General features: G+C 38.0%; 4 protein-coding genes across 8 annotated transcripts; 2 read left to right on the top strand and 2 right to left on the bottom strand.

The window, feature by feature from the left end:
• Nucleotides 1-8,264: 8,264 nt before the first annotated feature.
• LOC127420716 (putative tyrosine carboxypeptidase MATCAP2) lies at nt 8,265-26,748 on the bottom strand. Of its 2 annotated transcripts, none has more exons than XM_051663214.1 (7): nt 26,423-26,748; nt 18,045-18,730; nt 12,491-12,634; nt 11,893-12,025; nt 10,002-10,307; nt 9,816-9,913; nt 8,265-8,602 (listed from the first exon to the last, which is right to left on the bottom strand). In XM_051663214.1, exons 1-7 carry the CDS (start codon nt 26,445-26,447, stop codon nt 8,444-8,446), a joined length of 1,551 nt encoding a protein of 516 aa, XP_051519174.1. In that variant the 5' UTR covers nt 26,448-26,748; the 3' UTR covers nt 8,265-8,443. The 2 variants fall into 2 exon arrangements, with proteins under 2 accessions (XP_051519174.1, XP_051519175.1); XM_051663215.1 differs by having other exon boundaries at nt 18,045-18,725.
• Nucleotides 26,749-33,612: 6,864 nt separating this feature from the next.
• LOC127420764 (chromatin target of PRMT1 protein-like) lies at nt 33,613-50,071 on the bottom strand. Its single transcript, XM_051663298.1, has 6 exons — nt 49,803-50,071; nt 48,549-48,640; nt 47,315-47,465; nt 44,308-44,485; nt 43,171-43,308; nt 33,613-34,505 (listed from the first exon to the last, which is right to left on the bottom strand). The coding sequence occupies exons 2-6, from the start codon at nt 48,611-48,613 to the stop codon at nt 34,306-34,308; spliced, it is 732 nt and encodes a 243-aa protein (XP_051519258.1). The 5' UTR covers nt 48,614-48,640; nt 49,803-50,071; the 3' UTR covers nt 33,613-34,305.
• Nucleotides 50,072-53,701: 3,630 nt separating this feature from the next.
• LOC127420782 (SNARE-associated protein Snapin-like) lies at nt 53,702-58,032 on the top strand. 2 transcript variants are annotated; one of them, XM_051663325.1, is made up of 4 exons: nt 53,702-53,855; nt 54,365-54,411; nt 56,741-56,859; nt 56,958-58,032. In XM_051663325.1, exons 1-4 carry the CDS (start codon nt 53,809-53,811, stop codon nt 57,063-57,065), a joined length of 321 nt encoding a protein of 106 aa, XP_051519285.1. In that variant the 5' UTR covers nt 53,702-53,808; the 3' UTR covers nt 57,066-58,032. The 2 variants fall into 2 exon arrangements, with proteins under 2 accessions (XP_051519285.1, XP_051519284.1); XM_051663324.1 differs by lacking the exon at nt 53,702-53,855 and adding an exon at nt 53,907-54,069.
• A 3,137-nt stretch (nt 58,033-61,169) lies between these two features.
• Nucleotides 61,170-108,757, top strand: smad10a (SMAD family member 10a). Of its 3 annotated transcripts, none has more exons than XM_051663203.1 (12): nt 61,170-61,525; nt 64,349-64,589; nt 81,335-81,509; nt 81,631-81,654; nt 86,152-86,370; nt 87,092-87,298; nt 87,391-87,486; nt 87,565-87,618; nt 89,414-89,597; nt 92,923-93,091; nt 96,400-96,538; nt 104,213-108,757. In XM_051663203.1, the coding sequence occupies exons 2-12, from the start codon at nt 64,353-64,355 to the stop codon at nt 104,422-104,424; spliced, it is 1,716 nt and encodes a 571-aa protein (XP_051519163.1). In that variant the 5' UTR covers nt 61,170-61,525; nt 64,349-64,352; the 3' UTR covers nt 104,425-108,757. The 3 variants fall into 3 exon arrangements, with proteins under 3 accessions (XP_051519163.1, XP_051519161.1, XP_051519162.1); XM_051663201.1 differs by having other exon boundaries at nt 86,128-86,370; XM_051663202.1 differs by having other exon boundaries at nt 64,344-64,589; nt 86,128-86,370.
• Nucleotides 108,758-112,613: the final 3,856 nt, after the last annotated feature.

Raw genomic sequence — 112,613 nt, 5'->3', positions numbered from 1 at the left:
TTGTGTCAAGTTTAACATAGTTTGAAACACGGAATTCTGTTGTGCTCAGTCTAGCTATAATTGAGCATAAAAGCGTGTTTGTGGAAGGCTGTTCTGCATGCACGTTGGATTGAGTCGTATTGCCTGCACAGCTGGAGTTGCGCTGACTGCCTCTTACTGCTACGCTAAAACAGTGGTAAATCAAGCTTGGATTGCTCCAATGGTAGGAACATTCCTTATTACGGAATTTACCGATGTAGTCTCATAGACAGTGATGGGCACAAATACATGAAAATGTATCAAAATAAAATACCAAATACTGTGTGGAAAAAATTATCAAAATACAGTATTTATTTATCTTGAAAATACACAAAATACATGTAAAATTGGCCATTCAATGAAGTATCACTATTAGGCTGAAATCTATCTGGACCTATTCTGAATGCAAAGATCATTTTGGTGAACAACTCTGCCTCTTCCCCTCTCCAGTAGGAAATAAGAAATTTGTGCTGCCTTCCCGTGTTATCGGGATTATCGTAAATACGAGTTTCCCACTCGGAAGTTGCACATGAACAAGCTCTAAAGTTGTTATAGAGCACAACAGTGCCCCACCCACTTATTCAGCATCTGGGTTCCAGAAGTATTATTCCAATTCATTTGGTTCGTTTTCAAAACACCCTCCATTAAAGAGTTGTTAAGCATGAACCAAACCAACCAGCTCGGAGGTAAATCGCAACATTACAGACTTTAAGGCAAAAAAGTATTTTAAAATCCCACAAAAAGTCAAAGGTACAAGTCTGTGCACTTACCGTCTTTCACGAGGGCATGAACTACAATCCCATGAATCATTGTGAATGACATGATTGAATATAAAACTATGGAAATATATAAAACTATTAATTTTAGGTTGTTGATTGTAAGAATAGAAACAAAGTAGTTTGTTTATTGCGGAATATTACGATATACACAAATATATAAGTGCAGGGAGACTGACTCGCGTCATTCGTTGTGCATCATTTAAGTGGCCGGTCGCTTCCAGTCTTATTTCGCAGGCTTTCTTGTCCGCGGTTCTTGGATTGGTGGATCTTTCACTGCTGTACCATGGGTACTGTCGTTGTTCACAAGGAATTCTGCTATTAAACGCGATTTTTAAACAATGAAGTGCAAATATTGACGGATGGCTTCAACAGAAGCATATACCACGGATTGACAATCTCGGAGCTCACGGTAGGTCTGTCTTTAAAGGTTTATAAGTTATGTTAAAAATCAGTTCGTCTATGGAAAAAAATTAATGGGATTTTTACTTCTGGAACACGACTGGGAAACTCAATAATTTTGATATCCGAGTTTCCGAGATGGGAGAAGTCCTAAACTTTCAAAATGGTGGAGGAGTTTCTGTACTGAATGCTGTTTTGGTCATATTCATTTATGTATATTAGCAACCATTCTATGCATGTTGTAGATTTTTACACTGTGAAAATAGCTTGTATTTGACCCCAGTTCCATTGTTGTCAGCAAGCTGAGTAATATGCATGATGGTGTCAAAATAAAAGTCCTCAAGAAATATGTATGAATGAACCTGACGTTGTCCATGTTTCCTGTTTTTTTCAGACAACAAAGCACTTGAACAGAACATACTCGTTATTACAAATTCAGAAGTGGGAAGTAGGATGATTCCGATAGCACATGAAGGCAGCACTATCTCTGTCCAGGTTACACTGCAGCCTCATATTACTGTGGCAAACCCTATTAAATAAATCACATGTAAAACAGTGGGTGCTATCTAGCAAGGAGTAATGCTTTACACAGTTGACTAGCTAGCTAGTAAATACACAAGCAGTTGCTAACACCAACATCCGATTAGCTAGCAAGACTGACTAGCTAGCGCTAATGTCCAGTGCTAGTGCTAACTCTATTTTCCCCTTGCCAGTGCTCTTTTATTCCTTCACGTTAAATGAAGGCAAATCTGAATGATGTTCCATTTTAGCTTGCTAGTTAGCGATCTAGATAAAGATAGCTAATGAACTCACTAACAATAGTTAGACTAGCTCACTGGCTGCTGACTAGTTTTGATTTCCTCACTGTTGGCACACATTGCATTGGCTCGCGTGAAGTATAGCTACCTATATATTGTAATGGAAATTAAATAACAGTTGCTGGAAATTAAATATCAGTTGCCAGAAATTATTGTTATTTGCAACAAGTAGAATCCACCATCACATCATCACCTTATCTTACTCCATATTTCCTTGCAGGAACGCAGAAAATGTGCTCACCAAATGCTAGATGGAGCTGTTCTCTTTAACATCTGCAGCTCGCATGCATGAAAGTTGAGGTTGGGGGGCATGCCTGAACTAGTTGATACAGGAAATCAGCAGCCTGACTGGCACAAAGTATTTTATGTATTTTGTATTTCAAATAAATGGATCTGAAATACTGCCCACCCCTGCTCATAGAATGAATGTTACTATAACTACATTTTTACAAACTGAATTTTATGTGTCGAAATATGTCGTAGTTTCCTGGGGAAATGAACACCAGAGATGCACACAAATCACGAGTACAACTAATGAATATGACTTTATTAACACTTATTTTTCACTCTTTTACTCACACACTGCTATGTATTTGAAAAACTATATATTTTAACGCTTGACACCGTATTACTCGCTTTTGGCGCCCCCAGCTGGACATTTCACTGAGAAACTGCAGCCAAATGTGTAATAAGGTATGTAATTTTGTTTTGCAAATATGTTGCTACGGTCACGTAATGGTCATGAGACCAGACTGGAATTTACCTATGGGTTTTTTTAACACGTTATTTTTCATATAGTAATCATGCTTAACGAGTTATAAGTCATCAGCCCTAATTAATACTGTACATATGCAAGCATTCAAAATGTTTGAAAACAGTCATAGGATGAAATGTGTCAGTCTTTTTCACTTAAGTTTTTAAAGTCTTAACACCATATTTAGAACATTTCAAATTAATGCAACCATCTCAGGGTAGTGTTACAACAGTACAAAAGCACTCTTAAATTGTCACACAAAAATTTTGAAAATGGGAACCAAGTATGTAGATTTGACTTTAATTTTGTTGGTAGACATTCTAATCTCATGTGCAAAAAAAAAAAAAAAAAAATCCCATGTTTATTCTGGTCAGTATTTGTGCAGTATAGCAAAAGTGTTACAACTGTACTCGGTCTACTCAATGAAAATATTATGTAAATTAGAATTTTAGTTTGAAGCGAAGAATTCACAAAATGTATCATCATTTAGGACATTTTATGCAACTGAAGCCATCATACAAACCCATTGCTAGAGAAAACAAACATTTGTGTAATTGTACTTTGATTCAAAACCTTTATAGTTACTGAGAAACAGACTTGTGAGAACTAGCTCCTCGTATCTTTTTGTAGACTCCATTAGGTTTCTCTGAATAATTCACATGCATTTTATGTTTTTAATAATATCAAGTCTTAAAGTAGACTAAAGTACATACCATCTCTATTATCCCTGGCCATTAATGAAAGTGATTGCTGTAGCGCAGTGGCTTTTGGTAAGTGGTTGTGTATGGAGGACTATGTCTGCCAATATAAAAAAAATAATAATAATTTGCAAATGTAAAACATTTTATTAAAAAAATTATTTTTCTCTTTTATTTATTTATATATACATGTATTTACTTCCAAATTTACTTATGCATGAATACATTTCCACATTTATATATTTCTACATGTATTTGTTTCTACATTTATTTGTCTGTATGGTAATAAGGGGGCGTGTTTTCTACTTCATTGGCATAGCAATCAAGCTCAAATTCTCCAGAGTGAAGTTTGAAGGCCACAGTGAAAACTTGTTGTAAATTAATGTGGAAATAAATACATTTATAAATAAATAAATAAATGAGGAAATAAATGTGTAAATACATAATTAAAAGTATAAATACTTTTTGTATACATGTAAAATTTGATTTCGATACACTTTTTCTCATTTTTTACTTTAATTTACAAATATATTTTATTTATTTTTAATATTGTGGTACTTCATAGTTGCATTTCCTCTCACAGCCATATGGAGGCGACAGACATCTTTTAATATCTGTTCCTTTTACCTTGTGCTAATTATGTAATATTCTCAATATAACATTTGTTATTTATTCTATAGAGTCTTCTATAGAGATCTTGCCTGTCCCACCATGACTACCAGCTTGTGGTTTGTTTATGTACAGCTTGTTTGAGGATCAAAGTGTTATGTAACTGAATGTTTCCCTTTTTATTGTATTGTATTTCATTAAATCTCTGTTTCCAACATCACTTCATAGTGGCCGTAGTGGCAAAATCTATGGGCCACTCAAAATGACCATATGCATTTCCTATGTAATTATGACTCACATTTTGTATTTATTTAGTGCTGATATTAAATGAACAGTAGGTTTCCCAGCCTCATTGTTATGGGATTATTATCAGAGCCCATTTGCATGCTTAATTATTCTACTGGGATATATAAGTGGCAGATAAAAATAAGCCTTAGAGGAATATTTGCAGTCATTATTTAAAATCCTAATAAAATGTAACATTTAGCATTCAATTACTGCAGTAACCTAATTTATCAATTACAAGTTTATCTGAACATGTATTAATATTTGTATGAGTGTCCATAAATTATACCGGCAATCCCAGTTTAATCCCTCAGATTGCAGGAGTGTGCAAAAACTAAATCCATAGACTGCGATGAACGGACCCTGGCACATGTATATGGTTGTGAAAAACAGTTGAAAACAGAAGCCCCTTTTGTCAAGCATGTCAGACCATGTAGGTGCCAACCAGCAGGTGAGCGCCAGCAGCATCGGTTACAAAGACATGTGAGAATCTTCAGCTCGAGTGTATCTGTGTGAAGAAATAGTATGCCAAGAGATCATTTACAGTGTGTTTGAGAGGGTTTTGTGGGGAAGTACACTGATCATTGCTCTTATGTGAAGTGTGACCATTCTTTGTTTGAAGCCAGGACAAAAAACAGAGCCTGTAATTAAAGATTTAGTGTCTCATGGTGTCTTATCTGAGAGATGATTCATAAGTAATAACGGTAACATTTTACAATAAAGTTCCATTTCTTAACATTAGTTAACAACAGTTAACATGAACTAACAATGAGCAATACTTTAACAGCATTTATTAATCTTGGTTGATGTTCATTTCAGCATATACTAATACATTTTTAAAATCAAAAGTTGTATTTGTTAACATTAGTTAATGCACTATGAACTAATAATAAACAATTATATTTGTATTAACATTAACAAAGATGAATAAATGCTGCATTGTTAATTGTTAGTTCATGATACCTAATGCATTAACTAATGTTAACAAATGGAACCTTATTGTACAGTGTTATCCTAATGACAGTGAAAACAAAGTAGCAAGAAAACAATAAAGCAACTTTCTTGGAACAAGCCAACACAATTAAGGAGATATAGGCAAAGTTCAAAGAAATGACTAAATATTTGAAAGAATTTCATTTAATTTGAATTTTGCATGCTTTGCATGGACATCCGAAGACATCTCAATATATGACAATAAAACAAATGTTCTTTTATCGCTTTACACATAGTAAAATCAGATAAAACAGTAAGTTGTCAAAAGGAAAGAGAGGCCAATGAGCCATCTAGAGTAGCTTTTATATTATATAGAGAGACCAATGTCAGTTTTCAGTTCTGAGAAGAAAAAAAAAATCAGCCTTGTCTGTTCTTATATGCTTAGATTACAAAAGTTTTACATAAGTAAAATTAGACTTACAGGAAAAATGTCTCATTTTTGTGTTCCACGGGGAAAAACAACATATTTCAAGCAACATGTAGGTGTATAAATGATGACCAGTTACTTTGGGGTGAACTATTTGTTTTATTGATGGGGAAATGCCAGGAACAGAGCAACACAGGTCATATACATCAAATATACAGTCACGGTACATCTGTAGTGTAATGAAAAAATATTCAGACATATTTAATATGACATTTCAGACAAGAATTGTCTATATCCATATAGGACAATTCATCATACACCTTGGCACCCAGGAAATTACATTTTGTAATCATCATCATCATTTTAAAATGGCAATTATTCATACATTACACTTAAATACATGCTGTCACAAAGAAGTAAAATGCATAGCATATATGTAGTTTTAAAACTCTTACTAAATAAAATGTCATTAAAAAACAAAACAAGAAAAAACAGCTTATAAAACAGCTTAAGGAACCTGCAGTATGTAAGAATATTTGGCAATAATTGATTGATTTGGCCCCTCTATTTCAGATGCTCTCAAAGTAAAGGGCACAAGGCTTGTCTGATTGTGGGGCCTGATAAGGTACTTTGTGGTTTGTACCACTTTGTAGCAACAGTTTTGCAAAATGACATTACGTGGTTCATTACATGTATCACAGCACTTCTGAGGTGACATTTCCACTGTGTGGTGCTAAAACAGGGTTAAATATTCTCCCAAACACATGAGGGTTTAAAGGTTAATGCTCTGTGGAGTTTTAAATCAATAAAACCTACCTCCCTTCCCTAAACCTTAATGAAAAACGAAATCGCTGAAGCAACCATGTCATTTTGTGGTGTACAAATTATTTTGCAAAAATTTGATTCTATGACCAGGTTTGGCCAAAAGCCTAAAGTTGCAGAGCCCCTTACACAGACTGACTGTTTTGAGCATGTATCCATGTATGAGCATGTACCCCCCACCACCCCCCCCCCATATGCCTGGGTCAAAGCCAATTTTAGGACCATTAAATAATAGTTCACCCAAAAATGAAAATTCTCTCATCATTTACTCACCCTCATGCCATTCCCGATGTTTATGACTTTCGTTCAACTGCAGAACTCAAATAAGATTTTTAGAAGAATATTTCAGCTCATAACATGTTGGTCTTCAAAATGCAAGTGAATGGTGACCAAAACTTAAAGGTCCAAAAAGCACATAAAGGCAGCATAAAAGTATTCCATATGACTCCATATGACTCCAGTCATTAATCCATGTCCTCAGATGATCTGAGGACCATGTCACCTCATGATAGGTGTGGGTGAGAAACGGATCAATATTTATGTCCTTTTTTACTATAAATTGTAACATCTCCAGTGTTAGCATCTCTTCATTGGCTTCCAGTCAAATTTAGGATTCAGTTTAAGATTTTATTTTTTACTTTTAAGGGATTGCATGGCTCCTCCCTATATTACAGATCTCCTTCAGCATCACACGCCTTCTAGACTACTAAGGTCTTTGCAGAATTTACTTTTACGATCCCAAAGTCCCATCTTTAGTCAAAGGGAGATCGGGCCTTTTCAGTAGCGGCTCCATGGCTTTGGAATAGCCTTCCACTACATATCAGGTCCTGTAAATCAGTCGATGTTTTTAAATCTTATTTGAAGACTTACTTGCTTTTAATTGTGCTTAATGTGGGCTGCTTATTTTATTATGTGTTATTGTATTTTCTACATTCTGTATGTATATGATGCTGTAATGTGAAGCACTTTGCTCAACATGTGTTGTTTTTAAATGTGCTATAGAAATAAAATTGATTGATTGATAAATTCTCCTTCCTGACCAGTAGGTGGTGATATGCATGAAGAATATGAATCGCCAAAAACAAAAGAAGAACGTAAAAGTGGAGATTTAGAGTAAAAAATGACTTAAATATAGATTTGTTTCTCACCCACACCTATTATATCACTTCTGATTACATGGATTTAACCACTGGACACATATGGATTACTTTTTTGCTGCCTTTATGTGCTTTTTGGAGCTTCAAAGTTCTAGTCACAATTCATTTGCATTGTGAGGACTGAATGTGAGTAAATGATGAGTGAATTTATATATTTGGAATGATCCCCCCCATCCGAATGTTTTAATTTTGAGTTGTTTTATTTAGTTTTTTTGTAATTCCCATTATTCTCATGTCATATAAATCAGCATTAAAGCAATGCAATTAATACTAACATGACGTCTAAATACAGTGCAAAGTAAATAACATACAGTATATACTGTATAATTAAATAATAATCTATATTTTTGTATTACAGTAAAAAAAGAATTTTGGGGGAAAGGGGTTCTTAATTGTCATGCAAACAAATCTTAATTTCCTAAAAAATAGATTTCAGAAGCAAAATTATATATATATTTGTTTCTCTCTTTCTTTTGGGGTGAAACACGACCTGGACATGTTTTTGACAGGTTTCATGAGATTCACACTCCAGCTGTTTCATATCTATCAACATAATATACATAACTCATAAGGAACTGTAGGCATTTATTTCTGGACACTTTAAGGTGCAATTTGGTTTAAAATATGGAAGTGTACAAACATAGGATTAAGACACAGTGGAAGGAGAGATTGAATAGTGATGGAGCATGAAAAAACAGAAAATCATCGCTCCGATGCAAGGTTTTTGTGATGAGCTGCTGGAGGTCAGATAAGCAAGCACAGCTCCTCATCGGTCAACTGGTTAACCTCCATGATCTTCTGCAGCTGCTCTGTGTAGCGGGCTCGGTCCTGCAGGAAGTGAGGAATGCGCACACGCTCCATCAGAGCCAGACCTTTCAGACACTCCACATCCTCATATGACACCTAAACAACACACACACACGCATGCATCATATTTGTTTATAGAATTGTGTGTTGGTTATTTAAATGTAGAAGCAGATGCATAAAGGGGGAAAAAAGTGTCTGTCTGCATCAAATTCATAACAAAAAAAAACACAACTCTAAAACAGCATTTCCATTTTATGTACAATTTTCACTTAAGTTCTTACTGTACATCCACTGTTTATAGTTGAATGAACTATAGCAATACTCATAATTTAAGGGATGGTCAAATGAGACCTTGCCAACTGAAATAAACATAAGCAAACAATGTAATTTACATTGATCAATTTAGCAGAAACTTACATCCAAAGTAACTTAAAAATTAAAGTAGTACACATAGGCTTTGTTCACACTGCAGGAAAAACATTCAGATTTTTTAGACTGACTGTTCAAACTGCAAGTTAAACTGGCCAGATCAAATTCTTTTCTGTTCAGATTGCAGTCACTTTTGCTAGATGTCCACATTAGTTGTCATAGTAACAATGCAAACTTGGATATGTTGACAATGCGTGTGAGTTTAACAATGGATGTTTTGCCATTGCCATTTGTTCCATTCAGAAGTGATCATCCCTATGCCCTGTTCCCAACAAAGAATTTACCTTCCACTGTGAGAACTTCGAAGGGCTGAAAAGTGTAAAGCTCAAAAATAAGGGTTATTTTGAGCTCACATTTTAAGTCATTTTTATAAAAAATCCAGTTTGGAACTAATTTTTGCTTACAATTATACACTTTCAAAAAGCCCTCCTATATGTTCTTTTGTTTTTGGCAATCTGCATTCTTCATGCATATCGCCACCTACTGGGCAGGAAGGAGAATTTATAGCAAAAAAGGACATAAATGTTGACCTGTTTCTCACCCACACATATTACATCGCTTCTGAAGACATGGATTTAACCACTGGAGTTATACCGGTTACTTTTATGCTGCCTTTATGTGCTTTTTGGAGCTTCAAAGTTCTGGGCTCAATACACTTGCATTGAATGGACAAACAGAGCTCAGATATACTTCTAAAAATCTTCATCTGTGTTCTGCAGAAGAAAGTCAGACATACACATCTGGGATGGCATGAAGGTGAGAAAATGATGAGAGAATTTTCATTTTTGGGTGAACTATCTCTTTAATTGGAAATAATTTCTAACACCTACATTTCAACTATTATAAAAATGTGTTTGTAGGATCATTTACACTAACTGACCTTTCCCAGAGCCATGAGCAGCTGGAAATCAATGATGTGTCTGTGTCTGAGGATCTTCAGGATGCCATCAAGATACACCTGATCCTTACTGAAACAACCTGAATAACAAATATTAGTCATGTTTCACACTTATCAATACAATGCAAGTACTGTGAGACTTTAAGTTCCACATTTACACTGTGTTACCTGGCTGTGCTGTGTCGGTCTGTCCACGTTTGGCTCTGACGCAGTAGTCCCACCGTGTGTTTGGGTCATGGACGAATCGGCCCAGGTTGTGAAAGAGCTGTGAGAAGGACATGCGGCTGGCCTGGTAGACGGTGTAGTAGAGCAGGGCAGCACGCCACAGGGTGGGATCCTTACGAAAGAGCACGCTGTGAATGCTGGCCAGCCCCTCTTCAGTTGGGTTCATGGGCCGCAGACCGTGTTTCTTCCTTCCCCCACCGCTGCTCCACGGCTGGTGACTGTTGTTGATGCTGCGGAAGTAGTGTGTACCTGAGAGGAGGATGCAGGGGGGTTGGCACTTTACTAATCAAAACAATCTGGATTCATAACATAATATTTGATCAACACAAAATGGTTGGTAACTGGAAGGTTGATAGTTTGGTTCCCAAAAGAAGCTAACCAAGAGCCATTAAACATAGTGCCCTTCTCTACAAAATGATTTTTGCTGCTTATTCAATTTAGTTTATTAAAAAAGAATAAGATTCTTCTTAAACATTTTTGTAACAACTTAATTTAATTGACAGTGCACAACTGTATGTGGTCTGATATGTTCAAATGATGCTCAGTCATTTCTTGCATTGCATCTAGTAGGCAGAACTAAATGTATATAAGATTGTAAAACAAAAATCGAACAGATATGTTTTTACTTTATTTTTATTTATATATATATATATATATATATATATATATATATATATATATATATAAATAATCATAATTTTATTCCATGGAAAAATGTTTCCTCAATTTAATGTTTTTGGAAATACTAAATGTATTTAAGTTTGTAAAAAACTTAACAACAAGTAACAAGTAACTCCAAGATGCTCCAGGTGGATTGTGGATCGTTTTGTAAAAAAAAACACATTTTCACAAAGCTTTGGTGGTTTGGCGATAAACAAAGACTTTTTATTTATTTTTTTCAAATTAAAGGAATATTCTGGGAATATTCTCAATCGCCAGCATTTGTGGCATAATGTGGATTGCCACAAAAAATTATTTGAATCCTCCCTCCTTTTCTTTAAAAAAAGCACAAATCTGGGTTACAGTGAGGCACTTACAATGGAAGTGAATGGTGGCCAATCCTTAAATGTTAAAATACTCACTGTTTCAAAAGTATAGCCACAAGATGTAACCAATATGTGTGCTAACATGATTTTATTGTGATAAAATTGCTTACCTTTAATGAGAAAAGATAAAATATCCAATATTACAACTTCATTTAATCGTTGCCATGACGATGTAATGGTGTAACCCCTAAAACGACTATAATTATAACAATTTAAACAACTTTACAACTCAAATAATGCACAAGTTTTTACAGAAGACTTAAGTCCTTTTATTAAACTATATGCTTCACATTTCTGCCTTTAAACCCTCAAAACATTGGCCCCCATTCACTTCCATTGTAAGTGTCTCACTGTAACCTTGATGTTTGGTTTTTTTAAAGAAGAGGGACGAGTCGAAATTATTTTTGTGGTAATCAACATCATGCCACAAATGCTGTCATCTAAGCTTCTAACTGCTGTTATATTAAGATATTAAAAGGACTTGACTTGTGTTCATTCTTTCGATCAGAATCTTGCTAAATATCATAGATAACACACATTGGCCATCTCATCCCTTTAGAAAAGCATTGTATCATCTTGTAGTCAGCCTCTGTTTGTTGAGCAGGCTAGATAAACAGAAGATAAAGTGAAGGTGAAGAACAGAGAGAGAGAGAGAGAGAAAGGAAGTGTGGGAGGACAATTGCTGTGTTCCAGAGTACAGAACACAAGTGCCTGGAGCTGTTGACCCAAAAGACTTCATGAACTGAGTCCTTATGGACTGACTCTACTATTAGAAGACAAACACATACCGATTTCATGCATTAGCATCCCCTCCAGCCACTGTTCTCTAGCAGTACAGATGTTAATGGTGAGTGTAGGTCTGCTGTTCACTACAGTCATTGAGGCTCTGGACAGGAGGTCATTAGTCAGGTGAACCACTATCTGTGGAAAAAGACAGTACAGTATGATAGCTGTTTGGGTGACTATGGCTATGTTTTGGCATTATTGCAGTGAACTCACTTTCAGCCAAGTTGTGTCTGCAAACAAATGAACTTTTTCAGAGCTTTTTTTTTTTTTACCAACTTCACCTTTCTCAGCCATTTTTGCAATGACTTTCACAACCAACTGGTGTCGATATTTGTAGATGTATGAGGTCAGTTTCCCTTAAGTTCACAATGGTGTAGTTCATCACAATAACTATGGACATGTTCCACTGACGCTTGACAACTGGAATGTGTGACAAAACTTTTCTGTCTTCATTGTAAACAGTATATCTATATACTGTTTATACTCATTGGTTTTTATTCTTCACTTTTGGCATTCTCTCAAGTTTTATCAAACAGGATCTGGTAACTTTCACACTACACACAATGTTTCTCTCTATCTGCATCTCTCTCCCGCTTTCACCTCTCCCATGCATCCCTCCTTTTCCATGTATTTTTTGACGTGGTAACAGATGCGGCTCTTGGTGAGGAGGTTTCCTCCTGTAGCCTGCTCAAACTTCTCATAGGAGCCGTATTTCTGCAGGGCCAAATCCATGATCCGCACAGCCTGAGACAAGAGATACAAAAATAGAATATATTAGGATGAGTCACTCCAGTCTCACTGTTTAAATGTTTCCCTATCTGCGCCAGGGGTCATTCTATGAAACTTGTGTCTTTTCTATTTGTCAGAGGAAACTGAACGGACCTTTCTTTTTTCTCTTTTTTTTGTTTTGCATGTGTGTGTGCTGTTTCCGCTAGCGGCTGGAGTTTCTTTTGTGGAGGAGCACACCTTCAGGACAGTTAAGTGGATGAATCTACACGTTCTTTGTGTGTATTCTGCCTATTGGCTGGAGTTTGTTCTATAGATTTTCTTCTGTTATGTAATTCTGTCTCACAAAATCTGTATAGAAACACAGGACTTGAGCAATCTGACGGCAAAGTTGTCGCAGGGACTCTCGTAGGCTTACATGGACTGTTTGAGTTTAGAGGGATGGACGCCAGTTGGCGCTGACGTGCACGGGGTTAATACGCACGTTTTTCTTTTTTCAGTTTGTTTGGTTCTGGGGGAAGTTCGAGGTTTGATTATTGCACTAATGTTGGAATGTGGTCTTTATAATTTTGTTTTTGACACACAATCTATTTTTTCTAATATTTAAAAATGTCAGTTGTTAATATGAGTGGATTGTCTCTCCCCACATGGAATGTGAATGGGTTGGGGCACCCTATAAAAAGAAGGAAGGTTATTTCTTTTCTTAAACGAAAGAAATATGACATAATGTTTCTTTAAGAAACGTCTGGGTTACTAGTGTAACCTCTGTTCCCTGATGGAGGGAATGAGACATTGTGTCGATGTAGTGACACTAGGGGTTCGATCTTGAGAGCCCCAATCACCTTTGCTTAAAATAGAAAAGGCCAATGAGAATTGGCAAGTGGAATTTGCATGCCACTCTCAACCCCGAACATACGGGTATAAAAGGAGATGGCGTGCACCACTCATTCAGATTTATGCTGAGGAGCCGATAGAGAGTCCCGGCCATGTCAGCAGCCGGTTCAGCGCTGCAGCAGGAGGGACACAACGTCAGGGAACAGAGGTTACAATAGTAACCCAGACATTCCCTGTCTGTCACTCACTCGACGTTGTGTCGATGTAGTGACACTAGGGGTTCCTATAGGAAACGCCACAGGCACTGAACCGTTTCACGAGGTACGGAAGAGTGGACACGGGCAAGCTGCTGCGTGCCTCGCAGCAAGCGCTCGACCGCGTTGTGACCTTCCAGCGAGTTAGGTAAGGTGTCTCCCTAGTCCCGTTAAGGGGGGAGGAGGCACTTACCCAAGGAGGCTACAGACGGTGGCCTTTCCTGATATTTGCTGTTAAGCAATTTCCCGCCGAGCACCTTCTGGAATTACACTGGGAAGTGCTCTTCCCTCTCCAGGAGGGAGGGCACTACGGAGACCACATCCTACCAGAGGGAGGTTAACATGTGGAGAATACCTCACATGGACTTACCAACCGGGAAGTTCACATATGGAATGATGCCACCGGGAGGACCCTATCTACGGAGAGGGTACACAGCAACAGTGGCCGAAGCAGATCGAAGCTCTGATAAGGGGAAACACAGGGTCACACGGGATTACCAAGAGGGAAATCACCACGTATGGACCACTGAGCCTGAGTACACAGGCTCACCTGAAAAGGGGCATACCATGAGTACTGGGCCTGGTGGCATCACTCCGCCGAGTTTGTCACCAAACAGTGCTTAAGACTTAAAGAGGCGTCCAGGGTTCACCAGTTAAGGGGAACTGTTGTGGAAAAAATAGCACACATTATCACCTTGAAAAAGGGGAAAGGCGTAAATGCCAGCGGTACACCCAACCGGCTGCCCGCCCTACCTGCTGTTACCCCATAACACTCGGGACAAACCGGTTCTATGCGTAGTTTGTAAAACCTTGCAAAGGTATTGGGTGTAGTCCAACCCGCAGCACTGCATATGTCTGCTAGAGAGGTCCCCCTTGCCAATGCCCAGGAGGACACAACACCTCTAGTGGAGTGCGCCTGGACTCCCAAGGGGCACGACAGGTCTTGTGACTGGTAAGCCAAGGAAATGGCATCCACAATCCAATGGGCCAACCTCTGTTTGGAGACAGCTTTCCCCTTCTACTGCCCTCCAAAGCAGACAAAGAGCTGCTCCGGGCGTCTGAAGCTCTGCGTGCAGTCCAGATAGATGTGCTGGGCGCGAACTGGACATAGCAACGACAAGGCCGGGTCTTCCTCCTCTGAAGAGAGCACTTGCAGGTTCACCACATGGTCCCGGAAGGGAATGGTGGGAACTTTGGGCACATAACCGGGCTGGGGTCTCAAGATCACGTGACAGTGTGCCGGCCCAAACTCCAGGCATTCGCTGGTAACAGAGAGCGCCTGTAGGTCCCCCACCCTCTTGATGGAAGTGAGCGCCACCAGGAGGGCCATCTTCAGTACAAAGTGCTGAGCTCGGCCTGCTCCAGGGGCTCAAAGTGGGATCTCTGTAGGGCAGGTAGGACCACAGAGAGATCCCAAGAGGGAATCAGGTGCGGTCTATGAGGATTCAACCTCCTCGCACCTTTGAGGAACCTGGTGATCAGGTCATGCTGTCGTGAGGGTCTCCCATCCAGTGTATTATGATACGCTGCTATAGCAGCCATGTACACCTTCAGGGTAGAGGGAGACTGCCGTCTCTCTTGCCCTTCCCGTAGGAATGACAGCACAGACCCGACCGCGCACCTCTGTGGGTCTTCCCCACGGGAAGAACACCAGTTCGCAAAGAGATGCTACTTCAAGGCATACAGCTGCCTCGTAGAGGGGGCTCTGGCCTGAGTGATCGTATTTACCACCGCTGGCGGAGAGTCCGCTAGGTCTTCCGCGTCCCGTACAGGAGCCAGAGGTGGAGGTTCCAGAGGTCTGGTCACGGGTGACGGAGCGTGCCCTGCCCCTGAGTGAAAAGGTCCTGCCTCAGGGGAATGCGCCAGGGAGGGGCTACTGCCAGGAGCATCAGATCTGAGAACCAAGTCCGGTTTTGACTCGAGTCTTCTCATTGCATTTACATGGCTGTGACCAGCAGTAGAGGTCTGCATGGGTCTTAAAATGAAACCCGACCTGTATCCAAGACCGTGTGGCTCAGCCCGAACAATACCGTCAGATTATAAGCCCAAACCAGACCCAAACTCGATATCGCTCACTATCTTTATAATTTCTTCTCCTAGCAAGTTCTGATGAAATAGGATATATTTTATGTAAGCATATAGGCAACATTCGGTGTTTAAACAGTGCTGGTCCTGCACGAGACGCGTAAGAAACAGCGAGACACAGCGCAACAATCAAAGACATTCGACCAGCATGTGTTTACATAGGAAAACAATGGGTAACAGAACAGACATGTGCAAAAACACGTTTGGTGTGAACAGCCCCTAACTCGTCCGTTCGCACATGAGTGAGAGCTCGTGTGCGAAACAAGTTCAGTAGGCCTTTTTATTTTTTCATTAATTACAAACCCAACCCAAACCCGAAGTCCTACTTGAAAAACTGACCTGAACCCGGCCCGAAACCTGTTGGGTTCTTGGGTCCCGTTAGGCCTGGGTCAGGTTGCAGTCCTCTAACCAGCAGATGTCCTCAGCGTGAGATGTTTAGAGCGCTTCGAAACAGTGTATCACTTTGCAAAGCAATTTGTTTAATTGACTCGAAGTTTCGGAAAGCTTAGTTTCTGCCATCACTAAGTGCCACCCCTCACCTATCAATCAACCGCTGCACTAAAACAAGAGTTTAACTTTTTTCCAGTTAAGAGTAGCTTTAAAAGGAAATAAGCATCCAAACAAAAGAATTTAAAAAGCGAATAGATAAACAAGCATGAGAACTTTACGGATCTTCTTCAGTGTGTCTAAAATCAACATGCAGGGACACAGATGAGAAGCATGAACATCTGAAGCTCCTTTAATACAGGTAATCCACTAAAATAATGGATAATTCTGCTCGAAATGTTGGGTTTGTGCCTAGATTGAATATCAGCTACATTGGGGAGAAACAGTGTGCCGGTTATTTGCACTTTCTTGGCCTTTTATGACTTTGTTACAGTTTATTCTCATGCAGTAACACACTGACATAGTGATTGATGTATGTCATCATGAATCAGAGACCCTCGCCTGAAATCTGAACACAAGTGGTCACAGGAGACGCATTGAAGCAACCAGGTGTAAACAGCGATGTGCCTTATCTGACCACGTATGATCTGAGATGCATCTTAATACCAGGTGTAAACGGGGTCTTTGAGCCCGTACCATGAGTCAATGGCCCAAAAAATAAAGTTTATTGGACGAGAGGCTCTAAACACGTTATTTTGAGTCCCGCCCGGATGCTGTGTTTCTCTAGCACAAATCTGCATTGGATCTGCATCTGATTGTCTACTGGACATTGGGCTTTTTATCAATGTATTTTTTTCTTGCTTGAAAGCACACCTTCTCTATATCATGACTGGTCAAGCTCTTAAATGGCCGGGACTTTGCAACAAACAGCCAGTTTGTTCCAGAAACAGTAATGTACCAGACTGTACCAGATTGACAGCATATGAAATGTGACATAACAAGTGTTCTGACATAACACATTTATTTCAGCTTTCATAATCAGATATTCTGCCTATTTTGTTGCAAGAACAGTTTTGAGCTCAGTTAATTATTTTCGTAAAGTATTTCCACTGTTTGAGTAGTTTGAGCAGCTCTTGAAAGCAACTTTGCATCATTCAGAATGTTGAATCTTTGTGACACCTATGCTAAAAACAATCTAGATGCAGTGCAAAGAATGAAACAGTACGCAGGTGTCTCGACTTGCATTTTTGAAAATTTGAATTTCTTTTTAACTTGACACGGTGTTTAAACAGTTTCAGTCCTGCACGAGATGCTGAAGAAACAGCAAGACACAGTGCAACAGTCAAAGATATTCGTCCAGCATGTATTTACATAGGAAATGAATGGGGAACAGAACAGACGCGTGCAAAAACACGTTTGGTGTGAACAGCCCCTAACTCATCCGTTCGCGCGTGAGTGAGAGCACGTGCATGAAATAAGTTTGGTAGGCCTTTTTATTTTTTCATTAATTAACTATGCAGACAAAAAGCACCAGCCGCTACTGATCTCAAGGTGATTTTAAGTGGATGTATGAAGTCAGTTCCCTTCAAGTTCACACAAGTGTCCTAGCAGAGTGACCACAGGTGTAGTTCATCACTTGCATAGGCAATGCACTCGCCAAGCTTTCATTTGCGTTTGTTTGCAAATTGGGACAGAGTCTGGGTTTCCAACTTTGGTAGCAGTGTAGATGTCATACGTGCTTGAATATGCTTGTGTCTAAGTAACGACAGACTCTGTAATTGCAGGTTATCGTAAATAAAAAGGTCCTTTTCAATAAAAGAAGGGCCCATTATATTATGTTTTTGAACCGTGAGAGTATGGGCACTTACTTGATTGAGGAAGCGATCTGAAGCGTTGCTTTGCTTTGCCAGCACTTGTGGAGGGACAGGGTTGCTGTACTCAAACTGAGGGTTGTAGTTAAACTCTGATTTGAAAAATCTGGCCCTCTCATTCTCCACATTAGACGGCTTTATGGCAGTGAGAATGCACAACTTCTTGATTGAGTTCTCCCCATCACGACCAGCAAGACATACTCTAGACAGCTGGGGCAGTTTTGTACCTGGGAAACCAGCCAGGCTGCTGTTCTTGGGTCTGGGGATGGGGCAGGGGGAGAGACGAATGCCGCTGCCCAGCACTGAGATGCTGTTCATTTGCCTGGAACTGCTGGCGGAGAAGCAGGAAAAGACAGACTGAGTGTGCCTGGCGTCTCTGCAACCAACGGTCATCCCACTCCACGCGAGAGGTGCAAGGGTTGGCTGGGGTCTGGTGCAATGTGTTGCTGTAGAGACTCTTTGTGCTTTTTTGGGGCAGTTGTACAGAGAGTGCTTAGGGTTCTTCTGTTCATCGGCCTCTTTCCGAAGCAGCATGTTGTGGCTCCTGGTGCCCGTGTTAAACAGATTCTTCAGAACGCCAGAGGACACGCATTCCAGATGGACCTGACTGGGGCTCACAGGTTTCTCCATGGGGCTTAATAGATACTTCTTAGATGTTTCCAGCTCTGGTCGATGGAGCTGTTCTGAAAGAAATGACACATAAGATGGAATGCTTCAATGATCTTCAATGATAACCAGGTCTCTGGTTGAATCTCTGGTATTTTACATTACATAAAGAACATGAAGCCTAATCTTAGTACTACAGATTTTTTTAAGCATTATTTTCAAGACAATGTGTCCGGTAAGTTTTTTGAGTTTGTAATTCTCATTGTTCTAAGTGATTTTTGTCTGGATTATTGTGTTCCTCTCTATGCATCTTGGACTCTGTACCTCATTTTCTATTTTTTTGTAACCTCAACGGCCTGGTGTGCGGATTCTATTTTTTTCTTTTTTTTTTGTTGGTCTATGTAAGTTGAATCAACGCACCCGATCAACACTTGTGACTTTATGAACTGGCGAGGTACTTTTTTGTATTACTTTTTAATTTTTTAAAGGCAGGTTTTGGGTTCAAAACAAGTTAAGCTCAATCGAAAGCATTTGTGGTATAATTTTGATTATCACAATTAATTTCAACTTAAATTTGAAAAAATAGCAAACATTGTGGTTACAGTAAGGCACTTACAATGGAAGTAAATACGGCCAGTCCATAAACACTAAACAACATGATCACTCAGGAGGTCGGCATGTTGCTTCAGATACTTCCAGCAACCTTGGATCGGCCACATTGTGCTGACTCATTGACAAGTGCCATCTCCCATCAGACATTTTTGCATCGGCTCCAGCATGCTTCCCAACCCCTGTAGCGTGACTGGAAACACGTTGGTTTGGGTTAGGTGGTACAGTTTATAAAACATGCAGTGCTTTTCCACTGTATGCTGCCAACTATCTCTGTCTTGAGTTCACTTCCAGGCAGTGAAGAGACCGAAATTGAGTGGGGCAAAATCGTATTCAATAACTCTTTTCCACGTTGTTCTCGGTCTGCCCACCGGTCGTTTCCAGGTCTTTGGGAGACCATTTATGGACCATTTATGCTCATGCATGGTCCTCTTTGGATGCCGATCGAGCGACATGTCCAAAATATTGTAGTCGCCTGCTACGGATTTAGACTGAAATTGGACCTTCTCCTGTGTATCTGAAGATCTCGCCATTTGTTGTACGCTTGAGATAGGATATGTTCAATATCCTTCTCATACACCACTGGTGGAATGTGTTGAGTTTCCGGTTAAGTGTTGTAGTTAATGACCAAGTTTCTGGGGGGCCTGGGTAGCTCAGTGAGTAAAGACGCTGACTATCACCCCTTGAGTCGCGAGTTCGAATCCAGGGTGTACTGAGTGACTCCAGCCAGGTCTCCTAAGCAACCAAATTGGTTGCTAGGGAGGGTAGAGTCACATGGGGTAACCTCCTCATGGTTGCTATAATGTGGTTCTTGCTCTAGGTGGGGTGCATGGTGAGTTGTGCGTGGATGCCGTGGAGAACAGCATGAAGCCTCCACACATGCTTTGTCTCCGCGGTAATGCGCTCAACAAGCCACGTGATAAGATGCATGGATTGACTATCTCAGACACGGAGGCAACTATGCAACCATGAGGATTTAGAGCACATTGGGAATTGGGTATTCCAAATTGGGGAGAAATGGGGAGAAAAAAAATGACCATGTTTCTGCTCCGTATAGCAGGACTAGTAGAATGTAGACACCATAGAGGCAAATTTTGGTGTGAAGTCGTATATCTGAGTGCCAGATGTTTCTTGTCAGTGATGTAAAACTTCGCCTGGAGACCTCAGGTTCACTGCTTCCTCAGATTTTCTGTTCAACGACCTCCACCTGTTTTCCGGTTTCTGGCAATAGGCACATATGACAAGCAGGTGATGGAACAGTTGTCTGGATCTTGGTTTTATTCCAGTTGACCTCCAATCACATCTGGCATGCCTCCTCATCCAGAATCTCAAAGGACAGGACAAGGACTTCTAGCATCACTGCAAGGAGGGCAACAATGTTGGCAAAGTCCAGATCAGTAAATGTTTCATTGCCAAGTGTTAATCCTGCGTAATCACGGTGAACAGTTGTTTCCATGATGTGATCCATTGGGAGGAGGAAGAGATTGGGGGCAATCCTACAGCCTTGCCTAACTCCACCATTGATTGGAAACCAGTCGGACAGCAGGCTGTCATTCCCTACAGCACTCAACGTGCCCCTGTACAGTTCCCTCACCAAATCCATGATCTTTGAAGGAAGGCCGATGGTCAATATCCGTTTCCACAGAGCGGCCCGGTACGCTGAGTCGAAGGCTGCTTTCAGGTCAACGTATGCAATCCATACCGTCTGCTGAAATTCTCTCCTGGTCTGGGTCAGAAGATTCAGGGTAAAGTTTCTGTCCAGCATGGAGCGGCCTTGTGTAAAGCTGCTTTGATCTGTTCATTGTCTGCTCAGTAGATGGTTCTTAACCCATGACAAGAGTAATGATGCGAAGATTTTCCCTGGCACCGAGAGGAGAGTGATACCAAGATAGTTGTTGCAATCCCGGCGGTTACCTTTGCCTTTGTAGAATGGGAGGATGATGCCTCTTTTCCAATCCTCAGGAATGTCCCCACTAGTCCAAACCTTGTGGTAGATCTGAGTCAGCCAGTCTATGCAGGAAGAACTGCCTGCCTTCAGCATCTCTGCAGTGATGCAACAAATGCTGGGAGCTTTCCCATTCTTTATTTCGCCGTATGGCAGCCATTACCTCCTCAATGGTAGGTGGGTCACAACTGATGGTGTTCCCCAGCTCTACATCAGAGTCATTCTGCATGATGTTAAAATCTACAGCCGATTCATCCAGCACTGTTGAGTGGAGTGGGGCTGGAGGTGGAGGTGGCCTGTTAAGTAGTCCTTCAAAGTATTCCTTCCACTGCTCAAACTTCTCATATTGTCAGTAAGGAGGTGACCATCACTGGCGTCTATTGGGCATGATGTATGAGGAATGGCAGAGCATTCGCAAGTTGGCGACGGCATCCTTAAGTTGGCCTGACCTGAGGTCAGCCTCGGCTTCTGCAGCCTTCTCATCAGCCCACTGTTGACGGTTATGGTGGATGCTTGCCCTGCACTGCTTCTGTAGTAACTTGCGCTCTTCCTCTTTGTTCTGTAGTCTGGCCAGGCATTTTTTCTCTATCAAGTTCCAGGTGTTATCACTGACTGTAGCCCCAAATTTTATCTCGCAGCTTTGTTTATGGCTTCTTTGAAAGCTGTCCAATCAGAAGCTTCCTCTACATCTAGGGCTATGTAACGGCCTCCAATCAGAGCCACAAATGCTTGCTCAATCACTGGATCTCTCAGTCTTCTGGTGTTAGAGCAGGGATTCACAGGAGCTCTCAACGGTTGCCATTTTAGCTTGAGAGTGATTGTGGCCTCCACAGCTCTATGGCCTGTGTCCAGTTCAAGACTCCTGTAAACTCTGCAGTTCTGAAGAAGTCTCCACTTAGTGTTTACAAGGACATGGTCTAGCTCCTTGGTGGTTACTCCATCATTGGAGAACCAGGTCAGATGATGAATGTCCTTATGCTGGAATCATGAGCCTCCAATCCTTAGACCTAAGCAGAAGTTTAGAAGTCTCTTAGTCTTGTTGTTTGGGGAGCCACTTCCAAACGGGCCAACCACATGCTCATATCCACTTCTAGTTGTTGCTGAGACTGTGTTGGAGTCTCCAACACAGACAATGACTTGGTTTTGTCTTGTCAGGTACATGGCGCACTCAAGAGTCTCATAGAAATGGTCTGTGGCATCCTCTGTTGGTGCATATGCGACCACCACATGTAAATCACCAAAGGTGTGTTTGAAACTGGCAACCAGGACTCAATTGCTTAGTGGACTCCAAGCTATCAAGGATTTTGCTGCCCAGATGATCCATTATCAAGGCCACCCCTCCTTGACACACAGCATCTTCTTAAGGTCTTGACCAGATCATTAAGTTGTCACCAACTTTGGTCTCACCTATCCCTGGCCAACTGACCTCCTGTAGGCCCACGTAACACTAAACTGGATGCACCAGTTCCATTTAGAGTCCTGACATTCCAGGTGCCAATCCTCAATGGCTGGCGCACCCTGAGGATGTGTTGTTGTTGGTTGTTGTCCACTGAAACCCAATTGGTGCCCCTGGCGGTAAAGGAGAACCAGGGCGCGTGCTCCTTTGTAACCCCCTCGACGAGCAATGCGGTATGTGAAGATTTTTGGCATGTATCATCATGAAAACCTCTTTAGCAGTATTCTTTTAAGGGGACGGGTCACCAGCCCAATGCCCAACCCTCCTTCTTTTGCAACCGGGCTTGGGACTGGCTTTGGCAGGAGTTCCACTGAAATGCCTCACTGTAACCCAGATGATATTTTTTATTAACAATGGACAATTCAATATTATTTTCTGTGATAATCAACATTATGCTAAAAATGCTGTTGCCTGAGATTAACTTGTACTTAACCAGGAACTTTCCTTTAAATCAGCATAAAGGCAGTACAAGTTAAAGAAATATTCCAGGATCAATTCAATTTAAGCTCAATCAACAACATTTGTGGTATAATGTTGATTACCACAAAAAGTAATTTCAACTTGTCCCTCCTTTTCTTTAAAACTTACAATGGAAGTAAATGGGAGCCAATTTTTGGAGGGTTTAACGGCAGAAATGTGAAGCTTATAATTTAATAAAAGCACTTAATTCTGTCAAAATGCATGTATTATCTGAGATGTAAAGTTGTTTAAATGGACATTTTTATAGTCGTTTTAGGACTTTAGGGTTTGTTGACATTAAATCATCATGGCAACGAAGTTATAAAATTGGCTATAACTTTACACAGAACAACAAACCCTAACACCCTAAATTACAGAGGTATATAATGATGATACATTTTGATTTTTTCTTTTTTTTTTCAGATGAAACATGACATGTTTTTAAAGATTCCTGTATAGTGTTTGCCAATGAGGTACTAAAGAACTATAGCTGGAATGGGTTAACATTTGTCCAAATTGCTTGTGATGTAAAATTATATTAGCCTAGCTATAACCACAACCACAGGTAGTGTCTAAAAGCTAGGTACAGTGATTACAACCCTTGACAAAATAGGTAGGCTATGCCTTGAATTTAGAGAACAACTTATAATCATGCTTATTCCTTATGAATTACATTAGGAAAATATGACATATTTTTCCCTGTTTTTAGGTTAAATACACTACCGTTCAAAAGTTTGGGGTCACTTGCCTGAAAAGTTTCTCATGATCTTAAAAATCTTTTGATCTGAAGGTGTATGCTGAAATGTTTGAAATTAGTTTTGTAGACAAAAATATAATGGTGCCAACATATTAATATATTTAATTACAAAACTAAAATTTTATTAAAAAAAAAAAAAGTTTTTGAAATGGATGACTTGGACCGAATAGTTAAGAAAAGCAGCCAATAAGTGCCCAACATAGATGGGAACTCCTTCAATACTGTTTAAAAAGCATCCCAGGGTGATACCTCAAGAAGTTGGTTGAGAAAATGTCAAGAGTACATGTCTGCAAATTCTAGGCAAAGGATGACTACTTTGAAGATGCTAAAATATAACACAATTTTGATTTATTTTGGATTTTGTTTAGTCACAACATAATGCCCATAGTTCCATTTCTATTATTCTAAAATGTGAAAAAAATAAAGAATGAGTAAGTGACCCTAAACTTTTGAACGGTAGTGTATATTAAGATAGAATATCAGAATGCTGGTACACAATGTGGAATTTCAATACAGCTCGTCTTAAACTTGAGGCCCAGCCCTGCTATTGTCAGTTGTTGTGTCCTCATTCCTCTACAAACACAATCTCCTTAGCCCACTTAACCTGGACTCCAACAAAAGACAAGAAATAGATCCCGACAGCACAGTGAAATGAAGCTTTCACTGTCTAGTGAGTTGACTTCACAGGCCAGGTTAATCCTATTAGAAAGAAAAACATAAACTACTTCCCCCTTAGCATGACAACTCAGACTCATTGCTCAAGATTCATACTCAGCACTCATCCTGCCAGCTTTTGTAATCACTGTATCTATTTGTTACTGCATAATGTCAGGAGGATGGAACAAGGATGCAAGTATTAGTGTTGTGTCATACAACTCTCTTTATCACGTTGCACACAGAGGCAGTATCATCAGTCCATGTGCCTCATGCAAAATTAGCCCAGGCCTCATAAAAGAACAGCTCTGACAGGTGCAGTGAAGTAGAAGGACCACAGTCTCAGCATCAGAGAGCCGAACTAGTTTAGAAGCACATAAAACTGTTGGTGCATGTTTGTAATGACATGTTATAATTGAAGAATCTCCTTTACATGCATAAAGGGAAATAACATGTACAGAAAACCTAAATGTATGGAAGCTTAAGCTGCACTTAAATTGTATATATTTGTATGCATTGCGTAAGATAACAAAGCATCAAACCAAGTGTCATCAGCAAACAGATTATGCATTTATTTATAACTAATATTGTCAAAGTGTTTTTTAGTGGATGTTCTAGTTGAGTAACCACAGGTGTAGCTCATCGCAGTAACTATGGACATGTTCTACTATTGTTTGACAGCCGCAAAGTGTCTAATTACTTTTTGTCTTGATTTTAAACAGTGAATCTATTGTTTTAGTCTACATTGTATATCTTAAAACCTAACACACTTCTTCATGTGAAATGTTTAGCTTGGAAAGTGTTCTTGTGCTATCTTTCTTTAAAATAAATGGCATTTGAGTTTATTTTGATGTTTTGTGTAAAGACATTCAGACATTTTTAAGTGTGACTTAAGTGTCCAGTTACTTTTTGAGGGTCACTGTTTTGTTAAAGAACATAATTTTTGCACAAAGGAAAAAAGTATTGTCAGTAGCGGATCCTGGCATAGGCGATATAGGCAGGTGCCTAGGGCGGCAACACTCTCTGGGGTGGCATAACAGGGTACCTGCCAGGCCGCCCCCACAGAGCTCGCAAAATCACAATGGGCGAAAGGTGCCCCAAATTGTGCCACCCTGCCACTGCACAGAGCTTGCAAGATCGCAATGGGAGAAAGGTTCCCCGACAGGCTACTCAGCCTTAAAGGCTCTATATGGTTAGGATTATGGATGTTCATAATGTATTATTACATTATGAACAAACATAAGATAACCATGATAAACAGTAGGCCCATAGGTAAGCTACACCATGACATAGGATCTTCTTAGTGGTCTTGCAATAATTAGTATCAACCATGTGATTGCTGGGCAGATATGATGAAGTTATTGATGATTTCACATCAAGAAAACTAGGGATTAGGTGTAATAGCACAGAGTAGCAGCAATTTGTAAGAATTCTGCCATATACTTTATTGTGCAATTTAAGTTATGTACTGTATATACTGTATAATGTCAATGTTAATAGAATGTGCCATTTATTTTTATATATGGGGGATTAAAGGGGGGTGCCACGTCCGATCTCGCCTAGGGCACGAAGTAAGCCAGAACCACCAGCGAGTATTGTTCTTTAGACATACCACAGTAGTACCATCATCTAACTCTTTGAATTACCTTAAGGTATCATGTGAATACCATTGTACATGAATAAGGTGATCTTTCAGTACCATGGTTTTACCATCTGATGCATCATAGTGCCATGGAACTGCCACAGTACTCTTCTTTATAATAGTAAAACAATAATGACAGATCACTATAATTAACTTTGCACTTACTTACAGCTCCCTAAATCGGTTTGTCATTATTTTATGCAATCCCATACATAGATAACATCAGTGTAGGTTGACAGGGACTCACCTGTAACTTGAATAGATTCAAGCATCGTCTCCCTCGCGCTGTGCAACCTCAACTTTTCACACAATGTTTATATAAAACAATAAAGCGGGGGAGGGGAAACACGACAAACATCTAGTAATTTAGTTATAATATCTGGCACACCGTGCAAAACAATGCTGTAATTAGCTAATCTCCTCATGTAGGATCTGATCGCGGAGCTGATTCGGTCTCTGGACGCTGACAAGAGCGCATAGTGCGTTGCCATGGTGCAGTGTCAACGTCAGCTGGAAAAAACGACAGTTCCGTTTCGCAGAAGCGAAGCAAGAGCCATACACATTCTATTAACGGTACACTGGCGAGGAGACAAGAGGCCAATATTTTTGAATGGATGTCTATGGAGAGGATGGTTCAGTGTGCTAAATGAACTGCTTTTGTATGGAAACAGCTCATCACTTAATGAATTGAGCGCCTGTCCGATAATCTTCAACACGTTTTACATTAAAAAATCATTTTGGAATGAACTGTGTGTGGAGTTTACAACGATAAAATTGTTGTTTTAAAAGATAAGGCATGGACAATTTTGCGACAGGTAGGTATAGTTTACGGCTCTCCTCATTCAATTGTAAGGTATCAGCAAACGGTGTCTTACTGTCGTAACACGCTATTTTTTATTTGTTTTAAACAGAATTCAAGTACAAACATTTATGGCATACTTCAACGATCATACATATGTTTTTCTTGTTGATACAGCATTTGAAGAAAAAACAAAACAGAACAAACCACACACACACACACACACACACACACACAACAATAAATAAATAAATAAATAAAATAAAAAAAATAATCTAGTAACATAAACAAGTTCAAAGCAGAAAGAAGTTTCAGGGCATTTCTGTCTGTCATCCATTGAAGAGATTTTGCAAATAGCTTCAGATAATTCTTCCATCCGTTGAAATGGGGTTTAATCTTTAAATATTTACATCTGTGGATAAAGTGATTACCTAAAACAATCAGGTTATTTTTCAAAAATTCTAGGTTCTTATCATTCAAAAACACTCCAACTTTAATTGAGATCACATTCAAAGGATGTAGCGATATATCTTTAGATTGTATCCAACTTTGATATTAAAGCCAAAATTCATGTACAAATTCGCACTGAAAGAAAATATGTTCTACCGTTTCAATTTCTTTCTCACAAAATCCACATGAATTGTTCTCCCAGTTAAGTCTCTCATGTAAAAAGCAATTGGATGGATAAATGTTGTTCAAGATTTTAAATGTCACTTCTTTGGCCTTAGGAAAGATTGGGTGAGATAAATAGTTGTTGTGTCGAAGTCTGTTCCCCCGTCCGATTCTCTTTCCCCCTAGCCCCGCCCCCGTCTAAACGGCGAAGGAAGCGCGCGTTCTCAAAAAGCTCGCCCCCGAGATGCTGTGCTCGTACACTGAGGTACTACGGGGTGCGCTAAGGCTCAAAACTAGAGTTTTCAACGAGTTTTATCTGTAGAATGTTGTATTCTAGAAGTGAAAGGCACATTTCATGATTGTCTAGTTATATTTTGAAAATGGGGTAACAGAACCTATGTTATGTCTTTATGAACACAACCACCTACTGTTATTTCTTTCAATAAATAATATTATATGTGTGAGAGTTTTCATTTTTAATATTGTAGACTTTTGGAATAAATGTGTGCTCACTAACATAACTGTGATTTTATAGGCTAAATATGCGACCGCTCTCACAAGGCACAATACCTGGGCATATTGATCATATTTTTATTTTTTCCCCCTTAGCCCAGTTTTTTTATTATTATTATTTTTATTTTTATTTTTTTATTATTTTTTAGAAATGCAATTGCGTGATTTGGCCACAAGAGCACTCCGTTGTCCACTTTAGTTCAGCTGTTTAGACCCAACAAGTACACTTTCACCGCAATTTACTGAGAAAAGGTCAAAAGAAATTGTAGATAAAAAAATAAATAAAATAACAACACACAAGTTTTTAGGTTTCATCTTTGTCTTAAAACCACCATCAATAATAGCAGGGGGAACGCATCCTGACAGGAATGTTACTATACTGTTCCGCCTGTGTTCAATAAGAAAGAAAGCTAACACGTGTCAAATTCATACTGCTGACTTGTTTCCCCAAAACGGATAAGTCCTGTGATTTGTAGCCTGCTATCTCATATGCTGTCTCTATATGTTGCCTCACACTAGTCGGTAATTTTATATTGCGGCGCCGCGCGCACTGTTCGCTCAGTTACAAAAAATGGGATGCACACACCACCGCGCGAATAGACCTTCAGTTCGGTATTGTTCTCCCGCGTTAAATTCCGTAACCGTTCGCCCCTCTTGTTCAAAATAAACTGTCCAAGCGGGTAACACTCTCGCTCACGGTGTTGTACTGTACTTCCCTGCCCTGTGCTGCAGTTTGTCTGTCTAAAAAGCCTCACCCGCTAGAGGCCAAAAGTGTGCAAGTTATGGATTTTATATAAGGAAGATATGAGAAATCACAAAACAAAATAAAACTAAATGCTACAATTTACTTAATAATTATATCTCAATATGTTAAATAACCATAATGTTAATGAAGACTTTATTGTTACAACTGTAATACAATAATACATATACAGAACAACCACTTTTAGTGTTTGAATCAATCATATCTCTCACTAAACACTGTGTGAAATGTTTATTTTTGCCTTATTTTATTCAGCTGGCATGTTGGATTTGATAACAGTTTGCTTAATAATCTTGTTTCAAATCTGGATAATTGCTGCAATATCATAGAGGATAAATTTCCTCATCTATGATATTGCATTATATAATACAATAGCCAAAATACTTGGACAAACGTGAATGAGAATAAACCTGAAATAGGAATGTGTTTCAGTCACAATGCACATTATGTAGTTTAGAGACACTTTAGAGACATTTAGAATGTTACAAATGTCTATTTCTATTTCAATAAATGTTGTATTCTTAAAAATTTCTGTTTGTCCAAGAATCCTCTTGCAGCAATGCAGGTCTTTGGCATTTAGAAGCTGCTAGTTTAGGACCTGTGAGGAGTCTGTTTCTCAAACTAGAGACTGTGATTTACTTGTCTTTTTGTTGTGCATCTGGCCATCCACTTCTCTCTCTATTGGTTAGAGATTCTTTTTTCAAAACAGTAATGCATGGAATAGCCTTCATCTCTCTCAAACAATAGACTTTAGGAGAAAATAAAATTTTCAAATTTTGGTTTGTTTTGGTATGGGGATACGGTATTTTATTTGTTCAGGTCTTGAAAAAGATCTTAAAAAGTCTTACATTTAATTTAAAAAACTCTGCAGGAACCCTGAACTTGTAAGAACTCAGTACCTCAGCAAAACCCATTGTATTGCGATTTCCGCATGGTAGTGCCTTAAGGATTGGTGGTGGTGTAGTGGGCTAAAGCACATAACTGGTAATCAGAAGGTTGCTGGTTCAATTCCCACAGCCATCACCATTATGTCCTTGAGCAAGGCACTTAACTCCAGGTAGCTCCAGGGGTATTGTCCCTGTAATAAGTGCACTGTGAGTCGCTTTGGATAAAAGCGTCTGCCAAATGCGTAAATGTAAAATGTATATTATCTAATAATAACATTTTCTTGAGTAGCTTTAGAATGCTTTTGTAAGGAATATGTGACACAGTATATGTTTGCCATCACGTGTAAAGAAAAAATGGAATAAATACCACTTAAAACAATAATTTCAAACCATAATAATACTGGCAATTAATGACTTTGGCACTCGACTTCCATAGGAATGAATTGAAAACACTCGCTCACCGTGCCAGTGGACACGTCACTCTCTCTGCTATGATAAAAATGCGGAGGTTGATATCGCAGTATAAAAGTATTATGTAATAATTATATTTTATATATATTGAATATATTATAAATATAATGATTATTTATTGTAATTATACATTGAAATGTATGAGAATTTTTTTTTTCCTTTATTATAATTTGTATATATTTTGATATTAGGCTATTTATTTGAAATTTCTAATAACGTGTACGATCTGTTAAACTAGCATTACAAAGATAACAAAGAATAACACATTTTAAAGGCATTATGGGCATTTTATTTTCTAATCAAAAATCTAAAAGTTAAAACTTATTTTCTAAATTCTTATTTTGTTTTTCTATAACACTTGAAATGGTCATAATTTTTAACTTTGATGTCGATGTAATTTTATCTCATTTGCAGGGGCGTAGCAGACATTTTAAAAGGTGCCGGGGTGCCTGGGTAGCTCAGTGAGTATTGACGCTGACTACCACCCCTGGAGTTGCGAGTTCGTATCCAGGGTGTGCTGAGTGACTCCAGCCAGGTCTCCTAAGCAACCAAATTGGCCCGGTTGCTAGGGATGGTAGAGTCTCATGGGGTAACCTCCTCGTGGTCGCGATTAGTGGTTCTCGCTCTCAATGGGGCGCGTGGTAAGTTGTGAGTGGATCGCGGAGAGTAGCATGAGCCTCCACATGCTGTGTGTCTCCGCGGTGTCATGCACAACGAGCCACGTGATAAGATGCACAGACTGACTGTCTCAGAAGCAGAGGCAACTGAGACTTGTCCTCCGCCACCCAGATTGAGGTGAGTAACCATGCCACCAGGAGGACCTACTAAGTAGTGGGAATTGGGCATTCCAAACTGAGAGAAAAGGGGATAAAAAAAAGGGGGGGGGGGGGGTTGGTCACAACTGTGAATAGGTGGCTCGCACAGACCCACTTACAGTGCAGTATTAATATATTAGAGTATATATTAAAATATTAGTATAAGAGTGTGACGAGGAGGAGGGCGTGGCCGGGCCGTGAGGATGCACGCCCTCCTCCTCGTTACAAATTATTATATTAATATATATGTATTATTTACTTTTAATATTTGTAGTATTTTAAAGATTCAAATATTGCAAAATAATCCCAAAATTAGCTGCAAAAATAAAGGGCATCTTGTTGAGCACTTGCTTCTGTTTCGCACATGACAATAAAAGAATGAGCACAAGCTGGTCCTAAAAAATAATTTAATCAATTACTATAATGACAAACAATTTTTATTTTTTACTCTGTGCTTGTGCATTGTGGGATTTTAATTTATTTATCCAAGTGGCTCGAGTGTTTTGATTACATTCACCAAAATTCGTTCAGATTAATTTAATGATTCAGTGACCATTTCTGGTGATGCCAGAAGGTGGTGACAAATGAGTGTCTTGAGAGAAATGAGTTAGTCACTGAATCAACAATCAAAAGAAAATGTTAATCCTTTAAAATGTGTATGCCTACTGACCAATAAAAGAGACTTAAGTAGAGGTTTTAAGCATTATAAGAACAAAGCAAATCTATCATATCATGCTGAGCATGACTTTTATCAAAAGACAACAATAATAGTCTTATAATAATTATGAGTTTCAATAACGTCTGTATGTTTTCATGTGCGTATAAAAAGCGGGTCTACATATCTATTGACTTCAGTAAAATGCCTAAGTGTTCTAAGAACACAGCAGATCTATCATTTTTCCTAGTTTGTCGAATACACACCAACATAAAGGTTAAAAAACAGGAGCTGATATTAAAAATAGCTTTTCATATTAAACACAGATCTAGTAATCTGCTTAAATTGGCAAAAACAACCGATCAAACTATTACCTCACCAACATAATGTAAAAAGCATAACTTAATGAAGACTCATGTGCTGATATAAACTCCACTTACAATGTGTGCTTAAAAGAAGGATTGTCCTTTGTTTTTTTCTGCAGTGCATTTCATGTAATGCTGCCAATCAAGAACGATATGTCGATAAATAACTCTCATTTGTGTGTTCCTCATCTCTAGATTATTAATTTAGATCAACATCAATGAAAAACATGGATAAATGAGCATTGTTGAAAGTAACTTTGTTGAAATGAACAGAGCCATGTTGATTAGACTGTCTGACTGACGGCCTATTACATAAGGGTTTTTTCAGCTCATGAAATTCACCTGTGATTGACTGGATGGTTGCTCAATCAGCCCAAAGTAACAAAACGCAAAGAATACTGTATACAAATCCACCATTTGGACTCGGTATGGGTTTAGCTTGGAAAAGTGTGGGGGACAAAAATCACATTTTAAAGAGTGTGGGGGACGTATCCCCACGTCCCCCTTGGCTGCTATGCTCTTGCTCATATGTTTTTACAAAGTATATCCACCTGTGTACTTCTCTGTATTGCACGTAGGAGAGTGTGGGGTAAGATGAGCTGATTTTACATACATCGTCCCCTATATAAGGAACAATAAGACAGACTCAGTTTTATAATCTCAAAATCATTCATTTTACCTCTGTGACAGAAAGCCACAAACCCCAGGATAGGGGTAAGTTGCTCCTGGTCAGTGGGTTAGACGAGACTTTTTTTTTTGCAATTAGTACACAGTATGTGTGAATGGTTAGCTTTTAAATTTGAGTGTGAAAAATTGCAGGCAGCAGCCCAAAAATGCACCAGAGTTTACAAACGTCATACCACAATACTTATTTCAGCTCGACTATATGCATGAGCCATGCAATTACCACTAAACTGTGATTTACAAGAAAACCTCACACAGGTCTCTCAGCATTTTACCCCCCTCTAGTGGAGGTATTGGAAAGAGCATTTAAAGCTTGGTAAGACACATCAGTGAAGGTTTAAATTATGTTCACCTTTAGCTACAAAACATTCTTGTGCATGTAAAAAGTGTCTTGTGTTAGAACTGCAATGACCCATTTACATTTATTCACTTAATCCAAAGTGACCTACTGTGTATTCATGGTAATTATTTGTTAGTTTGTGTTCCCCAAGAATATGTTAAATGCATTGCATATTTAAGGGGAAAATTCATATTATTAATCCTTTCACTTAAAATGCAAATGCGTTGTTTTTTTTTTTTAAGAGAAATGTTAAAACGCTGACTGTAGACAAAGCTCTGTTGGTACATGTGTGTGATAAGCAGAAACACACGTGTCAAGATTACATTCACACAAGACCATCAGAGAAAGTGTCAAAATACTGTTAGGGATGTTTATGCAAAAAAGTAATCAATTAGTGGAACTAGACAACAGTAAACATTATTTTGGAAGGACATATACAGTACTGCTCCATTCTTTTCCAAATTCAAGTACTTCTTCCAGCAGCTCACAAAGCAGCTTCAGGTTTTACATTACAAACATGCACTGCAAACATGTCTTTTTATTTTAGATTTTATTTTAATAATAATAAAAAAAATGCAGATTACAGTAATTTTAAAGATATCTTTTATGACATTCATGTAACCCCCCCCAAAAGAAGTGACATGGTAGTGAGTTACACCTTGTTTGCTCAAAAGTTCTAAAACATAATAAAAATACAATTACAATAAAAGGTAATGACATTTATGGAAGTCAGGAAAACGTTGTCTATATAAAACATTTCAACACAATCTGATCAAATGTCCTCTGGTTACAGTTCACGGTTCGAGCTCAGTGAGAGTGTTGGATCAATTTCAGTTTTTTTTCCTCCCAAAGATCAATCACAAGTACTGGGTTTGTTAATTTCCAATAGGAGCCAAAAAACAAAACAACAACAGCATAATGTTCAATCTCTTCGTCAGAACACAAAACCATTATGACAGTTTCAAATAATCTATTCACTTCCATTGATCTGTTGCATGTTTTCAGTTGACCTGGCAATTTAGTCATAAGTCTTTATTTAGGTATGATATTAAGGTTTGTCAGATGCAAAAATACATGGGATGGATCTATGACTTTGAAGTTTAAATGCCTTGAGAGATTGATGTCTGAATGTCCAAGAGAATACAGGTTACACTGTGTAACTTTTCAATCAGTCTATGATCTGCAGATCTTTGGAGATCCTGTTCTCCTTCTCAGCTCAGCTGTGGTTACTCCATGCTCTCAGGGTCTGCCTGGGCCATATATGCATCCAGCTCAGCATCCAGATGGCCTTTGGTTTTGGACATGTAAGCATCAAGCTGGTTGTCCAACTGCTCGCGTGTGACAACTGGACGACCTGCTCCTCTGCCTCTGCCACGTCCACGGCCCCTTCCAGCAAACCCTCCACGACCTCTCAGACCCCCACGACCTAGGATAGAGAGTCATACATATTTGGCAATTTGAGAGATGAACAAAGCACAAAATAAGAATTTATTTAATTTACATAAGTATATTTTAACATAAATTATGAAAAGCAGCAAGGAATGCATCAGCTTTTAATCCAATGATATCACGGGGGGGCACATACAGTGGTTAACATCTTTATAATAGACACCCAAATAATAATTTGAATTTGTTTTGTAATGAATGTAGTGCATGTATACATTGTACTGCTTGATATGCACCATTTAACCAACTACAGTATGTCTACATAATAGGGCTGTCGATTTGTTCAGTATCGATAACACGATACTTTTTCTTACAATACTGTACAGATATTTCTCATCCATGCTCCGTAAATCTGACTGAATCCATACGATCTAATGTATGTTGTCAGTCAAAGCTCCGCATGAGCCACTAAAGACACATAGCTGCGTGTCTCGCACCCCGCAGACACAATATAAAACTTTGGCAAGGCCCGTCGTGATTATTAAATAACCACCTGAACGCAGTTATTTGAGACAACTGTGATTACTGGGCATTCAAATTCCAATAAAATTTTAATGCCCAAGTAAGAGAATTTTACTGTATAAATGCCATGAACGGCATTTGTGTGTTATTCAGTTGAACTCAGAGTTCAAGCGTCACTGAGACGCACCGCGGACATCAACCAGCTCCTGTACGGAAGAGCGCAAGAAGAGCTCTGATGCGCGCACCGTCAGAGGCTGACTATACATTTGGTGAACAAAAGTACCAATTTCTTTCCACAAGAGCAAAATCTGTACATTATTCCAAACTTCTGGCCACCAGTGTGTGTATAATATATAAAAATTATTTTTTATAAAAATAATGTAAAATATAGGAGTTCAAAAAACCACAGTGTAAATGTAAAATTGACCAAAGTTAAAGCTGACCAAAAAGTCTTACATATTTTAAGCACTTAGAAATATTTTAAAACATATCATTTGTACGTTTTTAAAGCCTTAAAAGGAAATCACATTTCCCTATTTTATCATTTGATTTTTGTTTCAAGTTAAATGTGTAAATATGACTTCTTAAGGTGTATGAAGCACACATGCAGAAAAAAGCACACCTTAAAAAATATGACAATATAGATGACAATTAATCGTGAAAGCCCTTAAAGAGACAATTAATCGTCAGCCAAATTTCATAATCGTGACAGCCCTAACTTTTTCGTATTCCGTGTTGCATGTACAGTGAGAGTTAAAAAAACAACAAACAAATAAAATGGCTTTTTAATCTCCATAAAATGTTTAACCATGAACAGAATTCATCCTCAAACAAGACTGGTAAGCAGACATAGCTTCTGAAAAGATAAAATATTTTATTTCCATGGCCTGTTTTCTCATATTTGAGTTGTAAAGTGAGATGTCTATATTGTGTTGAACTAGTTTAAAAAAAAAAAAAAGGTGCACACCTGGAGTAGCCAATCTCTGTCAGCTTGAATTATATTATATTATAGCATTTTATATATTAGATCTGCTTTTGGTGTCTGTTGGCTTTAGATATTGTTTGCACAATTGTTTTGTTGTCAATCATAGAGTGCATCAAAATTCAAGCTAATGAACGCATTTTTGCCAAACGTGACATCACCGACAACTTTATGCAATCCGAGTTATATAATTTTTCAGATTACTCTATTAATTGTCAAAATAATTGTTAGATTACCAAAATAATAGTGACAGCCCTACAAAAGTCCCTGCCGCTGTTCTTAAAGAGACAGTACGGTTTTAGCACTTGTTCAGTGTTTCAGTGTAAATACTTACTAAAAATTAAGCATTTAAAAAACAAACATAAAATAAGCAATATATGCAATTTCAAGACATATTTATAGATTGAATACTAGGAATGGGAATTGCCACAGACCTCCCGATTCGATATTACGTTATTTACCTGACAATTCGATATGTATTGCATTTTTTTAAGTATTGCGATTCTGTAAGTATTGCAATTTGATGTTTTGATGTATTTAGCCGTTTTAACTCCTTTTTCTCAGAAAGAAACGTCTATTGATGAACAGTTGTCTGAAATGACAATTGTTTCACTCTGTAATACAGAATTTGCAAGTAAAAGGTAGGAATGTGCAAAACTACTAATCGTCCATACGATGCATAAAGCAGCGTTAAGCAACCCATTTACTGTATACGGCTGCATTATGTCCATGTTACCAATCAGACTTGTTTCATAAGGATATATGTACGCTAAGCTCAGCCCTATAACATGATAACTAATGGATATTCAACAATTAAATAGGCTAAATAACTATAGCCTCTTATCCCACAACACTATTAAATTAAGAAAAGTAAGAAACACGAAAATCTCCAATACAGAGCGGCACAAAACCGCTTATGCGCATCCCAAACACTGAATGACGTGCTTTAATGCACTTTTGTGCATCCCAGACACAGATTATGCATTTCAAGTCACAGGAGCTCATGACACAGAGCGTTCCTCACTGCACATTCAGAAGTGCACAGCTGTTAAGATTTTCTGCAGAATGACTTCTAAAAAATACTCTCTATAACACCTCTCAAATATAAACCCATGGATTATGCATAATAACAGGAACATTGATCAGAGCAGAGGATGTGATGTCCGACAGTGAACAAGCTGTGCTTTGATGACTGCAACAGCTGTGCATTAAAAGGACTGAACGTAAAGAATTAGAGATGAAACTTAGAGAGAAAACTTGTTCATGTTGAACTCTGCAAAAAATATTGCTTCCGTATTTATCTCACAAAATCACTGAATTAGCATTAAACTAAATGTGTAATTTTTTAATAAAAAAAAAAATCATCAGGGAGACTATTTTAAAATAGTTTGTCTCAAGAATTGCGATTTGTAACATTTGTTTTGCAATTTGTTTTTCCCCCACCCCTATTGAATACATAGACTTTGTCTATTTTTAAAAAGCTAAAATGTGCACATATATACCTTTTCCATTACTACTTTGAGGCATGGACTTCACTAATGAAAAACAATATTCTCCAAGCTGGTTCCAACTTTCTCGAATAGCGGTTGACAGATCAGCTTTGCAGGATGGAGCCTTGTCATGGACCAACATTTTAATTGAAGTCAGAAGTTTACATACACCTCAGCCAAATACATTTAAAGTCAGTTTTTCACAATTCCTGACATTTAATCGTAGAAAACATTCCCTGTCTTATGTCAGTTAGGATCACTACTTTATTTTAAGAATGTGAAATGTCAGAAAAATAGTAGAGAGAATGATTTATTTCAGCTTTTATTTCTTTCATCACATTCCCAGTGGGTCAGAAGTTTACATACACTTTGTTAGTATTTGGTATCATTGCCTTTAAATTCTTTAACTTGGGTCAAATGTTTTGGGTAGACTTCCACAAGCTTCTCACAATAAGTTGCTGGAATTTTAGCCCATTCCTCCAGACAGAACTGGTGTAACTGAGTCAGGTCTGTAGGCCTCCTTGCTCACACACGCTTTTTCAGTTCTGCCCATAAATTTTCTATTGGATTGATGTCAGGGCTTTGTGATGGCCACTCCAATACCTTGACTTTGTTGTCCTTAAGCCATTTTGGCACAACTTTGGAGGTATGCTTGGGGTCATCGTCCATTTGGAAGACCCATTTGTGACCGAGCTTTAACTTCCTGGCTGATGTCTTGAGATGTTGCTTCAAAATATCCACATAATTTTCCTTCATGATGCCATCTATTTTGTGAAGTGCACCAGTCCCTTCTGCAGCAAAGCACCCCCACAACATGATGCTGCCACCCCCATGCTTCATGGTTGGGATGGTGTTCTTCAGCTTGCAAGCCTCAACCTTTTTCCTCCAAACATAACGATGGTCATTATGGCCAAAAAGTTTGTTTCATCAGACCAAAGGAGATTTCTCCAAAAGTAAAATCTTTGTCCCCATGTACACTTACAAACTGTAGTCTGGCTTTTTTATGGCAGTTTTGGAGCAGTGGCTTCTTCCTTACTGAGCAGCCTTTCAGGTTATGTCGATATAGGACTTGTTTTACTGTGGATATAGATACTTGTCTACCTGTTCCCTCCAGCATCTTCACAAGGCCTGCTGTTGTTCTGGGACTGATTTGCACTTTTCGCACCAAACTACGTTCATCTCTAGAAGACAGTGCGTCTCCTTCCTGAGCGGTATGATGGCTGCGTGGTCCCATGGTGTTTATACTTGTGTACTATTGTTTGTACAGATGAGCGTGGTACCTTCAGGCATTTGGAAAGTGCTCCCAAGGATGAACCAGACTTGTGGAGGTCCACAATTTTTTTTTGTGGAAGTCTTGGCTGATTTCTTTTGATTTTCCCATGATGTCAAGCAAAGAGGCACTGAGTTTGAAGGTAGGCCTTAAAATACATCCACAGGTACACCTCCAATTCAGTACACCTCCTATCAGAAGCGAATTGGCTAATTGTCTAAAGGCTTGACATAATTTTCTGGAATTTTCCAAGCTGCTTAAAGGTACAGTTAACTTAGTGTATGTAAACTTCTGAACCACTGGAATTGTGATATAGTCAATTAAAAGTGAAACAATCTGTCTGTAAACAATTGTTGGAAAAATTACTCATGTCATGCACAAAGTAGATGTCCTTGATGACTTGCCAAAACTATAGTTTGTTCATATTATATCTGTGGAGTGGTTAAAAAATGAGTTAATGACTTCAACCTAAGTGTATGTAAACTTCTGACTTCAACTATAAACCTGTGCAATGACTGTTGAGGTAATGATTGCCATCTCCCCATGTCCTTTACCTGACATGCAACCCCATATGATAAATTACTGGGGAAATTTGTTTTCTTCAGGCAGTCATCTTTGTTTCAATAGAACGGCACCAGACAAAGTTTCCAGCATCATCGCCTTGGCCAATGCTGATTTGTGATTCATCACTGAATATCACTTTCATCCAATCATCCACACTCCATGACTGCTTCTCTTTAGCCCACTGTAGCCTTGTTTTCTTCTGTTTAGGTGTTACTGCTGGTTTTCGTTTGGCTTTTCTATATGTGAATCCCATTTCATTCAGCCGATTTCTTACAGATCCATCACAAACATTGACTCCTGTTTCTGCCCATGTGTTTTTCATTTGTTTTGTTGTGCATTTTCTATTTAAATCCTGACGCTCTGACGTCTTCCTTGGTCTACCCGTATGTTTTCCTTTTATAACCTTCCCATTTTGTTTATTCTTGCACCAAATTTTAGACACAGCTGACTGGGAATAACCAACTTCTTTTGTCAAACTCCATGTTGGATTTCCTTCTTGAAATTTTATGTTCCTTTCCACTGTTTCAATTGACAACTCTCTTGTTGGGGTTAAGTTTCCTTTCAATTAACCAAGTCCAACAGCTCGTTAAGGTCTGCAAGCACTCTCTTTTGCCAGTATTTGTCTTAAAAATTACATGCATTGTAATTTACAAATGCAAATTACAAGATGATTCCATTATTTTTTCCTCAACATTGAGTGACAATTTTTTCCTCTAATTTATCTGGAACAAAATATGCCATTAATTAAAATAATGTAGTTTAATTTGTTTGAGGGATGTTTCACGAAGCCAGAATGTTCAGCTATTTAACAAAAATTGTTTTGTCATATCTGTGATTTGTTTATTTGCAACAAAGAAACAAAGCTGGGTGAACATCCTCTAAGTGTAGTGATTCCATAATTTTTGCCAGGGGATGTATTCAATTCTAGGAAGTAGAACCTTTGAAGATGCTCTTTTAACCACATCCCAGATGTGTTTAAGCAGCAGGACCCACTTGGTACAGTGGGACAGAGGAAAATTTATTCTCTAGAAAATATATATGAAATTAATTTTTATATTTTCTTCTACACTTTTACATCATAACATTAAGTTTTACTTGTTTACAAGCTTAACTAGATTTACCTCAAATTTTTGTCATTTTCTTTACCATTGCTTTTCCTACCAGTGGTCATGAAATGAATTCTGCCACACCAATCATCAATTTTAAACATCAAAAAGATAAAGGGATAGTTGACCCAAAAAAAATAAATAAATAAATGATCATTTACTCACCCTCATGCTATCCCAGATGTATAAGACTTACTTTCTTCAGCTGAACACAAAGATTTTTAGAAGAATCTCTCAGCTCTGTAGGTCCATACAATGCAAGTGAATGGGGTCTGAAACTTTGAAGCTCTAAAAAGCACACAAAGGCAGCATAAAAGTCACCCAAAAGACAGTGGTTTAATCCATGTCTTCTGAAGTGATCTAATCAGTTTTGGGTGAGGACAGACCAAAATGTAACTCCTTTTTCACTGTACATCCTGCAATTGCAGTCTACAGGAACAATCATGATTTTAAGCTCGATTACACTTACTAGAAGTGTCCACTGAGTGCTAGATGGCACTGGGAAATATAATCGAGCTTCAAATCATAATTGCCAAGGAGACTGCTGATGTCAAGATTTACAGTAAAAAAAAAAAAAAAAAAGACTTGCATATAGGTTGGTTTCTCACCCACACACATCATATCGCTTCTTTGATTTAACCACTGGAGTCATGTGGATTACTTTTATGCTGCCTTTGTGTTTTTTGGAGCTTCAAAGTTTTAGCCCCTATTGAACTGAATTGTGAGGACCAATAGAGCTGAAATATTCTTCTAAATATCTTCATTTGTGTTCTGCAGAAGAAAGTAAGTCATATACATCTGGGATGGCATGAGGGTGAGTAAATGATGAGAGAACTCTGTTTTTGGTGAATTATTCCTGTGTACTCCTTAAAGATTAGTTTAGTAATGATTTATAATCATTTAATGAAATACATATGGATACAATGTGGCTCAAGCTTAAATATCTTTTGTCACTTTGCCCATATTTGCCCTATATTATAAAATGTGCAACATTTACAATCCACATTAAAAATGAAAATACCACTAGACAAGACTGCCCAGAGCAATGTAACGATGTTAGACTTTTTAAATGACACCAGTGAATGCTCAGATTTCGCAGCCATAAAAAAATACTAAAACAAAAACTAACTAAAAAACAAAAACGAAACTTTAACGAAAACTAAACTAAATTGTAATGACAAATTAATTATAAAATAGAAAAAAAAACTACAATAACACTGGCTAAGATATTTGAAAACCATGTCATAAATCAGCGCAAAGCTGAAACTCAGTTTCTGCATTTGCAGTTTTGAGATTCCACCAGCAGGTGGTAATAAAGTTCATGTCCAAACTCTGAAAATATGGTGGAACATCAAATTATGTCCCTTATGATCAGAGTTGTAGCCCTCTTATATGAAACAAAAATTTGAGATGTGTTAACTATATATAGGTCATGGTTTATTTTTCAAATTATTATTATTATTATGTTTAAATTTACAATTGTATTTATGATCTAATACGCAATAGTATTTTTCCACTTGTTGTACAGTGATTTTTAAGTCACTGCAAAAAGGGTCGGTGCAGGAAGTTGGAGAGGGTAAAATGTTTTTTAAATTGGTAGGCTATGATTTTTTGACCACTTAGTTATTTTGATTATATTTTCGTTTTGTTTGAAGTGTCATTTCAATTTAGAAATATGTTTTCGTGTTTTAAATTAATAAAAATGTTTCAAAACCAAAATCGACCAGTAGAAGTGCATGCCGATAGTCACAGTTAATACTAGCTACAATTTGTAAGTAGATGAAGATTATTAATAATACTTACATTCTCTGTAATTTAACGAAACGTAAATCCAAATTCTGACGAGAATCACATTTTCCATGCGTATAAAAGGAGTGTGTCACTGTCATAGAAATTTGCCCGACAATCATCAAGGATGCAGTTAACTCACAAAAGAACAATTTATTCTTCTAATTCATTGCATACAGTCCATTTACACTGCCAACTTCTTATGAATGTGCTGTCTTGGTTTATATCGCTGGTGCTTGAGGGAATGGACTATATTATATGACGCATACAGTGGAATAATAACCAAAGAAAACCTCAGTATATAATTGCACTTAATCCAGCCCATTTGCGCATTGCGCAAGTGATTTCACCAAACCTACTTGTGCCTAGACTTAGCGCATGCTTGCACGAAAATACCAAAACTTCATGGCCATGCCCACTGACTTTGTGCTTATGACATAGCGCTGCGCTTAACGCTAGCACTCTTAAAAATAGGATCCTATAACTGAAATATACCCAAATGAATTGGATTTGAAAGCTTGTAAATTGGAAATCATGATATTGTGATCTATTGAATAATGATATACTGAATCGTGACACGTATTGTATCCTGAGGTGGCTGGTGATGCCCAGATGTTATGTTACTCTATGCAATTTCTAAATTAAACCAGTCTCATTGTATAATGTGCATGTGTATTTTACAACAAAGACCATTATCTTAATCATACTGTTAGCAAGCCAGTTTGGCAGCAGACAGTGATGTTCTAAGCCAAGATTTGATTTTACTTTATTTACGCCAAACTAAATTTGAGCAAATCTTTATAAATAATTCAGAGTACGAACAATATTTCATCTGATAAAATCATTGAATTGCCAACTAATAATCTTTTACATAATTAAACTACTGATGGTTTAAATAAATGGTATGTCTTCAGAGTTTAAACATGTCAGGAAAAAAAAAATCAGAATGGGACTGTACAGGTCAGGCTGTGGTATATTTTTACCTCTTCCGCCAAATGCTCCGCGTGCTGCTCCTCGGCCCATCATAGCGGTACCTCGTCCTCCGCCTCCACCGCGCTGACGCATACCTCGACGGAGACCTACGCGCCCAGGGCCACCCCTGCCACGCATCTGACCTGCGCCTAACAAACAAAAACACTTGTTTTCACAAGTATCTCTGAACAATGATGAAATTTAATACCATCTATTTACAAATACAAGACAATTCCAGGTTCAAACCAAGTATTATCATTTATCCCAAGTATTGAAATGGCAAGACTGAAAAGGACAAAAAAAAAAAAAAAAGCTTAATTTGATTCAAACTTCCAAAATACTTTTCCCCCAATCATCTTGGCCCTTTTGGGGGAAACAGTAGGAGCTCAGCTGTCTCTCTCCGTTACCACCCAGAGGCTGCAGAACAGGTGCAGGAACTGCTAGTCTGGTAATACACCACCACAGGGCTCCCAACAGTCTCAATTAAAACTTAAGGGTGGGTGCTAAACTGAAGGACATCAACACTGTTTAGCATCAGTTGTATTGTAATGATTGCCAACTCTACCTGCAGCTGAGATTTCTTCTGAAAACATGCTAATGAGCTCATATGGCACTTTCAACAGGGGAAGGACATGCTTTAAACCACATTTGCAATTCCCTCCACCCTAGATTTAGAACTATAGAAACATGTTATAAGTAGATACTTAACCACACATGAAAGTAGATTTTCATATAAACAGACATTATGCATTCATAACAGTTAAAAGGATAGTTCACTTAAATACACATGTTTTCATAATTTCTCACCATTGTTGTTCCAAACATGCATAACTTTCTCCTGTGGAACACCAAAGGAGATGTTAAGCAGAATGTTGGCCTCAGTCGCCATTCACTTTCACTGCATCTATTTTCTGTTCAATAAAAGTAAATGGTGACTGAGGCCAACACTCTGCCTAACTTTTAACTTTGTGCTCCACGGAAGAAAGCAAGTCATACAGGTTTGGAACAATGTGAGGGTTAGCATCTATTTTCAAGTCACTACTTCAATGCAAGTCTATGGGATTTTTGTGTGCCCAATGCACGTTTTTGGTGTATTTCACACAAGTAAAGGTATGAGCAGTGGTGTTGTGAAAACACTATTAAGTCACCTCTAAGAGAGAGTGATCCTCTCATAACTCCGCCTCTACCTCTTCCCCGCAGTCCTCGTCCAGCTCCTCGCATTCCTCCGACAAAACCCCGCCCACCTGTGCCGCCCCGCATCAATGGGCCAATGGGCCGACCCAATCTGGACTGGATGTTGCTTTTCCCAAGTCGCTGCTTTAGGCTCTACAGGAGGATGAACTAAAGTGAGCTTTTATGTAAATAATCCTTTTAAATTAGCTGTGTCATATCAGGTGTAAAAAAAAAAAAAAAAATTAACAACTATTAGGTGACGATTATGGTCTGAAAAATTCAATGATTTTGCATTCAAGATTGCAGATAAGACAGCCATTCAACAGTTCAACCAAAAATGAAAATCCCTGTCATCATTTACTCATTTCAACATGAAATCAAAATTGGCCCATTTATTTTAATACACATTCCCAGTCTTACAAAGAATGATTCACTGTTGCACTTTACAAGGGGAAAAAAATGAATCTTCCTTGTAATGCTTTCATTAGGGTAATAACTTGCTCGGTCTCTGAAAGGACTTCCCTTTTCAGCTAATGTCCGCTCTCCTCCAAACACCTGCCATATTTTCTCGTTTGATATCATGTTTCATAATGTGATGAATTTCAAAGGGAAAGTAAAATGGGTTGCCAGCCCTCTACATTGCAACTAAATTTCGCGCTCTGCGACTAAACTATTTCTATTATCAGCCACTGGCGAGTAAATATTAACATTTCAATCGCCAGTGATTGAGTAGTGTAGTGTCGAAGCACCAAGATCCTTTTACTGAATAAAAAGCAGGTGATTAATATGCTAGATTCAACCTCGTTTTCCCTGCATGCTGTGTCACAGGAAAACACATTTGTGCTTCATGAGTTGCAGCAAAAAGACTCTGGTTGAACTCAGTGTCTCATGGAACTGCACCACGGATGTCACAAGAGCAGCTCTCTTAAGACTGCGAGAAAATGAACCACTCAAGCGCTCTGATGTGTGCGCCATCTACAGAGGCTAGCGCCAAATTACAGTGAAAATTTAAACCAGGTATAAACGTATTAAATATATTGTTTAATAGTGAAAGCAAAGTACGGCAGTTTCACTTTAATTTAAGAATTTGTAATGGTGGGGGGGGGCCTGGGTAGCTCAGCAAGTAAAGACATTGACTACCACTCCAGGAGTCACAAGTTCGAATCCAGGGCATGCTGAGTGACTCCAGTCAGGCTTCCTAAGCAACCAATTGGCCCGGTTGCTTGAGTGGGTACAGTCACATTGGGCTTACCTCCTCATGGTCGCTATAGTGTGGTTCTCGCTCTCAGTGGGGTGCGTGGCGAGTTGTGCGTGGATGCCGTGGAGAATAGCGCGAGCCTCCACACGCGCTAGGTCTCCGTGGTAACGCGCTCAACAAGCCACGTGTTAAGATGCGTGGATTGACTGTCTCAGATGTGGAGGCGACTGAGATTCATCCTCCACCACCCGGATTGAGGCGAGTCACTATGCTACCACGAGGACTTAAGAGAGCTTGGGAATTGTGCATGCCAAATCGGGGAGAAAATCCCCCCCCCCCCCCAAAAAAGAATATGTAATGGTTAAAGTCCGTGACCATTACAGGTTCATTCATGCTGTGTTAATGACACGTAGTGACAAAGAAGAGTAGATGCCCACCTAATCTATTTCTGTGGAGATGATAAAATGCAAGAAACAGAATCTCAAAGTCTTCCTACATGAGAAATAAGGGCTTGTGAGTTCATGTGTGAAAGTGAAGAATTAAAGGCAGAAATATTTTACTATAATACAATGCAATATATAATATAATAGCTATACAGGTTGTCTGGGTAAAAAAAAAAAAAAAAAGCAAAAAAAAGCAAAATATAAAATGTACAATATTGCATACTGTATTGCATCATATATATGGATTCTACAGTATATTCCAAGTATGTGAAGATGACTCCTTTCTTGGTTTTCTTAATATCTTTTTCAGCTGCATTATGCTTACATGTTGTCAAAAGTCTGGGGAGTAAAAACAAAAATTGACTAGCCAATAGCGATTTTTTTCTCCAACATGACCGTAGAGGGTTCATTGCAGACACCATGGGTCTGTTTAAAATCCTAGAGAGCTGCCTCAATTTTAAAGGGATAGTTCACCCAAAAATGAAAATTCTCTCATCATTTACTCACCCTCATGCCATCCCAGATGTGTATGACTTTTTCTCCTGCTGAACACAAATTTAAGATTTTTAGAAGAATATTTCAGCTCTGTAGGTCCATTCAATGCAAGTGAATGGTGACCAAAAAATGCAGCATAAAAGTCATTTATACGACTCCAGTGGTTTAATCCATGTCTTTAGAAGCAATCGAAGTGGTTTTGGGTGAGAACAGACCAAAATATAACTTTTTTTTCCACCCCCTTACTGTAAATTTTGCCACTGCAGTCTCCTTGGCGATCAAGATTTCAAGCTTTATTACACTTCCTATAACACCATCTAAGTGTAATCGAGCTTGAAATCATGATCGTGCCAAGAAACTGCAATGGCAAGATAAACAGTAAAAAAGGAGTTACAGTTTGGTTTGTTCTCACCCAAAACTGATTAGATTTCTTCAGAAGACATGGATTAAACCACTGGGTTACTTTAAGCTGCCTTTGAGCTTTCTGGAGCTTTAAAGTTTTGGTCACCATTCACTTGTATTGTAAGGACCAACAGAGCTGAAATATTCTTCTAACAATCTTCATTTGTGTTCTGAAAAAAGAAAGTCACACACATCTGGGATGGCATGAGAGTGAGTAAATGAGAGAACTTTCATTTTTGGGCAAACTATCCCTTTAAGTCATCACAGGCTCGCTCACTATGCGAAGGCTTTTCCAAAAGGTATACATAATGTTGAGTTGATGACAAACTTTCATTTTGGGGTAAACTAACGCTTCATATTCATGTACTGTAATACAGCCCCAGTTTATGTACAATTCAACCATTTATCTCACCTGAATGGGCCTTTTTGCATTTCCTCTCTTACCTGTTTGTGTTGCAGGGCAGCCTGCACAGAGAGCCTGTTCTCCATCTGTTGGGCGAGGCGGCGGTTCCGTGCGCTGGCCGTGTGCTGCTGCTGCATGCTAGCCCGGATGCTAGTCACAGTCGGCTGCTTGTTCTTCAGCATGTTTGTGAAGCTTTTGGGACACAACAGGATAAGAGAGAAGATAGAAAGAGAGAGAGAGAGAGAGACAGAGGAGGAAAAGAGGGAAAGGGGATACGAGGAAAGGAGGGTTCCAAATCAAATCATTTCACACAGCATGGACGCAGTGAATGCCCTTTTTTAGACCTCACATTCTTTTATTTACTCTCTCTCTCTCTCTGTCTGGAGACACCCCAGCATATCAGCAGTTTTGTTTAAACTGAACCAGAGCCTATAATGAGGTTTCAAGAATAAAGTGAGGGCACAGCAGAAAGAAAGAGTGAAGAATTCCAAGAAAGGAACATGACAAAGACAGAAGAGATAGGTTGACTTCTTTCAGAGTGATTGCCACTTACAGGCCGCCATCAACCGGATGTGATGTCATCAGTCCGAGACAACACACGGTGAGTCGGCCCTGGGCTAGAGGGGTGTCCGGCTACCCAGCCACTTACAACCAAGACCGCGACCTGGTATGTTGCTTCTGGAAGACGCTTCTGATAAGAAGGGAAGGGGGTTAGGGGACAGGTCACGTCTAGGTATGGACTGAGCACCTTGTTCCATAGACAGCCAGAGAGGAATTCAGAAATGCACAGAAAGAACAGGAAAAAGGTCTTCTAAGAGAGAGAGAGTGTTTGTGTGAGAGAGGGCAAGAAATATGGATGGCATTCTTGGTATTCACACCATCCTTCACACAACAACTCATTCCCATGGCTGAGGAGGCTCTTCTGCAGCATATTCAAATGCAGTCAGCTTACCTCACCATCATTACCCACTCAGCTTTTGGGTGTGCACCGCTTACACAAGAGGGCCGCCACACCTTGCCAAAGCTTGGTAATTTAGGTTCTCACTTAACAGATCTTTCATATAGACTCAGTGGTAAGATCAAGTAACCGTCACTGCCACGTTGGGTAAGCGGCGCACACCACGTGGGCAGTCTAGCGTCCATGTCAGGTCTGGTGTCTCCCCCTCATTGACCTCCATAGTACACGTGTCTTGAGGCTTGCTGCCTTAGTTATCTCTGTATGCTTTCTCCCCCCATGGCCTTGAGATAATGCTGTCAGGATGCGTAGCGCCTCACCGCTCATTCAGGGACACCTTGGTGGTGCTTTTCAGCACGACTTTTTGAGAAGAAGGGGCACTCATGATTCTTCAGACTAGCAGGGATCTCTCCTGTAGCAACAGAAAGATAAAATGGAAACAGAAAAGCGACAGAACATGGGTTAATGCCATCAATGATGCCGAACAGGAGATTTTACATCAGATACAAATTCTAATCAGTGTGTTTCGAAAGCTAGTGAGCTAGACTGCATTTCTGGAACTTGCCAAAACAGTTGAGAGGCTGCACAAAAATGCTGTCTAGGTTAATTCATGTCTTCAGAACCAATCAAAGCAGTTTTGGGTGAGAACGTACCAAAATGTAACTCCTTTTTCACTGTATATATTGACATCAGCAGTTTCTAGGCACGATCATGATTTAAATTTCTTAGTGTCGTGTATTTGCTTCAAGCACTACAAAGTGTAATCAAGCTTGAAATCAGTGAAAATGGAGTTATATTTTGGTCTTTTCTCATGCAAAACCAATTAGGTCACTTCAGAAGACATGGATTAAACCACTGGAGTTGTATAGATCAATTTTATGCTGCCTTTATGTGCTTTTTGGATTTTCAAAGTTTTGGTCACCATTCACTTGCATTGAAATGACCTACAGAGCTGAAATATTCTTCTAAAAATTTTCGTTTGTGTTTTGCAGAAGAAAGAAAGTAATACAACAGCTGGGAGAGAAAATGAGAGAATTTTCCTATTTGGGTGAACCACTCCTTTTAAATATTTTTATCAATTTATTTAAATACATTCTTAATAAATTCAGTAAAGCTGTCACCAATAAATTTAATTCAGCATCGACTCATATTTTGTGATATGTATTAGGCTTAGAATAAAACGCTAGGAAATGTAAAAAAAAATAATAATAATAATAATAAAAATAAATAAAACAACCAATAAAATAAAATAAAATAAAAAATAAAGGAAATTATTACAGGGGTATTTATTTTACCCTTACATTTAAATTTCGGGTTCCTTTTTGTCACTTTCAACTGAAGCCCCCATTAATTCCTGACCCTGGCCTACATTGTTCTTGCCATTAATAGCACGTTTGTCCGGTTTTATATTAACAAATATATTTCACCACAATAGTACGTCAGTAAGTTTAGATTCACCGAATCACATATTTACAATTAACATCAAATCATTTAGCAGGCACTTTTATTCAAAGCCACTATTTGACGAATATAGTATCATATTAATGTAAAATGATCAAATGTTTAATTCTTACCAGTATTTCCTCTGAATGACTGATTCAGGGCAGATCTGTTAGCTGTGTAGCTAGCGCGTCGCTCACTCGACTATTACCAACTCAAAACTTCTCTATCTGACGTTTGGAAAGTGTTACAACTTCCGTCCCTCTTCTAAATATTTTCTAAAGCACTAAAAAACAAGACAATATCCTCTCAGAATTATCACCTATATACTTTAATCCGCGACTCTACCCTTCTGCTTCCGTCCCATTCATCACAAAATGGTGCTAGAAAAGGAATTCCGCGAGCTGGGAAAATGGAGCGCTGAAGTCCGGACGTCAAATATCGCGAGATCTAAGCGGGAGTGGGTGTGTCTCAATATCAGACTACCACTAGAACTTTTTCTGCAGTATGTAAATATTAGGAATGTATACATACCATTTTTTTCCATATGAATTTCATAAAATCCTTAATAAAAGAGTTTCAAGACATGAACCAAACCACCAGCTCCAAGCTAAAAAACAAACTTTGAATTGAAGCAAAAAAGTATTTGAAAATTGGACAAAAAGACAAAGGTTCAAGACTGTGTCCTTACCATCTTTCATGAGGGAATAAACTACAATACCATGAAAAAAAAAAAAAATAAATAATAAAATATATATATATATATATATATATATCCCTTCTGTAGAAACAATACATTTATCGTTTGTTACAAAATATTCATCTATCTATACAGTATTTACAGTATAAATTGTACTTGAAAAGTATTGGTGGCCAAAAGTTTGGAATAATGTACAGATTTTGCTCTTATGGAAAGAAATTGGAACTTTTATTCACCAAAGTGGCATTCTACTGATCACAGTGTATAGTCAGGACATTAATAACATGAAAAATTACTATTACAATTTGAAAAACTTCTTAAACTACTTCAAAGAGTTTTCATCAAAAAATCCTCCACGTGCAGCAATGACAGCTTTGCAGATCCTTGTTATTCTAGCTGTCAGTTTGTCCAGATACTCAGGTGACATTTCACCCCACACTTCCTGTTGCACTTGCCATAGATGTGGCTGTCTTGTTGGACACTTCTCACACACCTTACAGTCTAGCTGATCCCACAAAAGCTCAATGGGGTTAAGATCCATACCACTCTTTTCCAATTATCTGTTGTCCAATGTCTGTGTTTCTTTGCCCACTCTAACCTATTATTTGGTTTTTCTGTTTCAAAAGTGACTTTTTCTTTGCAGTTCTTCCCATAAGGCCTGCACCCCTGAGTCTTCTCTTTACTGTTGTACATTTACATTTACATTTATTCATTTGGCAGACGCTTTTATCCAAAGCGACTTACAAAAGAGGGAGACATAAGCGAATCATCTTAATGAGACAGTGGTATGAAAAGTGCCATATTACAAAGTTTCACTAGCATCAGAATAGTACTCAAAACAGATGAATGTGCAGCTGGTTAAGTGCTCATGGAAACGATGTGTTTTTAGTAATTTTTTGAAGACAGAGAGTAAGTCAGCTTCACGGATGGAGTTGGGAAGGTCATTCCACCAACATGGTACGATGAAACCGAAAGTCCGGGAAAGTGTTTTGGTGCCTCTTTGTGTTGGTACAACAAGGTGCCGTTCCTTAGCCAACCGCAGGTTTCTAGTGGGCGCGTAGCTCTGCAGAAATGACTTTAGGTATGCTGGAGCAGACCCAGTGACTGTTCTGTATGCCAGCATCAGAGCCTTGAATTTGATACGTGCATCAACTGGCAGCCAGTTGAGAGAGACAAGGAGTGGTGTAACATGCGCTCTCTTTGGTTCATTAAAGACCAGACGTGCTGCTGCATTCTGGATCATTTGCAGGGGTCTAATTGCACATGCAGGGAGGCCTGCAATGAGAGTGTTACAGTAGTCCAGTCTAGTTATAACAAGTGACTGGACAAGCAGTTGTGTGGCATGTTCAGAGAGGAAGGGTCTTATCTTCCTGATATTGTAGAGTGTAAATCTACATGATCGTGCGGTCTTTGAGATGTGGTCTGTGAAATTTAGTTTGTTGTCGATGGTTACCCCTAGATTTCTGACCGTTTTGGAAGGCGTTACTGTAGTTGCACCCAGCTGCACGGTGATACGGTGAAATGGGGTCTGTCACGGTGTGTTCAACAGCAGGGTTGGCTGGAAAGACAAGGAGTTCAGTCTTAGCTGGGTTGAGCTGCAGGTGGTGCTCCTTCAGCCAGGCCGAGATGTCTGCCAAGTAGGCAGAAATTTGAGCAGTCACTGTGGTGTCGTTGGGTTGGAAAGACAAGTAGAGTTGTGTGTCATCAGTGTAGCAGTGGTAAGAGAAACCATGTGCCTGAATGATGGGTCCCAGTGATGTTGTGTAAAATGAAACTGGGGCCTTGTACATGAAACTGGTGTTGAGCGGGTAGAATTCAATGAAGCTGTCAGCTGAGGACATGTGAGGCGTCTATTTCTCAAACTAGAGACTCTGATGTACTTATCCTCTTGTTTAGTTGTACATCTGGCCTTCCACATCTCTTTCTGTCCTTGTTAGAGCCAGCTGTCCTTTGTCTTTGAAGACTGTAGTGTACACCTTTGTTTGAAATCTTCAGTTTTTTTTTTTTTTTTGTTTTGTTTTTTGCCATTTTTGGCATGTCATTATCCAATAGACTGGCATGTCTTAAGGTCATTAAGACATGCCAGTCTATTGCATAATGTGGCAACTCAAAAACAAACACAAAGACAATGTTAATCTTCATTTAACTAACCAAATAGCTTTCAGCTGTGTTTGATATAATGGCAAGTGATTTTCTAGTATCAAATTAGCAATTTAGCATTGATTACTCAAGGATAAGGTGTTGAAGTGATGGCTGCTGGAAATGGGGTCTGTCTAGATTTGATCAGAAATGACTTTTTTCAAATAGTGATGGTGTTGTTTTTTTTACATCAGTAATGTCCTGACTATACTTTGTGATCAGTTTAATGAGCCTTTGGTGAATTAAAGTACCAATTTCCTTCTGAAACAGCAAAATCTGTACATTATTCCAAACGTTTGGCCGCCAGTGTATATACAGTATGTATTTGTGTGTAGTTTGAGAGTGTAGGTAGACTGAAGGCCAAAGTATACTTAATTTGTCCGTGTTGCTAATCGGACACGCACAGTATGCGTGATGCAAATTTCGTTGGAGCGGACTGTCCACGTTTCATCCTAAGTCCTCGTCTGTGGGCTAAAAGAAGAGATTATTTTAATTACTGAGATAACAACCTCCGCGGCTCTATTAAAGCTGAAAGCGTAACGGTCAACGAGCGTGTTATGACAGTAAGTCACCGTTTGCAGATACCATAAAAATGAATGGCGAGAGCCATAAAGTGACATCGTCCGTGACTTCTCTTATAAAACATCAATTTATCGATGTAAACTCCACACAGTTCATTTTAAAGGATTGTTTATTGTAAAACGTGTTGAAGATTAGCGGAAAGTCAGATGATTCATTAAGTGATGAGCTGTTTCCTCACAAAAGCAGTTTATTCAGCACACTGAAGCATCTCCTCCATAGACATCCATTCAAAATGTATGGCCAGTGTACCATCCATAGACTTGCGCGCGTTATGCTATTTTAGGCTAAGTTGTAGGGACCATTAGAAGTGCTCTGACTTTGTTGTCTACGACTCTCTGATTGGTTGGTCATTCTCTGCAAGTTCATGGGTAGTGCAGTTCTTGACCAGAAATTCCACTATTAAACATTATTTATTAATTAATTTTTTTTTATACTGAAACTAAAAAAAAAAAAATGGACTAATGGCTTCAACAGAAGCATATACCATCAATTATCAACCCCTCAGAACTCATGGTAGGTCTATCTTTAGGGGTTTATAAGGTATCGTTAAAAATAATTTCCCAGATATGAAGAAAATGTATGGGATTTTTTGTGGACGGATACTCCTTGTTGATGAGAGAGGTCAACAGAGAATGGCCAGACTGATTTGAACTGATAAAGTCTACAGTAACTCTGATAACCGCTTTGTACAATTGTGGTGAGAAGAATATCATCTCAGAATGCTATATATGTTTTGGCAACTCGAGGGGGACCTACACAATATCAGGCAGGTGGTTTTAATGTTGTGGCTGATCGGTGAATGTGAGAATCTGTAATGTACGCAGTGAGTCGTGCTAGTCAAATCAAAGCTCAAACTGAGCAAAGATGGCAGCGCTAACAGTAGCGGAAACCCCTTCAGGAAAAGATGCTCTCGCCGAGGGTTTGCTGGACCTCTTGAGACCAGCTGTACAACAGCTTGATTTACATGTGCATTCAGTCAGGTATCATATTTTGGGAATAGTATCCTAGTTGTTTAAAACCCGCAAACGTTTGATCAGAATTAAGAGATTCAGTGTGTTTGCTAGCATGCTAATGACTGTCAACAGGACAGCAGGTCTCGTGACTCAGAGATGCTTTCACTGCTACTTACAAATACCATGACAGTTGTCGGAATTCATTTATTTGTGTTATTTTTCAGTTGCACGATGTATACTTTTAAGGTATGAATCATAGCCGTGACTTTAAAAGCGTGTATATTGACAGTAACATCTTTTATTATTGTTATAATTTCCACAGAGAAAGCCAAGTGGAACTGAGGGAACACATCGACAATTTAGCATCTGGTAAGCTGGTGAAACATGATTATGTTATATTGCAATAATGCAATTTGTATTTAACATAATAGACAAAGAGAGAAACGGTTTTTTAAGTAAAAAAAACAAAAACAAAAAAAAACAAACAACAACTTTGTTTATCTGTTCATTACAATGCGTTCAAATCCTATTAAAGGGATACTTCACCCAAAAATGAAAATTCTCTCATTATTTTCACACCCTCATGTCATCCCAAATATGTATGACTTTCTTTCTTCTGCAGAACACAAATGAAGATTTTTAGAAGAATATTTCAGCTCTGTAGGTCCATACAATGCAAGTGAATGGTGACCAAAATTATGAAGTTTCAAAAAGCTCACAAAGGCAGCATAAAAGACCCATAAGACTCCAGTGGTTTAATCCATGTCTTCTGAAGTGATCCTAGCGGTTTTGGGTGAAAACTGACCAAAATAGAACTCCTTTTTCACAATAAATTTTGACATCTGAAGTTTTCTTGCCGATCATCTAGCACTCTGCACATGTTAAGCACTAGGAAGTGTAATCGAGATTGAGATCATGATCGTGCCTAGTGACTACAGTGGCAAGATGTTAAGTGGAAAAGGAGTTATATTTTGGTTAGGGCTGGGTATTGTTACAGATTTCCTGATTCAATTAGCTTCTGATTCATAAGCTCTCGATTTGATTTCAATTCGATTCAGTATCGATTCATATGTGTTTATTTCAATTAAAATGTCCCTTTTACTTGCATATAACATAAATTATCTCCCAGCTAATGCTGTTAATTATACAGGGGACCTTTTAACTCGGTACAATAGGAAAATACACATTTTACTTATTATATTTTATTACTTTTCCAAAATTTTGGTGACATTGGCTTTTTAAAAATGAACAAATAAATGTATTCAATAAATAAGAAATTATATTTAATATATTGTTTTTGTTACATATTTATTGTTAAATTGCATAATTTGTACTATTTACATTGATTTGTTGAACACGAGCTAAAACCGTTACAGTCTCTTTAACAAAAAATGGCATTTCTGTAAACAGCGCCTTTAAATGAGCGCATGTTAAAGTTTAACCTCATCTGTGTGATTCATGATTGGAATTTAAAAAATGTTTTCGTTGTTTTTGATCAACAACTGACCGTAAAGAACAGAAAGGGTATTAAATGAGACATTATTCAATGATAAATGGGTTGCGTGGTTCTCGTCTTCAGACACACACACATGTAACAACTTTTATTCTCAGCACGCTGTGAAAGGATCTCGCTGCTGAACACATTACGACTAAATTACACAATTACTGGTGAGTGAAATTTAAACATTTACTAGCCAGTTGACAGATATATTCACTTTAGTCACATAGCGTGAAATTTGGTTGCAAATGCGAGTGATTCCCTCTCATTGTATTAGAGGGTTGCGCATTGAGTGAAAGATCGATCTTGGGATTTAAGAATCGATAACAAAGTCATTCAAATGAATATCGCATTAATCAGAAAAACAATATTTTTACCCACCCCTAATTTTGGTCTGTCCACACCCAAAATCTGATTAGATTGCTTCAGAAAACAGAGATTAAACCACTGGAGTCGTATGGATTACTTTTATGCTGCCTTTATGTGATTTTTGGAGCTACAAAGTTTTGGTCATCATTCACTTGCATTGTATGGACCTACAGAGTTGAAATATTCTTCTAAAAAAAACTTAATTTGTATTCTTCAGAAGAAAGAATGTCATACACATCTGGGATGGCATGAGGGTGAGTAAATGATGAGAGAATTTTCATTTTTGGGTGAACTATTCCTTTAACTGTGATTTTCGATTCCAAGTTTAATTATATGTTGTACTGCACTTATTGATCAAAAACCTCTGCAACTGTTATGAAAAATAATCAAATATACTGTATGTTAATGGAAATAATGAAAAGTGTGAATTAAAAATATAACCTAAAATTAAGTATTAGAGAATGTTTGTATAAGTTCTTATAATGTTGTCACATAAAAACCTCCTTACAACAATTTGGGAAGGCTAGTTTATGTTATATAAAAAAAAAAACCTACAAACGTTCCTAGAACGTTAGAGAACCAAAAAAACTAAAAATAAAACCGGAACTAACTATATGCTAACGTTAGAGGAACATTCTGTGTTTGCTTGGTTTTGGTTATTCTTTTGTCATAGAATATGATTTAACACGCTGACTCTGTATGTACTGTGTACTTAACAGGGAATTTAGTAATCCAAAGCTCATATAAGTTATGTATTAAAATTCTTCTTTTCTGAATTCATGTACAGTGTACTGAATCATCATCTGTGTTTTATGCACATTTCTTTTTCAGAGTTGTGTAGGATTAATGAGCACCAGAAAGTGGCACTAGATCTAGACCCATATGTTAAAAAACTTCTGAATGCGAGGCGAAGAGTGGTGCTTGTCAACAACATTCTCCAGAATGCACAGGTAAGAGTCTCAGTTGCATATAAAGGATCAGTTATTTATAAAACATACAGGCACAGTATTGCTCACTGTCTTCTTTTTTGTCACATCTTTGCCTCCAGGAACGTTTGCGAAGGTTAAACCATAATGTTGCTAAGGAGACAGCTCGCAGGAAGACCATGCTTGAGGCATCTGGAGCATTTTCCTCCCGGTCCCCTAGCAAACCATGATGTCCTGGATCTCAGATACTGGGAATGCACCATAACACTGTGCTCAATGCCACAGTCCAGTGCTGTAAATGAGCAAAATCCTCCTGCATCATTAAAAGGCACTGGGCTTAGCAAAGCACTGGCTATAGCAGCAAACTGCAACATTAATGTTAGCCTGTTCATTTAAGAGTAGTCAGGGGGACAACAGTGTTCATATGCACTCATTTCTTTGTGGACCTATAATATTTTGTATGAAAGGATTGACTTAATATAATAAATTTAACTGAAATCTGCACTCTCATAGTAAAGACGTGAACTTGCAATTTATTTGCAAATTAAGCGTTCAAATATTTATAGGTATTTGTCAGTACTGTCAGATATAATATTTAGACCTAACATGTTTGTAAGTCTCCTATTAGCATCTTTGATCTAAAAATAAAAAATGTAGTTTTGAAAATTTTTCTGAACATCTTGAAAATATTCAGTTAGCATTAAAGTTTGTTATTTTCATTCCATATTTTTGGTCTCAGTCCGCCACCCGGTTCATCCTCCGCCACCCGGATTGAATCACTACACGACCACAAGGACTTAAAAAAGCACACTGGGAATTGGGCATTCCAAATTGGGTGAAAAAGGGGAAAAAATTGTTTTTAAATGTGTCTGCGGACATTGACGCTTTTCACCTGTCAATCATTTTGCTCGTTCTCATAGTTTTGTATTTGAAGCGAATCATTGAGGCTATGATTCATAATGTTTGTCAGTTGAGGGCGCTGTTGTGCCACTGTTGAATTTGACAGCCACAGGAACAAACAATGCTGCACTTTTGCTTGGTTTTGGTCTCAAAATTATCTTTGGAGGGCAGGGTTTTGGATTGAGGGGGCGTGGCTAATTCAACAGCTCAGTCACGTGAAAGCTTCAGAAAACTAAAATCGCTTGCAGCACCTTTAAGAAAGCTAATAAAACTTGTATTATTTGTTCTTAAACAGTGCCCCAAAGACTGTATCGTGTTCATTGGTTTTCATTTTTATTGTTCATTTAATTAATGAACACAAGTTTCATCAGTATATGTAGATTGTGGTTGCAAATGATAGATCAGGCCAATAGAAGTGTGTAATTAATATACCATTTTTGGGGGGAAATTATCTTCCTTAGGCATCCTAGGCAATGCATTGCATTATAATCAAATCAGCAGCAAAATCTTAGGTATGCACATCTCTTATGTAAATAGGCCATGCTTTGTAACAGGAGAGGAGAAAGGGCAGTAGAACGTGACCTCTTGCTTTAGCTGAAAGGGAAAAGATTTCAGGACAGGTCAAAGGTCAAGGGAGGGAATCTATCAAGAAAGGAAGTTGGAGTCATGTGAGGGGCCTCCTAAAAGTCACTTTGTTGTTGAGAGAGATTAAAGACAGATTGCTGAAAATCGAACTGAAATTTACTGCATTACAAGAAGTTTAATGAAAAAGTTAAAGCTTTGGTTTTGTACATATTTGTTGTTGACCACATGTGAAGTTTGGATGGTTACAATTGTGCCAAAAGTAGTTAACCTTTTTAAAATCATCCCATTTTAAACAGGCAAGATCATATGATTGATTATAAATATGCATGCTTGTGTTATCCTGTATTAGTCACCACGATGTGATTTTTAGAGATGGCAGGAGAGAATTACATTTACAGTAACACTTTACAATAAGGTTCCATTTGTTAACATTAGTTAACTACATTTGTTAACATGAACTAACAATGAACAACACTTTTACAGCATTTATTAATCTTAGTTAATGTTAATTTCAGTTTATACTAATACATTCAAAAGTTAAAATCAAAAGTTGTATTTGTTAAAATTAGTAAATGTAAAATTAAATAACATGAACTAACAGTGAACAATTGTATTTTTATTTACTAACATTAACAAAGATTAATACATGCTGTACAAATAGTTTGTTCATTGTTAGTACATGATAATAATGCTAAAGAATAGAACCAGATTAATTTCATTTTAAATAGGTAACTGACTGATTCATATTATAAAACTAGATTTCACAGTATTGGTACTGTATATACAGTATGGTGTCAGCTATTGTGGACAGATTTTTAACCCTCAGAGACCCAAACATAGAAATTGATGATGTTTTTTTTTTTTTTTCCTCCTTGAATGTGTTTTTAGGAAGCCACTGATAATTTTTTTTTTAATTTTTAAGCATATTTTATCTTTGGGGCGGATTTTGTGTGACCACAAAACATTGGCAGTCTATGGAAAAAGCTTGACTTTTAAGCACATTTTTCTTTGAGGTGATTATGTGACTTTAGCAAGCTGTGACATTTATTTTTTTACCACTTTTAATAATAATAAAAAATTATATTGGTTAATTGCTGTAAACAAATGTTGCAATTCTGCTATGCTGGGTCTCTGAGGTTTAAAGCCATTTTAACCGTGACGTTAAATGATATATTATGACAACATAAATTCAACATGGCTGACTAAGCTGGTGATGCACAAGTAATGGAATATTTACCATTTCGTCTATTTCAACGGATTGATCTGTACCTCAACAAAGACATAGATTTAGGAAGGGATGATAGGGACATGTCAGCTTTCAGAGAATCAAAAAAATGTCCCGACCAACACTTGGGCAGTTTTACCACTTAGAAAATATTTTAACTTTATAATATGTTTTTACTTGAATGACTTTTAAAAATTCTTTATTATATTCATGAGTAAATTATTGTCTGACGTCTTATGAAGCGGCGCATAAAAGGTGCACGTTCAGGATGCACCAATCACAGCCGTTTGTAATTACTGTATAAGGGCTTTTCAATCATTTTCTGAAAATTACACGGTCGATTTTCCATTTGTATCTTATGTTCAATCCTTAAAACTAATAGATTAAAAAAAAAAAAAAAAAAAAACAACAACAACAACAACATCTGAGTTTTAAATGCGGCCCAATTGAAGATTCTGCGTATACAGGCAGTAAGCACCCTCTTGAGGAAGACACCATTGAATATGAGCAACTGTACCAGGTAAGGGGTGAACTAGAGGTGCACGTTTTTTTAAATGCTAATATAACTGCACAGATAACTGATTGCCATTGCAGTTTAAGAATTTAGTGGTGGCCAGTGGGGCTTCACCATATAGCCTACACATTTTTTCGGTAAACAAATTAACTTGCGGTTAATGCATTCATATATAAAGTTTATAAAAATACAGGGAGCAGAAATTAGGCAAGCGTCTAGTATGTGTGTTTCTATGACGACATAGGCGTGTGTGTGAGAGTCGAGCAAGCAGCCCGTCAAAATAAGTCGATATATGTAGCTCAAGGATGTTTGTATTTGTAACTAATATTTCAGATTTTCTGCACACACTGTATAGCATACATTTAGCCAATACATTTTTTATTTTACACATTGGAGAAAAACATGTTTTGTCTATAAAATACAAGAAATAAAATTAGACCTTCGTGATCAAAATAGTGCTAGTAATACAACAACAACAGGCTAATGTTTAATATGGAGGGGCAGAGGAATAGAAAATTAGACTTTTTATATGAGGAAATATTGTGCGTATAGACACTATACTTTCTTGCACTCTTAATATCAACATTTTGAATAATGTCCTCTTTGCAATATGTCCCTACCAACTTTCAAACCTACGCCCTTGACTCTCAAAATATATTACTACAGTATAAAGAAACATTACGATATTTTTTCCTTTGGGATTTAATAATTCATGCATCAGAGGGTTCAGTGAAACACATTAAAATTAAAAAGAAATATGCATTTCCTTTTTTTACTTGGAAAAAAGATTAAATTGTTTCTTTAATAATAAAATGCATGTATGCTCACTCAGCTGGGACAAATTTGGCATTAAACTGCATTAAAGTAAATAGGTGCTTATTTCTCATATGCTTCTTATTTTAGAAATACTTTTTTTTCTTTTTTTTTTCTGTACTTTAAAGCATGCAGCTCTTGGGCACTAGTCTAAAAGTAGCCGTCACTGGCTGTTGTAAATTTCAATCATCGCCGGAAACTGAGCAGAGATGAACGGGGCGGGGTGAGCGAGTCGAGGAGGCTGATATGGGGCGGAGTCATCTCGGCGGCGCCACCTTAAAAAAACAGTCGCGCCGATATGTCAATCCAGACGCGACCCAGACAGACCTCTGCCCTGGGGCCCAGCCGTGAGAGCCGCATCCTCATTGGCTGAACGCCGCCGTCCTTTTGAAATTCGAGCCCCGATTGGTTGGAGCCCGACGAGACGCTCACGCGCACAATGTGTACCCGCTTTTGTTATTGTACCGAGCGCGAGGAGAGAGGCTTCGGGGGAGCGGGCAGGATGCGCGGACGGAGACAGCGAGCCTGATTGTCCCGTATCGACGCCGGTAGGCTCTTATTAGAAGCTGGAGGGGAAGGGGACACGGATTTCTACCTCTCCGTCCTTGTCCAGAAGCCCGTCTTTTGAGATTGTCTAATAATCCGACAGATGTGTGAGTATCTAACGTTTTTTGTAATTTTTTTGAAAACACGGAGCACTAATCGAGAAAAGACACTCGCAAGACACTGCGCAGGCTTCAGCTTCAGGTCTGCCGGATATAGATTATTATATCGCATAAAACGTCAAAAGGTGTGTCTGTGTGTCTGTCTGTGTCGTAATAACACTCATCTATGCCCTTAGAAATATTTCGTGACTGTCTAGCATCTCGATACACTGGCATGTTGCACCCCCAACAGCAAGTTCAATATGTTATTAATAAAACAGTTCACCTTGATGTTATTGATTATTAGTTAAGTAGAACGCTTAAACGTTTTGCATGTCATCTCAACTAAACCATGCTTAAATTATACAGCGGGAGCTCGCGCAATGTTTAGACGGCGGACTCGATGACGTCATGTGACCAAATATGGCAACGTCGCCGCTGCGTTTGTTTCCCCGCAGAGCAGTCAACAGTTTGAATTGGCTCTAACTTTGTAAGGCATGATCATTTTTTATGTACTCCAACAGCAGTAATGTCATTCGATAGGATATGGGGTATGTCTTGGACAGGCTTCTGTATATTTTGGGCCTCCTGTTTCTTTATTTAGTCCTGTTGAATCGGGCCTACATTAAACATAGATCAATCATATCAGGATTATAGTCATTCTAACATGTTAAATCTGCTCGCCGTTAATGTCTGATGGTTGATTACACCATAGACTTTAGTTTAGTCATAATTGGATATTTTTTAGCTGGCTTCTCGGCTCAGACAGCTGTGCTTTACTCCGGTGCACCGTACTAAATGATGTAATAAGAGAGTAATACACCCAGTCTGCTTCTGTATCTAAAGAGGAGAATAATGCATGTGAGCAGGATTTCGGTTAGAACAGTTGTTCTCAACTGGTGTGTCGTGACCCAAAAATGGATCTCAGGTGTGTTCCGATAGCAGGGATCTGACAGTGAAATCAGATACAGTAGGTTGACTTTTCTTTGGTTAAAATCGGTCTGTTACCGAAATGTGAAACACTGCCCCCAGTGGCCAAAGCGGTAAGTGTTGTTGGGTGTATGGGCACGGGTGAGCTCCATTTTCTGTGTAAAATGTCCACGGAGGGGCGCCAAAAGTGAGTTGTTTTTAGTTGTTCATGCTGCAATACAGTAAAGAAGAATGCATGTTTTATAAACTGAACCACCCTAACCAAACGTAAACCTACCATCAGTGGAGTAAAAATGTAATGTTAGAGGGAAAAATGCAACCTCCAAATCGTGTTATTTTTTCCCCACCCGTATTGTGGCAACTCCCGGGATTGATATATTTATACTTCAAATGATTGGACGAAGGTTGTCTATATGTCACCAGCTTGACGACGCCTTCTGATTGGATGGTTATCAATTATATAACTTCTGGCACGTTGTTGTTCCAACAGTAGAAAAACTACTTGTGTTTTTCTTTTTATTAAAAGTAAGTGGCAGAATAAATGTACTGGAAAGAAAATAATTAGTTATATGTGACTATATCACTTTGTCCTGAACAATAATGAGCGATATGAATGAGATTTTTGTATGACAAACTGATTTTGCCTGGCTCCCACATTTATGGTTTCACTGTATGCCAATAAGAATATATAAAAATATCAAGGTAACCATCACTTCCCATGAGAGAATATGTATTTTTTGTAATGAACTATTTCAGACTTTTCTGAGCATGTTGTGGAAAAGAAATTGATCAGATAAGCACATAGCACTTGATAGTAAGTAGGGCTGCAACTAACAATTGTTTTGATAATTGATTAATCTAACGATTATTAGAATGATTATTCGTCTATTCTGCGATCATTGCAATGATTGATCATTAGCTCTTAACCAATTATTCAGCTTGTGCCCCGACTTAGTTGTATTAAATCACTCCAATCAATTTTGGGTGAGAACAGACCAAAATACCACTCCTTTTCCACTTAACATCTTGCCACTGTAGTCTCTAGGCACAATCATAATTTCAAGCTCGATTACACTTCCTAGTACTTGACGCATGCGTAGAGCGCTAGATGGCGCTAGGAAGTGTAATCGAGCTTGAAATCATGATTGCCAAGGAGACTTCTGATGTCAAGATGTTAAGCGGAAAAGGAGTTATATTTTGGTTTGTTCTCACCCAAAACCGATTAGATCGCTTCAGAAGACATTGATTAAACCACTGGAGTTGTATGGATGCCTTTATGTGATATTTGGACATTCTGAGTTCTGGCCACCATTCACTTGCATTATATGGACCAATAGAGCTGAAATATTCTTCTATAAATCTTCATTTGTGTTCTGCAGAAGAAAGAAAGTCATACACATCTGGGATGGTATGAGAGTAAATGTTGAGAGAATTTGCATTTTTGGGAGAACAACTGCTTTAATGTAAAGTTGTTCCTCTGGTGCTCTGCATATTAAAGGCAGATGACATGGAGAGTGTCTCTGAGTCTGATAATAAGGGTCTGAGAGAGGCTCCCCCCAAATTAGATCTGAAGTGTCAGGATCCGTCAGCGCTCCACTAGCTCTCAACTACCACTGCACTCCAGAAAACTTGCAACATCTCATACTCTCACAAGGGGCTCTTGCATCACATGCACTGTGAAGTTCTGCCCATATTATCTGCAAATTCAAACTCATATATAGCTGCAATGACACCATAGTGGCTGAGTATAATCAGTTAAAGGCGAAGTGTGTACTTTTTGCCACAAATTTACATGAAGAATTACTGTACTGTTTGTTAGCATGTAAGGTAAAGTGTGAAAGCAGTGTGACTAAGATGTGCGTGTTGATGCTGCTGTGTTTTTTTTTCCATCTGTCAGAGCAGCAGGATGTCGGTGAATCCTCCCAACAGTAATGATGCCTGCCTCAGTATCGTGCACAGTCTCATGTGCCACAGGCAGGGCGGCGAGAATGAGGGCTTCGCCAAGCGCGCTATCGAAAGCTTGGTGAAGAAACTCAAGGAGAAGAAGGACGAGCTGGACTCTCTCATCACCGCCATCACCACCAATGGAGTGCACCCTAGCAAATGCGTGACCATCCAGAGGACACTGGACGGACGCCTACAGGTAAGCCAAACAGTGATTGAAATAGAGGAGTTAAAGGAATATCCCGAGAGTATAAATTATGTCATTATTTATTCACCCTCATGCTGTTCCAAACACGTATGCTGTTATTTTGTTCTGTGGAACACAAACTGAGAATTCCCTGTTCCATACAATGATAGACCATGTCTGTCAAGCATTAAAAAAAAAAAATCATAAAAGTTGTCCATGTGACTCCTGCACAGTATTTAAAGTCTTCTGATGTCATTCGATAGCTTTGTGTGAGGAACATATCAAAATGTAAATAGATAAATGTGAATGATGACAGTATTTTCATTTTTGGGTGAACAATTCCTTTAACATTTGTTTTTATGTTCATAGCAGTGAAAATGGTAAGTACAGACTCATCCTTCCAAATATTAGTTCTGAAGGGATGACTCATCTCTTTGATTAAATTACTTCTGTCTTATCTGCTTTACTTAGTCTTTTATAGTTTGTTTTTGTAGACTGGGACTGAATAGCTACAGCAAGTAATTTAAGCTCTCTTTCCATCAGTGTGGTCATTCATCATGTTTGATTGGACATGAAACAGCAGTGTAGATGTTTGAAGGGCCTGGTGTGCCAGTTTCATAATATTATAAAAAAGCAATAGACCGAAATATTGGCCAGGCTGATTAATCAGCCGATATTTGGCTATTTTGAGATTTATGTTTGATTAATTCTTTTTGGTGAATTTTGAAATAAATTACTTGGCGGAAGAAAGACCCCATTTACACCTTGCATTTACATGCGTTTTTGGTGATCAGATCGCTACCGGATAGCACTTCACCACATTAAATGTCAGGTGTAAATGCACCCAAGATGCACTGTGATCGGATCGTGATCGGATCACTGAAACCACATTCGGAGGTTTTCAGGAATGGATTCTGACCACATTCAAAGAAGGTGAAAATGCAAATGTTTATCCGTTATCCGGATACAACTACATAAGTAATGAATTATGCGATGAGGTTCCGCTTCAGTCATCCGTTGTTAAAGCACTGTGTTGTGTGTTCTTTTTTTTGTAATTAACATTTTTATTGATTCATGGGCATATGACAGTGAAAAAAACTCAACACATATATAATGAATCAACATTTTACATTTAAACCCTACCAATACAATCCCTGACCCCTAACAAACACCCCTGTGGTCCCACATAACATACACACAATCCCAAAAATAATATATATATATATATATATATATATACATATACACATATATACATATAAATATATATATATACATACATACATACACATACATACACTTACATAAAATAAAATATATTATATATATATACAAATAAATAAAATAATAAACATACATGATTAAACTACACTCTCCACATCCCCTCCCCGAGAACTAAACTAAATATTTGCCCCATTTTTTAGTAAATAAGTCCCTCAACCCCAGCCTTCTACTTACCGCCTCTTCAAATGCAGCTACCTTCCCCATTTCCACACACCACTCCGAAAAAGAGGGTGCTCCATTTGACTTCCAACCCCTTAAAATTACTTGCCTGCCGATCATGAGACTGGTCATAACCCAGTTTTTTATATGATTGTCCCCTAAATGCATGACCGCCCCATCACCCAAAATACAGGGTCTGGGACAAAGCAAAACCTGAGTGTTCAAAACGTCGCACAAATACCTCTGAACCCTCAACCAAAACTCCTGGATCTTAACACACCCCCAAAAGACATGGGTAGTGTCTCCAACTTCTGACTGGCATCGCCAGCAAGTGGGTGTGTCTTTAAGACCAAGCCTATATAATCTAGAGGGGGTCCAATAAAATCTAAAATTGCATAAGGCGAACCCTTGCATCTCTAGATACAGACTTGACATTTTTAAGAATCTTAGTCCACACTCACTCCTCCAATACCAAATTCAAATCTTTTTCCCATACTCTCTTGAGAGAAGTCAAGGCTTCATCCCCCAGACTCTGAATTAGTAGGGAGTAATACACTGATGCTTCATGGCCTTTTCCAAAAGCAGCAATCACCTCTCCCAAAGCACCTGCCGCTTTAGGGGGGTGCGTGCCACTCCCAAAAATAGTGCAGAGTAGGTGGCGAAGCTGTAAATACTTAAAAAACTGAGATCTGGGAATGCCAAAATGTTGAACCAAATTTTCAAAAGATCTCAATACTCCACCCTCATATATGTCACCAAGTGCATTAACCCCCCTCACAATCCAATCTGACCAACAAAAAGGGGATTTATTAATACATAGTTTAGGGTTCTGCCATATGCTCGAGGCAACATTTAAATAAATATCAGAATTAAACACTCTGGACACTTTTGTCCATATCGAGTGCAAATGCAAAATAACGGGATGCGACTTAACCTCTCCGGGTGGTTGAATCGAAAGGCTATGCAGTGGCGAGATAGGAGCAAGAACTTCCTTTTCAATACAAAACCAGGGAGGGGCTTTCTCAGGTGGAAGCGACCAATGAGCCAAATGTCTAAGACCGAACGCATAATAATAAAACAAAATCTTGGGTAGGCCTAGCCCTCCTTTGTCAATCGGCCTATGTAACTTATTGAAATTTAACCTGGGGCGCTTACCATTCCAAATAAAGGACTTCGCTATGCTATCAAATTGCTTGAAATAAGAGAGGGGGACATCTATAGGGAGAGACTGAAGCAGGTAGTTGAATTTTGGAATACAATTCATTTTAATAACATTAACCTTCCCAATCATCGATAAATGTAATGAAGCCCACCTGCTGACATCGCTCGAAAACCTTTTTATTAAAGGGTCAAAATTAACTCTAACTAAATCAGACAAATTTGCTGGGAATAAAATCCCCAAATACTTAATGCCCTGTTTGGGCCACTGGAAGTCGCCCGGCTGGAAAGCCGTTTCTGGGCAGTATGCTGTCAGCGCCAAAGCTTCGGATTTAAACCAATTGACTTTGTATCCTGAGAACTTGGAAAAGGAATTAATAATTCTGTGGAGGCAAGGCATAGATCTAGTAGGTTCAGAGACAAATAATAAAATATCATCTGCGTAAAGCACACCTCCCGCTGTCACCCCTGGAACATCATCCTCCTTTCTTATCGCAGCTGCTAATGGTTCCAGGGCAAGACAGAACAATAACGGGGAAAGTGGGCAACCCTGTCGAGTGCCCCTATCCAGAGTAAAATAATCTGAAATTAATCCATTTGTTTGTACCGCTGCTACAGGGTGTCTATAAAGTAACTTAATCCAACCAATAAATGTACTCCCGAACCCATACATTTCCAAAATCTTAAAAAGATAATCCCATTCTACCATATCAAATGCCTTTTCGGCGTCAGGTGAGATGGCAGCGACCGGAGATTGTTCATTCGCCACTGACCACATGATATTGATGAGACGCCTGATGTTATCAGAAGAGCTGCGGCACCGAATAAACCCCACCTGATCTATATGTATAAGAGATGTCATAACCTTACTTAATCGGTTAGCTAAAATGTTTGACAATATTTTTACATCTAGTTGGATCAGGGAGATTGGACGGTAACTTTTACACTCGCTTGGATCTTTGTCCTTTTTAAGAATCAGACTGATCCGGGCTTGTGTCATGGTTGGAGGAAGTTTTCCCTTCTTTAATGATTCAGTATAAATTTCTAACAAAAGTGTGGCCAGTTCTGTAGCATAGGATCTAAAAAATTCTGCAGCAAAACCATCTGGTCCCGGAGCCTTGCCAGTAGGTAGGGACTTAATTACCTCGTTAAGTTCCTCCAGGGTTATCTCAGAATCAAGAGAGTTTTTTTGCTCAGTCGTCAGTTTAGGAAGATCTAATGGTTTCACAAAGTTTCTAATATCTTCATCAGTAGATGAAGACGTGGAAATATAAAGATCAAGATAGAATTCTTTAAAGGCATTATTAATATCAATGGCCGAGGTAAATATTTCACCACCAGCAGATTTCACTGAGGGAATGATAGAAAGAGACTCTCTCTGCTTTATATATCTAGCCAAAAGCTTCCCTGCTTTGTCACCAGACTCAAAGTATGACTGTCTTGCCCTGAATAACCAAAACTCCACTTTCTGCGACAAAATAGTATTATATCTAGATTTCAATCGGGTCAATTCTCTGAGGCCATCAGCTGACATACGGCGCTTCAGCTCTGCCTCTGCACTTTTAATATTTCCTTCCAACTCCACAAGTTCTCGTGCATTGGATTTTTTGATGAATGAGGCATACTGTATGATCCGGCCCCTAAGAACCGCTTTAAGTGCATCCCAAGCCACGCCCACAGAGGATACCGAGGACCAGTTGATCTCCATGTAAACATTGATTTCAGCCTTTAACATTTAACTGTGGGACCTTATATAGACAGGTGTGTGCCTTTCCAAATCATGTCCAATCAACTGAATTTACCACATGTGGACTCCAATCAAGTTGTAGAAACATCTCAAGGATGATCAGTGAAAACAGGATGCACCTGAGCTCAATTTTGAGTGTCATGGCAAATGCTGTGAATACTTATGTACATGTGATTTGTTTTTCCCTTTTTTATTTTTATTAAATGTTCAAAGATTTCAAACAAACTCCTTTCACGTTGTCATTATGGGGTATTGTTTGTAGAATTTTGAGGAAAATAATGAATTTAATCCATTTTGGAATAAGGCTGTAACATAACAAAATGTGGAAAAAGTGAAGTGCTGTGAATACTTTCCGGATGCACTGTATTAACATCTGACATTTTGACATATAAGAAATAATAGATAGTGTATCAAAAACAAGATTATAAAGACCACATTCCAGCATTAGTGCGACAAACAAACCCCAAACATCCCACAGAATCAAACAAACAGAAAAAAAGAAAAATATGTGCATTAACCCCGTGCACGACAGCACCAACTACTGTCCATCCCTCCAAACTCAAACAGTCCATGTACGCCTACGACAACCCCCGAGACAACTTTACAAATTTTGTGAGACAGAATTACACAGCAAAAGATAATCTATAAAAAAAAACTTCAGCCAATAGACGGAATAAGCACAAAGAGTGTGTAGCTTCATCCATAAAACTGTCCTGAAGGTGTGACACTCTACAAAATAAACTCCAGCCGCTAGGCGGAACCAGCACAAAAAGAAACGCAGATTCTTCAAACAGTCAAACCAGTGTTCAGTGAGCCGGTCCACTTGGCAGCAACATGAGTGCAAACAAATGACTTAATCACTCCAATGTCTTTGCAAGAAATACTCCACAAAACAAACCCCAGCCAACAGGAGAAATAAGCACAAAGAGCGTGTAGATTCATCCACAAAACTGTCCCAAAGGTGTGCCACTCTACAAAATAAACTCCAGCTGCTAGGCGGAACCAGCACAAAAAAAAGCACACAGAATCTTCAAACAGTCAAGCGAATGTTCAATGAACCGGTCCACACGTCTGCAACGTGAGTACAATGAGATGACTTGCTCAATTCATTGACTCTGTGAAGGACAATGCTTGCTGTGGGCATGTGAATGTTTTACAGCCATCCTTAGTATCTATTCTCAATTTGGCCAGGAATATCAGTGCAAAAGCGAACTTCCATTGGTGTAAAAGTTTCTTACTTTATTTGATTCAATCACTCTTCTCTCTTGTTGAATTCGCAAAGTCTGGGAACAAGAAAATGCTGTGGTTCCTCCAAGAAAGCCTTCCTTTACACCTCGCGTAACACAAGATCTTTATCGGATGATCTCTGAAATTTGGCCAGAATTGATCGGGGCCTGTCTGCCTCTGCGGATCGACGAGCAGGAACCCTGTGAGCTTGCTCGATTTCCAGCTAATGGCCTGCTATGTCAAGCAGATTCAGAAAGAGCCCATCCAGGAATTTCACCGTATCCTGTCCCTCTGCTCCCTCAGGGATTCCAACGATACGGATGTTTCTGACGGCTACGGTTCTCCATGTCCTCCGACTTCTCCCAGACACGCTCCAAATCCACCTTGGTCGCTAGCTGATTAGCAGATAATTCCCTATCCGATAACTCCAAGTAATCAATCCGTTCCTCAACATCCCCCACTCTTGTAACCACATCAGTGAACTTCGCCTCTATGGCAGTGATCGATCGACGTATCACGGCAAGATCCTACAAGTCAGCAATGACCTTCGTCAGCATTGCCGCCATGTTCAGCATCTCTCGCCACATTTCCCGCACCTCTCCGACTGAATCGACTCCCAGGCTTGCGGCCTGCCCATGGGCTTCAGCTTGAGCATGTAAGTGTCTTTTAATGTCTCCAGAGGCAGAGGATTTTGAATTCTTTGACATATTGTCCTCCTAGAATAGTTATGGAACGGTGTATCAAATCTCATCGGTTTATGTCATAAAAAGTATTAAAACTAGCAAAGTGCGCAGAGCTCGCCGTTCACACATCCGATCCTCGCATGGCATCAAGTGACTCCGATAGTTTATAGTCTTGAAAAAAGTGTAGAACATTCTGAGAATGTCATTCAGCTGACTTTTTTCATCTACAGAACAGGGTAAGGCTAATTTAAGTTTGTATAAAGAAAAGACATATATAGTTCTAAAAATAAAAAATATTTCGTTTGGGAATTAATTCTTTTATTTAATGCTTTATTCATTTGGTAGGCTAATTTATTTAATTTAATTTAATATAGGGTATTTTGCCAGCATTTTTTCAAAAGTAAGCTAAACAATAATTTTATAGAATTGATGCACACTGATGCTTTTCTCCTAGTATTGTGTATTTATTTTTAATTTAAAACATCTTTGTGCACAGAAATGATTTATTATGGGCTAATTCCATGACTGCCATCTGTTATTTTGAATGGTGTGGAAAAGCAACTTTAATAAATAAACGGATGGCTACTGCGATTAAATTAATAAAAAACAGTGGCCATTAATTTGTTCTACGTGCACTTGTCGATGTGCATGATACGAGTTATTTGTTTTGGCACTCCTGGGAGTGTCATGTTTGCGGCATCGGCTCTGTGCTATGCCATTAAGATCAATCCATAATCACGTACAATAAATTGGCTTTCAAGGATGCATTCCTTGTCGTCATGATTAACACAGGCTTAAGATTGGGGTAAATTCTTTCATGTGACACTACATTTTTGTGTTAATGACAATTTTCTCAACAAAAAGTGTTTCCAAACCAGTTTTTCGACATAGAGTTTATGCGCTAGTTAAACGGAAAAATATTATGTCGACACTTGTGAAATTTTAGCGATAATTTGCGTTTCCATCAGCTTTATTTTGATGCGCTAAAACTTTTTTCGCAAAAAATCCCCTGATGGAAAGTAGTTACTGTTCTACAGTTCACAGCAATCCATTTTGCTATTGAATTCTTCAATCTGTCTGAGATGGATTTATTATAAGTGCTTTTCTAAAGACACGTCAATGTACACATGCATCAGATGAATACGCTTTTAGATTGCTGAGTCAAGTTAAACGTTGTTTAATTCAGTTGTTCGCAAGTTAATGTAATTGTGCCATGAGGATATTGTAAACGTGTTTGGCTCACTGTCCCTAGAGGAGGGCTTGAGGCTCGAGACTTGACCCGACCTCAAATACCCCCCAAAAGAAACCAAGACTGGGTAGCGTGTTGCTAGTGTCAGAACCTCGTGAAACATGGAAAGCAATGTGTTTGGGTAGGAATATTGAGATGCTGAATGACAGTTACTTCAATGCCTCTCCCTCTTCAAAAGGAATGAGAGCTGAAGCAGTGTGCGGGGGGTAGGGGGTCTGCTGACCCTGTGTGTGAGAGGGGCAGAAGTGCCACAGATTATAGAACAAGCAGTTGCTGCTTGCATAGGCAGCCTCTCACTAGGGTCTGCTTGGGGGATAGGCCGTGAAGGTTGTTTTGTCTAAAACACAGAAAGGGGCCGGATTTCCTTAAGGCCATCTACTTTTTTCCTTTGTGTGTGTAGAAGGGCTGCTAGAGAGTACACTATTCTTTACACACAAAATCTAATGATATTCAGTCTCAAATAAAGAAATTAACTCAGGCTCCAATGAACTTAACTGGCAGAAGTAGAGAATGTGGTGAAATAGAGCTGAACTGTTGAGTGGACACACATTGTCTCACCTTATCAAAGACAGCGAGAGCATGGGATGAAACAAGTTTTCAATATTTATACATTTTCTTTAGAAGATGTGAGTGGTGCTTGCCTGTGCAAAACTCCCACCATGATGTTAGGGTAATGTGTGTGGGTGGTTGCCGAGGCATTGCTATATGGTTGCTAAGGTGTCTGGATGGTTGTTAGGTGGTTGTTAGGGTGTTCAGGGTGGTTAATAGCTGATTGCTTATTGGCCCAAAAAGTCAAAATATGCCACACTTGACTCGAGGTATTAATATTTTGGTATGTAAACACTGTTCTGTTTTTTATTTATTTTTTATTAAAAGTTTTTATTGATTCCATATAACATATATATATATATATATATATATATAAAATAATAATAAAAAAATAACAGAATATTTGGAATCACATTATATTATTTACAACCCTTCCTCCCGAACATTAACCACCCCACCCCACCACCCAACACAAACAGATACCCCAGTGGTCAAATACAATTGACAAAGACACACAACAAACAATAAAACAGAAGAAAATATTTAGAAATACATAAAAAATACAAAAAAGTATATGTTCAAAAACAAAAAGGCTACAACATACACATTTAAAACAACACGTCTCCCTCCACTGCCCCTCCTGGAGAGCCCTCCAAAAAGGCCAAATAGCTGCCCCACCTCCTGATGAACATATCCATGTTGCCTAGCCTACTATATGAGAACTCTTCCCAAGCTGCCACCCTGCCCATCTCCTCGCACCACTCACGAAACGAGGGGGCTCCAGCTGACTTCCATCCTCTAAGGATAACCTGTCTGCCCACCATAACACCGGCCAGGATCCAATTCTTCATGTACTTATCTCCTACATCAATGACTGCCCCGTCACCCAAAATACAGAGCCTGGGGCAAAAGGAGACCCGAGTACCCAATATGTCGGCCATAAAATTCTGGACCCTCAACCAGAACTCCTGTATCTTACGACACCCCCAAAAAACATGGGTGGTGTATCCATCTTCTGAATGGCATCGCCAGCAGGTGGGTGTGTCCTTAAGACCAAGCCTATACAATTTAGAAGGGGTCCAATAAAATCTATATAGAATCTTAAATTGCATAAGGCGCACCCTTGCATCTCTAGATGCAGACTTGACGTTTTTAAGAATCCTAGCCCACACTCCCTCCTCCAAAAACAAATTTAAATCTTCCTCCCATAATCTTTTGAGGGAATTTAAAGCTCAGTCCCCCAGACTCTGAATTAGCAGGGAGTAATACACTGATGCCTCATGACCTTTTCCAAAAGCAGTAATCACCACTCCCAGAGTATCTGCCGCACTAGGGGGGTACGTGCCACTCCCAAAAACAGTGTAGAGTAGGTGGCGCAGCTGTAAATACTTATAAAATTGAGATCTGGGAATCCCAACATTTTTAACCAAATTTTCAAAAGGTCTCAATACTCCACTCTCATATAGGTCACCGAGTGTATTAACCCCCTCACAATCCAATCTGACCAACAGAAAGGGGACTTATTAATGCATAGTTTAGGGTTCTGCCATATGCTCGAGGCTACGTTTATATAAATATCGGAATTAAACACTCTGGACACTTTTGTCCATATCGAGTGTGAATGCAAAATAATGGGGTGGGACTTCTCCGATTAATTTGATCGAAAGGCTATGCAGAGGCGAGATAGGGGCAAGAGCTTCCTTTTCAATACAAAACCAGGGAGGGGCTCTCTCAGGTGGAAGCGACCAATGAGCCAAATGTCTGAGACCGAATGCATAATAATAAAACAAAATCTTGGGTAGGCCTAACCCACCTTTGTCAATCGGCCTATGTAACTTATTGAAATTTAACCTGGCACGCTTACCATTCCAAATGAAGGACTTCGCTATGCTATCAAATTGCTTGAAATAAGATAGGGGGACATCTATAGGGAGAGATTGTAACAGGTAGTTGCATTTTGGAATACAATTAATTTTAATTACATTAACCTTCCAAATCATCGATAAGTGTAATGAAGCCCACCTGTCCACATCATTCGAAAACCTTTTTATTAAGGGATCAAAATTAACTCTGACTAAATCAGACAAATTTGCTGGGAATAAAATTCCCAAATACTTAATGCCCTATTTGGGCCATTGGAAGGTGCCCTGCTGGAAGGCCATTACTGGACAGTATGCTGTCAAAGCCAAAGCTTTGGATTTAGACCAATTGAGTTTGTATCCTGAGATCTTGGAAAAGGAATGAATAATTCTGTGGAGGCAAGGCATAGATCTAGTGGGGTTGGAGACAAATAATAAAATATCATCTGCATAAAGCAAAAGCTTATGCGCCACACCTCCTGCCATCACCCCTGGAAAATCATCCTCCTTTCTTATCGTGGCTGCTAATGGTTCCAGGGCAAGACAGAACAATAATGGGGAAAGAGGGCAACCCTGCCAAGTGCCCCTATCCAGAGTAAAATAATCTGAAAATAATCCATTCGTTTGAACCACCACTACAGGGTGTCTATAAAGTAACTTAATCCAACCAATAAATGTACTCCCGAACCCATACATTTCCAAAATCTTAAAAAGATAATCCCATTCTACCATATCAAATGCCTTTTCGGCATCAAGTGAGATGGCAGCGACTGGAGACTGATCATTCGCTACTGACCACATGATATTGATGAGACGCCTGATGTTATCAGAAGAGCTGCGGCCCCGAATAAACCCCACCGGAGCTATATGTATAAGAGATGTCATAACCTTACTTAATCGGTTAGCCAAAATGTTTGCCAAAATTTTTACATCTAGTTGGATCAGGGAGATTGGATGGTAACTTTTACACTCGCTTGGATCTTTGTCCTTTTTAAGAATCAGACTGATGCTTGTGTCATGGTTGGAGGAAGCTTTCCATTCTTTAATGATTCAGTATAAACTTCTAACAAAAGTGGAGCCAATTCTGTAGCATAAATGTAAAAAAATTCTGCGGAGCCTTGCCAGTAGGTAGGGACTTAATTACCTCGTCAAGCTCCTCCAAGGTTATCTCAGAATCAAGAGAGTTTTTTTGCTCAGTCTTCAGTTTAGGAAGATCTAATGGTTCCACAAAGTTTCTAATATCTTCATCAGTAGACGAAGACGTGGAACTATAAAGATCAAGGTAGAACACTTTAAAGGCATTATTAATATCAATGGCCGAGGTAAAAATTTCACCACCAGCAGATTTCACTGAGGGAATGATAGAAAGAGACTCTCTCTGTTTTATATGTCTAGCCAAAAGCTTCCCTGCTTTGTGCCCCGACTCAAAGTACGACTGTCTTGCCCTGAATAACCAAAACTCCACTTTCTGCGACAAAATAGTATTATATCTAGATTTCAATCGGGTCAATTCTCTGAGGCCATCAGATGACATACGGCGCTTCAGCTCTGCCTCTGCACTTATAATATTTCCTTCCAACACCACGAGTTCTCGTGCCTTGGATTTTTTGATGAATGAGGCATACTGTATGATCCGGCCCCTAAGAACTGCCTTAAATGCCTCCCAAGCCATGCCCACAGAGGTTACTGAGGACAAGTTGGTCTCCATATAAACATTGATTTCAGTCTTTAACATTTGTTGGAAATCAGGATTTTGCAAAAGGGATACATTAAGGCACCAACTATATGATTTCTTTTTCTCTATATGTGGCAACACCTCTAAACTCACCAGGGCGTGATCTGAGACTAAGATGTTTCCAATTGAGCAATCAACAACAGATGAAAAGAGGGATTTGGATATAAAAAAAAACCTATTCTAGAATAAATCTCATGGACTGATGAAAAAAAATGTATATTCCCTACCAGATGGGTTCAAAAGTCTCCAAATATCTATAAGACCAAGATTTTTACACATTCTGTGAAGCGGCACTGTTACTCTAGGGGGCTTACACACTTTTGCTTCACTATGATCTAGGACTGAGTCCATCAAAAGATTAAAGTCTCCTCCCAATATTATATCATGAGGGGTGCCAACGGTTTGCATCATCCCTACAAGATCTATAAAAAAGCCCTGATCATCAGCATTAGGTGCGTAAATATTAGCCAAAATCAGACTTTGCCCCTGAATTTCTGCTAAAACAATAATGACTCTCCCTAATTTATCTTTAATCTGTTTGAGAAATTTGAATTGTAAATGTTTATTAATCAATATAACGACTCCCTTGCTCTTACTTGAGCCCACACTAAAGAAAACATGTCCACCCCATATCTTCACAAATTTTTCATCTTCTTGCAGGGAGAGATGTGTTTCTTGAAGAAACACTATATCATATTTCTTAAGTTTAAGAAAAGAAATAACCTTCCTTCTTTTTATGGGGTGCCCCAACCCATTCACATTCCATGTGGAGAGAGATAGTACACTCATATTAACATTTGACATTTCGATATAATAGAAAAAATAAATTGTGTCAAAACAAAATTATGAAGACCACATTTCAACATTAATGCAACAATAAAACCCCGAACTTCCCCCCGAACAAAACAAACAGAAAAAAGAAAAATGTGTGCATTAACCTCGCGCACGACAGCGCCAACCGGCATCAATCCCTTTAAACTCAAAGAGTCCATGTACGCCTACGAGAGCCCCCGCGACAACTTTGCCATCAGATTGCTCAATTTTGCCTCACAAATTTGTAAGGCAAAATTACATAACATCAAATATTTTGTAAAACAAACCCCAGCCAATAGGCAAAATAAACACAAAGAACGTGTAGACTCATTCACAGAACTGTCTCGAAAGTGTGTTCCTTCACAAAACAAATTTCAGCCGATATAAAGCCGTTAATTTTCCTCGGACAGACAAACAAATCTTCAGTGAGCCAGCTGATGAGTGCAACAGATGATGTAATTATTTCAGTGTCCCACGAAAATACTCCACAAATCATACTCCAGCCAGCAGGAGGCATAAGCACAAGGAACTGACAGATTCATCCATAACTGTCCCGAAGTAGTGTTATTTAACAAAACAATCTCCAGCCCCTAGGCGGGACTAGCTCAAAAGGAAACGAAACACACATCCCGGTTCCTCGGATGGTCAAGAGTCAATTCACTCGGAGGCCGCTTAAAAGTATATCCCATGATTTACACAGTCCGCCAACTTTATAAATGACATCCTTTTTGTGGGCATGTAGATATTTTGCGGTCATCCGTAGTGTCTATTCTCAATCTGCCAGGGAACTTCATTGTAAAAGTGATCTTCCGTCAATGCAAAAGTTTCTTTAAGGAAAAGTGTTAATCCACAAAACAAAACAAACTCCAGCCGCTCAGCGGAGCCAACGCAAAAAGAAACAAAAATGGCGCCCAGCTTCCTCCGAAAGCCAGAGTATGTACAGTGAGTCAGTCCACTCACAAGAGAAACACCCAATGGTTACTCACCCATTGTTTCAATAAAAGACATTGCCTGATTGGGACATGTAAATACTTTGCTGCCGTCCCTGGTGTTTATTCTCAGTCTTGCCAGAAACATCAGAGCAAAAGTGATCTTCCGCTGATGTAAGAGTTTCTTGCATTCCTTAAACTGATCGCGTTTCTCATATCTCTGCCCTCTTCATGCTCAGGAATTCCAACAGTTCGAACGTTATTCCTGCGGCTTCTATTCTCAAAATCTTCAAGCTTTTCAAGAACACGTTCCAAATCAACTTTGGTCGCGGGCGGATTAGCTTCTAATTCCCTCTCTAATAACTCCAAATAATCTATTCATTTTTCAACATCTGTCACTCATGTGACTAACAATTTTTTTTCCATCGCCGTAATCGATCAACATATTACAGCGAGATCCTCCAAGTCCACAAGTACCTTCGTCAACATCATTGACATGTTGGACAGTTGACGCTGGATTCCTTCTCCCGCCGCGCCATCCAAATCGAGTCCCCTGTCCACAGGCCTGTCTGGGCTTTTATCTTGAACCCGTAAGTGTCTTTTAATATCTCCAGAGCCCGAGGATTTTTACTTCTTTGCCATGTTTACCTCAAACAGCAAATGTGTAACTGGGTGTATCGAATTTCACCGGATTATATCATGAAAATAATTTTAAAAATTAGCAAAGTGCGCAGAGCTGTCCCTCACACGTCTGCCCTTCGCATGGTGTCACGTCCACTCGTAAACACTGTTCTCTTAAAATTTTGGCAAACCCTTTCCACTAATTGATCCTTTGAAATATTGTATATTAATATATACATGTATATATTTATATAATATATACATATACTGTATATTGCATATGTATATAATCATTAGTCTGAAATCTGAGTGGATGAGCCACATTCATAGTCATTGTAAAACCGCACATTCATTGAATTCTATATTAATGTATAAAGTCTATACAATATATCTACAATGTAACCTACAGTTATTTTAATGAAATATCATTTGATAACGAACAAATAGAACAAATTTGTTGATAATAAAATGTGTTAGTGAACTATAATACTTGGCAGAAGAATTGTTGAATGTGACTATAATGAATAAACAGTGTCATTATTTATTGAACATCATTTGTTGTTGCCACTGTTTTATAGCAATAAGTCACTGGAGGCTGTGTATTACAGTGATTTTACCATGGCTGAGGTTTAATCAGTATGCCTAACAACACCCCTTAAATGAAATAAAATCTAAAGGTAAACCGATAATTGGTTTGATTAGTATTTTTCTTTTTTACCAATATTCCCAGTTATCTCGTTAATATAAATATATCATAATCAGTAAGCTGGTTTTGAAACAATATTATCAATGATGTGCAAATTAAGTAATCAAATCAATCACATAACAGTTTTACAGAGAAAGGCCCCCAAATAAAGATAATTTAGTATATAATAATTAAAACAATTATAAATATTATAATTCAGACAATTCAAGTACAGCATATCAAATACAAATATACTGGCAACAGACATGCATTTACTCAATAAAAAAAGTGGCTTTAAAGTCAAAACATTGTTTGTTTAATTTCTATATCATTGACCATAACCCCATTATTGGCCTACTTACCCCTGCTCTATTTTTAGTTGTTGGTTTATGTACTCATGCATCCAACCTTCTCTCGCAGTGAAAACATGACTCTATATACATTTTTGCAAAACTTGTTATATGTGTCTCCAGGTACAATTCCCTGCAGTTTTCAGGAGAAATGAACACTAGAGGTGCTACAACAACTGTGTGTTTTATTCACTTTCACTCAAATCATGACTTTAATGGCTGTGGTGGCTCAGCGGGTAAGGCTCTGGGTTACTGATTAGAAGGTTGGGGGTTCAAGCCCCAGCACTGCCAAGATGCCACTGTTGGGCCTTTGACCCTATCTGCTCCAGGGGTGCTGTATCATGGCTGACCCTGTACTCTGACCCCAGCTTAGCTGGGATATGTGGAAAAAAAAAAGAGTTTCACTATAAAGTTTTACGTAACGTTAGAGAGGTATGTTTTAAAAACTTCCATCTAAAATTCAACTTAAAACCTTGTCTGAATATGACACCATTTTACTCGCTTTTGGCGCCCCCAGCTGGACATTTCACTGGAAAACTGCAGCCAAACATGTTATACAGCACGTCATTTTGAATTGCAAAAATGTTGTCATATTCACGTAAATTTCATGATCAGGCTGCATGCATCAGACCGTCTTTTGCAACGCCTCACTTAGGTTGCATCGCGTCATACTAGTTTTCAGCATCTCTAGTCATAAGCACTGTGTTTTTAGGACGATGTGCAAAAAAACAAAAAAAAACAAACAAACACAAAAACACATCTCAAGAGCCCTGCTTTCTGTTGTGCTCAGTCCAGCTGTCTTAAAGCGAAAAGACGTGTCTGTGGAAGGCTGTTCTGCATTCTTGTTGATTTGACAAGGCGTGTTGTCTGTAGAGCTGGAGTTGCGCTGACTGCCCCCTACTGCCACATATTCATAAAAACAGGTCGTACATCAAGCTTAAATTGCAGCAATGGTAGGAACATTCCTTATTATGGAATTTGCGTACCGGGTTGGGGGCATGATTAATTGTGTAAATGTTTTTAACGTGTAATTTTTCGTAGAATTATTTGCACTATATTCTCGCATTAAATCGTCAGCCCTAGTTTTTATAGTATGGCTACAGGTACAGTCCACCTGGTGTAATTTGTCAGCAGCTCTCTGGACCATCCACTCTAGCGTTTAAACCTTCACCCTTTGTTTCAGTCTTACAGTTTATATGGCAAAGACAGCTGGATTTATCCTTTTACTCAGCTGTAGGATCATGCTGCCAGAGCTGAACTGTAGTGTCATGCCTCTAGTGTTAATCTGTAAAGGATTATCAGATCACACATGTCCTGCTGTCCTTCTACGCTCGCTCAACAAGCATGAGCAGTTGTGGTTTGGACCTCATGTTCTGTGTGTTCAGGGTCATGGGGTGATCTTGTCAAACTACTGCACTCCTGTCGCATAGCGGGCCAGAAATAACATTATAAACAATGCTTATGCTGAGGAGAATCCATAGTGAGGTGAAACTGCTTTTTTTTCATACAGTTACAAATGAATGGGAGTTTTCAAGTGTCAGAACATTTCGTTAAATCTAATGCTATTTTTAACACAACTTTTCTCATGATTGGTTAAAACTTCTGTTTTCCATGAGTTTTATGGCACCATATTGTAATGTATTGCTTTCTGTTACAAGACTTATTGTTTTACACTCTTATCCATTCACTTGTCTCTTCTTTTTCTGTAGGTTGCGGGTCGTAAAGGTTTTCCTCACGTAATCTATGCCCGGTTGTGGCGCTGGCCAGATCTTCACAAGAATGAGCTCAAACATGTGAAATTCTGCCAGTATGCATTTGACCTCAAATATGATAACGTGTGTGTTAACCCGTACCACTATGAGAGAGTGGTGTCACCTGGCATCGGTAAGTCTTTGGTCCTTTATCCTTCACTATGAATAGCAAGACATTACTGTGCAACTTGCAGGTAAGCTTGATTTAGTAAATTTGTAACATGTTTTTCTCTCCATTGTTCTCACACCTGTAGTTGGTCTCAGTCTTCAAAACACAGGTGAGATCTGCATGCAACATAAACTTTGCATAAAATTGTTCAGTTTTTAAGACACTTTTTTGAAATGATACTTGCTGCTAATAATTTATCATCAAATAGTGAAACTGTTTTAAAAAAAAATAAAGATCACTCAGAGTGAATTTAAACTGCTAAAGGCAGCGATTTAATCAACAAACTGCATGTGCACATGCAGATTAAATATTTATTTGATTAAATTGCAGCCTTTGCTGTTTAATAATAACACTAGGACATATCGTGGATTTAATTTGTGCAATGTAAGCTTAAGCAATGACATTCATACGTCAGTTGGTATTGGTTTTAATATCGGAGCCTTTTTACGAGTACTAGTACCAGTACCTGAATCCAGTATCGGTATTGGGACTTCCCTAATTAAAATAAAGGGTTAACAGTTGAGAAAAGCATTCGATTCAGTAACTGTTTGCTCTTGTAGAGTAGTTCTAAACAATGCCTACTGAAAAATAAAGAAAACTTTAAGTAAATGCACAAGGTTTTTTTTTTATTTAAATTTTTTTATACAGTACTTTATGTTTTCTGCTTTCACTTCCTGTATGCATAAAGCACTTTTTAAACTCAGAAGTCATTACAAATACAGTGTAATATTATTACGCATTGTAGTCCTACTGTTAAAATAATATTTCGGGTTAAATACAACTTAAGCTTAATGAACAGCTTTTGAGGCATAATATTGTTTTCCACAAAAATTTGCTTTGACTTGTACCATGTTTTCCTAAAAAAACAAAAATCTGGGTTACTTTGAGGTACTTATAATGGAAGTCAATGGGGAACAATTTGTGAATGGTAAAATACTGTTTCAAAAGTATAGCCACAAGACATAAACAATATACATGTAAACATGATTTTAGTGTGATAAAATCACTTACTAACCTTTTCTGTGATTGTTATAGATAATTTTACAAATTCGTTACCATGACGATGTAGTCAACAAACCCTAAATCCCTAAAACAACTGTAAAATGTCAATTTAAAGAACTTTACAGCTCAAACAATACATGATTTTTAACAGAAGAATTAATGTATGTGCTTTTATAAAATTATAAGCTTCACATTTCTTTTTAAACTAGAGCCCGACCGATATGGGATTTTTGAGACCGATACCGATTTTAGAGAGGGAAAATTCACAGATTACGATATGGTGGCCGATATATTTAATTTTTGAGCTGGAATGAAAACAGACCTTTTCTATGTGGATTGTGCACAGATTTTGCACCGATATGACTATGCAAAGGTACTCAGAAGGCTGCTTTCTTAAACAAATATTTTTATCAAAGAATATTTGACATTATTATTATACATTGTCAACAAATTCTAGAAATGAACACTGAGAAAATAAAGAATAAATAAAAATACAACAAATAGCTAAATAAACATCAGTACTGTTTAGTATCAGTCAAATGCTGACTGTTTAAATAAAGAATAAATAAAAATACAATAAATAGCTAAATAAACATCAGTACTGTTTAGTATCAGTCAAATGCTGACCATTTAAATAAAGAATAAATAAAAATACAATAAATAGCTAAATAAACATCAGTACTGTATGTTTAGTATCAGTCAAATGCTGACCATTAAAATAAAGAATAAATCAAAATAAAATAAATAGCTAAATAAACATCAGTGCTGTTTAGTATCAGTCAAATGCTGACCATTAAAATAAAGAATAAATCAAAATAAAATAAATAGCTAAATAAACATCAGTATTGTTTAGTATCAGTCAAATGCTGACCATTAAAATAAAGAATAAATAAAAATACAATAAATAGCTAAATAAACATCAGTGCTGTTTAGTATCAGTCAAATGCTGACCATTAAAATAAAGAATAAATAAAAATAAAATAAATAGCTAAATAAACATCAGTATTGTTTAGTATCAGTCAAATGCTGACTGTTTAAATAAAGAGTAAATGAAAATAAAATAAATAGCTTAATAAACATCAGTACTGTTTAGTATCAGTCAAATGCTGACCATTAAAATAAAGAATAAATAAAAATACAATAAATAGCTAAATAAACATCAGTATTAATCTTTAGTATCAGTCAAATGCTGACTATATTAATACTGCCGAGTCAAGATAAACAGATAAGCAGCGGTGTTACACCATATTCTGCTATACAAGTTCAGGGGAAACTTTCAGCGGTGGAAAACCAGACTTTTAAATATTATATTTTATAAATTCAACGACTGGAATTGTTCGGTTGAAGGGGCAACCAAACTGTGAATCCTGAACAAAATAGTTTGGTGAATACATGTTTACACATTAACTTCCACTCAGCTGACAAGCAATGAAAGTAGCTACGTGATTAGCTGGTTAGCTGTAAGCTCGTTGTCACGGAGAGTAAAAGAGGGACGTTGTTTATTTTACTTTCCAGCACTGTCTCACCAACTAGTTAATAACATAGCATGAAATTAACACTCATCAGACACAATCCACCACCGCACCGTTGTCTGCTGAGCTGCAAAAAGATGCTCTGATGTTTACCTTTCAATCTGCTACATTACTGACTGCACTGACAAACTATAGCTGGCTAACAGCAAACAGACATGAGTGACATGGTTGTCAGGGACAAGGTTAGTGATATATTAGTTATATTGAAAAGGGAAAATGATGGGGTCATTGTTTATTAAGTTTCCAGTATGTATTTCACAAACTAGTTAGCAACTTACCGACACACAGCTGAACTCCGCCCTGTCTGTAGAGCCACCGTCAGTTCAGCTCTGTAAACAATGGAGACGGAGCGCGCTCTGCTGGACAAACTACGTTATGACACCAATTCTAAAGTATTGTTTTCTGTATTATATGTTCTGAAAAAAGTTTTCATATCGGCGCATCTCGGTAAAATATACACCGATGCCGATACCGATATATCGGTGAAAGGCTAATATCGGCCGATAAGATCGGTCGGGCACTAGTTTAAACCCTCCAAAAAATGTCCCCATTCACTTCCATTGTAAGTGCTTCACTGTAACCTTGATTTTTGCTTTTTTTTAAAGAAAAGGAGGAACAAGTAGAAATTAATTTATGTGGTAATCAACATCATGCCACAAATGCTGTCGATTGATCTTAACTTGTATTGAACCTGGAATATTCCTTTAAACTGCATATGGGTTTACAGGTGAGTGGAAGTTGTAATTTAGAGATTTATTTTATCATGTCAAGTTTATGAAGCTGTAAATGTAGCCGGTTCTCTCTTAACTGAACTGATTTTTACAATGTAAACATTAAAGCTGCACTCAGTAATTTTTTCCTCATTCAAAAATTTTACTCCAAAAGAATTGAATTGTAATTTTGAAATATACATTTATAAAATTATAAGCACTCACGTGAGATAAAGACTCCAGTCATATCAGTAACCTTATTTCAGTCATGACAACTCTTGGAAAGATTTAGCATATTAATGTGGATTTGCTATATTGATCGGAAATTGGTTTTGGTGGACTATATCTGCTACGCTGCTGCTGATTCAGAGTAAGTACAGAGACTTGCTGCTGCTAGAAGATACACCGACATAATGAGTTAAGCATGTGGATATGCTACTGCACAAATAAACATTACAAACAAATCCAATGTAGCAGATCTAGACCTGTGTAGCTGGGGAGGAGGAGGGTAATTTAAATGTTAGACAAAGAGAGATGTACGTTTATTGGCTACCCGATTACATGTCAAAGGACCAATCAGCTTACGCCATGCAAGCCGATTGGCTAACAGATAACAAGCTCAAAGAACCTATTAGCATGCACAACATAGAGTTGCATGAATGAACTTTGGACATAAAAACTGTTTAAATCTACACTTAGAGGGTCCCCCTCAAAGGGGCTGCCATGTTGAGATCACATGACCAGCCGAAAACTACTCGCTAATTTACAGTAACCACCCTATTATTGGACACTTTCATTCTTGGATTCAGTTAATCATGGCTGACTGTGAATAGTAAATTTCTACAATTGCATCTGAAACTGAAAACGACTGATTTTGATTGATGCTGCATTCACACTACGAGGCGTCACTGTATGTCCAAAATGACACAAACAAAAAAGCTACTGAGTACACCTTTAATTCCTTTAAAAATTCAGGAACAAAAATCCAATCCATGCAATACCGTGAACAAGAAATTGTCAATGATATGAGAACCATTTAAAGCATAAAAAAACTGTGAAACATTTTACATCTCTAGTCACACTACACCACTACGTTTTGGGAAAGGTAATGTGTTACTGAAAAGCTTCACTCTTTTGTAAATAGATGAGCTACTGTTACTCTAAATATTGCTAATTTTAGCTAGTTACACCCTGACATGGAAAGTGATGCATGATCAGTGCTTGTCATGTTCGTGGCTTGCTCTTTATGGGGATTGATCCAGCAACCTTCCGATTCCCAGCCCTGAGCTTCAGCCTCCACGCCATATCAGAGATGTAAAAATGTTTTTGCATTCATAGATTTGTCCTGTGGCTGGTGTCTAGGTCCCTCTGGCATGCTGATAAAGGAAGAGTACAGCCATGACTGCATTCAGATGGATGTTCCGCCAGGCCTGCCTCCCCAGCAGGACCATCAGGGGGCGATGAAGCTCCCTCCACCAGACCACTACGGCCAGCCACTGCCGCCCCTGCAACTACCTTCAGAAGCCACACGCGCACCCCCACCAGTCACCCTTTACTCCAATATGCCAATATCCCCCACTGGTAAGCACTGACCTGTGGCCACGAGGAATGTTCTGGGATGTTGGAATTGTCATTTACTCACCCTCATGTTGTTCCAAACATAAATAACTTTCTACGTTTAAAGGGGATAGTTCACCCAGAAATGAAAATTCTCTCATAATTTACTCACCCTCATGCCATCCCAGATGTGTATGACTTTCTTTCTTCTGCAGAACACAAAGAACAAAGATTTTTAGAAGCAGTTGTTAAATCCATGTCTTCTGAAGCGATATGATAGGTGTAGGTGAGAAACAGATCAATATTTAAGTCCTTTTTTTACTGAAAATCTTCACTTTCACTTTCACTTCTACATTCAGCCACCTACTGGTAGGGGCTGGTCAAAGATGGAGAATGATAATAAAAAAGGACTTAAATATTGATCTGGTTTTACACCTATCATATCATTTCAGAAAACATGGATTTAACAGCTGCAGTCATATGGATTACTTTTATGCTGCCTTTACGTTCTTTTTGGACCTTCTGAGTTCTGGTCGCCATTCATTTGCATTTTGAGGACCTACAGAGCTGAGATGTTCTTCTAAGTATCTTCATTTGTGTTCTGCAGAAGAAAGAAAGTCATACACATCTAGGATGGCATTAGGGTGAGCAAATGATGAGAGAACTTTCATTTTTGGTTGAACTATCCTTTTAAGACCTACTCTGATTATAAAAGAGGCATCTTCGAAACTCTCGTGTCTTTTAGCTTCAGGCTCTATGATGCCAATGCAGGGTGGTCATGGTGAAGGCCTGCTACAGATTTCGTCTCCTCAGGGTCAGGTCATGACCCCTACACCTCCCCCCTCCACCCCCACACATGTACCCCCACAGACCCCCGTTCCACCCCAGCCTCCACCCAACCAGAATGGCTACAACAACTCCAAACACTCGCAGATGCAGGGCTCCTTTCACAGTGAGTGTAATGATGTCTTTTTCAAAGAGCAGAATTGATATCGTTCATTGCTTTATGCACAAAATATTTCAAATCTGTATATATTTTTGCAGCAACGTGGACAGGCAGCAGCACTGCCTCCTACACTCCTGTAGGACCTCAGCAGAATGGCCGTGGCCACCAGCCCCCCCTTCATCATCCCCACTTCTGTATGTTACTCAAAGTATTTGAAACTTTAAATAGTACTGTAAATAGAAGTTATGCAACATCTGTTCTTCCACTATTAGGGTCTCAGCATCACAGTTCAGCATCTTTCCCCCCTCCGGTCTCCAACCATCCAGGTTTCTACTTTACATAAACTATATTCCAAAACCTTATGAGCAGTCTACATAGGCAGTTTCCTTCTAAGGCAGCATCCTAACCAAAGTGGAACCTCTTAAAGGAATAGTTGACCCAGACTCACAGAAATTCACTCTAATGTCACTTCAAATCAGTTGACAAAATCTTCAAATGCCTTTTAAAATGAAAGTGAATAGTGATTCTGGGCTGTCAAGCTCCAAAAGGGACAAAAACACCTTTAACCATCGTAAAAGTAATCCTTATATGGTATAAGGAACCCTCATTTTGCTGCCTACTTTTTTACAGTTTTTGCGCCAGGAGCACGCCTATGATGCCTTAAAGTGCTGTCTGTGTAGGCAGCTAGACAGGTTTTGGAGTTAGCATGTCCACCTTATGTAAATATACTCTTTATAAAGGGCTCGACATTAACGCAAGTGGATTTTTGAAGGGACAAGTGAAAGAGAATAATCCTTGCCCGACCGGACAAGCAGACTGATTAAAACGTCAATAACAAAAAAATAACCGGCTATATTTGTGATAGCCTAGGCCTGTGTCACTTATTAGAAAGTTCATATTTTTATTCTGCTGTTGAAAGTAATCAAGAGCACGTAATTTTATAATTCGCTAGCGATCTAGTAACAGCTGCACCCTGTTTGATTGACAGGTGGCGTATGTGTGTGCTGAACATGCGAGTGTGTTCTGAAAATGCTCGTGCTAATGTGCACCTGAACGGTCAATTACATTCCGCCAAAATGCCCATCTTGGTGAGGTATTCATGTAAACACAGAGAGTGATGTCTAAAGTGAACATAAACAGCGGAGAAAAAAGTGGATTTGTATTAAAATGTCAGACTTGTAAGTATAAATGTAAGCTAATAGACCTGCTGCTGTCTAGTGTGTCATTATAATAATCAAACAACCATAACAAGAAAACGAGAAAACACTCACTGCTCTTGATTGAGAAACTTTAGTAGCTTTAAAAAATATTAATGTATTATAATCATACAGTGAAGACCAGTAGTAGTTTTATGTTGCATTTCATTCTGAATGTTTCCTTGAAAACTTTATACTGCTGTTAAAAGCATTTAAAGCTGTTAAAAAAGCTTAATACATTTTCTATTATTTTTAATCTATTTCTATTCATTGTTGTTTTTTATTGTTATTTTATTACTGACTGTTTACTAGTCTTGAATAATTACTTAAGAACTTGAAACCATTCTTCCATAATTAACATATTAGTTGGTGGTATTATTTGTTGTGATTTTGAAGCTGGTATTAAGAATCGTCAAATTTCAATACAGACTACTGAAATTTTGGTATTGTGATAATGTATAGCTTTTATTGTGGCAGATCTTGCTGCAACAACATGGTGAAAAAGTAGATCTCATTCCATAGATGTGTGAGCACCCCTGCTGTATATGATGGTGCTGGAGGCTTTTCTTTATTTGACTACCATACGTAACATAAAATATTACCATATGACAATAGTCTCCTCCCCTACCCAGTGCAGTTTACATTTCTGTCGCAGAGAATTGAGTTGATTGCATAGGCACACTATTAGGTTGGGCATCGGTCATAATTTTAGAAAAATATACAACATAAACATGTTACATATAACTTAAATGTCCTTTTTTCTCTCCGGACAAGTAACTTTTTAGAGTGAATGACTAATTTACTTGTCCGGAGGACAAGCACATGACAATGCTTAATGTCGAGCTCTGCTTTATACATACACTAACTTACATTTATATTTGTGCTGTCTGATTCACAAGTCAATATTCATGCGCTGTATCCACAGGTCCTGAATTCTGGTGTTCTATCTCATACTTTGAGATGGATGTGCAGGTGGGCGAGATGTTTAAAGTGCTGTCCAGCTGTCCAGTCGTGACGATCGATGGGTATGTGGACCCCTCAGGAGGTGACCGGTTCTGCCTGGGTCAGCTTAGTAACGTGCACCGCACAGACGCCAGTGAGCGGGCCAGGTATGTGTACCACAATCCAATAACTGTTCCAGCCAGAGCTTCACAGTGTTACTATGAATATGTATGTATGTGTGGTTGTTAGGGCTTGTCGATTTTTTTAGAATATTTATAATATATTCAATATTATTTTGTTGAAGTAAAATGAAGTTACACTGTGAATATCATGATAATTTTAATGCACTTTTTTTGGCTTTGATGTTTCCTAAGGACCGTGCCAGTTCACAGTTTAGGAATGGTAGGACAGAGAATATTTAATATCATCTCTGGTTTACAGGCAACATGAAATCAAAATGGGCTCTATTTACTTTTATAGTACACGTTACTAGTCTTATTGTTTATGTTTAGTCATTTTAATCATTATTAAAAATGTAATAACTTGCTCCACCTCTGAAACATCTTTCTTTTTTGACTGATGTCACGAAGTCATACTTGTCATACTTTATCCTTTTTAGCAGTGCACGATATATTGGCGGCCGATATACAGTATAACTATGAAAATTAAAATGTTATTATCGATAGTGGAATTATTGAAAGATTGTAACTTTACAGATTCCAAACTTTTTAACGACACCTATTTTCTTTCAAAAGGCAAAAAGAACAATTATCGGTTATCGTATCGGTACAGAAATTCCATGTTGCTGCATCCCTACTTTTTTTGATAATCCAAAAATTATGTAAAGGATAGTGTACAGTCAGATGGTTGTTATCAAAAAATAAAGCCCGAAACGGTGATCAGGTCTCAGTATCACCCTGAAGGAGTTAATTTTGCGATAATAACTGGCTCACTGTACATTATCCCAGCTTATTACATGGCAAATAACCAAATGAATAAATACATGGACATACAATATTGATTTGAGTTGAAATTATATAATTATGTGACAAGAAAGAAATCGCTAAACAGCTAAAATCCACCTTCGGTTTGTGTCGGAGTTCTGTTCGTGTTTATTTTGTGAAAATTACCGTCTGACTCCTCATTATCCAGCCTAATATAAGACTACTTGCCAAACAAATAAATGAACATGAAACATTGATTTGCCTTGAAATAATGTAATTATGTGAGAACAAAGAAATCCCAGATGAAAAAAAGCTGAAATCCACCTCCGGTTTGCATTGGAGTTCTGTTGGTGTTTATTTTGAATGTCTGACTGCTCATTATCCAGCTCATTGAAATACTACTTGCCAATAAATAAATGAATGAATACACATGAAACATTGATTTGAGTTATTTTATAAGCTTACTTGTAGAGATCTCACAGTGATCCGAGAAGTTCGCAATACCCAGATGAGCGATCTGAAACGTGGATGTGCAGTTGTTACTTGGAAATATCAGACCACTAGGTGGCACTATTGACCATTCAGAATTCCAGAGCGCCATGTAATAAATCTTTTTCAATAAATCTTTTTCAGCCTACTGACGATATTCGATATATACCCTGATAACTATGTATTTGCTCTGAAAAGTAGATTCAATACTTTAAATGAAATGAATAAAAATCTATTTAAAAATAATAAAGGTATGTTTCCCAAAGTTTTTCACAAAATGAACACAAGGGAGAATGAGATTTAATCATTTTCATTGATATGTCCTTTAATATTTATATTTTATATACAATGACACATAGTAGCTTAATAAAAAGCATTATTTACCTTTATAGATTTTTACTAAAACATTTTTTTTGTTGTTGTGAAAATTCACTTATTTTTTGTAACCCAGTTGAATGTTGCATAATACAAAATTATTACTGTGGAACCCAGTCAAGTTTATTATTTTAATATATTACTGAATTATCATTATTATTTTGAGGATTTGATTTGTTTATATACAAGTTTTTCTTCACCTGGAACCTTTTATTTTGACACTAAAAGTGCTGTCGTATTTACATCACCTTCATCTTGGGCTTTTATTTTGACACAGAAAGCGCAGTGTGTATTTGACAGTTTAAAATGTTCCTCATCTGGTGAAACGCTGTCATCTCTTTTCTGTTATACTGTGCCACATTTGTAGATTTGTATATTAACATGTAGTGGTTACTGATGTTGGGAACAGCACGAATGCATGAACAAGCGGTGCTTTTCTTTCACAATGTAGGTGGACTGCTCTGAAAGCGCTAAAAACTTGAGCCCACGAGCCCCATGTGTGCACAGATCAGCTTGTCACCCGATTATTCTGAAGCGCACACAGACAGTGTTTATCTGTCTTTAATCGCAGCCTTTTGTAGTTTTATAATCACATATGACCATATCTCCATAGTTATGTTATTTTGATGAATTGTGCAGCCCTGAAGGATCATAAAATTAGTCTACTGATGCACTCTTTAAGAAACTTAATGGCCAAAAGCACATTGAAATCATCGCGATATTCACATACTCCTTAATTTTCATATTGTCAACAAAATCATCGCAATTATATTGTCAATGTTCGATATTCCAACCCCCCCAGCCCTAATTCCAAATGGAAAAAAGTCAACCCTACATTTTTTCCTTTTTGAATATCATGTGATTTTCAGAAATACAACACTTTACAGGAGTAAAATAGCTTTTAAACACTGTTTCATGTTGACTTTAAATCTCAGTAGCAAAACAGAAGTTTGGTTAATTTCTGCGAATAAATTAGTTCAAAACAATGATTCAGTTATTCATTTGCGTAATCACTCAAAAATGTTAACGGTAATACATGTTTTAGTAAAATGTATATGTAAATATTGCTGTCAATTTTGAAAAAACAATATTGCTTAATTGTTTCTTCTATAAAATGTATTTTAACATTAAACTTTATGAAACTACTTGGCATCAATGGCTTTTTGGTTAAAGTGATGTTTTTTCTATTTTGCCTTTTTAAGATCACATAAATATTATAAAAAGTCTAAAAACTGAGATTTTAGAGATTTAGAAACTTGTAATAGCTAATAGCTATATTGCTCAGTCCTAGTGGTTGTATATGTGTATGTGAGTTCTTGTTTGGTGTGTACATTTTCACAGGTTTCACGTTGGCCATAACGCACATTGCAAAAATTGCATACTGGGCCAAAATGTTTCTTTACACTGTGGTAAACAATAATAAACATTATGCAAGGCTGATGTACAGTGATAACTGGGAGATATAACTGGTTTCTAACATGTTGTTCTCTCTCAACCTGATGGAATGTAATGCAGGTATGTCAACAACGGCACATCTGGTTTTAGTTGTGACACTCAGTGGCACTGTTCATTTGTATTACGTATTGTATCTGGTGAAACCAAAATGTAAAGTCATTAAAAAGTTTACAGCATGAATGGCAAGTCCTTAAATTGCTGCGACAGTAACTTCTCTCCTGGTCTGCAGGTTGCACATAGGTAAAGGCGTGCAGCTGGAGTGTCGTGGAGAAGGAGACGTCTGGATGCGCTGCATGAGCGATCACGCCGTCTTTGTGCAGAGTTACTACCTGGACAGAGAAGCGGGTCGAGCACCAGGAGACGCTGTGCACAAAATCTACCCAGGAGCCTACATTAAGGTCAGAGATGTCACGTACACCTTTAACACTGCAAAAAATCATTTTATTAATTAGTATTTTTGTCTCGATTTCCAGTAAAAATATCTAAACATTGTTTAAACAAGATACATTTACTTGACAAGCGAAATGGCATAGATTGATTTGTTTTCAGAGAAATCAAACAAAATTTAGTGAGGTTTATGCTTAAAACAAGAAAAAGCTGTCTGCCAATGGAGTAAGTGAAAAAAAAAGCTTATTTCAAAGGAAAAAGAATAAGTTTTAAGAATAAAGTTTGATAAATTTAACACGACTTAATATATTATGCCACTTAGCTTGTCAAGTATATCTATCTTGTTTTAAGTATATTTTTCCTGGAAAAAAAAAATGTAAAAAAAGACAAATATACTCATGAAAAATAAAACCCATAGCAGTGAACCCATAGTTGGAAGTACTGGCATAGCCACGGGTGGGCCTGGGTGGGCCGGTGCCCACCCAATCATTGTCTTATGCCCCTTTTCCACCAACAACCAAAAGCTTGCTGGCCGTGAACCATGAACTGCTAACATCATAGGCTGTTGGGCTGGATAATGTCAGCAACCAAATCTTTCAAAACAACAGCAGCTCAAAAAATGAAACTAGATTGCTCTCATTATAACAAAGGTATTTACACACCTGATGCTGCAATCAGATGCGTGTTCAGTTGATGGACATCCCGTATGGTTTAGTGGCTCCAACCACTTTATTTTCCCCGTCTAATAAAATATTTGTAACATGTCATATATGTGATTTGATTGCTAGGAACTGATCATTAAAACCAGATCAAGTTGACATAAGATGCTCAATTAAATAACTTTGGATGTTTAAATGCTATTAAAACCCTTAAACTCTAAACTCCACCCACTTTAAACAAAAATAATAATTATGTTAATTACAAAAATCATATATATGAATTGATTATGAATTTTATACTTTATAACTTCTATTCATTGCATCAAAAGCAGCTTAAAAGCAGCATAAATAAGCTACTCTGAAATAAATTATTTTGGATGATAATATATGCTCTCAAAACTCCTAAGACTTCTAAACTCCAGCCTCTTTTCCCCCTGTACGACTGAAATAAATTTGTTATTAAGGTATCATATGTTATCTAATTATTATATGTGTGAATTTATTGCTATGAATTTTTGAAAGTCACAGGTGTTGCTCCGAATATTTTTTCTCTACTTTGGAACTTGATTTCTTTATGTTTTTTCTCTCTTACCTTGCTATCGCGGCAGCGTCATCTCTCCACCACTTTAACGGGAGTGGAGTTGCGGTGCAGTGACACGATCAGAGAGAGAGAAAAAAAGTCATTTTAATGACAGTAAAACATAGCGACAGTACCCATTTCCGTCTTTTTTTATCCGTAATTTCATCTGTCAAAAGACACGGCAGCAAATTGGGCTAGGAAAAGAACGGTCCATTCTATTGTTAAAATGTGTATTCTGTTTTTAAATGTTCAAAAATCTCTAGGGTAAATCCCCCGAATCCCCATATAATATTAAATATCTGTTCTCAACCACAAGGCCTCCTAATGTTCCATATGTTATGCATGTAAAATAAAATAAAACCTTTCTGACTGTACTCAAATGTGAATATTGTAATAAAATAGACAACCTTTAGTAGCTAAATGTCCTAAATAGGCCCCTGGCTGGAAACAATTTGAAACATAAAAAGTAAAATTAATAAATAAATAATGTACAGATCTAAAACAATCGATAATTTCTCTTGGAAGTTATCTACCTACCCACCCAAAAGTTTATGCCAATGCTACTGGTTGGAGGGAGTGCAAAATGAGTCAAAGGGATAGTTCGCACAAAAATAAAAATTCTGTCATTATTTACTAATCCTCATGTTCCAAACCCATATGAGTTTCATTCTTTCTCAGAACACAAAAGGAGACATTTTGAACGATGTTCACGCTAGGGCTGGGTATCGATTCAGATTTCCCAATTCGATTCTGATTCACAAGCTCTTAATTTGATTTGATTCGATTTGTTCTTAAATCTGATTATTTTGGGTGCATTTCAATTATAATGTCTATTTTGCTTGTATATGAAATCAATTTGATGATTTTCAATACCAATTTCGATACCACAACAAAATACTTACTAATTTGATTAAATGTTGTTTCTAGTAATTGAGTAATAAGTTCTTAAGACAAGTAAACATAAAAAATGAAGAACAAAGAAACAAATAAAAAGCAAAAGAACAAAGATAAAAATGAATTAAATAAATGAATAAAACAGTGCTTGATGTTTTTAACAGCAATATGAAGTATTTAAGGAAGCATTCAGAAATTGAAAAAAGTCACGAAATGTAACAAAACTGCTTAATTTACTGGTCTTCACTATGATTATAATACGTTCATGTATTGAGCCAAGAACAGTGTGTGGTTATCTCGTTTTCTTGTTGTTATTGTTTGAATAATATTAACGACATACTAGACAGCTTCAGGTCTATAAGGCTGCATTAACATCTCAAATACCTTTATATATTTAATTTATTTAAATATATTTGTATCTTTTTTTCCCTGGCCCATGTTGCTCTTTTCTGTGAAGTGAAAGCATGTAGTGAACAAGGGGTGTCCAGCTGCAAACAGCACCACATTAGCAGTCTGTAAGACTTTTCTGCTATATTCCAAGTTTTCTAAGGCCATACGGCAAATTTATGCGACAAAGAGACCAAAATTTAAGCTGTTACTGAAAATCTTCCCCTCTGCAGAAGTTGTTGTCTAGTCCGTGTTCGTGTCCAGATTCAAAAATTGAGCTATGATGTCACTGACATCAAAACAGCGTTGCTTCTTGCATGTGTAGTAACTGAATGCAACACCCAATTTATGAATCTGAACGTGGGAGGAAGCTTGCCGTGATTATCAGTGAGGAACGACCAAATCAATTGACTTCAAGAGAATTGGAGTAAAGCACTTTTACTTTACTACATGTCACTGTGAACTTTGTATGAAAAGAGGAGTATAAAGATTGTTAAAAATTACTTCTTTTGCGATCCACTAAATACATAACAACATATGGGTTTGAAACGACATGAGGGTTGGGGAACTATCCCTTTAATGCCAGACTTGATGGACTATAAATACCTTTGTGCACTTGGGAGCTGTGTATTTTTGCTTCCTGTCACAGTAGTTTGGCTAAATCCAGAGCTTCACTTTTTTTTTTAAGGATGTCCAAATTGTTTTTTGTTAACTGTGTTTTCAGGACACTGCAAAGAGGACTGTTTGTTTCATTCACTCCGGAAGCAGTAAATGTGAGTGTGTAGATTTGTGTCTGCAGGTGTTTGACCTCAGGCAGTGTCACAGGCAGATGCAGCAGCAGGCGGCCACAGCGCAGGCAGCAGCAGCAGCGCAGGCGGCCGCAGTGGCAGGAAATATTCCAGGACCGGGAAGTGTTGGTGGAATCGCCCCTGCAGTCAGTGAGTATCTGAATTTACACATTAAAACTGTAATATCGTATTATTTTTATTTATATTTATATTATTAGTCAAGTTTTATTTGCACTAAAAAAAATTATAATTTGGTTTTTAATCGCTATCTTACACCCCTACTCTGACCACTAAACAGGCTGATTTTGTACCTTTAAAGTCAACATGAAACGACCCAGTTTTAATTACTAAATTTGATGTATATCCAAGTGAAACAGTATTTTTATTTATTTATTTTTTTTCATCCTATTTGGAATGCCCAATTCCCAATGTGCTTTTAAGTCCTCGTGGTCGTGTAGTGATTCACCTCAATCCGGGTGGCGGAGGATGAATCCCAGCTGCCTCCGCATCTGAGACCGCCAACCCGGTGCATCTTATCATGTGGCTTGTTGAGCGCGTTGCCACGGAGACATAGCGCGTTTGGAGACTTCATGCCATCCACCGCGGCAACCACGCTCAACTCACCACGCTCCCCACCGAGAACGAACCACATTATAGCGACCACGAGGAGGTTACCCCTTTTGACTCTACCCACCCTAGCAACCGGGCCAATTTGGTTGCTTAGGAGACCTGGCTGGAGTCACTCAGCACACCCTGGGATTCGAACTTGTGAATTAGCGAACTCCAGGGGTGATAGCCAGCATCTTTACCACTGAGCTACCCAGTCCCCGAAACAGTATATTTAAAAATGTAGATTAAAATTGATTGGATTGAAAAGTGGTCTCTATATGACAGGTGGCTAGAGCCAAAAAGGAAAGTATTTTAAGAGAAGCCAGTGCACACAATCCTGGACCTTGTGGGCCAAATGTTCCTTCTTCATCACCGCAAAACCCAACTGCAAACCGCCGAGCACCAGGCCCATCTCGCACAGCTGCAGAGCAGCTATCATGCGGTGCAGAGGGAAAATCTCAGCCTGCACCAAGAAATTAGGTGCACTCAAGCTGAGAAAGTCCAGGCACAGAAAGATAATGCCCGATTGCAGGAGGAAAACAAAGCCCTGCGCAGGCAGCTTCAAGCTGCCCAGCTAAAAGTAGAGTCAGATCAGGTAAGTGCAGCTGAAACGCACAGCACAACATCTGACATAGAAGAGGGCCGCCTTTTTAGCGATACGCGTAGAAATGTGCCCCTGAGAAACCCAGGAACACACGCTAGGAGCTGAGCTGCCCCTAGTGGTACAGTCTATGACTTCGTCCTCCAAGACACCTTTCAAAATCCTCCAGCGGCCCGCTGGTTGGATGCAGGTGCCCCTCCTTATAGTTGCCCTCCTCAGTCATTTTTCAGTCACGACACCGTGCGTTTCAAACCGACTGATTCCACACCACAAAGGGGGGACAATTATTTTCAAGCCCAGAGTGGTGTAAGCGGCTCGAATATCCCATTAGCCAGGGAGCTGTACGCAAACCGGGGTCCACCCCCATGCGTCGACTGGACTCCTTCCCCACCACGAAGGGGAGGAAGTCGTCCTCATCGCTATATCGACAATTATCTTAGGGAAATTGAGCACTGCCTGATTGATTTGCCTTGCGCTTCGTCGCGCGAAAAACTCAAGCTCATATGGAAGACCACGGTAAAGAAATGTGCGTTTCGAACGAAAACCCAAACAAGGTGAGTGGGTAGAAAAGGTTTCAAATCCCCTCAGAGAACAAGATTTGAGAGAGGAAATGGAGGATATAAGGAGACGCTTGACTGAGTTAGTAACTAAGCTTGACGTGCTCCGTTGTTCACCAGGTCCATCGACCTCCTCAAAGGAACACGGCGCTGAAACCTCGTCAGTATGACTAGACCATGTACCCCCTCCCTTTAACGCCAAAGTTTACTTTGTAGGTCGGGAAAAGGGGAACAGTGTCCAAGTTGCTCCCCAAAACAGTCACTCCTAACATGCCACACCCTCCTTTTCTGACCTTCTTGGGCGATCTGTACCGTAAGGGCAACGCCTGATACGTGGGTCATTCAACTCCCACGCACTACTCAACACCGGTTCCGAAATAGTCTAATGGGTTCCAACACCTTCGTAGAGGTGGCTAGAGCAAAGCTCTCCCTTGGCAAACCATTATAGACAGAGACCTGCAACGTAAGCGTCACAAGCTACACGCAAGATAGGTCGTCTATCACAAAACGGGCCTGGATTGACACCTTTCAAGGGATGATGCTAACAGACCCTGTTTACATATGTCCCATTAATACGGAACCACCGTTAGTTGGCCAGGACCTACTGAATCGATTGGCTCTGCTCATTGACTGCCGTCGTGGACACATGTGGGCTCAGGTTGACATACCGAGACCACTTGGTCCAGAAAACAGTTCGCCAGCTTCAGATACACACGTCGCCATCGTCCAAAAATCCAGCAGAGACGACGACTCCAATAAGAACAATTACAGGGCCTGGGTAAAACCCTTCAGGGTACTATAGTCACTGTAAATTTGCAATCCGTTCTTATCAATAACAATTTGCACAATTTAGGGACTTTGTCAGAGAAAACAACTTATGTGTGTATCGTTAGAGATCTAATGCAGGACCTCCTCAGGGAAATTAGCTCCTCAGTCAACAGTCTGAGTGGTGGAAGGATTCCAGCTTACCTGGTCTCCCTAGACCTTTTCGAACAAATCCTTAGATCTGCTACTATCTCCATTGTGCAACCTTCACAGATACACATGGCATATAGTTTTGGCATTGAAATTCCAATCCATGTAAATCCTCAGAACCTCAAAATAGGATTTATCCTCAATCTACCGTCATAGGCAGAATATATATAGACTAAAATCTGTATTTAATGTTGGTTTTCAGAGAGGTAATGCACACATTCACCTCAAAACACCACCAACACTCGCCTACCATGATGACGACCCCTCGCTCTACCTTATCTCTAACCTAAACATGTGTACTAAGACAAAGTACATTCATTGGGTTTGTCAAAACGCAACCCCTTTGTTAGAGAGGTGACTAACTACCTCTGCGGCCAAAGAGCCGAATTCCATGAACAAGTGTCATGATAGCATATCCATCAAAGATGAAGGAACAGAGACAAAGGTAGAGCGAGCAGGCAGTCGCTGGCTCGTTAACACACCAGCCACCGAAGTCATACGACTGCCATGATACAGCCACTAAACTAAGGCCACTAAACCAAGGCTACCAAACCAAACGGTGTTCTTAATGGTTCCCCAAGGAGCCAGCGTGCACACTGACGATATTGTCCTCCATCATCTCAATGTCAACAAACATGACGCAGAAATTGATATCATGGACGCATTTAGAGGTCACAGCCTCACCGTTGATGACACCTTTCGACAGCAGCTTCAGGCTGAAGGGATGGAATTAGTGAAGTTCAGTCTCAAACCGATTGGCTTGACCACTATATTTCATAGTCACATAAGCAGATCGTCATCTTACCGAGAACACCCTATCAGTTTGGTTGCCCTCTGGCTCCTCCTTAGTGGTTGGATCATCATCTCAATTATTGCACACGCCATGTACAGGTACATTCAACACCTACAGGCCAGACTGGATTCACTTCTCATACAGCCGCGTTTTACACACCAGTCTGAGCCCATCACACAGGTTAACTCCATCATTTCCAAGGATAAGCCTTTTAACCTTTAACCCTCCTTTCCTCTAACATTTTGTTCCTAACCAATGTCAGGTTCTACTTTGATTTTGTGTTATGACCAAAGAACAACAAAGGATTGTGTTATGGTTAATGCTGTGCCTTCCAATAACTTGAAATGTTTATGTGTGATGAATGTAGTTTTAGAATTAGCTAGAAGTTCTATGCCCAGATGTGCCTCAATCTCTGTCCAGACGATAAAACCTCTGTGAACTCTAATGAACTGTATGGACTGTGCAACCATTTCTCTTTCCTATCAGGAATACATGGATAGCGTAACCAACAGGTTACTGTGAACCGACAAGAACTGTTCGGCCCTTCAGTTGCTCTAAAGATGCTGGACAACAACCAACTCTTCAGAACAAAGGGGGGAATGTTGGGCCTCATGTATTCAGATAGAAGACAAAGGCAGGCCTAACAGTCATAAAAAAACATTCCTCAAGCCCCCTCCTTCTAAGTCGTAAATTTTACTGACAAAAATCGCGCCAAAATCAAACAAAGGGAGTCCAAAACAGACTACAGATCCATGAAGCCTTGCCCTCTAAAGGATCGAGCTCTCAACTCCTATTGGATGAGGCACACCACAGAACATCCCTCAAACATGACATCATCAGGACTTCAAATAAATCTGAAATGCTTCAAAAGTTGCTTCCAGCGACTTAGTTCACCGAATACGGACGTAGCTTTTTGCTGCTCTCCGGTGCAGCCTCGTGGCATAAGGAAGTAATGTCCGACTTGAAACTGTAGCCATACAATCTCCATCTCGCTGGACGAATTGAGATTACTCTGTGTTCAACCGAACACTCTAACGGATCCGAAGGAGACCGCCGAGCAATTCGCATCTTCATCCGTTGGCCTACAGAAGTGAAGAGATTAAAGATTTCTCTTCCATCTTCAATCAAGTCGACATTTCTGAGTTCTCCGCCAGCCCGCCGACAATCAACAGCCGTACCGCCCGCCGACAGCGCGAGGAAACGACCTCTCGTCATCACACGAACCGGGTCAAAGTTAAAGGACGGAGGAAAACACATTCTACCTGTGTCCTCATGCGATTCAAGTAAGAGGTTTACGTCTGGGCAGAGATAGAATATTATAGTGTGTTATTCTTGTGTTTCAAGGTTTTTGCTTGTATAGTTTACGGACCGCCATGTCCGCTCATTATTAATACTCAGGGTATTAATTATCACGAATTTGTTTTGCTGTATTGTGGTCCAACCAAATTGGACTGTTGTGCAATTTCGTCATCGCGGGTGAGACAGCAACTGAGTTCATCCATTAAAGAGTCAAATAACAAGGGACTTTTATGAGCCCCGCTCATAAAACCGCGTCTCTGAGTGATGAACACGGCTGCTTTATCTCCAGCTATCGCAAAATCAGCTTTCGGGCTGTCACTTAATAATCTCTCTCTCTCTCTCTCACTAACCACACTGACACACACACACCTTATGTGTTATAGGATTGTTTTTATTTCCATATCTAATCATACCACTGTTTAGTTTGTAGTTGTAAGTCGGAAGTTTATTGACTGCATTTTATTAATTATTAATTGATATTACTGCATAAATAAACTTTGTTTATATTACAAAGAGAAGTGTTTTGGTTTGTTTTGCATACGCCTGTGTCATGCTGACGGGATGTCAGTGCTCGGATTCAAACCTTCATTCATTGTTTTTTTCCCGAAAATTGATATTCTTCAGATGCCGATTTTCCTAAGAAAACAATCTAATATTGAGACTTTTAATATTTGGTTATTAGTCCCTGATTTCAGGGTGGTGCCCCGTTAATCCTTATTAATATTCTATTGATTTTTGATAATTATCTTTGAATTTGAATGATCAATAAGCTAGTGTTAATTTTAATGTTTCATCGATGTTAACAATTAACGATTATCTTTGATAAGTGTTGATTTTAAAGGATTAAAAAAAAAAAGCTAACATTGATTCTCATCAATGTTCTATTGATTTTAATAATTAATAATTATCTTTAATTATTAATTATTGCTAATAACCAAACTTGCTCCTAAATGTATCACACTACATTTACTGGAGCCCCATATGAGGTTTTAATGAGTTAGATCCAATTAATTAATTTAAATATCGATTAATAACTACAGAAATAATTATTAATTATTTCTGATAGTAACACTGATCTAAACAACCAGTAAAGCCCTACAGCAGGAAGGAAAGCACTGATCGGACTGCGCATCTCTGGGGTCTTCCCGTCGGGAAGAACACCACTTAGCGAACAGACATCACTTAAAGGCATACAGGCGCCTCGTAGAGGGGGCCCTAGCCTGAGTGATCGTGTCTACCACCGCGGGTGGAGGAGACGGCGGCCGAGTTGTGACATACAACGAGAGCGTAGACCGCCTTGGTGATTGACATATGCTACTGTTGCCGTGTTGTCTGTCTGAACTAACACGTGCTTGCCCTGGATCAACGGCCGAAACCTCTGCAGGGTGAGCAGAATTGCCAACAACTCAAGGCAGTTGATGTGCCAATGCAGTCGTGGGCCCGTCCACAGGCCGGCGGCTGCGTGTCCGTTGCAAACAGCGCCCCAGCCCGTTTTGGAGGCGTCTGTCGTGACCACGGGGGGATACCCGGCAGAGGCGATCCCATTGGGGTCCCCAAATCGCCCCCAGTGCTAGCCGCGCTGGCCTCAAACCCGTAGGTAGAAGGCTTACGAAAGCAAGCCGCGACCGCAACGTTGCCATGGTCATGTTCTCGCAGTGAGAACATGAACCATCAACGAACGCTGCCTCCGTGTGGGTCGCGCCCAGACACGAAAGACAGCGATCATGACCATCCGAAGTTGAGAGATAACGACTGCAACCAGGAATAACACACAATCGGAAAGGCATCTTTAAAAAGACGCGTCTTTAAAAAGACGTTCCGTGTGTGCCGCTCTTTTAGAGAAATATACTCTTTCAGAAAATATACTCTCTTTTTTCTGCCGAAGCACCCAGGGACGTTCTCTGCAGTGCACCAGTGCAGAGGAGGGAGAAGCTGCTGAAATCCGCCATCAGATCCAGCAGATGTGAATGAACAGTAGTATTCAGCTCAATGAGCATGACCGTTCGGCTCCGAAGAGAAAATCTGAATGAGTGGTTGCATACCAGCTCCTTTTATACCCGTATGTTCGGGGGAGTGGAATGCAAATACCACTCGCCAATTTTCATTGGCCTTTTATCAAAGACCAGAGGTGTCTCGGGCTCCCAAGAGTGACCCCTAGTGTCACTACATCGACACAACATCGAGTGAGTGACAGATAAGGAACTTATCTTCCCTAATGCTGTTTTAGAAGAAGTTTAAATAAGAGATGCTATTAATTGCTGTCCTAAACTAAATGCAAATCTAGTCTACTGGAACCGTTTTTGGGTGATTCTCATAAAACCTGTCAAGAAAATGTCCTGGTTGTTTTAAACCCCAAATCAAAAGAAAGAAATATGACGTAACATTAAGGAACTGAAGCCTACGTTTAGTTCTATTAGGATTTATTCCAAAGTGCATTTAAACACAATTTACCCCCCAATTCTCATTACAGTAACATGTCCATACGTTTTACTTTTACTATTCCCACTGATGATTTTCGTTACCACTACACAGTAATTTTTGTATTATATTATAGTAAAAAAGATGCTGTTGTACAATTATAATTTTTTTTAAATTAAAATCAGTGAAAGGCAGTACCAAATTAGTACTATTATGATTTTTAAATTCCTTTCATTTTAAAAAATATCATTTTTAGTCATTGCGGTAATGAGAGTATCATAATTACCATGTTTTTTGCACTGTGGTAATAAGAATTAAGGGTTTAAATGTGCACATATTTAATGAATTATTGTCACAATGTAAAAAATCTTAACAGCTATATAAATGGGATTGATTTTCTTTTTGTAAAATATAATTTCTTAATTATTTCTTTTGATGTAAAATTTCAAAACATGGGGCATTTATTTGGAAAAAGATTGCTCTTGATCAGAGTATTTTTTGTTTTCTTTGAATGACAAATTTAAACAATTAAGTGTCTTCTGAAGTTATATGAATTTCTGATTATTTCCCAGGTCTCTCAGCGGCAGCAGGTATTGGTGTGGATGACCTCAGGAGGCTGTGTATTCTGCGTCTGAGCTTTGTAAAAGGCTGGGGGCCTGACTACCCTCGCCAGAGTATCAAACACACGCCCTGCTGGGTGGAGGTCCATTTGCACCGTGCGCTGCAGCTGCTGGACGAGGTGCTGCACACTATGCCTCTAGCAGACCCTGGACCTGCTAACTGAACAATACACACTCACAACACACACTCTACTCACTACAGTAAGCGTGCAAACCACATTATGTGCTAACATCGCCATTGTTGGGTTTGCACTTATATCAGTCATTAGAATCCCAGTGAAAACACCACAGAAATACACTACTCTAAAATGTATGTTTTTAAAAGATATTTCTTCACATTCTGTTGTTATTTAGTGATATGATAAATTTCTAGATTTTGGGTGAATTTAAAAAAAAACATGTCAGGGTCATACTTCACCCCTAAAATCAAAAGGAATATATGTATTTTGCATAAAGAAATTGGAACATATTTTTTAGGACCATGAAGATTTAGGCTGTATTTTCATGAAAATTAAGCACATTTTCACACAAAAATCTCATTACTGTAATGCATCTGGATATTTTACTTTTGAGTTTGTTTGTAATTCTCATTATTCTCAATGCTGATTCTCATTAGATTCCAAGTACTTTGAAACAGTAACAACTGTATTACAATTATTTTATTTAAATCAACATAAACTGAAGGAAGTACAACAAACTTTACCCTTGTGCATAATGCCATGCAATTTAAAAAATATATAATTATTTTTCACATTACAGTAATGAGAATTGAGGGGGGGGACTTAATTGTCATGAAAATAATGTCAGAGTGCAAAAAATCCTAGAAGTCAGCTTAATTTATTTTTAATGCAAAATACAATTTTTCATTATTTCTTTTGATTTAGGGATGAAATATGACATGGACATATTCTTGACAGGTTTCGTGAGATTGACCCTTTCGAATTAGATGTACAGTGTATTAGTGCTACAGGTCAACTAATGAATGCAATTTTACACAGGGTTGCAGATTAAGTTCAGGGAAATAGCATAATTGTTCATATGCCTTTTTAGCTTTGCACATCATGCAGTTATACTAAGAATATTAGAGCCTAATAGTTTGCAATACTGGTAGACAATGCTTACGATCTGTCCTGCAAAAAAACAAATTTAAGCGATCAGTTTCTGATCATATAATTGAACGCAACAATGATCGTCCACTTTTTAAGCCGTCTTGGTTCCGGTAGTATCTTTCCCATTCATTTTTTCCATATGGATTTCATAAAATCCTACAAAATATAGTTCTAAGCCATGAACCAAACCAACCAGCTTCAAGGTGAATAACAATATTACAAACATTATATACAAATATTATTTGAAAATCAGGAAAAAAGACAAAGGTACAAGAATGTTTACTTAACATCTTTTATGAAGCAATGAACTACAATCATATGAAGCACTGTGAGTGATATTGTATAATTGAAATAGAAAAGCCAATATAAAATTATTGACTGTAAGTCATTGACTTCAAGTATAAAGTACCACATATTTGCAAAATATTCAAACTTCATGGGAGGGATTGGGCATTGCTAAGCTCAATTTCCATGGGAACAGCGACTTCTCTGATTGGTGGATCTCTCTTCAGGATTATGGGTAGTGTTGTTCTTCACCAGGTATTTAGCAATTGAACACAATTTTTAAAAGTTTACTGACTTGTGGCAGAGTACTTTAGAATACTTTAAACAGAATACTATAGCAGTTATATGTTATTGCAAAAAAATATTTTACTCTATGGAGATAAAGAATGGCATTTTACTTCCGGAAACCAACTGTTGCGCTCTATTACACTCTGGTATCACATAAACAAACACACACATTACACGGTCAAAGACCACTTATGTTCAGGTGAGGAAGAGACTGTTCAACCTCCACCAAGTTTTAAACAGAAATTTGCTCGAAGTCTACGGGTTTAGTAGCACTAAATGCCTCAGAGTAAACAAATGTGGCTACGTTGTCGCTGGTCACTTCAGGAAACAATTGAAAGGACCAGTTGATGTTGGCATTCAACGTTAGCAAACTTTCCTCTGATGAACAAAGCTGTACCGGACTTCTCCTTAAGCTAGTCGGACGGATAATAAAACAAACTTTCAAGACAAAATCCTGATCTCTGTGCTTGTGCTGTGCTCCTCTAAATGTGGATCTGAACTCAGCTATCGTAAATGAGGTTTACTATCAAGGCATCTTATTAGTTACAATAGCCTTCCAGCTCCTTTATTTTCATACCAAAAAAAAAAAAAAAGCCTGAATTGTTCAGCTTTAAAATGGTGGTATTAGTATTTGTGATGACGCAGTTCGGTGTTTGTAACCAAATCATTCGCCATGTGGTGTAACTTCACCAAAGCCAGAATACCTCATGATAACAAGCATGAACCCAGTGGATTTTTCTTTATGCCAAAATGTGTCTGGAACCTTCTATTTTCTGGACCTCATGTTCACCTCATACTTTAACCAAATCAAAAGGGGGCGTGTCTTGAAAAGTATCGAATGTAGATGCACCAACTTGACTGATTTCGAACAGTGGGTTTTTTGCCAACACCAGTTACTCAGCTTTACTGATTATTGTTATCTTGCCCAGCAACTCATTTTCTAATAGTTATGGCAGTGTTTTCAAGCTGTTACAAATCCATGTCTGAATTGTGACCAAAATTCAGTCAGACAGCCCAATACTTTTATAACCTTTTGCAAACGGGTAGAACATTTGAACATTAAACATTTAAACATTGTTTTGCTGTCTTCCCAAGTAAAAATGTGTACTGTACTGTTACAGGACATTATGCATTAATTGAAAGACCCTTGATATTACATTATTTTAAATGTACAGCCAATAAAAATGCAAATATATATAAATCCAGTAGTAAAAGTGGAACCTCATTATAGTATGTTAATGTCAACATGAAATCAAAAAGGACCATATTAACGTTCTTATGTTTCTTTTTTTTAATTTGTTTTTCTTATTGTGTGCATTCATCAGTGCAAATTAGGGCTGCACAATTCATCAAATAAATAATCAAGATTACAATTACATCTGCCACAATTGTCAATTATAGCAGTTTATGTTCATCTGCTCTTGTTGTGTCCACATTTTCTTTTTAATTTTCTATTTAATGTGTGTTTTTGTAGCAGTTGGGCATAGTTACCAATCGCAGACAAGTCTGTTGCTTGTTTATGTGTGTAATTTTGTCAAAATTAGATTTTTTTTTTTTATGCTTTTAAGAGGACCAATTATAAAGATGACTGTTTATGCACTGTATTAATTTACTGTTTAAATATTCAAAACTGCAATGAAGTAATTCAGGAACACAGTTTTCAGCTTGCTTTGGATGTGGAGCTGACATAAAAGATATGTCATGTAGTTGATTCACCAAAAATAAAGTACAACCCTTGTTCCAAAAAAGTTGGGACAATATTGAAAATGCTAATAAAAACCAAAAGTAGTAATTTGTAAATTCTTCTATTCACCTTGTGCTATATCGAAAGCACTTAAACAACACAATATTTAATGTTTTAGCTTGTGAATTTATTATTTTTTTTAAATATACACTCATTTCAAATCAGATGATTTCAACACGCTCCACAAAAGTTGGGACAGTCGAGTGTTTACCACTGTGTAACATTGCCATTTCTACTAATAACACTTATTAAGCATTTGGGAACTGAAGACACAAGTTTATTAAGTTTAGCTAGCAGAATTTTCCCCCATTTATCCATTATGCAGGTCTTCAGCTATGTAATTGTACGGGGCCTTCATTGACGTAAGTAAAAATGTCATAGATATCATGATATCATAGATATCATGACATGGGCTCGGGAATACTTCGGTCAACCTTTGTCAGTCAAACCATTCGCTGCTGGATCCACAGATGTAAGTTAAGTCTTTACTATGCAAAGGAGAAGCCATACATCAACACTGTCCAGAAGCGTCGCTGACTTCTCTGGGCTCAGTCTCATCTGAGATAGAAAGTAGATCAGTGGAATCGTGTTTTGTGGTCCAACAAGTCCACATTTCAAATGTTTTTTTTTTTTAGAAAAAACAGCCATATTGTTCTCCGGGCCAAAGAGGAAGAGGATCATCCAAGCTGTTATCAGTGTCAGGTCCAAAAGCCAGTGACTGTATGGACCAAGGATGTGTCAGTGCCCATGGCATGGGTAACTCGCACATCTGTGAGGGCACCATTAATGCAGAAATGTATTTACACATTTTGGAGCAACCTATGCTGCCATCCAGATGCTGTCTTTTCCAGGGACATTCCTGCATTTTCTAGCAGGACAACAGCAAACCACATACTGCCAGGATTACAAGTGCATGGCTGTGTAAGCAGAGAGTGCGGGTGCTACAGTAGATTGGCCTACCTGCAGTCCTGACCTGTCCCAATTGAGAATGTGTGGCGCATTATGAAGTGCAAAATACGGCAACGGAGGCCTCTTACAATTACACAGCTGAAAACCTGCATAATGGATGAATGGGTGAAAATTCTGCTTGCTAAACTTAACAAACTTGTGTTTTCAGTTCCCAAATGCTTAATAAGTGTTATTAGAATAAATGGTGATGTTACTATGCCAACTTTTTTGGAGTGTGTTGCAATCATCAGATTTAAAATGAGTGTACATAAAAAAAAATTACTCAATTCACAAGGTAAAACATTAAATAATGTGTAGTTGAAGTGCTTTCAATATATCACAGGGTGAAAAGAATTTGCAAATCACTTCTTGTTTTGATTAGCATTTTCCATGTTGTCCCAACATTTTCGGAATTGGGGTTGTATTTTAATTTAAATGATATTAATCAATTACAATATCAAGGGAAATAATCGGCAATTATGATTTTTTTTTTTTTTTTTTTTGTCATAATTGTGCTGTCCTAGTGCAGATTACTCCAAAGAAGTAAAATGTTTATCTGCGTAATCTTTCATTAAAATATAATCACTTGCTTCGCCTCTCTAACATCTTTCCTTTTCAAAAAGTTTCAAATAGGTCGTGTGGACAGGGAAAATAATGTTAACAATAGCCGAATAGATACTCTGGTATTGTTTTAGGTACTATTGTAGGTAATGCATCATTTCTAAAATCTTACCAATATTAATTTAATGGCAGTTAACATTAAAGTGATAAGAGTTACAGCAATATTGATAAATTCTTAGTTTTCATTGGAATACGTGGAGATTTGTTGTGGAATGGCCACGTTTCACCAACCAAACAATTTCCCAATGGATAAAATCAAGTCCTGTCTAACATTTTTTCCTCTTTGAGAATCCCATTTCACCTGGAAATGTAATCACTTTTTCTAAAGTAAAATGGGTCGTGAATGCCGTTTCATGTTGACTTTAATTACACATCCTGACTAATTTCAGTGTTGACAAGTGTTAGCTGTGATAATTCCCAAATTTAGAGGGTTGAATGATGTTCTGCATTTCCAGTATTGTTGACACAGTAATAATCTTTGTGCCTTTCTCTTTGTGCTCATTTGTTCATAGATGAATATCTTAATTACTCAAAAAAGGCCTTCTCAATAATTTTCTCATTTTGACTATAATCATTACATACCTGCAATTGGTCTGAAAGTTGTAACCAATGCAGCATGTCATGGATGTTTTAGTCCTCTCCAGTCATAGAGTGTTTTCTGGTTTCATTTTGACTCTATATGACCGTTTGTAAACTGGGCGATTCAGAGGATGCAAACTTCTGCAGGGTAGTTCACGTTTGCTCATGTCATGTTAAGTTTTTGAGCCCTTTGGTTAATTTATTATAAGGCGTAATGCCTTGGTTTTTTTTTTTGTGTTGAACATTAAAAACACTTTGAATTTCAATGTCAGTTATACTCATTGTTTTGATGAGTGTCTTTGTGCTGCATTTCATTGGATATGTGATACATACAGTTGACAACCTGCAATTTAAACACAAATATTACAATGAATAGCTGTATTTTGAACACAGATAGCAAAGGCACTTTGCAATGTAGGCTTTAATTCAATCTGTGTTGAGTATCTGTAAACCAGTATACATTTTTGAGGTAATTTCTGGTGAAAACAATTGGCCCATCTCTGGTGTTACACGTCTAATACACACCTTGTTGTTGTAATAACATGTATTTGTAATAAAAGCTGGAAACCTTTATTATAAAATAGTCACTGACTGGTATCTAAATGTCATTAGCAACTTCAGTGCAGCTTGCTTAGAATTACAGGTTTGATTCTAAACATTTTATTGGTTTAAACCATTTGCCAGTGATATAACATGATTCTCAGTCAATGTAAAGTTTTTTTTGCCTTAAATGCTGAAGACCCCAAATGTAATTGTGACAAGTACATTTACTATTATTATTGTAAAGTACTTTCACTTTACTTACCTCTCAACCGACTGCACTGTAATTCAGTTTTTCTTTCACTGTATTTAAGCTTTTTTGACAGATACATATATGGCCTACCCCCTTGCAACACTTTAACTTAACTTGTGTGTTTTCACTGATGGATATAGTGTATTGTGTTAGACTACAATGAAAGCCAACATATATGTCAGTAACATGACAATCACCCAACTAGAAGTCAAATCAACAGCATTCCATATTTTAAACCTATTTCTTACAAGTATTTATCAGTATGTTATCAAGTGTGACTATATTTGAATTGACTATTTTATTGATATTGTCATTTCAATTCTTGTTGTTATTATAATTATTCTATTGTTAAAGGATATTCTGCTCCTGTATGTTGACTGTACACCAAAGTGAAAAAAAAAAGAAGTCATTTTGATACAGAAACGTTTCTGATGTGTTTCTTTGAGAATATACATTTAGGAAATAATTCATTACAAGTACTAAACAAGAATGTAATAAAATATTTATGACTGGGGAGGACCAAGTGAAACATTTAAGATATGGCCATTGAAAAGTCCTTATTGATCAACCACTATTATAAATGTTAAGGGAGACGTGTCGCCCCAAATTCTATGGTGGTTATGGCCCTGGTACTAATATTTAATTAATATGTATTATTTACTATATAATGTCTAATAATTATATCTAATTCTGAATATCTAATTATTAATTAATAATATTCTAGAAATCCAGTGCAACATAGAGTAAAGACAAATGCAGGGTGGTGTAAACATTTCTGAATTTACTTATTGCTGCAAGTCAACAACAGCTCCAGTATTATGGAGAAATGCATTAAATTGTATTTATTTATTTATTTATTTATTGAAGATTTGTGGAAATATGTTTAAATATAATATATACAACATTCCATCTGACTGAATTGAGTAAGCTTTAATAAAATAAAATAAAAAATATATATTTTAAGTTTTATTCATTTACTTTTTTTTTAATTGTAAAATTTAATTTCATGAAATTTAAATACGTAAATGTTAAGAATAGGTAAAAAAAAAAAAAAAAAAATATATATATATATATATATATATATATATATATATATATATATATATATATATTATTATTATTATTTAAAAAAAGTATTTTTGTTGATTTTTTTTATATAAAAACTTTTTGATTATATATTAATATGATATAATATAATATATTTTAAAATACCATCCATAAGAACAGCTAGTGAAGACAAAACATCTGTATTTAATTGTATCTTTTAAATCTATTTATTCTAAAAATATTTAAGAAAAAAAAATCCTAATATAATAGGTATTTTTAAATACAGTCCATAAGAACAGCTAGTGAAGAAGTTCAAAACTTATTTTATACATAATATCATTTAAATCTATTTATTAAGTATTTTTTATAATATAATATAGCATAATATAATATTGCATAATTTAATATAATATAGCCTAATATAATATAATATAATATAATAAAATACAATATAGCATAATATAATATAATATTGAATAATATAATATAATAAAATATCAGTATAATATAATACAATACAATATAATATAATATAATACAGTATAATATAATATCATATAATATAATACAGTATAATATAATATAATATAATATAATATAATATAATATCAGTATAATATAATATAATATAATACAGTATAATATAATATAATACAGTATAATATAATATAATATAATACAATATAATATAATACAGTATAATATAGTATAATACAATACAATACAATATAATATAATATAATATAGTATATAATACAATATAATATAATACAATATAATATAATACAGTGTAATATAATATAATATAATATAATATAATATAATATAATACAATATAATATAATACAGTGTAATATAATATAATATAATATAATATAATACAATATAATATAATATAATACAGTATAGTATAATATAATATAATATAATACAATATGA

The sequence above is a fragment of the Myxocyprinus asiaticus genome, chromosome 30 (assembly GCF_019703515.2).
Source record: "Myxocyprinus asiaticus isolate MX2 ecotype Aquarium Trade chromosome 30, UBuf_Myxa_2, whole genome shotgun sequence".
Lineage (NCBI taxonomy): Eukaryota > Metazoa > Chordata > Actinopteri > Cypriniformes > Catostomidae > Myxocyprinus > Myxocyprinus asiaticus.
This window is presented reverse-complemented; position numbering and strand designations above follow the sequence as displayed.

Coding starts and splice junctions, on each gene's coding strand:
- LOC127420716 (XM_051663214.1), bottom strand. CDS start 26,447: ATGCTTGAATCTATTCAAGTTACAG. Junction 10,308..11,892: donor GATGCTAATGCATGAAATCG/GTATGTGTTTGT, acceptor TCCTCCTCTCAG/GTACACACTACTTCCGCAGC. Junction 9,914..10,001: donor GACCGACACAGCACAGCCAG/GTAACACAGTGT, acceptor TTTGTTATTCAG/GTTGTTTCAGTAAGGATCAG.
- LOC127420764 (XM_051663298.1), bottom strand. CDS start 48,613: ATGAGTGCCCCTTCTTCTCAAAAAGTCGTGCTGAAAAGCACCACCAAG. Junction 47,466..48,548: donor AAGGTGTCCCTGAATGAGCG/GTGAGGCGCTAC, acceptor GTGTCCCAAAAG/CTTCACAAACATGCTGAAGA. Junction 43,309..44,307: donor AGGATCACTCTCTCTTAGAG/GTGACTTAATAG, acceptor TTTGTTTGTTAG/GCGCAGGTCAGATGCGTGGC.
- LOC127420782 (XM_051663324.1), top strand. CDS start 53,954: ATGGCAGCGCTAACAGTAGCGGAAACCCCTTCAGGAAAAGATGCTCTC. Junction 54,412..56,740: donor CATCGACAATTTAGCATCTG/GTAAGCTGGTGA, acceptor TTTCTTTTTCAG/AGTTGTGTAGGATTAATGAG. Junction 56,860..56,957: donor ACATTCTCCAGAATGCACAG/GTAAGAGTCTCA, acceptor CTTTGCCTCCAG/GAACGTTTGCGAAGGTTAAA.
- smad10a (XM_051663201.1), top strand. CDS start 64,353: ATGTCGGTGAATCCTCCCAACAGTAATGATGCCTGCCTCAGTATCGTG. Junction 87,299..87,390: donor GATGCAGGGCTCCTTTCACA/GTGAGTGTAATG, acceptor ATATTTTTGCAG/CAACGTGGACAGGCAGCAGC. Junction 87,487..87,564: donor CCTTCATCATCCCCACTTCT/GTATGTTACTCA, acceptor TTCCACTATTAG/GGTCTCAGCATCACAGTTCA.